This window comes from Corythoichthys intestinalis, chromosome 9 (assembly GCF_030265065.1).
Source record: "Corythoichthys intestinalis isolate RoL2023-P3 chromosome 9, ASM3026506v1, whole genome shotgun sequence".
NCBI classification, from domain to species: Eukaryota; Metazoa; Chordata; class Actinopteri; order Syngnathiformes; family Syngnathidae; genus Corythoichthys; species Corythoichthys intestinalis.
In genome coordinates, this window is record NC_080403.1 from 6,087,731 (window position 1) to 6,216,217 (window position 128,487).

A 128,487-nucleotide genomic window follows, 5' to 3' on the forward strand; every position below is an offset into this window, starting at 1 on the left:
TGCACGATTTTTCAAAGGGTGCCAATACTTTTGTCCGACCCATTTTTGGAGTTTTGTGTAAAATGATCCCCCCCCCACATTGTCTTTTGTGTTTTTTCATTGCAAGCAAAATAAATGAAGATATTACTACCAAAGCATTTGTAATTGCAACCATTTTCTGGGAGAAATTGAGCATTATTTGACAGAATTGCAGGGGTTCCAATACTTTTGGCCAGCAGTGTAAGATGACTTGTGGAGATCTTACATTCTCTAAATTGCTGCTCGGTGTGTGGGAAAATGTTTGACAAGACAATGTACCTCTTTAATTAGTTCTGGGAAGTTCTGGAAACCCTTAGGAATAAGGCCATTTTCCTTAGACTAGAAATAACCGAGCAGTTTTTGAGCAAATGGTTCGTTGTAGAATTGAAAGAATCAGAATTTTGCCTAGAAAAAAATAAACCTTACATTGATTTTATTGTAAAGCGACAACACTTTGAAGTAAGATTCTGATAAGAAATGCGAGACCAGTACGAAACACAAAAAATCTAGCAAGGTTCTGTGCACAGATGGGGAGAAGTGAGTAGCCATCAGTGTTGCGAATCTTACTTTAATAAATGTTACAAATTACTTCTCCCAAAAATAACCGAGTTTGTGACTCAGTTACCCAACAAAGCAACGGACATTACTTTTCATGTTCTGCAGTCTACACATTATTTTTATCATATATATATTTCATATCAAGACTTTATTGATCCCTCATAAGGAAAATTCAGGTAGTGAAGCAGCTCAGACAATGTACAATCAAATGTATAACAAGATGTTTATATTAACTGATTCAAGAACACTATATACTGTACTTTAGAGCATTTGGTATTTATTTGAATCAAATATATTCGTCTGTTAAAACACAAATTTAAACTTCTGACCATTCACCACAGGAAAGCTCTAAAACTATGTTAAGCCTACTGCACAATAAGCAGAACACCATCCATAAATATTCCGTGAAGTAAAAATATTAAATATAATTCAAGTTTGAGAACGCTACCTTTGAAATTCTGCTTTGTTTTAGGCAGCTGATATGTGAACTCATCAGACAACTCGTGCTGCCTTCAATCAGATTGTAGTAATGACACGTTTCACATCCTCAATAACAGTAACGGCATTGCAAAGATGGGAAAATTAATTAATAACATTACTCATTCGTCACTACATTAAAAATAACTTAAAAATGCTGTTATACTCTTAACGCCGTTAACTTCACTGTTAGCCACGCTTTCAGTTCCTTTTTCAACAGATTATAACTCATCTAACAAACACAGTATTTTCTGAAAACGATTCACAAGTGATGCTATGGGTCAACTGTTCCGTCCTTGGTTGCGGATCGTGCAGATGATCGAAAGGATTAAGATGCCTGTCGCGAAAGACTAAGTTCATCGGAAATGGTACAAGGACTTGTTTGGATAAGTAACGAAAGCACGCAAAACCAACCAGGATCTCAAGGAGCAGATCAAAAATGGCAAAGTGCAAACTTGCGAGAAACACTTAAAACCAAGGGTATTTTAATATGTATCGCTTTATTTTCCATCAATATGCAGAGATATTTTCCACAAATTCACAACAAACCACCATGTGCAGCTCATGGGTGTTCTGTGCCTCGGGGCCAGGTGTTCGTAAATTAGGTAAAGACAAAACAAATTTGAGCTCTTTTTGTTTGGTTTATTTGTTGTAAAGAGACAAGATTCTTTATATAAAAACTGTACAATCTCTGTGTGCTGAGGGAATATTGTAAAGCACCCCACAAAAAAACAACTACTTTATTACATCATCTGTGCATATGTACAACGTATAAATTATATTTACTTTTTTTTCCCTCAATCTGCAATTCTCTTATACTAAATAGTCAGCAACTGTGGGTAAAGACAGAATAATAAACATACAAGATGGAATGTGCTTTACCACTTGAGGAGCTTTCAATTTAGTCTCTGAACTTTGTACGTCTGTTCACTCCAGCTCAGTAAAGCGGGCAAACATAGCTTTGCGAACTGCATCTTTATATGTGTCCAATGCAGAAAGGGTGTAGTTGCTGCCTGAAGTACCGAGACCAGCTCCCTTCGTTCTCAGTTGGGCCTGAAAGAAATAAAAAAGTGGGTGAAAAATTTATATTAATTTGAAAAGAATGAGTTGAAATTATCCAACTAATATACCTGAATAGGTGCAGTGATGCCCTGTTGGTTGCGACCCAAACCTTTACCCTCCTTCCAGCCCATAGCTTGCAGCATTTTGTTGCCAATATTGTCACTGTTAAGGCCGTCTTTAGTGGGCTGCTCGTAGTTACTGCACCAAAGAATTAACAGATTGGTCTGTGACTGAACACATAACTAATGAGTGTGTTAAATGTATTAATAAAAATACTTACATGACTGGTGTTGGCTGGCTGTATTTCTTCTTTTTGGGCACAGGGGGTTCAGGGATGCCATATTTTTCTCTTCTCTCAGCTGCTCTGTCTCTGTACTTCAGCTGCACATACACAAAAGTAACAAATATCAACGTATTTGTATGCACACTCAATAAATCAAGTAATTTTGTTACAAGTAACATCAAAACCCTTAAGCCAAACCTCTGTTTCCCTTCTTTCCAACTCCTCCAGCTCAGCTTCACTCATTTGAGATCGTCGCAAAACTTCCAGGTTTTTCTAGGGAACAGTTTCTAACATAAGCAACATGTTGATACTGTCATCAAGTATCAGAGGTGGGTAGTAATGTGTTACATTTACTTAAGTTTAAAAAAAAAAAAAAAAATGTACATTTAAGAGTAGTTCATATAGATAATGTTGTGCTGGGAAAAATACCATTGTTTAAAAAAATGTCACAGTATAAGCAGTTACTCACAAAATTACTCATCATTTGAGTATTCTTTTCACTGGATACTTTTTTACCTGTACTTGAGTACATTTTTGGATGACTACTTTAACTTTTATTCAAGTAATATTGTTTTAAAGTATGCTACGATTACTTGAGTAAAATTTTGGCTACTCTACCCACCTCTGTCAAGTACATAAAAATATAAGTTGTTACCTTGTGGAGGTCAGACAGTTGCTGATGTCGTATTAAACCTTCCTTATTGGGAAACTGCCTCCGACACAACAAACAGGCAAGCTTCTTCCAGTCCGTCAACTTGTCCCGGCTTCCTTCCCCACTGTCGGCAGCCTCTTCAGGGTCACTGTCTCCAGTGTACGCTGCCACTAAGCCGCACTAAAACACAAACGCGTAGCTTTTTACACTCCAATCGAGAAACAAATTGATTAACTTCAACGTGAGCCAAACCCCCACCTTGGAGGAGGAGTTGCCAGAGCTTGTAGCCGCTTCCTCTTCAGGGAAATTGCTCATGTCTGAAATCATTCTGTCTAGAACACCAGCTTGCTGAAAGCGGAGCAAATGCATTTAAAGTAAGAATAGCGCATTTTGACATAAAACAACTATCCTGGGGTACCTTTTTTTCAAAAAGAGTAAAGCCTGCATCAGCAGCGGCAGCCTCCTTTCTTTCCTCTTGACTGATTGGCTGGAAGCTGCCTTTGAAGTTCTCCTTCTGTTTGTTTAGACTTTTAGCCCAGCGCTCCATGTCTTTAGCAATCTGGTAAGATGACATCAATTTAGGATATAGCAAAGGAAAAAGGGAGCACTATTTGTGATAATAGAACAAACATGTTACCTGCTGAGCAGTTTTGCTTTTGGGCTTTTCCTTTTTTTCCTTTCCTTCTTTGGCGTTTGTTGCAGTAGGTGTCTGTGCAGTGTTTGTGTCAACTGAAACGGGGACATATGACTGCTTCTCACCATCCCAATAGAGATACTGCTGAGTCTGAGAGTTGTAGAAATACTGAGGAGAAATGAAATTTAAAATAAAAAGTGTGTAATACCAGATAATGGCAGTACATATAATATAATGGGAGAAGTTTCCCAACTTGAGCTGCTTACATGTGAAGTTGGGTCGTAGTACAGGCCAGTTTGGGGGTCAAAATAATAGCCTGATGACTCATCATATTGATAAGTGGACGTATCCGGAACAACTGTGCCAATTACAAAACGGTAAAAATCAAAACGAGAGCAGGCAATCATTTCAGTTGAATATGTTTAGAATTACTCAATTTTCACACCAGTGTTGGTGTCTGTAGTTTGACCAGAGGTTGTAGCTGCAGTGACAGATGCTGCCGTGGCAACAGGTACAGCGACAGCCCCTTGGAAATGTCCAGGCTGTGATTTGGTCTCCACCTGCTGTGCCAGCTGCAAGGCCTGCAACCAATACAATTATGACATTATCTTTGTAACATTGTTTCTTCCATAAGTTGTACAAACCAGTGTTTTTTGCCAGCCCTTTTAACATTTGCACGAGATATTTGTCTTAGTCATATTTTAGTCATTTCAAAAAGTCTTCGTCTAGTTTTAGTCGACGAAATTTCATCAACATTTTTTCTAGTTTTACTCAAAATGTTTTCGTCTATAAAATTCAGACGTGTTAGTCCAAAAATAAGGGTTACAAAGTCCATTGAACGTAGACGAGCACATTTTCTAGCATCTACAAGGACAACGCCAACTGGGTGATGATAATACATATAATCGTCAGCAGGTAAACCAGTACATTATTTTCAGTTAAACCCACTTGGAAGCAACGACCTGTATGTTAAAAAAAAAAAAAAATTGTCAGAGAGTTTAATCGCCACTGGGAAGTCTGGGATTTTTTTTTGGTGTTACTATTCTTAAAGTCTTGTCAGTCATTTGGCCGTCAGATTCCATGGTGACGACTCTCCTGACTACAACAAGCCTGCTTTGTTGAATTAATTACTCAATCTGAAGGATTAGTTGATGGCTGCTAGTTTCAATTGGCAACTACATGGAGCGTCTAACGACGAAACAGAGCACAGTGGTGAAGTTGCAAGTAATCAATATTTGACAATAATTGCTCATTTACCAAACAAAACCTAATGTCCAAAGCTGAAGCGGGCTATTAGCTAAATGCCATTTCGCCAACTGGCTCTCCTCTACTTACTGACCAGAAAAGCTAAGTGGCTCTGCTTTAGACCAGCCATTTTGAAGCTAATGCTAATGCGAATACAAATGATACATTAGGAGTTACATTTAGTGTCTGATGATCACTGAACACAGACCTTTAGAGGCTAAAACAACATTTCATATTCTCTCTTGCCAAGAAAACAAATCTTACCATGTTTCCAAAAAAGATGGATCGCTACAGAACGTGAAATACATCCTAAACTCCGGTGAGGGAGAGGCTCAGCACATCTCACATAAGTGACATGACCCAAAAACTGCTACAATGAAAACTGACCTACTCCACATACAATATGAAAATGCCACACATTGTGAACATGACAGAAACTATGTTGCATTTTCATCTTGTTAGAAGAAAACTGGCATTCTTCTCGTTATGTTCTAGTCTCACTAGCCACGTTTTAGGTCGTCATCGTCATGTAAACGTCATAACAAAAATTGTTCGTTAGCAAAATATTTTCTTTATCATCATTGTTGACAAAAACAACACTGGTACAAACAAACAATCACGTTACTTGAAGAGCAGGCTGGCCAATAATATGTGGTTGGTAGACTTGCATGGTGGGGGAGAGTACTACCCCAGCAGCAGTTGGTACAATCTTCACACCAGGAGCCGCTGTAATTTTATATAGCAAGTTCAGTAACTATCACACACGAAATACATAAGATGATGAATTTAACATTGGATACCTCCGAGAATCCCATTCTCCTGTGAGGTGCTGGCTCCAGCAACTTGATAGAAAGCCTAAAAATAACACCGACAGGTTGTTAATTTACATTTATTTTAGGTTTATGCACATGACAAATCATTGAATAACATAACTTAGGGGGCATATGCTCCACCGCCACTAGATGGCACTGTGGATCCATATTTATTTGTTCTAATGGCAACCTCTTCTATTCAACCTCTTCTATTTTACTCACCTGTGACAATGGGTTGTAGCCTTCCTGCAAGAGGTTGTACTCAGAAACACCTTCTGCGTTCGGCTGTGGCTGGAAAACAGACACAATCAGACTTGTAGAAACTGGCACGAAAAATGACATTTTTCTTTATTTCTACCTGACTTGAAGACCATTGAGCTGCAGCAATAGCTGTGCTAGCAACGGAGAATGCACTGACGCGATTCCCATCTGGCAGTAAAAGGTCCCTAGAGTTAAAATCAAACAAGTGCAATAACATTAAACAGTTGTCCATCGATCATTGACAAAAAAAAAGCAAGCTGAACAATTACACACTTTCTCGCACTCTTAGCATAATCCACTCCAATTGTTTTCCCATCCAATTTCAGAGTAGGCTGTAGTCCTTGTAGGATAGTTAGCAGCTGAGAGGCCTCCTGTGTTTGCAACAATATCAAAACTAAATTAAAATTCCACTGATGTAGAAAATGAAAATTTATATATTAATTCTTTCTTTTTACCAGAGGCGAAGACAGCTGAACAAAGGCAAAACCTCTGTTCTGGCCCGTCTGTTTGTCCTTGATGAGGCGAATGTTGTTTGCAGAAAGATTGGCATATGGCGCGAGGATGTTCATGATGGCTTCCACGGTGCTCTGGGGAGCAATATTTCTCAAGATGATTGCTGTGAATGAGAAGCAACAGATTTAAAAAAAAAAAAAAAAAAAAAAAAAAAAACTGGCACGTGGTGAGTTGCCTCATGTTACAAATGAAGTGGGGCACATCATCTATAAAATTTGAGGCCCTTACTGTCACCACAGAAGTCTCCACCAGGGTGAGTGTCAGGTAGATCAGCATTAGGGCCCATATCACATTCTGTTGAAAGACAGACTCGTAGGTGCATAAATTGAGACTTTCAAATCAGTTAAAAACAAAAAAAAAAAAAAAAAAAAGGACAATTTTTTTTTCATTAAAAGGTCTTACAAGAAAAAAAAAAGTTTGTAAGCCAATTAAGAGTTTGGTCAGGAACGCATGAGCTATCATCTGTGCTGCGAGAAGACAGGACTATTGTCTCATTTTTCAAGGATTCTAAAAATCCAAAAATAAAAGACTATTATAAACACTTGGCTGCATCCCAAACATTGTTGCCTCAGCTTGCTTGCATGTTAGGTGGGAATCACTGGCCTCCTGTTGATATAACTACTTACCAACTTTGGCTGCTCCACACCTGAAGCACTTCAGCCGCCTCCGGAAATTGTACAGGCCACACTGCAAGTAACCGTTCACATCATTTTTATTACACACCTGCTAATGCCCTGCACAGTGTTGCCTGAGGTAATCTCAAGTCAATATTGGGGCACCATACCATACTCGCCTGAAATACCACCTAACCGCGAGTACTTACTGTCTGTTTTATAAGTATATACAGTGAAGAAAATAAGTATTTGAACACACTGCTATTTTCTACCACATATAAATCAAAGAGGGGTCTGAAATTTTCAACCTGCATGTCAAACAGCTGAACAGGACAGGTTTAAAAAGAAAGAAAAAAAAAAAAACTTGCACGTCCTTGCGATGGGACTATTAAACATTGACCGTTGAACATGGCGGCGCGCACAGACGCAGCGGCCCGGAGCTCCTTTTACGTTTACACTTTGTTGGTGGTGCTGTGGGTGATTTCACACGGTTTTTGCACATTTCAGTACACTAAAGACGAACTCTTACAACTGCGCGGAGATTATCGGCTGTCCGCAGAGTATTTTATCCCCCCGGAGATTGTAAGAACATCCCCGGGGAAACCCGCTGCAACAGGCCGGGGGAGGAGGCGCTGTGAGCGGAAGCAGAAGAGAGGCAAGCGCGGGGGCGTGTGGGCCCGGCTTAAGGCTAGCCCTTTCAAACCACCACTGCCGACCATCTTTCTCTCTAACGCGAGGTCGATCCGTCACAAGCTGGATGAGATACGTTTGCAGATGGCGACGCGAAGGACTTTAAATCAATGTTCGTGTCTGATTTTCTCCGAGACCTGGCAGGACAGCTCCATTCCAGACGCGGCTATCGAGCTAACTAGCCGCACCGCCTACCGGGCCGACAGGACCGCGGACTCTGGTAAAAAGACCGGCGGGGGACTTTGCATCTACATTAACAACTCCTGGTGCACGAATGTCACGGTAATGGAGAAACTGTGTAGTCCAGAGGCAGAACTGTTATTGTTAAAGTGTCGACCATTCTATCTCCCGCGTGAATTCTCGTGTGTTTACATCTGCGCCGTTTACGTTCCACCCGATGCTAACGCTAAGCTAGCGCTAGCACAAGTGAGCAGCAGCTGCCACAACAGCCTGGCAGCACATCCAGACTGCGTTTTCATTGCAGCTGGGGACTTTAATCACACGGATTTAAAATCAGTGCTTCACAAATTCCACCGAAATGTGAAGTGTGCCACCAGAGGAGATAGAACTTTGGACCAGGTGTACACTAACGTAGCCGATGCATACAGAGCCCAGGTCTATCCTCACCTGGGCCTGTCAGACCACCTCTCTCTTCTGCTACATCCACTGTATACACCAAAGATCAAGAGCGCTGGAATTACAGTAAAAACAGTGAGAACCTGGCCGGAGGATGCTGTTCATATGCTCCAGGACTGTTTCCACCACACTGACTGGGATGTATTTAAAGAGCACAACACAGATAATCGCACCTCACTGGACAATTACACCTCCACTGTTTTGGACTACATCTGCTTCTGTGTGGCGATGTCACAGGCTGGAAAGAGTTCCGTGTGTTTCCTAATACACCACCATGGATGACACATGAGGTAAAACAACTTATACGGGAAAGGGACACTGCATTCTACACTGGTGATCGGGAGGCATACAGGGCTGCTCGGGCTAATCTCAGGAGGGGCATCAATACTGCCAAGCACCACCACCGGAGGCGTATTGAGGCCAGGTTAGAAAACACCACAAACCCGAGGCAGATCTGGGAGGGCATCAGGGCCATCACGGACTACAATAGGAAACCACCACCACCCTCAGCTGACAGTCCCACTCTCGCTGAGGACTTAAACCTTTTTTATGCCCGTTTTGACAGGGACAATAAAGACGCTGTCCTGCCCCCCCTCCCCTCGTCCGACCCCGCTCCTGTCCTGAGCGCACATGAGGTGAGATGTGTCCTCCACCACATTAACACCAGGAAGGCGGCTGGTCCAGATGGAGTACTGGGCCGGGTGCTAAAGGACTGTGCCGCAGAGCTGACAGACGTCTTCACCTACATTTTCAACACCTCACTGTCCTGCTCTCTGGTCCCAGCCTGCTTTAAAGCAGCCACAATCGTCCCTCTCCCAAAACAGTCCAACGTCACATGTCTCAATGACTACAGACCTGTGGCTCTCACCCCCATCCCCGCCAAATGCCTGGAGAGACTGGTCATCAAGCACATTAAAGCTGCAATACCGCCTTCACTTGACCCACACCAATTTGCATACAGAGGGAACCGTTCAACTGAGGACGCCATCGCCACAGTGCTGCACACACTTCTAGTGCACCTGGAGCATAAAAACACCTATGCACGGCTCCTCTTTGTGGACTACAGTTCTGCTTTTAACACCATCCGGCCGTTCAAACTCCAGTCCAAACTTCACGAACTGGGCCTCAACACCGCTCTGTGCAATTGGACTGTGGACTTTTTGACTAATCGCACACAGAGTGTCACAGTGGGCAAAAACATCTCCTCCACTCTCACCATCAACACCGGGGCCCCTCAAGGGTGTGTTCTGAGCCCTCTGCTTTACACCCTGTACACTCATGACTGCTCCGCCTCCTCTGCATCCAACCTCATCGTCAAGTTTGCCGACGACACCACAGTGCTCGGACTCATCTCCAACGACGATGAAACGGTCTACAGAAGAGAGGTGCAACATCTGGAGTCATGGTGTCACAAAAACAACTTGGCTCTAAACACAAAGAAAACCAAGGAGATCGTGGTGGATTTCCGTAAGGGGAGTCACATCATCCATCAGCCTCTTACTATCGGCAACGATGTGGTGGAGAAGGTGAGAAGCTTCAAATTCCTGGGGCTAACAGTGACTGAGGACCTGTCCTGGGGGGACCACATCTCCACAGCGGTGGGCAAGGCACAACAACGCCTCTATTACCTGAGGAAGCTGAAGAGCACTAACATCCCCAGACCACTGATGGTGAATTTTTACAACTGTGCCATCAGCAGTGTTCTGACATACGGATTTTTAGTGTGGTTTTCCAGCTGCACTAAGGCAGACCAGCAGGCGCTCCAGCGCGTGGTGAAAGCTGCCGGGAGAATCATAGGAATGACTCTCCCTGAGATCAGCACCATCTACTCCACTCGCTGTTTGAGAAGAGTGCACAACATCCTGCGAGACCAGCACCATCCTGCTCACAGTCTTTTCCACCTGCTGCCCTCAGGGAGAAGGTACAGGTCCATACAGGCCAGAACATCACGACTGTCCAACAGTCTGTACCCACAGGCTGTGAGGCTACTGAACTCTGCCCCTCTCCCCTCTCTGCCCCCCTCTTACGGACAATAATCCACATCCACCAACAACAATAACTCTGAGCTGGTTTGCATTGTTGCAGTATGTCACTATCCACTACTTCCTCCTCCCTGACACTTAACCATTGGTTGACAACCAGTAGGCTGTACTTGATTATACTTGATTAACTTATCTGGGTTTTGCACTGATTTTTGCCTGTTTTCAACTGGTATATTTTTGCTCTGCACTTTAGCACTGACACGACCTCATGCTGCTGTTGAATCTTTGCTGTACATATGTCCAAAACTGTGTCAATGTTTACACTTGGTACTGATGGGTATTTATTTTATGGGTTTGCACTTTGCACTTTACCAACTTAGCTGTATGAGCTGGATGGATGCTCCAAACAAAGTTTCGTTGTGCTTTTTTTTTTGTAACAATGACAATAAATATTCTGAATCTCAATCTGAAACATGCGCACATTGCGATGGCAATGTGTAAACGATATATTGATATATCGTTCAGGCTTAATGTCTTCTTAAAATACAGAAATCACATGTGTATGTATGATTTTTTTACCGATTTATTTGTGATATACAGCCGCAAATAGGTATTTGAACACCTGAGAAAACATATGTTAATATTTGGTACAGTAGCCTTTGTTTGCAATTACAGAGGTCAAACCTTTCCAGTATTTATGTTTTTCACCAGGTTTACACACACTGCAGGAGGAATCTTGGCCCACTCCTCCACACAGATCTTCTCTAGTTTAGTCAGGTTTCTGAGCTGTCACTGAGAAATACAGAGTGTGAGCTCCTTGTAAAGGTTTTCTATTGGGTATACGTCTGGAGGTTGGCTAAGCATGCATTCATTTTCAGCAGATTGGACTATTGCAACGGTATATTTACGGGTCTTGATAAAAAATCAGTCAGGAAGATGCAGCTAGTACAGAATGCTGCAGCCGGAGTCCTCACAAATACAAGGAAGCTGGACCACATTACACCGGTTTTGAAATCGCTACACTGGCTTCCAGTGAGTCAAAGGATAGACTATAAAATACTACTGCTCGTCTACAAAACACTTAATGGCCTTGGACCAAAATACATGCTTGATTTGTTAGATTCCTATGAGACATCTAGACCCCTAAGGTCGTCTGGAACCGGTCTTCTGCATGTTCCAAGAACAAGAACCAAGCAGGGTGAGGCAGCATTTAGTTATTATGCTCCTCACCTCTGGAATAAGTTACCTGAACGTCTGAAGTATGCTCAAACTGTTAGCTCTTTTAAATCAGGGCTAAAAACGCTTTTGTTTAGCACTGCATATCCATAACTGTCTATATATTTCAATCTACTTGCTTTCTATTCCTTTTGTGCTTATCTCCATTCCTGATTTCAATTATTATTAGTAGTAGTAGTTTTTGTTTTATTTTTATTTATTTATTTTTATTCTATTTGTTATTAAATGCAATTTTTATGTATACTTTTATTTCCGATTTTGATTGTCTTGGTTTTTACGTTGTATTGATTTAAATGTGATTTTTATGATCTTCATGTGATGTAAAGCACTTTGAATTGCCTTGTGTTGAATTGTGCTATATAAATAAATTTGCCTTGCCTCGCTTACAGTGCCACTCCTTGGTTTTCCTGGCTGAGTGCTTCTGGTCATTGTTATGTTGGAAGACCCAGCCACGACCCATCTTCAATGTTCTGACTGAGGGAAGGAGGTTGTTCCCCAAAATCTCACAATACAGGGCCCCAGTCATCCTCTCTTTAACACATTGCACTCGTCCTGTCACATGCCCAGAAAAACACCCCCAAAGCATGATGCTACCACCCTCATGCTTCACAGTAGGGATGGTGTACTTGGGATAGTAGTCATCATTTTTCCTTCAAGCACAGTTTGTGGAACTCAACCAAAAAGTTCTATTTTGCTCTCACCTGACCACAAAACATGCTCCCATGACCCTGCATCATCCAAATGATTATAGGCAAACTTAAGACGGGCCTTGAAATTTGCTGGTTTAAGCAGGGGAACCTTCTGTGCCATGCATGATTTCAAACTATTTCTTAGTGTATTCCCAACAAGTTACCTTGGAAACGGTGGTCCCAGCTCTTTTTTGGTCATTGAACTGACTGGCCAACTCCTGTCGTGTAGTTCTAGGCTGATTCTTCACCTATTTCAGGATGAACAGTAGACCTTTTTTCACCAAGCTGCTTGGAAATTGCTCTGTAGCCCTTTCCAGCCTTGTGGAGGTATACAAATTTTGTCTCTGGTGTCTTTGGACAACTCTTCGGTCTTGGCCATGTTACGAGTCTTACTGATTGTATGGAGCGGACAGGCGTCTTTATGCAGCTATCGACCTCAAACAAGTGCATCTGATTCAGGATAATACATGGAGTGGAGGTGGACTTTTAATAGGCGGACTAACAAATCTTCCAGGGTCAGAATTCTAGCTGATAAACAGGTGTTCAAATACTTATTTGCAGCTGTATCATACAAATAAATTGTTTAAAAAATCATGCATTGTGATTTCTGGATTTTTTCTTAGATTATCTCACAGTGGACATCAGCCTACAATGAAAATTTCAGACTCCTCCATGATGTCTAAGTGGGAGAACTTGCAAAATAGCATGGTGTTCAAATACTTATTTTCTTCACTGTACACGTGTATAGCAAAATTACGACAAACTGCACTGCAGCTATTGAACAGTCATGACCCTTTGACATGCATGAATGTGACAGTTCACTTACGGAATCAAGTGAGGACTTTTAACTTACAGTATTGCAGAGCCAGTCGCCATAGTTGTGTCTTGGATGACTGTAGTGCATGTCCACAGTTTCCCCATGGATGACAAGGAGTTTCTGAAAGAGGAATGCAAATGTTAACCGAAAATTAGTGGCCCTTGCTTATCTCAACTCATAAGAGCAACCATTTTGGAAAGGGAGAGGAAGGGGGGTAAGGGACCCCCAGCGCGAATCCTTTGTGTTAAAGACAGACATGATGTATGTGAGGTGTAGAGAGATCTTTAAGTGTTTGGGACCCGAGTGCTCAGGGTGAGCTGGATCAAAGTGTGTTTTGTGACCCTAAAAGACAATTCATGACTGCTCTCTAGGGGGGAAAAAAAGATGAGCTCGCCACAAAAATGGTGGCAAAAATTACTAATATAATTGGCTTTTTTTGTGTTTTTTTTTAACCCATGAATATAAAAATGAAATGCTTGGAGCTATCAAAATCTCAATAATGCCAGCATAATGAATGTATTAACAGTACTTGATAAACATTAAAAAAAGATGCCCTATCAAGTCCAAAGAAATTTGTAGGACCTTAATGGTGTTAAAACACACTCGCTCAAAAATATGGTATTCGTCCAGGAAAGAAATCATCACAATAGAAACTAAAATCGGTTTGGCTTTCACCATTTTCGGTGCCTTTGGGGTAATTTCCCTAGAGCTCCAAGATTTAAAACTAGACTTGGCGATTGTGAAGCAACCTGATTGGTCTCCATCCATCGGGTAGCATCTTGCAAGTGATAAAAGTCCACGAAGGCGAAACCACGGCTTATACCTAGAGACAGCATTCAAATATAGACGGGAGGCGTGTTAGTTAAAAGTCCATGGGCATAGAATTAAAACTGTTCCACATACTGCTTCACGACCCAGGCCATGATTGGTAAGCAACAGGCCTCTCCTTAAAAAGTTTTACCAAAGTAAAACAAAGAAGAAAAAGGAAAACATTGCCCAATATAATCGATATCATTATTCACGCCACACTAACTAACGTGCCTATTTCTATTCTTACTTACCTAGCCAGGATTCCTAAAGATCAGTCTTGATTACACTTCAAAATGTTTGTTTTCCCAACTATTTTGATCATATTGCTAGGGATAAACAGGTCTGATTGGAAGCAGATTTGCCCTATGGCTAAAGACAGGGAAATTCAAGGTTCATCATCCATCCCATTCTCACCTGTTTTCTTTTTCATCAGTCTGACATCAGCAGGCTGGGGACCCTCCAGTTGATCAATGGCAAAACAAATCTGAAGGATGAAAAGTAAAATCGTACAACCCCCTCCAAACATCATTGTTTACATGCAAGCACAAAAACATACATCTTCCTCGGTGACGTCGGTGGAAAGACCCCAAAGCATGATGGTCTTGCTTCTCTTCTCATCCCCAGATTCTCTTCTGTAATCCTGATCAGAGTAGTCTCCATCAGAGTGATAGCCATCTTCTGATCTCTCACTGTTTCGCCTTTTACGCTCTCGTGGCTCTCTTTGCTTGAATACAAACAGACCACCGCATCAGTTTTTCTGCCATCACTGAACAATTGGAATCTAGTATATAGTCAATCATTGTTTAAGAAGGGAAAAAACGCGCTTATATCATTTCTTACCTCCCACACGGCTTCGACACATTTCACTTAAATACACTTTCCAAAATATTCTTCTGCACCTAGACTCAGTCATGCTTTCAAGAAAGACTCATGATAGCCTCATACTCAATAAATAAAAACTCACTTGCATTAAAATTAAGAAAAATTGTGCTAATTAGAAGTACCAATGTAACCTGGCACGCCACAATGACAATTCCATACATCCGCTATGAATACAGTGTTTCCCATCAATGAACGCCACAGTCTCGTTTGCCCCCCACACCCCCCGCCGAAAAAAAAAAAAAAAAAAAGATACTAATCAGATGCGTCAGTCAGCCGATTACACAGCTGTAGCCCACTCCACTCTACTACCCGCGCGAGCGAGAGCAGCATTTTAGAGTACTATTTTATTTATTTATTTATTTAAGAGACGCAAGGGGAACGAGTAGGAAGAATGGGAGAACGAGCGAGATAGCGAGAGATAGCGGTCGCATGTCGTAGCAGCCCGCTGCTATTTTGTTATTGTTTTTCTTTATTATTGTTACCACAATCAAGTGGGTAAGCAAATACAGACTTCTCTCCTTCTTCCCCATATCCGGGGCATTACAATAGTTTGGATCGGACTTTTCGGCGAAAGTGAGCGGTGGACGGCCGTCTTGGACGGAAAGCAAACTTTGATTGAACTTGCGCGGAGAGGCGGGGCCCAAAATAAAGCCTTGCTCTATTTTCAGAGCGTTGGTCACAGGAAAGTATTTATTAGTTCAAGCAGAGTAAAATGATACATATTCACGGTACAAGAACGTCGTTTCCGTGTCCATCGATTGGTAAGAAAAGGCTGTACGAGTGACGTGTGGCCGCTCCCGTCGGGGGGACATTTCGCGTGGAGTGGCTATTTTTCGGCACAACACCGACGCGCCAACTTCAGACATTTACGGCTGACGAAACTTGGATTAATGCGCCCCCCATCCCCCCCCAATTTCGCGAGCTCTGGGACACTCGAAAAATGACTCTCATACCTCTCCTTGCTAAGTTAATGGTACCTCGATGTGCGTTTGTGTGGAAATTTAGTTCACGAACAACGGGGAAAAAACTATTCACCTTCTCACCGAATCAAGAAAAACTCTTTACACGGCCATTAGAATTCCCCCAGTCCTGTAAATGGGTCAGTTGACAGAAGGACTGTTATTGTTGTGGTAATGTAGTACTTATGAGGGTCAAATAAAAAGGAAAAAGGAGGGCTACGACGGCGGTCTGAAACCCGCGGCTCTTGGGCCGCATGCGGCTCTTTAGTGCCGCTTCTGAGCTTTTTTTTTTTTAATGGAAAAAGATGGGGGAGGGAAATATATTTTTTGTTTTAATAGGATTACTAGGAGGACAAACATGATACAAACATTCTTTCAATTCATTAATATTGGAATGAAAAACTTGTGGTGTCATCGTACAACAGAGTAGTCACGTGGTGCGCTATAGGATCCACTGCAGGGAAAATAAACATTTAATCATGAAGGCTAATTATGTATTTCTAGCCAACTTAGTCATTTTTATAGTAGGCTAATATAGCTAGTATTGATAATTATAAGGCTTGTACAAGGCTTTTAATTTTTTGCTGCTCCAGACATACTGTATCAGTTTTTTTTTTTTTTTTTTGGAGGGGGGGGGGGGGTCAAAATGGCTTTCAACAGTTTGGGTTGCCAACCCTGAGTCACTACGAGATGTAAGTCGTACTATTGCTACGAGAAAAAAAGTCGCATTATTACATAGGGTAACGTAGCTGTAATCAGCAACGCATTTTACATACATGTACCGTAGCTGAGAGCTATAACATTAGCTTAGCTAATGAAAGATTTCAAATATATCTTTGTTATGGTTCTTCTTGGGGGGAAAAAATAATGAAAAAAAAAAAAAAAAAAATTCGCCGTGGCACGACATGGTGTGGTTGTCCGACTCCGATGCAGCCCACCACCACAGTTTCAAAAAATCCTATGGTCAGAGACCCTCCCACCACAGTCTCCTAAAATCCTGTGGGAAACACTGGAATATATTCCTCATTGCAATCTAAGATCCAATGATTCCAATCAAGAACCTTCCCAAAATATACGACTGATTGGACGATGCCTTTTCTCATCACACTTGCAAAAACATCGTTTTTATTCCCACCAAAAAAAAAAAATGTTTGCTCCTCTCTAACAAGGAAATGAAATGTACTTAAAAAAATAAAAAAACATTGGGAAATTGACCTATCTACAAAAACCGCTTTGCATTCTGCTTTAGGATTTAATTAGATTAGAGCTGAAACGAATACTCGAGCAACTCGAGTTTAAAAACTGATCCGAGTAATTTTCAGGCATGAAAATGGGTCAGGGGTTAAAAAGGTGAGAAGGGTGTGGAGGACATATGTTCCAGCGTTCTGCCAAAAAGTCTACATCGGCGAGACGTCCTATATTAGGCTAATTTGACAACCAAAGTACTACCGTGCACTCTCAACTTGTTTTGTTTAGATGCATACTGGCAGAACGTACTAAAAAATGCCTTAATAAAAGACTTAAATGTAGTTATATCAAATAACGAGTTTAAATATGCTACGTGACTAATGTGGTCAACTGCTTTAAAGCTACCACAAAAAAACACAATGGTTAAAAGTATGCAAGGGTAATACATGCAAAAAGTATTTTTGAGGGAATGAAAAGGTAATAAACTCTATAAAAACAAAAATAGTGAGTACTCGCCACTTTTAACTGATGTGCGCATGCGTGCGAATGTTTGCGCAACAGCACTGAGCATTGTGTAGGACATTTCGCCGCGTAGCAAGGAATTGCCGAAAATCCAACAAAATACTGTATTGAGCTCTGTCGAACCACATTGTGTTTCAGTAATCTGCAGGAGGCACCACAGACACATATACCTTGTGCTGGCTATGTTTTATTTAGAAGCAAAGTTTACTCTGAAGCTAAACGAGTTAGGTGTTCAACACTGCACGAATGTCGTACTGAAAAAAAGGCGCCACACGTCCCTGAAATACCAATTACAGCGATATTAGAAAGAAGCTTGCGTTTCTTCTTTTAAATTACCGTTAAATACACAAGCTTGACGCTAACTTAACGGGAGCTATTTTTTCACCGGAGATCTGGCTAGCTGTGGCAGTGTTCGACACAAGCTGCAACAAACGGCAGTAACTTTCTTATACCCCAAAATATTAAAAGGATTGAAACCATTACCCACCAAATTCAATATGCTGGCAAATGCATTCATCTAAAAAATATTGGGAGTGAGACCTCTCCTCGTCCAGCGAACTTGAATTTGTGCTTAGGGCAAGATCATCTGTCGCCATTAGCGATCTTTGATGCTATCCTTTTTTCCACTTCAAGCTTGTTCCTTCCTCACTCAGCGGCTGTCAGACTTAAATTAAAACCTCGACGAAGTTGCTCTCCTAGCTAACCCTAGGCTAACATTTGTCTTTGTAAGTTTTTAATTAGTTTTTATACTGAATTTGAAAGGAAAATTTGGTTTTTGGCGAACTTTTTCATGATACTAATATGTTAAAGCTACTCACAATGGAAAAATACTACTGTACGTTTTAAATGTATTCGTTTTGTTTATTTCAGTTACCACAATTTGAGAGCTCAATAAATTGAAGAAAAATATGTCTTGTGTTTTGTTTTTGGGTTCGCTGGAATAGCGTCACTTGCCACGTTTACATGGAGCCAAATATTCCAATTACAATCGGAATATTTGTTCAAACCGAATAAATGTGTTCCATGTAAACACCTCATTCAGAATGAACAGGCCCAAACCGAATGGAATTTCATTCTGATTCACAGGGGTGGAATATTCCTTTTCCCAAACCGATTAGAAGTAAAATTATATCATGTAAACAGGGAAGCGGAATGGTGTCTGGTTCCGTTCTTTCTGCGCATGCTCCGTACTGCCGTGGTGACGTCACTCGGTGACGTAAGTAACGTCACTTGCAACATGGCTTCCAAGCACACGCACAGCGCACCCACACAACTTTTTAAATGAACGGCGTATAATTCTGAAGTTTTGTTTCCACTCGAAAAGTTAAAACAGCAGCTGATCTGACGATCGATCTCCATGTTTTGCAACGTGACGCTTTGTTTTGATTAATCTGCGCATGTCAGATGGCAGTTGTCAAACGTCCTTTCGGAATAAAGGCAGTCACATGTAAACGCTGGATCGGAATAGATGAAGTGACATGTAAACAGCTGATGTGAAATTTCCATTCGGAATGATTTGAATCGGTATGAATAAAAGTCAGCATGTAAACATGGCTACTGACACACACCGCAACAAACGGGGGAAGGGGTGAGCACTGCCGCGCCACTTTTGGCTGTATTTTTGACACACGAAAAATAAAAGCGAATCCCGTACTACGGTGTGACATATCATTTTAGTAGTTTTGAAACCGCGACATTTTCACACCATGGTAAACCGTGACACTGGTAACCGGCACATGACTACTCCCGGACCCCCCCCCCCAAAAAAGGTTTCTCCTCGGATCTACACAGATCACGTAGGCCATCCTTTTTACTTCAAAACGGCGAATTTCGCCGAAAGGTGAGAGATTTTAATGCCTGAATTTTATTCACCTCGAGGAATCGTTTAATTTTGCCAGTTCTAAGCATCACATTTTGCCCGTACTAGTTTTAATGCGGGACAACGCGCTGACGTCACGTGCGTAGAGCAAGCAGCAATTTAAAAAAAAAAAAAAAAAAAAAAAAAACGACGTTGCTAAAAACTACACCTGCATGATGCTAGTGTGGTAGCAGGTAGTGTCTGACGCGTCTCATAGATATCGCATGCATTTAGGACTAGATGCAATATGACAGACTCGGCCGCGTCTGGGCAGCGTTAGTAAACAGCCGCTATCTTTATGCAGTAGACTTCTGATCGCTAATAAATATAACGTTACTGTCACTCGCTCACGTAGACGTAACGTTAGCCCTTCGGAGGGCTAGGTTTCTATTGATTAAGACCACTGCCGATGCGTGGCTAACGTGTCTTATATACAGACTTTATTTAATCTGTAAAAACAGCGCTGTAGAGTGATTAGGGTGTAAAATTAAAAGATAATAAAGCTAACTGTCAGTTTTAGCTCAGTAGTCATTGCTGAATAAAACATTGTACTCAACCAGATAGTCCTTCCTAGTCATGTTGGCAGCTCCCGCCTCTTTTTCCTGATTGGCTTGAACATCAGAACCAGGGAAGTAGTTGGACAGTTGAAGTTCACAAGACTGTACTCCATGATGATTAAATGAATCGTAAGTGCAGTCGTGCTTGCAAGGCTAGTACCGATGAGAATTTGACAATTTTATTACTAATCTAACTAGAGTTGTCCTGATCACATACTTTTACACCAGAGTTTCAATCACCTGATTTTGAGGATCAGCTGATACAGAGTACTGATCCAATGAGCTCGGCAACTTATAAAAAAACATACATATTTGTTTCCGTTGACAATATCCTTGTCCATCTTGTTGTTTGTTTCCATTAAAAAAAAAAAAAAAAAAAATTTGGACCCAATTTCAATCTTCTAAAAATTTTGCATAGTGCAAAAACTTTTTTTTTTTTTTTTTTACGATATCCTTGTACATTGTTTTTGTTGCTTTGTAGTCCTTAAATAAATTTAAAAAAAAAAAAAAAATCTTTACCATCCAATTCAGAGCTTCTAAAAATTAAGTGCTCAGGACTGAATTCTGATCACATGATCGGATTGGGGACAGCCCCAATACTACCTTATGCTGAAAGATTTTATCATTTTTAAACCAAAATAGAGATTTGAGACATGATTTTGAAATCGCCAAAATTTAGATTTTTTTCCTGCCTAACCCAGGACCTGACATCTGGATTACATTTGCAGGACATCACTATACCACCTGCCAGTGTGCCACACATGAACAAGTCACGTTCTTCAACTAAAAGTCACTTGCTAAAATTCCACCTGCACAGGTCAGGCTAACCAATCAGAAGCAGAGATGTTAGATAGTTATCTTACCGTGTAGTTTTTTTGGTACAGGTTTTTGAGTTATCTCACATGAAATTGCGAAGACAGTGTGAACATTATGCAACCAAAATTTAGGGCACATTTAGGCACTGGCCGACGAAAGATGGAGGTTGCACTGTATTCAACAAATCACAAAGGTATTATCACCTCTGGACTTTCTCGAGATCCTCGACGATCTCTGTCTCGCTCTCGATCTCCATTTCGATTGCTACGTCTCTCATCTGACCAGCGGCGATCACGTTCTTGATCTCTTTCTCTTCTGTCGCGCCAATCAGAAGAATCACGAGATGCCTCGGAGCCATACCTGCCACTCCGTTCAGTCCGACTTATCCTATTCAAGAAGGCATTGGAAAGACATTAAATTATGACGAGAAGATGAATCATATCATATTAAAATCAGAATATTCAATGCATCCAGTTCCACTTATGTCCAAAAATGATCATACATTCCTTACAAATCAGGACTGCAAGTAAATAAGTCGCATAGGCAAATTGTTTCCCAGGCTGGAGAACCAAAAAAGGTTGCAGTGGACCTACCGCAAAGCCCTTGTAAAACTGTCAACCCAGGCTATGTCAAATTATCTCTGTGACAGTGATTGAGTGAACAAACGATTCATGGATGATGATGGGAGTTCAAATATTCTTAATTTGCACTACAAAAGTTGGCAATGGACCTGTTTTTTTTTAAAAATGATTTTTTTTTTAATTATTAATTTCATCTAGAAGCAGACTGAGAGGGTTGCAGTATGCAATGGAGCAGTATGTCAATGCTATTAAACTTTACTATAGGAGACCATTATGATAATCAAGGTGAAATGCTATCAATCGCAACTTAAAAACGAGAAACCCCACAGGCAGAATATCCATCTATCTATAACTTTAGCTACTTAGTCACGTGTCATTTACCATCAGATTTTTCTCCCGTAGCTTTTGTGGCAATGAATCAGCAGTCTTTTACATTCAGTTGGATTCTTAATTTTATCCAGAGGTGATAAATAAACAACTAGCATCATAAACATTCACATGCGACATGAAAACGACATGAATAAATGTTTGACATTGAGAGAGCGGCATACATTGGAGTTGACCACAACCAAATGCTAGGTGAGTGCTTGAGGAGAACTTTCCTTTGTGTGCGTCCGTGAGCCAACGTAAGTACAGCTTCGTTTTTTTCCATAGAAAGTTTTTGGTGTTCACTTTGGACTTTCAGTGATGGGGTCTTGACAGCTTAGATCGGTTGTATTGTAGTCTATTTGTGTGGTGACAGGCTTGTTAACAAGTAGGCAGTCAAATGTTAGCTCAAAATAACTAACGTTTTTATTACATGCTATTAAATTATTATTATTATTATTTTTTTTTTTTACAAATCGATCATCAATTTACCTTTGAGCAAGCATAAGTGTCTTTGGGTGACAATTGCTTGGGTGACATTCAGTTGTTTATGTGGTTGACGACAGTGCCTCATCCATAGCGTGTATTTGGCAAGCCTTATTTTAGGCTTTCAAAAAGGCACAAAAAAAAAATCCTGCCCCCAATCTTTCAGGGTGACTGGTGTCGGAAATACAGGTACCCCACCCACAGTGTTAAGCCATCGGGTTTTTGCCATTTTAAAGTGAGAAAAAACATATTTAAGTCACGACCACACAGTATTCCTATGCAACTCTACGGATAGGTGTCCGACTTTTGTGATTTGGAGATGCGCTTTTGCAGTAGGTCCACTGGAGTGAGACATTGTCACAAAATATCGGATACCGATTGCTTATTTTCTATTCTATGTGCAAAGATAGCTCCGTCTGATTGCTCCATTTGCTTAACCACCTAATATATTGAATTGGTCTCCTGTCACGTGCCAGTGTTGTCGGATAATGAGTCTATTGTCAGAAAAATAGAATTGTGACTCTTAACAAAATTAGACATTTCTACACTTTGTCAACAGAAAGAAAAAAAAAGCTTACGATCTGAATGGCTCTTTAGAAAAAATCAGAAGTTACTGATAGTCTGAATCAGCTGCTAGCTTGAAATTTAGATGGTGCTGTAAATGCAGGGCAGTGGATTGAAGCGTCAACATATTTTTGTGAGGACATTACACCTGAAGGCAGCAACCGAGAGGAATTAGACAATGACAAAAGCTCTAGTGCGCTTGACAATGACGCAGGCAAAGGCAAAATAGGGATTGACAAAAATGGTTCAGGTTTTGACATTAATCAAACAAGACCCTTATACCCCCTTCCCACTGGCCAAAAAACCCATGTCAACCCACTAACAATCGGCTTTTGGTGGCAGTGGGAAAGGTGCAGCGACCCGCCTCGACCCGTGTCAATCAACCCGCCAAGCGACCTGCGTTAAAATCACCTCGGCACTGATCATCATGCAGTGTGAAAGCAAAACCCTGGGTCAACAGTCAACACCCTAATCTACGTGGTGACGTAGGCTAGTACGTGATGCGTCATAACAAAAAACAAAAACCATGTGGTCTAGCCCGGATCCACATACGGCGAACAGTCGGTGTAGCAGCGTTAGCATTAGCCGTAACAGATGAAACAAAGGCTCTTCTCCTCCTTCTGTGACGTACACGACTCCTTTCAATTTCAAACCAAAATTCACGTCGCCTACGTTGCCTCAGCATAAGCAGAGTGTTGATCCTTTGCTGCATTTCGACCATTTTGAGGGCAGTAAAAAGCATGAAAACAGAGAACACAAAAGGAAAGAAGGCTTCCAATGTTGCTTTGCATTGTTTACTTCCTTGAATCGTTTACTTCCTTGAACTGAATGAATTCGGTCGCACTTGTCGAAGCGCATCTTAGCGTGGTGACGTCACGAACCTAACGCACGGCTGAGGAGGGGTGGGGGGTTAGACGGGTGAAAAAACAAAAATAAAAAAAGACACGGCTTTTTTTGTCAATGGGAAAGGTGCCAAATGCCAATTGCTAGTGGGTTGCATCGGCTTGGAAAAAACGCACGTTGATCCACTAGTTTCAGTGGGAAAGGGGCACTAGAATGTTGATGCAGTTTAATTACAGTGTTTCAGAAAAAAAATCTTAAAACTTTAAATGACCTGAAACTGCAACAAAAGCAAAGTATTTACAACAAAATTACTATGAATCAAGCCGTAATGCAACAAAATTGTTAGTGAGACATTTATGAAAACAACATGCTGAAAGGACAATTAACAAGATATATGACCCTAAAACAAACCAACCCTAAATATGAACCAAAAGAAATAGAAATTATTTTTTAGGGAGTACTATAAAACTCTTAGTCACCTCCACCAGATCAGAGGGTTGTCAAGACCTTTCTTTAATCCTTGGATCTACCTTCCATTGGCATACAACAAAATGAGAAACTAACAGCAGAGGTTACCATCATTTAAATTCAAAAAGCAGTTGGGAAGTTAAAATTAAATAAGATGCCAGGAAGTGATGGCTATCTGACAGAATGGTACAAGGGATTCAGGGAGGAATCGATTTTTATGGGAAGGGAAGCTATGGAGTCACAGGAGTGCCACAACTAAAAATATATACATAAATAAATGAATAAATAAATAAATAAATAAATAAATAAATGACTGAATAAATAAATATAAAGAGAAATAAACATATAAATATATAAAATAAATGAATAGGTAAATAAATGAATGAATAAATAAATATAAAGAGAAATACATATATAAATAAATAAATATATAACGGTATACTTTGTCATTGACATTTACTTTTGGTCATTAACAACCACAAACGGAAAAAACAATGATAACATTTTTCATTGACTTTTACTTTCTGTCATTGAACACCACAAACGGAAAAAACAATGGCAATTGTATTTTTTGCCTTTGCCTTTTCTGTTTGGCTTTCACATTGTCATTGTCATTTGTCGATCGCCTTTCCTCTTTGGGAATGTAAATGGCAAATGCGTAGAGAAACAGTCTGTCAATCAAATGACGTTGGGAGGGGCTTTCCAACCAGGAATAGTAGTCGATGACTGATTATTCCTGGTTTAACTTTCCGCACATGCGCTGTGCGGCTACCCAAGCGCGACCGCGGCTGTTTTGTGTGACTGCACTACGCCACTTCCTCCAATGTCGTCATGATTATAAACGCGAAGATTCGGACATAGAAAATAATTATTTTTTGAATGGTCTGGCATGTGTGTCGAATAATACATTTTATGATGTATTTTTTTACCGGTCTAGAAAAATGTATTTCTATCATTGAATCTATCACGTAAAAAGTCTATCCATATCCATCCAGTCTATCCTATCCATAAAAACCGCACGTGCAACTGGATAACCGACATCACTTTCCTTCAGGTAAACTAGGAATAATCAGTTATCGACTACTATTCCTGGTTGGAAAGCCCCGCCCAACGTCATCTGATTGACAGACCGTTTCTCTGCGCATTTGCCATGTACGTTCCCGAAGAGGAAAGGCGATCGACAAATGACAATGACAATGTAAAAGACAAACAGAAAAGGCAAAGGCAAAAAATACAATTGTCATTGTTTTTTCCGTTTGTGGTGTTCAATGACAGAAAGTAAAAGTCAATGAAAAATATTGTCATTGTTTTTTCCGTTTGTGGTTGTCAATGACCAAAATGGTAAATGTCAATGACAAAGTATACAGTTATATTTTTATTTATTTATACATTTATTTCTCTTTATTCATTCATTCATTCGTTCATTTATTTACCTATTCATTCATTTATTTATATATTTATTTCTCTTTATATTTATTTATTCATTCATTTATTTATTTATTCATATATTTATTTCTCTTTATATTTATTTATTCATTTATTTTTAATTTTGGCACTCCTGTGACTCCATAAGAAGCGACCACGAATAAGTTATACTGTATTACAAATACGAAAAGATAAAGGTGGGTGGGCGCTTCCAGACTTACAGGGAAAATGTGTATAATATGAAACTCTTAACTCATCACGAAAGAGGGCAACACAGACTCGTCTGGTGCTCACTAGTTATATTTTATGTTTGGTATTGGTGTTCGCTCCATTGTGGAGAGTGTCGTGTTTGTGTTTTTGTGTGAAAATGAAAAAAAAGAAAGTTATGTCCTGGGTTTTGTGCTAAATTTGGCTGCTGTACAGCCTCACCAACATACAGGACACTAAGGAGAGGTGAAGGGTTGTTGTAAAAAAAAAATATATAAAAATAATAATAATAATAATAATAATAAGTGCCATTTTCCAAGTCTATTTTCTTCTCATTTTGGAATTCCAAGATGCATAGACCATCCAAGTTTAAGTTCAAAATTTTCGGAGACTAAGTTTTGCAGACAAAAACTCTTGATATATAATTGAATGCCGTTCTTTTTTGGTCATGACAAAACCTCAGTTTTGAAAGTTGGTTCACTGTGACTGACTGTGCATGTCTGGTAACATATGTCTACATACTGGGGTGTTAGATCTGGGGATGTTGTAGGTTTCTGTCAGCAGTAGGCCTGCAAAGCCCTTTAAGACTTGTGATTAAGGGCTACATCAATACATTTGACTTGACATAATGTGGTCCATATTATAAACAGACTTGATTTTGAGCTCATGAAAGTTGTTTATAGCCCAAAGATGGTAATAATTGGCATTCAATATTCAGTATAAGTACGTAAGTTATTTTTCTAACATTAATAGGGGATCCTTCTGCATTTTGAGATTTCAATTGGCCAATTTATGTAGATTTAATTCAACATAAACACAAAGTCTGAAATATTTTTTCTCATTGAAGGCCTTCGATAGGTCCCTCATTTTCGAAATTCAAACAAATACAGCCTTTTTTCCCGTTTATCAAAGACATCTTCGTGTCACTGTTTTTTTTAGTTTTTTTTTTTAATTTTTTTTTTTATATAACATCCAACTTCCATTTTTTTGACAGATCAGTTAAAAAGTGCCATGTGGCATTCAACTCACCTCTTATCTGCTCCCATTTGGACCGACTGCTTCCACACAAGACTTCTAGTAGACGAACAAAAACATTAAAAACTTTATTTGAATGCTATTTTAAAACAAGCAATACACGCATGCACAACGGCAGAACTTTGAAACGGAAAGCCGCAATCATTAAAGATAAGTGACCCAAGCTAAAATCATTGTGCCATGCACTGTTATTGAGAACTCATTTCATTTCTAAATCCGTCATTTCGCCGACATTTTCACGAATAACAACACAATTTACCCCCAACAAATTAAACGTTTCACATTTCAGATTGAATATACACCAACTCACCAATGTAGTTTCCTTATCCTAACGACGTTGTGTAAGGTCTTTAACGAGATATTTACGATAATAACGACAAGGGCCGGTGAAGTACGGCTCTTGAAAGAACGACGATACCTTCTTCTTCCCAAGATGCATCGGGGTTTTTACCGTAATACATTGCGTATATTGCGTGTGTAGTTTCTCCCCTTTTTGTCTACAATAAGAAATGTGCACTCAAAAAAGCCATACTCTTGTATCATTGATACTTATTCATGCTTGCCAAATATGTACTCACGCTATGTTTGGCATTTAATTGTTTTATCATCAAATACTGACATATTTCTCTTCATGCTATTTCCTGAATAAAAAAATCAGGGAAAATAAACCGACATCCCATTTTGAGTTTGTAATTCACAAAAAAATCCCTCGTAAGAAAGTATTTTAGGGGAAATGCTGTACATAATTATTAAACGTGGAAAGAATGACGATGAAAATTCAGTTGGGGTCACTGTTTTGAATCAGCAATTTTCCGTTTTTCAGGAACGAAACAATGGAAAAGTGACGAAGACGCGAATTAAACGTAAGCCTAACGTAATTTGAGCAACGTGGACGTCATCTCTTTCATGACGGTGGCGTCTGGTGGCGTGTTTGAGGTCTGTGATAAACTGTTTTTAGATATATTTACACTAAGATGAACGAATTATGATGGTATAACAACCCCTAACGTGCAAATATTTTTAAAGCATACTTTTCATTAAAGAGCAATTTTTTTTTTTTTTTTTTTTTTTTTTTTTTAAATACTGTACATGCTTAATAAGTATCCTTGTGCAAGGTACTCTTTGACTTAGGTACTTCGTTATATCCCCTACCACGGCTATTTTTTTTTTTTTTAAGTGAATTAGATTATTGAGGATGTATCTTTAGAGCAACAATCAATAGTATAAAGAAGAGAGGCGACTATTGTAGGTTTATATTTTCCAATTGTTGCTATATCTCCCACCCAAAATATAAACGTGGTATAGTTAACGTGGTATGAAACTGCACATCACACAGCATGACATATATACATTACTTAGGTACAGACAGACAGCCTACCTGAGGTAGGGTTGTCTGATAGCATTGCAAAAAACAAACAAACAAACAAACAAAAAAAAATATATATATATACTTTTTTTTTTCTCCCCACTGTTTTAGGTATAATAACGACAAAGCCAAAACAACTAAATGTTGGTTTCATTTTCAATGTTTTTTCTGACATTTTATTACATTATTATAATGTTGACACGTCACATGAGCAAAGAGTGCACTGTACAAACAGTCCTTATTAAAGGCTACACAACAAAAGACTTGTTCAACTTGGCACAAGAGGATGGTCCCCAGTCATCAATTCTGTGCTGCTATTGACATGATGTGAAACGCAAGTGGTCCATTAAAACTGCCTGCTACCACACAAGAACCAAAGTCCACATAATATTAAAGCAAAGTTGTGGATCGTTATATATTGTTTGTTAAAAACGCCATGCCCAAGTAGCACACTTGGAGAGCCATTTCCTGTATACTGCACACACAGTGGTGGCATCATATGAAACAAGCAAAATTAGTGATACAATTTAAAAATAAGGATAAAAAAGGAAGGTGGAATCCATCACACAAACTCAAAAAAAAAAAGTAATGATAAAATTGGTGTGTAATTGGGAGGACATCATTAGGATGCTGCAAATCTCCATGATGATGTTTATGTCAAGGTCTCTCCTTTTGTAACCTGTCAATATAAAAGAAATTTGTAATTAGCATATTTCGGCAAACATCTTTCACACATTCACATATAGGTCATTCATACTAGCTTTTGCCTTTTCCTTTAAATGAGTACAGTATTTCGTAAAGTCGGTGTCACATCGGCATATAGCCTTCTAACCTGATTTCATAAACTTTGTGTGTACATTTGAACACAGTATTGCTATTGTTTTATATTATATATTATTATATTTTTTGTTTCGGACAGGCAAGCTATGGGCAGGACATCGGTTTCCCTTAAGAGTCATTAACCCAATTTTCGTATGGTGTAAGGCCACCCTTAGCGAACAATACAGTACATAGTTGAAATACTTATTAGGACCTCACAGTGTTTTCTTTTCACCCTCGACAGACTACACATTTTACGACTTGATCTGGTGCAGTGGTTCTTAACCTTGCTAAAGCTACCGAACCCCATAAGTTTCACAAATGCACCCACAGAATTAGATGGGGTTTTTTTTTTTTTTTTTTTTTTAAATTCAAATTCAAAACCAATACATCTCACCTAATATCTAAGCAGATTCCCGTTCAACTTTCTTCTCATTTTGACAGCATGTTTTTAAACAGGTCAAAATTAAGTCCCCGCTGCTCATCAGTCTGTTATACCTCTTCATTCCAAGTGTGAGTCAACCTTCGACTGAGAAAATGTTTCTTCTCCCATCAGATAGAGAGGTTAAGCGGTTGAAAAAAAATGGATTAAAGCATGTAAATTAGGGCAAACCAGTCAAAAACCTAATCTATCATGTCACTCTGCTTAGATTTAGTCAGTGTACGACAATAGGGCCCTGTGGGTCCTATGCCGAACCCCGCGGTTCGATCAAACCCAGGTTAAGAACCACTGGTCTAAGGGGTTCTGTGACCTTTAAGACACACAGGGCCCTATTTTCATACTTTGACTAAAGGCCAAGTGTCTTTTTAGACTAGGTTTTAGACTGGGTTGCCTCCAATTTGCAGGCTTTATTCCATTTCTTTTAACTCCTAGCAATCTATCTAATGGGAGGAGAAAGTGGTTTGCTCAGTGGAAGGTTGACTCACACTTGGTGTGAGTAAGTATAACAGACCTACAAAAGCATGCATTGCGCAGATAATAAAAAACAGAAAATTTGTATTTTTTTTGTATTTAAAAAAAAAAAAAAAAAACAGAACATTTGTGTCACATTTTACGCTATGATAATAGTATGTGATGCAAGGATGCGACGATAACATGAGAATGTAGACATGATGAACAGCCACAATGGGAGTATATGAAACTCCCATGTGATACATTAAATCAGTTCAGACTTCAGACCACAAGGACACTCTGATTCCTATTTTCTAAGCAGCTGAACAGAACAGGTTGTAATAAATAAATAATAACAATGTAGACAAGAAATTTCATTTTCTAGCGTGAAAATTAACAGCGAAAAAAAAAAAAAAAAAGATTCATTATTAAATTCCGAAGGATTCAGTGAATGCACATGTAAAACTCGTTGGGTTCCGTACCTTTAGCAAGTTTAAGAACCACTGATATGGTGCAAACTGGCACAGAGCAAGGCTCATTTGAGCCCACCCTTTTTTGGACTTTAAACTATCACACACAGTATAGATTTCCTTTAAATACAATGTATTCAAATTTAATTTCAGCCTGGGTTTCCCATAAAATAATCACACAAACAAAGAATCAACAGTATGAAAAATAAGATATTTTAATATGTAATTTCAATGGTCTCTCACACATCAACGCCATCATCATCATGAAAAGCTTAACGTTATATAGGGTGACCAAATGTCGTCTTTTGCCCGGACATATCCACTTTTCACTTCCTATCCGTATCGTCCAGCCGGGTTTTATAAATTCATGAAAATATCCAGTTTTCATGATTTTTAATGGGACCAATTTGAAGAGAATCCCTCCGGCCGCAACACCTGCCTGCGTTGACTGGCTCCTACTAGTCGGGGGAGAAGTAGTAGTTATAAGAGACTTTTGTGCTACCGCCATTTCCCAGGGGCCGCTATCCTTTTTCAATCTGACTGGCATTACTCAAAATATGGTCACACTAACGCAGGGGTCTTCAACACAAAATGTTGAAAGAGCCATATTGGACCAAAAAAATAAATTAAAAAAAACCCAAATATATCTGAAGCCGCAAAACATTAACAGCCTTAATAAACCTTATAACGGAGGCAACCAATGCTGTATGTACAGTATACTTGTATGTTAGAGCTGAAAGGAATACTCGAGGCACTCGAGTTTAAAAATTGATTCAAGTATTTTTCATTTTTATATTTCCTCGAGGAATCGTTTAATTTTGTCAGCCCTAAGCATCACGTTTTCCCCGGACTACTTTTAATGCGGACAACGTGCTGAAGTCACGTACGTAGAGGAAGAATTAAAAAAAAAAAAAAAACTTATTGCAGTTGACATCCGCTACAAACTACGCCGACGTTGCTAAAAACTACGCCTGCATGATGCTACGGTGGTAGCAGGTAGCGTTTGATACGTCTCATAGATATCACATGTATGTAGAACTAGTTACGAAATGACAGACTCTGCGGCGTTAGTAAACAGCCGCTATCTTAAAGCAGTAAACTTCTCAGTGCTAATAAATAAGATTAGTGTTACTGTCACTTGTTCACGTAATGTTAGCCCTGCGGAGGGCTAGGTTTCTATTAATTATGACCACTGTCGATGCGTGGCTAACGTGTCTTACATACAGGCTTTATTTAATCCGTGAAAGCATAGCGCTGTAGAGTGATGAGGGTGTAAAATAAAAACTAAATAAAGCTAACTGTCATTTTTAGCTCAGTAGTCATTGCTGGATAAAACATCAAGTAGCTCTGATCCCTAATGTGCTCCAATACAGCAGGTATCATACATTTATTTTGAACACTGCACAAACTCAAAATCCTATCAGGACTTACAATTTTGACTAACTTAAAACTTAACTAGAACTTAAAAATAGCTTGACACAAATGGAAATTGAATTAGAACACGTGGGAAAAACACCTAACTTTTAAGTGATGTGTGTTATCAAGCGTAATGACATTTTTAGGTAAGAAATATATACATACGTATACACACACACACACACACACACACACACACACACACACACACACACACACACATATATATATATATTATAAGATCTAGAAGTTTTTTGAGTGAAAGCAGTGCATTAGTCTTTTTTTATTCTAGTCACATCAGAGATGCAATTGTTGGCTGTTTTCAACAATGTACATCACAAATAAAGACATTGATTGACTGAAAATGGTTTAATATTAGATGAAATGTCTTGTTTTCTCATGTCTATTGATAATTGCTCTTTACCTATAAAAAATGTTTTATCCGATTACTCGATTAATCGATAGAATTTTCAGTCGATTACTGGATTACTAAAATATTCGATAGCTGCAGCCCTAGTATATATTAGCTACATTAGCCAGCTATCAAAATGACTAAGCTGGCTACAAATACATAATTATATATATATATAAATAAACAAATATATAATCATATGAAATGTTTATTTTCCCTGAAGTGCCTCCTATTCTCGCAGTCGGACATCCGGGCATTAATGGGGTCACCAGCCACAACAAAGCGTCACCATATTGAAATGGGGGCAAAACACGAGTCACAAGCAGTTGCTCTGTCGTGCATTGTAGTACAAACGCGTTGAACTTTTGTCTTATTTGCGGTCTTTTTTCCGTCTGAATGACTAAAAGTTGCTGTGTTGCGGGTTGTAACACAAGGAAGAGTTCGGAGCCGCATTTGAAGTTCTTCTTTCTTCCTCGTGAGAAGAAAATGACAAGGAATTGGCTGAAAGCATTCAATCAAGGAACAGTAAAAGAAGACGGTTCCGTGGACCAGGCACATTTATGTTTGCAGCCGACATTTTATTACTGGTGAGTAAACTTTAATCAATTTTTTTTGCCCCAATTAGCTGCTAGGATTCAATAGACTAGGTAGTGGTTATTATTACCGGAACCGACAACTCGCAAAGCGTTATTTTTCTTTTGCTGTGAACTGCTCTGATCGGTCAATCGGTATATTATTGGCCAGGTGGGAATTGGTTATTTTGCTGTGACGTGTTCACGGCTAAATAACGCTTGGAGGTGAATTACTGGTTACGGCAGAAATTATCCCTCCGTATATACTACCAGTTTTCTTAGTTCCACACAGTACATATTCCACGTAATTGATAAAGGTCAACTTACTGGGTGACTTTATGAGGTAGTTGTAGATGTTTCTGAACTCCACTGCAGGCAATTCCTTTGGACTGTTTATCCAGCTATTAGCTGCGACTTTGTATGGGCAGATTTGCAGGCCAATACACGCTAAATTTAAGTTGTATCGCCTCCTCGTGTCTGTCGGCAGTGACTCGTGATAATAATAAGTCATGTTTAAGACGTTTTTATGAAAAAAAAAAAGACGCAAAACAGCTGAAATATATGAATTTCAGACGTTTGTTTAGGGATGTTTACCTGTGTGTACTCCCATCTCAAAATGGTGACACATTGCTATGCGAGATGACATCATCGTGACATCACGCCGACTGCGAGAATAGATAACGACGCACCACGTGACCACTCTGTTGTATAATGCCGCCTCAAGTTTAACTTCATTACAATATGAATGAATTAGAAGGTTTGTGTCATGTCTGTCCTCCTACAGAACTAGCCATTTTAAAACAAAATATAAATTTCCCTCCACCATTTTTAAAAAAAAAAATTCAAACATTTTTGAAAAAGCTTCAGGGAGCCACTAGGGCATCACTAAAGAGCCGCATGCGGCTCTAAAGCCGTGGGTTGGTGACCCCCGCCCTAATGTTATAGTGTCTGTTCTGAAACGGGGAAAAAAATGCAAAGGTTGAAACTAGTTCTTTTGCAACCATAAACCAGAAATGATTTGTCCAAATATTCACTTGGTTTACTATATTGCGATTTGCGGGTATGTAGAAAAACAGTTTTGACTACGGAGTGGACGTTTGTTTCAGGTATTCACGCGGCAAACAAACTACTTCATTCTTGTAATTCAACTTCATTTTATTTTCTATGTAGCTCAAATAAGCCTATATACTTACTCTTGCTTCAATGTATTCGATCCTCCGCTCCAAGGCTGTCAGCTTCTCATTCAGGGTAGCCAAACGGGATCGACATGACATGTCTAGCAGAGACAGATTGAGAATGTGAATTCATCAGCGGATACAAAATACTGAACTATATTTTGATGTGAATGCAGTTTTATGCGTTGTAAATAGTAAAAGGCTACCATTAGTCAGCAACCAGGCTGAATTATAATGAAATAGTGATTTACATCGATGAGTCTCGTCTAACTAAAACGTAAACCCGCAAGCTAGATTCTATCTGGGAGTGGCTTGAGAGGACATCATCACCGAGCTAGCAAAACGATATAAAAACCGTACCACAACTAAACCCCGTGGTACAAAGAACACTTACCAAAAGAGTTAAGGAAGTCGGTAATTTTCTTGATGCTGCTCGTTATTACTTCGATGTATTCCCGGTTGGCCCAGTCTTGGTGAATTTCTCTCTGCACTGGATCTTCCTGGCCGGCCATGTTTGACGAGTCGAGTTTTTCTTAGCGTCAAGCTCGCGGCCAGCAGTGCGAACCCGGAAACAGGCCGGAAAAGTCGAGTGAATACTACAAAGAAAACTGCTTTCAGCATAGATATCACACATAACACACAAGTTCTAGATGCAATAAATGGGAGCAACGGCGATACTAACCGACGGCCATCTTAAAGTATAGCGCTTCTTCAGTAGGGCCTTTGCGGTGACTCAAAGTGCGTGATCGTAATCCCAAAAATACTTTTAACTCTGCGTAATCTTGATTTATTTTCAAACGGTTTGATTGTAATAAGTGTATCAACGTAACTATGATCTAGGTTGAATGTTTAAAAACAGAATAACTTAAGAATGCATTTACTGTATCTCTTACGTTTATGAAAAACTGAGCCCTTTGAAAACTGAAGTACAATGAATGAATGTTTCGCAAAAGGCACTGACACAAAATGGCCGACAAATGATGATTGTCTTCCCAATTGGCTCACAGTGCGCAAAATGCAGCTAGCTTGATATGTGATATCTAGGCCTTTTAGCGGAAGCGCTTCAGTTGCTTTCATCTTGAAAGTATAATTTTTTTTAATGCCTAAAAACGATGGTTTCTGAAATGTAGGCTATGCCTGAGAAAAAAAACCCTGCAAGTTAGCGAGTTTACGCCTGAGGAAAAAAAAAACCTGCAAGTTAGCGAGTTTTTAATGTAATCAAAGTTCAACACCGGAAACGGTTGTCAAATATGCAAATACATGGTGCTTTACACTAATACTACACGATAAACCTAATGTTTCCCATATTCTGTTTAAATATAAAGACAGAACGTCAATCCTTACAAGAAAGGTATCACCAAATAATTATATTAAAAAGTATTCTACAGTAGTGATTGGCTTATTTCCCAGCAATTTTGCATGTTCTAAATCTGCATGGATTATGTGAATGTGGACATGAATGCTTGTTCACAGTGTATTGCAGCCACTGAATGTATGTGCATATATGCATTTTTAACTAGCATTAACAACAACAAAAAACCTAACAATGCAGAAAATTTATTGGTTTGATATAATTTTGTGATATCATTCTACACATTGGCCTAATTTTATTAAACTTATTATTTATTTATTTTACATATTATATTACTGTAACAGGAAACCCCATACAAACCTGTGTGTTTTCTGCCATATACATTTATATACTAGTATATATGTGTGTTTCGGGGTCATCAAAATGTTTTTACCCCCGCCCCTCTCCAAAGTCAAACTCCACCTATGATTGATTTTATATTGACAAGTTTCCGAGGTACTTCCGATTTACTTCCTTATGTCTGCTCGCAACTTCCGTTTTAGAATTTCTCCATCCAAAACAAGAGTGGAGCTGGAGTAACATTACTCATCAAAATCCCTTAAAAAAGACAATTTGGAAATACTGCATCCATCTGCCATCATCCCAACAGGGAAGGACAACATGTTCATGAAGACAGATGTGTAACTAAGCTCGTGCCACACCAAACCAGGTGTTTTTGTAGCCATGTTGCACCTGTGTTAGGGAAAGTATGTTCTTCCTATCCCGGCATCTTCATGTGTCAGGTGCTCAAAAAAATACTAAAGCTAAAATCTTGCGCATGAAACGACTTGTTGCTTTGATATTGTTGTTACGATGATGATTGTTATGATATTTAATATTATGTACTACAACTACTGTATCTGCTCCTAGCCTGTTGCCAATCAGTACGTGTAGATGGCACAATTATGTCAACGCAAAAATGTAAGTGTTACAATTTTTTTGTTTGTTTACAGGTGGAAAACGCTGTTAGGCAAGGGAAGAAAAGTTGATGTGCCTCACATCAACACTTACTGTACGTTGATGGACATATATCGAGACTATGCGAGTTCTACCTGGGGGCGGCTGAGAGGCTGGGATAGTCGGTGGACTGTCAGCTCGATCCCGAGATCCAACGAGGAGCTTTTTAACTGCAGCAACTTTAAGAGACGCTATTGGAGCTGGAATTGCCAAGCACAGCGGGAGAAAGCCCATCTGGAGGCCGCCGACAGTCTGCGTAATCTCGGGTGAAAGAGCTCTGCTGTCTGATATCACGTCCTCGTATGCTATTTTTATAATAATTTTATCAATTGGGATTTATTGGCTTGTTTTGCACATGCACCAATCGTTTTAAATAAAACAATAAATGGAATCATGTTGTCCAAATGTTTTATTGCCATCAATATCTGCAATAAAAAAGAATGACATAGTATTTTTGTTCATATGTACATACCTTGTAGTGTTTCCTTGTAACAACAAATCCGTGTCAGCCCTTCTGCATTTGGCAAATGTAATATAATTTGTAATTTCACCTCATTTTGGTCACTCAAGTGGCCTGCTTATCACTTTACACCTCACGTCGACGCAGGCTGACAGGTTGTGATAATTTCGTCCACGAATGATCAACGAAATGATAAGAACAATCATTAAATCTTTTGAGAATATCCTAAGATTTAAATCACATCCTTAACTTCTTGTCTGCAGCTGATTTAAGGCCTATGGCGAGGTAGATCCACACTGGCGCATTGTAGCTACTAGTTGGTCCCTTATGTAAACATTCCACTTCCAACCATATATATACGTATATACTGTATATAGGCACTTCCAGGAGATCACGCACTGTGCAGAAAGTCGGAGTGTCATCTACGTCGTGCTCAATCCATTTTTGGAGATTCCGTGGGTTCCTCTGCTTTGATTTTCCAGTTTCAATTTAGTCAACACACTGCTTACTTCAACCGCAATTCATGTTGTTCTTTCTAAACCGGAAGTTCAGAGCAGACATTTTCCAAGATGGCGCCGTCCATATTTCGCTCAGGAAACTTGTCTATATTCTATTTTGTAATGTTGTCACTAGTGACACTCTGATGAAGGCGGAAGTAGTCGCCGAAAATAGACTTCATAATGATATTGACGGGTCAGAGTTGACCTTTACTGTACCACGCCTTCAAGTAGGGGGCCATCCCACAATCCGCTTCAGTTATTTGCAGTTGGTCGCAGTGACACATGCAGCGATCCAACGCCGGATTTATGTTGAAAAAGTACGAAAGATGTACCGAATACAAACAGATTGGATTGTCTCAGGAGTGATTGGTTCGAGGATTCAAGGTAATTATTGTATTTTTCGTTTTTTAACAAGAATTTTCAACGTACAAAGCTCTTTGTTGTAAGGCTGCTGCCACATTGTCTAACAGACTAGCATCATTCTTCGACATACGTATTTACTTAAAATAAATGCTGACTGCACATTTTTTTGCTTTGAACCAAGAATCGAGACTGTTTTACATCCACATCTGTGAAGAATTCAGGGATTTAAGCATTTATTCACAAGAATTTTCACAGGAAAAGCTCTGTTTACATAAGCCGGCCGCCACATTGACTAACAGACTAGCATCGTACTTCGACATATTTACGTAAAATAAATGCTAAATGCAATTTTTTTTGCTTTTAACCAAGAATCGAGACTGTCTTACATCCACATCTGTGAAGAATTCAGGGATTTAAGCATTTATTCACAAGAATTTTCACAGGAAAAGCTCTGTTTACATAAGCCGGCCGCCACATTGACTAACAGACTAGCATCGTACTTCGACATATTTACGTAAAATAAATGCTAAATGCAATTTTTTTTGCTTTTAACCAAGAATCGAGACTGTCTTACGTCCATATCTATTAGGAATTCAGGGATTTAAGCATTTATTCACAAGAATTTTCACCGGAAAAGCCCTGTTGACATATGGCGGCCGCCACATTGACTGACAGACTAGCATCGTACTTCGACATATTTATGTAAAATAAATGCTAACTGCACGCTTTTTTTTTTTTTGCTTTTAAACAAAAATTGAAACAGTTTTACATCCATATCTATGAAGAATTCAGTGATTTAAGCATTTCTTCACAAGAATTTTCAACAAAAAAAGCTCTTTGTCTGTGACAGCCACGCCAGCAATGCAGTCCCCCTATTAATCGGCCCCGCGCCCCATGTCCCGTCAATATCATTATGAAGTCTATGCGCCGAAACATGTCTGGTAAATAAAACAACCAAAAACAATTGTCTGTGATAAAAGAAAAAAAAATCAACTAATCTATAAGTGTAGACAAAATTAACTCATTACAAATAATATGTATAATAGCTATAGGGCTGCAGCTATCAATTATTTTAGTAGTCGATTAATCGATAAACTAGTTAGTTCGAATAATCGAGTAATCGGATAAGGAACATAAAAAATTAAAATACCTGAGTTGAGCCTCAAACGGTATTTAAAAAAAAATGAGTATCTATGTACAACAAAATTACAAAACAATTAGCTAACTTACATAGCAAAAGTCTGCTGGCCTAAATGCTATAAAATGCAAACTTTTTTTTTTTTTTTACAATGCTCCTAACAAATGGTTCCAACACATATTCCCACAATAAAATGGCTAAATATACTGGACTGTCTCAGGAAATTAGAATACACAATATTCTAATTTTTTGAGACAGTCCTGTGTATATATACAGGACTGTCTCAGGAAATTAGAATACACAATATTCTAATTTCCTGAGGCAGTCAGGAACTGTCTCAGGAAATTAGAATACACAATATTCTAATTTCCTGAGGCAGTCAGGAAATTAGAATATTGTGTATTCTAATTTCCTGAGACAGTCCTGTATATATACACAGGACTGTCTCAAAAAATTAGAATATTGTGTATTCTAATTTCCTGAGACAGTCCAGTACGTATAAAATAAATCATGAATGCATTACAAAAATATTAGCTCAAACAAAAACTTAGCTTATGTTGGTCTTAACAGGGAGCAGCTGGATTCAGTCACGTGAAATGAGGCAGACTAGCTGGCAGTGTATCCACCCTAATCAATAAAACTAAATGCAAACACTTTCAAAACAAACCATTACAACACCACTTTAACTAAACGAATACTCGAAGCAGCAAAACTTAATTTGAATCTTTTTTTGTAATCGGATACTCGAGTTAATTGATTAATCGTTGCAGCACTAAATAGATACAGTGCCTTGCAAAAGTATTCGGCCCCCTTGAACCTTGCAATCTTTCGCCACATTTCAGGCTTCAAACATAAAAGATATAAAATTTTAATTTTTTGTCAAGAATCAACAACAAGTGGGACACAATCGTGAAGTGGAACAACATTTATTGGATAATTTAAACTTTTTTAACTAATAAAAAACTGAAAAGTGGGGCGTGCAATATTATTCGGCCCCCTTGCGTTAATACTTTGTAGCGCCACCTTTTGCTCCAATTACAGCTGCAAGTCGCTTGGGGTATGTTTCTATCAGTTTTGCACATCGAGAGACTGACATTCTTGCCCATTCTTCCTTGCAAAACAGCTCGAGCTCAGTGAGGTTGGATGGAGAGTGTTTGTGAACAGCAGTCTTCAGCTCTTTCCACAGATTCTCAATTGGATTCAGGTCTGGACTATGACTTGGCCATTCTAACACCTGGATACGTTTATTTTTGAACCATTCCATTGTAGATTTGGCTTTATGTTTTGGATCATTGTCCTGTTGGAAGATAAATCTCCGTCCCAGTCTCAGGTCTTGTGCAGATACCAACAGATTTTCTTCCAGAATGTTCCTGTATTTGGCTGCATCCATCTTCCCGTCAATTTTAACCATCTTCCCTGTCCCTGATGAAGAAAAGCAGGCCCAAACCATGATGCTGCCACCACCATGTTTGACAGTGGGGATGGTGTGTTCAGGGTGATGAGCTGTGTTGCTTTTACGCCAAACATATCGTTTTGCATTGTGGCCAAAAAGTTCCATTTTGGTTTCATCTGACCAGAGCACCTTCTTCCACATGTTTGGTGTGTCTCCCAGGTGGCTTGTGGCAAACTTTAAACGAGACTTTTTATGGATATCTTTGAGAAATGGCTTTCTTCTTGCCACTCTTCCATAAAGGCCAGATTTGTGCAGTGTACGACTGACTGTTGTCCTATGGACAGACTCTCCCACCTCAGCTGTAGATCTCTGCAGTTCATCCAGAGTGATCTAGGGCCTCTTGGCTGCATCTCTGATCAGTTTTCTCCTTGTTTGAGAAGAAAGTTTGGAAGGACAGCCGGGTCGTGGTAGATTTGCAGTGGTCTGATGCTCCTTCCATTTCAATATGATGGCTTGCACAGTGCTCCTTGAGATGTTTAAAGCTTGGGAAATCTTTTTGTATCCAAATCCGGCTTTAAACTTCTCCACAACAGTATCTCGGACCTGCCTGGTGTGTTCCTTGGTTTTCATAATGCTCTCTGCACTTTAAACAGAACCCTGAGACTATCACAGAGCAGGTGCATTTATACGGAGACTTGATTACACACATTTGGATTCTATTTATCATCATCGGTCATTTAGGACAACATTGGATCATTCAGAGATCCTCACTGAACTCCTGGAGTGAGTTTGCTGCACTGAAAGTAAAGGGGCCGAATAATATTGCACGCCCCACTTTTCAGTTTTTTATTTGTTAAAAAAGTTTAAATTATCCAATAAATGTTGTTCCACTTCACGATTGTGTCCCACTTGTTGTTGATTCTTGACAAAAAAATTAAATTTCATATCTTTATGCTTGAAGTCTGAAATGTGGCGAAAGGTTCAAGGGGGGCCGAATACTTTTGCAAGGCACTGTATAACAATCTTTTTGATTTTTGTCTATGAGAAATTTTGAAAAGTCTAATGTGAATGATTTGATTTATATTTATTTATTATTTAACTAATTAAACAATATATCAATATATTTTTCATTTTACTTCAGATTTATTACACATTCATACCTATCAAGTTGTACGGTTTCGGTATAATTTGTACAAGTGAGTACTGATTTTTAAATGTGTACGCCGTACGGTCAAAATCTGTACGTTTTTCGTGCATGACGGTTTTTTTTTTCCTCCGTTCGGATTTTGTCAACGTTTGGGCATCGAGACAATGCGCGTTACTATGCTTTACTAAGTTGGTTGAATGACGCGAGAAAAGTCAGAGACACAGAGAGAGAAGAGTGTTTGTTGTGACGCTGTAGCAAACACGATGCTAGGCAAGGTGGCTCTAATTCCTGACTGTAGCCGACAGCCTACAATCTGCGCCTAGATATCACATGCATATAGAACTACATGCGAAATGACAGACTCGGCGTCGTTAGTAAACACCCGCCATCTTAAAGCAGTAGATTTCTCAGAAAGGCTCTGTTGTAGTGAACCTTCCTTGTGAACCTAAGTACCTTTTTATCTAAAATACTCCTAAATCGGCAAAATCTTGACTTAAATCTATATTTAAATGCTGAAACAGTTTTAAAACTTTCACATGTCGAAAGTAGACAGAAGGGAACTAATGCAAACACGGGAACCATTTTAACAACTTCAACGGTTGAGTCACAACATTAAATGACTTCCAAACATAGCAAAGGTTACTATGTTTTTTTGTTTGTTTTTTGTTTTAATAAAAAAAAAAAAAAAGACATTAAAGGTAACACCAGTTACTTTGCCGAGTAACTAATTACTCCTACATTCAGGTAACTGAGTTACTAACTCAATTACTTTCTGGGAGAAGTAATTTGTAACTGTAATTAATTACTTTTTAAAAATAAGATTAACAACACTGGTCATAAAGATGCAGTCTGCAGAATGAAAAGTGATGAAAGCGGAGATTTTATTCTGCCAATTTGTTGCCGAACACAATTTGCCTATTGCTGATCACTTCTCAGAATTAGCAAAAGAAATGTTCCCTGACTCAAAGATTGCATCGGTAAATTAATTTTATCAATTGACCTTTTTAATTTATAATTGGACACACTAACTAACTACCTTCATGTCAAACTGAATTGCGAGCCATCAAAAGACATTATAGAAATTGCCAAAAATGCTACATATAATTATAACAAAAGTCACTGTTAAATTTTAATAACCCATGATGTAGCTTAACATATTAGTTGTTCTTTGATTGCACCAGGCTATATGTGTAAATATTACCAATAAATTTATCTTATTTAAAAAATTGAGTTTTATTTTTGTTTCAAATTGCAGGCTATATAAACCGTTTAAGATTAGTCACCAATTTGTATGGCCATACGTCACTATTTGTAAGATTGCCAACGGCCTCGGGTTGACAGGTATGCACATTGCACATCTTATGCACAAAATTAATGTGTTTTAAATGGCCAGTTTTTGTAATGTGAATTACCTATGTAAAATAATTTGACTGGGAACAAAAAATCGCCAAGAAGAATTGAGTGGAATTGGATACTGGTAATATCGATTATATTGCTAAAAAATGTACCGATATCTTATCGAATCTGTAAATCTGTGACGTGTGGTAATTCGAGGTTCGATAACCTGGAAGTAGGCGGGAAGAAACCTTATGATAGCACCATAGGCAGAGTTTGACTTTTGGGGCGGGGGGGGGGGGGGGGGGGGGGGGTGTACAACATGTTGATGACCCAAAAACGCAGTTTCAGCAATAAAATTAACTTACAAGAATATTTATAATAATAAGTTGACAATGAGCGCTTTTTGTTTCCCATTATTCTTGAGGGGAATTCTAAATCCAGCTGCTTAGGCAATACTTTTTGCCAAGATCGTCATCCATTGAATTTGGTACGCCCGCCGGTGTCGTGCCAATGTAGTTACACCAGTCAAAAATTGTATCCCCTGGGCGGAGCCATATGGAGCTAGATTTGTGTCTTTATTATTCAATCAAAAAATGTGAATGCAAAAATAAATTTGAAACTCAAAAAAATGTATGTGAAAGCTATTTTTCTTTGATGAATTTTAAATTTAATTAATATTTAATTTATGATTATTTTTTATTCAAGCAACTTTTTGATTGAAGTAATGTTGATTTGTGTTTGGGTCACATTTTGACAAGGACATTTTTCTGTATTATTTAATCAAAAAATAAGTTGCTTCAAAAATATATATATAGATTTTCAAAAAGAAAAATCACTTCAATCAAAAAATAAAAATTTCAATCATAGAAAAAAGTTTTTGAATGCAAAAAAATATTTGAGATTGAAAAATTTGTATTTGAACACTTAATTTTTCATTGAAAAAGTTTTCTTTGATTGAAGCAATCCTTTTTGTGTTTGGGCCATATTATAATTAGGACATTTGTGTCTAAATCATTCAATCCCCCCAAAAGTTGCTTCAATCAAAAAAAAAATATTTTCAATCAAAGAAAAAAACCTTTTTTAAAAATAAATATTTTTTTCTCTAATATATATAGGTATATTTTTTTAAATTATATGCAAAGCAAATGACTGTCTAAGGTGCTCGAAGAATAATTTTGACCTATTATAAAAATCTGTTTTTTTTGTTCATTTCATTCATTTTTGTTGCAGTTTTATTGCTTTACAACATATATACATATGTGTGTATATATACATATATATATATATATACATACATACATACACATATATACATACACACATATACACACACACACACACACACATATATATATACACACACATATATACATACACATATATATATATATATATATATATATATATGGATAGATATACTGTAGATACAGTATATATAGATTTACAGTATATAGATATAGGAAAGTCAATACATGCAATGACACTTTTCGGCCACCAGAGGGGCCTGGCCTCTGTCCCCCCTTAAAAGTTTATTTCAGGTCAGCCTGGGTGGTCTGTTTGCTAAATCGGACAACATTTCAATCAATATCGGTCTTTGTCAGTCACGTGCCCAAACTAGCGGACACGCCCCCATGCGCCATTTTGAGTGTATCACGGACGTAAACAAACCAGAACAGGAGTAGCTCCGACGCCACATTACTGCCTCCAACTTCATCGCTGTATATAAAAAAGACCCTCGTTTACGGTATCAGCGCTTACATTTTAAAAACTATAAATCTCTCGAAGCTCACGGACATTTAACGAATGGCTCGGTGCAGGATCTTCGCATTTCAACCGCAGGACTGCGACAACACAGTCTTCACTCGTTGCTACTCTCAGAAACATGATACAGCTCTTACTTGAACATCCTTGAACTTGAATTGTACCTTGAATATCATCTTAAACATCACATGACTAAAACAGGTGAAGGAACTGTCATAATGACATGCAAATTCATGTATATTGCACAATATATTGTTTCAGTGTTGACATTGCCATGCAAAGATGTGCAATTCTCTCAATGTAGGACTTATCATGTGAAGTGGGACAACTTTACTTGAACACGTTATTCTACAACTAGTGTTATTTTACTTCATATGCAGATGTTTTATATTTCCTTGTATTGCTATTTTCTGTTTACCATTGTGCTGCTGCTGTTTTATTTTAGTAAAAATTATAAATCCAAAAAAAGTAAACCTGTCAAACATCTCGTTTTGTTAGCAAACATTGTATTTCCTATTCAGTGTTTATCTCCACAAAATTGTTTGAATGTAATTAGTAAAAAAAAAAAAAAAAAAAGTACTTTTCATTATCAAAACCAACACTAGTGTTTTACGTACCTAAGAGAGGCAAGGAGTCAAGACTTCAAAATTGTCACTGACATACTTTATTAAACAGGTTTAAGTCATCTACAAACGTATAAAAAACTGCTTGTACAAACACTACTAAAAGAAAATTGTACTATACTACTGTTGGGCAATGGCTTATCAGGGCACAGCAGAAAGTGACCTTATCCAACATTGTGGCTTCTTCACCTTCACATGGAAGAATCATGTTTATGGGTATGGTTCCTGTTAAGATCTTATACTTCAGACAAACATTTCCGATGACCCTTTCAACATGGATTCTCAAATGTGCTGACAGCGGCCTTTTGTAAATGCTGGGAGTTTGACATCTGAACATTACATGCCCACACATTCTTGTATGTCAAAACCTCTGTCAGCCAGGAGAATGTCCCCAGGTAACAAATTATCAAAAAAAAAAAAAAAATCACTGTTCAGGGTTATATGTTTGTCACTTGTACGCCCTCCCCAGCCTTTTGATAAGAAACAAAATGCTCCCTTGGGTGTAATACATATTAAATACTTCATAGTGTGGTGGTGCTTGTAGCTGGAAAACATTTGGGCACGTGCTTTCAGATTTGATGGGTTTTCTGTTAAAATTTCAAAACGGTCAATAATCACAGTCTGTGTCACATCCTCTGTGATTAGCTGATCACCTTCTCCAGCTTCATGTGTCCCCTCTTCAATCTGTAGCTGACCACTTTCTTCTCCAGCGTCAGGTGTCCCTTCCTCATTCTGTTGGTGACTGTTTATTTCACCAGGCTCAGATGGTCCCTCCTTGGTCTGCAGCTCTTAAATGTTTGCATCCTGCTGGACCCCCATCTCTGGTGCTTGCAGTGTCTCTTTCTGTAGCTGCTCACGTTCGTCTTGCAGAGCGTGCAGTGTTTGTCGGTGTAACAGATGTGTGTCCCAGATGTAGGGATGATGCCCAGTCTGGGTCAGTCTCCATCATTTCACAAGCTGGTTCACCTGCAATCACAGGTTTTATTTAGAAAGCTAGGTAAGATTGGATATTTCCATGGCATTTCACTTTCGTAAACACGTAATCAGACATGCTACCATCCCATCAGATCTCTCAGATCACAAAAGGAAATCTCTCGCATTGATAAATATTTCTGTGCATTTTTGCGGTTTACCTTTATCTTTTAAATCATTCACTCTATAATGTTTTTATAAACGATGACTGAATAAATTAAACACTGATTTATCACGTACAGATTAACCCATTTCAACTGCCCTCCCTCTTTGCCTGTGGTTTACAAGTGAGGCAAGCTAGCTAAGGTTAGCCAATGAGAAAATAGTGACTTTAGAAAGCAAAAAAAAAACAGCATATTCAATATCAATACTTTGAAAAAAACTGACTTGACTTAATGAAAATGCCGAGAGCAAACACGCCGGAAGGGAGATATGGTGTAGAAAGTCGTTTCACCGCTGCGACCCAGGCCATCCGACGCCGCTTCGTTAGTTACTCAACCTGCTGTCTATAACCTCTTTTCCAAGAGGGAAAACGAAAAAATCTTACGTCATGGTCAACTTTGCTGCCATTTTTGTCGTGTGATTTAGTATGGCAGCCTTTCAAACAACACGAGTGTCCCATTTTTCAAAGACAATGATGAAAGCAAAGACGATTCTCACCGCTGCTCAGTTGTTTACAATAAGTGTACACTCAAAATGGCGATTCAACCCACAATGCACTGCGGCTTTTGACAGCTTTACGTCACCTGACAAAGACCGATAGGAAAAGTTTAAAATTTAGTGTTAACACAGTTGTAGCTTTAATATTTGTCATTATGTTCGAGTGGATGAGTCTGAGTGTGGCCTTTGGGTTGGCTCACTCTGTTGCTCGTAGGAAGTTACTCTTTGTACTCCGGAATCTTGTCAGATATTATCATAATTACTGGCTGTCCTCCTATTAAAAATGTTACATTTGGCTACAAGTTTAAAGAAGGACCATATAAAAACTGCGAAGAACTGTTTAAAGATAAAGATAAATCGTGTATGTTTTCTGATTGTCGTTCATAGCACATTAGCGGTGTTTAATCAGTGTTTTACAAGTGATTAAAAGTCAAGAAGTGCTTAGATTTGGCCGGTAGATGGCGACAAAATATTTCCTTTGACAACACATGCTCTGAAAAGGTAAAATAGTCATTTTAGTAAGCAGTCCCAGCAAAAAAAAAAAAAAAAAAAAAAAAAAAAAAAATCCATTATATTACTGTTTTCAAAGAATTGGCGAAGTCATTAAAAAGAACAAAAAAGGTTGGTTTTTATTTATCTGAAAAATTTGGTTGGGGGGGGGGGGGGGGGGACTTTGGCGATGGTTTCCTAACCAGCAGAATCTATACAAAACACAAAAAAAATCTGCTTCATTTGTTGTTTTTGTAGTAGCTTTTGTAGTACAGAAACCAGCCAATGCTGGAGCATATGAATATTGCCATCCCGATGTGCTCATAGTCTTACAGCAGGATGTGCTTTTTTTTTTTTTTTTTGAACACCTAAACTCTTGGTTTGCTTCATATAAGCAGGAAGTCTGCCAAGACATGGCTTTCTATATCCCTTTTATATACAGCAATCTTCATCATTGGCAGATAAACCCCTTTAGCCTGGATTAAAGGGATCATTTATCGCGGTTTTTAGGTATTTTGCACTTTCAGTTCTTAAATAAACGAATAAAAAATAAATACAATTAAAGGAAATTGAAGCACCTTAAATCTATAATGCAACGATAAAAAATTTGGGAAACTAAGATAACATTTGTATAATGAAAAATGATAAATTGTTTAAAGAATATAAAATCAAGAAAAAAAGTAAGAATGCAAGGGAAACTGAGGAAAACAAGGGGGAAACTCAGGAAAAACAATCTAATAAATAAGCCAATGTCTTCCCAAACGGAGCTGTTCAGGTCGTTTGGTGAAAATTCCTCTAGTTTTAATACATATCTCAATACAGTATATCGCAAACCCCCCCAAAAAGTTGCAATGTGAGTTTTTTCCAATATCGTTCAGCCCTGGCCACAACCGGCTCCAAATGTTCTTGTCATCACCTTGTCGAACAGTGTGCAACTGATTGAAGCATGTAAAAGATTTGAAAACAACATTGTTTCAATTAAGGTAAAAATTTAAATTTAGGTGTATCTTCTCTTTTGAGTTCTGACTCTTTAGTCAGTGCCACAGCAATTATAAACCTCATTGCACGTCACTGTTAGGAAGAATGCCGGTTCACCCAACCAACAATCTGTTTTCTCCCTGCTGTACATACATCACTCCATAAATACTTGCCTAACTGTCTCTTTTACCCCACATTCACACAAGCATCCTAAATCCCTGGCAAGGCCACAGTGGTCAAGCAAAAGTATGCTCATCATGACCCTACTACCCTTCCTTTTCTGTCTAATGGTTGCCTTACACTACATGAGGATCAGGCTATTTTAATGACTCCTATGAAAACAGGGAAGGCTCTGGCCATGTCGAAGGCGACTGTCTAGTGTCAGCGGTCAAAACCTGCTTTGGTGCCTCCCGACCTCCACTGTTACGCATCAGAAAAATTGTGTGTCTTTTTTTTTCTTTTTCTTTTTTACAATTTGTTAAATGAGAGTCTTTCGCTGGGATGTACATGGTAAAGGTGGTGTCTTCCCCATTAAAAAAAATGAGCACAGTAGAAAATAAATGGATGGATATTGTTCTGCTGTAAAGATCTTTTAACCCCTTTAAACCATTTGAAAGTCATACTATGAAACAGAAGCCTAATATATTTCCAAGCAATGTCAGGTCTCTCTGTTGAATAGTTTCCATTTTTTTTTTAACCTCTTACCTTCTTACATCTTATCTCTTTGTCGTTATATATCTCTTCCATAGTAGAACACTGCAAACTGCATAAAATATAATGGGGTGGAGTTGTTTGAGATGTTTTCCCACCTTCTGTTCATGAGAGCTTATCCAAACATATCTGAGCCTGTGCACAGCGGGCAATAATATCTGTTGGAACCGTTCTTGATATCTAATCCTGCACAATGCTCTGCAGTCTTCCAACTCATGTGGTGTGTTTTCACGCATGTGAGTCCCCCAGAGGTACTTGATTTTCCAAAAGGCTTTAAACCAAGCAGAACTGCAATGTAGAAATGTTACATTAGATCAACAATTAACAATTTACTAGACACTCCAATAGTTTATCATGTTGTATATAGGGCTGCAGCTACCGATTTTAGTAGTCGATTAACTAGTTAGTTCGAATAATTGAGTAATCGGATAAGGAACATAAAAAAAATTAATACCTGAGCTGAGCCTCAAACTGTATAAAAAATGAATAAATGCAGATCTAAGTACAACAGAAGACCAATTGGCTAACTTACATAGCACAAGTCTGCTAGCTTAAATGCTATAAAATGCTTTTTTTTTTTTTTTTTTTTGCAATGCGCTTAGCAAATAGTTCAAACACATATCTCCCCGACCAAAAAAGGATAAATATACCTAATAAAAGCATAAGCTAAAAAAAAACTGCTGATGTTGGTCTTAACAGGGAGCAGCTGGATTTAGCCATGTGAAATCAGTTATGTCATATTCACTGTTGCCACTAGAGGGCAGTGTATCCACCCTAAATCAATAAAACCAAATGCAAACGCTTTCAAAACAAACTTTAATTAAACGGATACTCGAAGCAGCATAATTTAATTCAAATCTTTTTTCTAATCGAATTACTCGAGTTAATCGATGAATCATTGCAGCATTAGTTATATATTTAAAAGTAACAATGATTAGAGAAAATAAAAATGCATGAAATGGTAAGAGGTTTCTCACCTAACTAGCCCAAACTGAACTTCCAATTCTAACGACATGGTAAAAAAAAAAAAAAAAAAGTACAATTGATGTTTAACCAAGAATACAGTGGTACCCTATTACAGCTGCACAGATAAACCAAATAACTGCTCTTGTCCCCTGTCTTCTGGGTCATTTACATGTCTGTGCTGCGACACAAAGACACAGCAATTGTGTTGCAGAATGGCCTCGCCTTTATATGCTGATGGTGAAAACGGAAGGCGAAGATGCAAACTTCTGATTCCGGCCTCCAAAGTGGAACGATTCGATTGTGGGGATTGCACAGTCACTGCTAGCAAGCATACAAAACTGCAAACATGGCAGATTGGTGGCTTTATTTACTGTTTTAAAAATATTTTAAATTTAATTATATGTTATTTTCGTATTTTTTGTGCCTTTTGACGCAAAAGAAAAAAAACGCATGGACGGCATTTTTTTTTTATTTTCATTTTTTTAATTGACAAGCAATGTCATACAATCATTTAAACTTGTAAAGAACAACATACGTACAAGAAATACGGAAGAAAAATTAAATATACAGGAAAATCCGTGGATAAATAAAACTGCAAAATAAAATGTAGGGGGGGGGGTGGCATTGCCTCGAGTTGCTCTCGCCTTGTTAAACTGCACTGCACTCTAGGACGTGGCATGATTACTCGCGTAATTTTTGGACATTAAAGCGCACCTGATTACAAGCCGCACAGGCAAAATTTCACACAATTTAAAAAATAAATCTACATATATGCCGTACCTGACTATAACCCGCAGGTGTCAATATCTTAACATTGGATATTTACACACAGTAAATGTAACAAAGAAATATTTGATTGATCAAAAATATATATTAAATAGATAAACACCCGTCAACATCACCAACTCGTGTTGTCTGAGTGCTTCAAAACAAACTTTAAAAAACAGGTCACTACATTTCCAAAGATACGTATATAATCCACTTTACCTTGCCTTCTGAATTGAAGTGGAGGAAATCCTCTTAAAAACAGTTAGCAGCTAGCGCTAGCCGTTATATAGCAACTTTGTTGTAGCACACTGTGGAAAATAAAGTCGTCCGAGTGCCAGTTGAAAACCGCTAATCAACGCTAGCGTTGCGTTCTCTTGTTGTAGCAAATAGTGGATGTCCATCCATTTAAAATTGTTCTTTTGTAGCAGCATATAGTATCAGATGGAGCCATATTTATCCATAAAATCCTAAGTTTTTAAGTAAGTCTGATGAGCTCCTGGCAAGCTTTATCGGTGCTAGTGTAGCGGCTGAGAGATATGTAATGGCAAAATTTGGAAAGCCATTTTTTGAAAATATGTCTAATTATCCATTTTTTGTTATTTTTAACAAGAAAATATGAAGCTAAAAAAAATCCATAAATAAGCCGCTTCATTATAAAAGCGGATTAGAAATGCCGGGAAAAAAGTAGCGGCTAATAGTCTGAAAAATATGGTACATCGTTTTCACGCGGAATCGCGACATCATTCGACACGGAATCATGTATATGCAAATGAAATTTGCCGTAATCTTGGATCGTCACCATGTAAATGGCCCCTTATGTTGCCTCCAAGTGTGCACACCGAATGAGCAGCAAAATGTGCACTGGAAATGTGATAGAGGTGCTTACTTGAATGTTGCAGTTTTAATGATCAGGTTGTATTTTTACAGAGTAAATGTTGCCAAGTCTGTTTGTTGCTGTGTTATATTGTTTACAAATACTGAAATAATTAAAAAAAAAAAAAAAAAAGTTCATAATGCCATTTTGTGAATTCCTTTTTTAAAGTTAGCTAAACTTAAGTGCATTTACTTACATTTAAGTACTGCCCACTAGCTTTGGCATAGTATATTAAGTTAATGTGACTTACCTTTATTGAGTTCCTGTCAATTTTATTGACACTAAGATACCTCAAGTAAAGTGTAACACAAATTTCAAGTGATTCCCACTTGTTTTGTTATATTAAGTTGACTCGAAGTAATTGAGTTGTAACAATTTGATTTGAATTTAACTTTATTAAGATACATTAAGCTCTCACAACTTGGAAAAAAACAGTACCACTCACTTAAATTTAATAATTTCACACTACTTAACACAATAAGTTTGTTTACTTACTTTTCCCAAGGTAATCGGGTTCCTAAATTTCTTTAAGTAAACTTGTTAGAATTTACAGTGGTCCTTTATTTACTGCAATTTTTCTGATTAAAACACATTATTTTTTGCAGGGTGCAGGCTGGGAGACTCAGTGGAATTAATTGCATATCATTTATTACAAACCTCAAGGCACCCAAAAACACCCAAACCTCTACCCTAATGAGACTTATACTCTGAATAAAGTTCAGTTGCTTCCGCGCAATTGGTCTTGCCCTAGTCTTACCTTAAAAGAGGCTTGGCCCGCGTTATGGAATTTTAGTTGAAGTTATAAACTGCTTTATTACTTGGTACGGTTACTGCAATTCTGATTGTCCATAATGTAATTGTTACATACTATAACCTGAGCTGTTTCTCAATAGTTTCAGCCTCTTTTAAAAGGCTCAGACATACTGTAGAACCTTCCGAGCTCTGATTTAAATCCTCTTTTCAAAAGCTGACAATTAGGATAGCATTGGGTGCTGGCAATGCATGGTCTGAGCCAAGTTCTGATTTAAGTTCAAATAATTGGTGTAATGATCTCAGCTCATTAGCGTCCAAGCCTCTGGATGCTTTCAGTCCTAGAGAGGAACCCCAGAGAGTGCTCTCAAATAGAAAGACTTCTATTTGGGGACTGACTGGGAAGACACTTGCCATTGATGTTTGCGGTGAGAAGAATTTTCTAAAGGTGCGGCTGACAGAGGAGAATTGTCTGCATGACTACTCTCGTCCCCTGACTTGTTTTTTTTCTCAGTAGCCCTTTCTCACGTTTACCACCCTTAATTATTTCCTCAGGGGAAACTAGAGACCTCAACAAGGACTGGAGTTGGTCTTGTGATGGTTACCATGGATACAGGGCCAGAGTGGTTCTTTTTGTTCCTTCAAAAAGCGATCACATATTCTGGGCCCCACTCTTGAATTCCTTTTCGCTGACATCTCTCGAGTTTCAAGCGGTGTTTCCCTGACCTAATGTGCTCTCTTTTCTGTCCTTCGACTTACTTTATCCTTTATGAGATGTTTACAGCCTTTCTATGTTCCCTACAGCAATCAGAGACTGTGTTTTGGCATACATTGCCTTCATTTAAATCACTATTGGTAAAATGACACATTCTAAAGCTTCAAGAAGCCATGCTTGGGTCATGACACAATGGTAGCTGCGAAGGACGACTCGGTCAGGAGATACAAATTAATGCGGCTGCTATCCTTTGTGGAGGCTGATGAAATAGTTGACAATCTTGCTAATGCTGTCTCTGACAGAAAGTCCATGTGAAACTATTTAATATGCCAGTGAATTGTTTGACCTTCTCCTTCTGTTGCCATACTCATTTCAAATCTGGACATAAATCCTAAAGAATATTTTATACTGGGTTACAGTGGATTGTCATTGATTGTTTTCTCAATTACTTTGTGTGCAAAACAAGGGTCACAGTTGTATTTAGATCATTTGTCCAATATCTGTCCTTTATAATGGTCAGGGGCATAGGTAAGCCGGCAAGGTATACCGTGGAGTGATTAGCAGTTTTTTCCTAGTTGCTCACTTTCAATGCAGCTGAGCAGTGAGACCTTTGTTTTTTCTCGCACACCTCAAAAGTATTTCATAAGTATTTCATTTGTAGATTAAGAAAGCAATTCTCCCCCCAAAATTTTCGAAAAACCATTGAAAAACACGCACCTCGAACTGAAAATTAAATGCACAGTTGAGATGTGACAGCTCCCCCAGCATGGTCGTGACCCGAAGTTGACCCTTTCTTTGACCAGCATTGTGAGTTTCTTGTAGGGTTGGGAACCTCTGGGTTATTCACGATATGATATGATTTGCGACTTAAGGCTCACGATAACAATTATCTCACTTCTTCTTCTTTTCCTTTTGGCTTTTCCCACAGAGAATCAGTTGTCTCCATCTAACCCTGTCCTTTGGATCCTCTGCTCTCACACCAACTCCCTTCATGTCCTCATTAACTACATCCATAAACCTCCTCTTTGGTCGTTCTCAAGATCTCCTGCCTGGCATATGGGAATTCAGCATTCTTTTGCTAATACTCACTATATCTCCTCTGGACATGCCTATCGATAGAAAAATCAGGAAATCTACGATATTCAACGATAAAACTATTAAAAGCGAGAAACAAGCATTTATAAATGGAAAAATAAACAATGTTTATGATTTGCACTTTCGTGGACAATCTGTCAAAAGATATTGTCTTTCTCACAAACAGGGAAATATCCAGTGAAACATTTCTGGAAATGAAAACAGCAACACTATAATATTGCAACATTCTTGTCAAAAAATGAGTCTTAACACAGACACTTTTTGTAGAGGAGAATTTTGATATTTAATTGTTGGTTCCTTTATGAAACGGTGACACTTTTTTAAAAACAATATATGGATCTTCTTGGCGGGAGCATAGCATAACATATTTTGATACAAAGTATCTCCATATACTGTATCACCATATCGATATAATGTCACACCCCTAGTTTCTTGTGGCCAAACGTCATGCAAAACAAAGCATAATTTTACTTTCACTATGTTTTAGTGTATTGTCCCATGCAGCCTCCAAACTTAAATTGTCTACCATGGCGAGTTATGTGTGAGTATTTTATGGATAGTATGTTTGTGAACAGCAGAGTTGGCTGTTGTGAACTCATGTTAGCAGCTTTCCACTGTTACAACGCCAATGATGTGAATTGTCTTCAACTGAAACGCAAATATATATTGCCCAGTGATGCCAACATTCTTTTAGAAAGATTCTGGATATTTTTTGTCAGGAGCAATAATGAATAAACCCAAACTACCGTAATTTCCCGAATATAATGCGTACTTTTTTTCCCCAAAATCAACTTGTAGAATCATGGTGCGCATTATAAACGGGTACATGGATGGAGACAGAAATATATATATATATATATATTAAAAAAAATAAAAATAAAATAAATAAATAAATAAATAAATAAATAAATAAATATATATATATATATATATATATATATATATATATATATATATATATAACAGATTTTTTTTTTACTGACACGGCCACGTTATGTTGAAGATACGTATGCGGCGAGCCGTTGCCGACCATTACGGTACCTGACGTCACCATTTTGTTTCGGAAATACTTCACTCTGATCGGCCGAATGATTTCGTCTGTGTTAAGTTCAGCTTTTTTCACTCTTCATAAAGCACAGAATTTAGTTTCTTGAACTCATTTGAGTCAACGTTTATTGCAGCTCCGCAACTCAGACCATAACAAACGTAACAATACAGACTTCCTGTGTGTGTCCGTCAACTAACCCAAATAACAATAGTTCCTATTGTTACTGTCGTGTCTGTTTTAATCTTGTCTTGAAAAAAACTAGAATACTTCGAGTGCCGTGTTCAACGTTTTATTTCTTGCTTTCAATGAACTTAAATGCTGACAGTCCGGCTATAATGCGGCGATATTTTGTCTAGCCTCAGTGGCCCTCTGGCTCATAGACAATCACAACATAGATATGACAATACAGCAGCATGGATCCACCAGTGCCACAACATAGAACAACATAACATAGAATACCAATATGTCATAGTGTCGACAGCGATGAGCTCTCTCGGATTTCCGACCTATGTTCTCACTTTCATTTTACCGTATCAATCCATGGAAGAAACATTTATTCATCATGATGAAACAAGCAAGTTATACAGCAGCCTTTAAAAGAAAAGTCACATCTGTTTTGTTTTCTCCTACATTCTGGTAAATTGGAGAAGTTTTCAAATCATATTATTACCGTAAATATTGTCAGTTTATGGTAATGTTTTGAACTACCAATATGCTATGCTTGTGCTGTGTTTCACCAGTCAGTAAAATGACATTTCTGTATCTGTACACGAGCTGTTTTCTTGTATTCTTCTATTTATTGGTGCTAAAATTAGGGTGCGTGTTATAAACGGGTACAATAATTTCCCCTAGATTTTACAAGTAAATTTGGGGTGCGCATTGTACACGGATGCGCTTTATATTCGGGAAATTACGGTTTACGGAAAAAACTAAGAGTATTATAATCATGATACCCACAATTTTTTTGTGTGTGTTTTTGTTCCCCCAGAGGGGTACCAGATATCAGCAGCCCAGTTATAGCCAGTATATTTATTTATTGTCATCATCATCGGTATCATTGACAGTTACAAGATGTGATATGATTAACCCGAGAGAGAAAGAACCGAAGAAAGACAAGGGCTGACGGGAGAAGCATATGCTTATCAAGTTCCGTCCCCTGCAGCCAAGTTATGGAATAGAAAGTCAACAAGAGTCATGCTAAAGATTGTGTGCAAACGTATAGGTTCCACAAGTTTTGGGGCTAGTGGAGCATGGTTGAGATATCTATTCTATCATTATTTACTTGAATTACATTTTTAATCAACCCTCTAGAAACACTTGAATAATATAATATATTGGTTGTGTCTTCTTGTTGGAAACATCAAAACTGTAAAAGTGTTGTCTTGGAGCTATAAGCAATGTCAGCACATTCAAGAAAGCCTCGACCAAGTGAGGGATGATCTCAGAGGCAATCGCAACATAGCATCTAATCATTGTCCTACATCAATACTAGTGACTCTATGTCAAATGTGTTTCATATTCTGCTCACGAATGAGCCAAACTTGCAGGCACATACTTGACATCGTGAATAGATCTTTTGAGAGTTCTCTGTGGAAATTCACACCCAACCGGGTTTATCGATAAGTATAAAACATATCGATAATCCAGAAAAAGGTAAAGCCTCTTGTTTTGCCTCTCTGCATGCAACAACTCCAAAGACGTTGTGAAATTGTGCAATTTTTATAGTTTACAAACGCAATCTGTAAATATACCTTGTGAAAAACACATTAGTTTGATTGTTTTAAATAATGTTATTTTAGTACCCATTTTGTCTGGCTGTAATGTAAATGTAGTGCTCCTGTGTGGATACCCTGGATTTTTAGACATCTTAATCCTCTATCACGTCTTCAACATTTTCTAAAGGTACCTGTAAATGAACCCTGGCAAGAGAAACTATTATTTTTACCAGTCTCAAACTACACAAATGTCACAAAATTTGACTAAAACAATTAGTCCCATTCTGTACTCTATCATGTTCAGCAGGTAAAAGTTGCAGTGGTTTGTCAGAGGGACATTGCCCCAAGGCTGAGCCAAAACCTGCTTTCTAATCTACTCCAGACTTGCTAGATAAAATATACTACAGTGATTGAAACTTGAAACTGCCTTATCAACAAATATATTCACTGTTAAAATGATTTGGCTACACCAATGTGTATTTGGCAATTTAACTTAGCTTCACTGACTTAATGTACACCACAGGTGTGTTACCATAATTTTCGCACCGGTCTATAAGCCACCACTCACCAAATTTGACACGAAAACAGCATTTGTTTATAGATATGCTGCACTGGACTATAAACCACAGCTGTCCTCACTGTATTACGGGATATTTGCACCAAAATATATTAACCAGTAACACTTTATTTGGCTGTGGCATCATACGACTGTCATGAGACCAAAATGAACCACCGTGAAGCTTTGAACCAATTGCAAATTAATTCATTCAACAAGATTACTTTGGCCATCACTGCTCCCTTGGAGGAGACAGTCACCCTCTGCTGGCACCTGCTGTTAACACTATTGTTGTCCAACATGCCTCCTAGCATGCATTGCAGTGCTACAGATGTAAAAAAATATCCAAATTCATGTTTTGTGCTAAGTATTTCTTTAGTTACTGTTCCAGTTGTTTCATTAATTGCTAGTTATAGTATTTGGTAAAACTTTTTTTTTTTAACAGTGGCGCCATAATACTGTCATTAAACAACCATAGTTATGACATGACACTGTCATGAGCATTAATGAATGCCTATAACAAATGTCATTTAGTGTTATCCGGCAAATTATCTCTCTTTTAAATGGATGTAAAAGATCCAAGTTTGACATAGATGGAGTTAGTGACATAATTTGCCGGATGACACTTAATTTACATTTCAGCAGCTCTACTTAAATTTCTTATTTACATACGACTTCTGTATGGTAAGAGGTAAGACACGACTGGGGTTGATCAGCAAGTAAACATGTTATGACGGGAGAAGAAAGATAAGGGGCAAACGCGCTTCCTTCTCAAAGGACCAGAGAGATGAAAGGTCAAGGGAACTCTCTCATCTTAACGGGCCAGTCACAATCATAAACAAAGCACACATATACAGTACATCCTTTAGGCTTTCCTAGAATCAAATCTCGTAATTTTTTAAGTCTAGTCTCCAAAAACATGTTTTGCTCATTCTCATTACCGATATTGTGATGGAAAAAGAGTTCTAAATTAAATAATTCCGCCATCGTCATTGTTAACAAAAACAACATTTGCACGATAGTGTGTAAAGAATGTCAGCATGATGGGTTCATGAACATATCTTTGTAATGTCAGCATGATGGGTTCATGAACATATCTTTGTATTCTATTCTATGCATCTATTGCCACTTCGCACACTAGGATGTCCCAAGAGGGTTCATTTGTTTTTTATTAAACCCCTCTCTGTCCTCCTCTACTTAATTATTTGAGTCCTCTGACTGCTCGGAATTCTAAATACAACAATTTGAGCTCTATTTAATTAGCGTATTTTCTCTTAAATTTAATCATTTGGCTGACTATACTTTTTTTCCCTAATCAAAGCAACTCCTTTCATGCTGCTTGTGCATCTTTTGTTTTAATGATCGTCCTCACCTGCCTGCATTGTTTTAATTTAAAGGTGCCTGGAACTCAGTGCCGCTGTGCTGTTGGCAGTATTGTGAGTGAGGCGGAGAACAAGGCCGACAAGGAGCTTCTGAAGCGCTACGAGACATCAGGCTTTAAAGTTTTTTCCTTTCCTGAAGTCACGCACGCGGTCACTACCTCCTTCCCCCACCGGACCATTTTCTCTCTTCTCCTGGGAATAAAAAGAGTCTATCCACGGCTAGAAAGCTACATTAAGGTATTTTGCTTTTTTGCACCTTTCTGTAACACAAATCTGCCTTCTATTGCCTCAGAAATATCGCGGGTTGCTTCGGCTTGAACTTACAAATGTGATCCCAAATAGGACTCAACACAAGACAGCCAGTCAAGCCCAACATTATTTGTAATGTTGGCAAACTTGAGTTGGAGTAAAACGTATATATTTTTAAATGTGTGTTGGAATGTTATTAAAAACATCATTAAGAACATATACAGTACATTGTGCACAGATCATATATCTTTTATTATTTGAAAAACCATCACTAAAAGATGCAATCTCAATCTGGTTCAATAATTCTTATTAGGGCTGTTGGTCTGATACAGTATTGTCATCAGGTGCTAATATTAATTTAATTCACGGATCGGATTGATGCAACCTCTGCATATCTCCACCCTAAATGTTGTATGTTGAAATGACTCAAAATATAATGCCATGCTGGTGCTCAGCTAACTGGCAGAAAATATGGAACAGATTTCCTGAAAAGAGGTCTATCTCTAGGAGAGGCAGCCAGACAATGGGATTGTTTCCGAGAACAGATTTCAGTGTTTTTTCCTTTTCAAAGTTCTTTGGATTGATGTTTTATGAAAATGACAACTCAAAAATTTCAAGCAAAAAGCAACTCCCGCCCCCAGTACTATACCTGCATCCTACATAATCCAACTGGAAGTCAGCAGCAAACAACGTTGCTCGTTATAAGAGAGGAAATGAGAAAGAAACACTAAACATGATCACCCCAAGCACATTAATAACAGTATGATGCTGTTCGACCATAATAAAAAAAGTCAAACAATTAATTGCATCCCTACAAACTGGAACTCTTTCTGCTAATACCCATCATCAGTCCTTGTGCATCTATAGCCTGTCCGTCCTGGGAGTGGATCTCTCCTGACTGTGGTTCTCCCCAAGGTTTCTCTTTTCCCACTGGGTTTTTGGAGTTTTTCCTTACCCCATGGAGGGTCTAAGGATGGGGGATGCCCAGGAAATGAACTCATCTAATTCATCTACTGTATCTGACTGTGTATCATATTGACTCTGCAAAGCCCTCTGAGACAACCTTATTGTGATATAGGGCTATGAAATAAATTGAATTGAATTAAGTAATCGAGAAGGGGCAACATGGCCAGTGTCTGGAATGCATGAAGCCCACCCCAGAAAATGTCACCACCTTTACAATGGAATTGACACTTTGCTGAGTTATTCATGCAATTTTGTCATGAGTTTTCAGAGGATAACAAAAAAGGCTTCCCTATGTTATAAACATATTTTTCAGAATCACAAAGTGTGATCCTAATTTTCTCAAACTCAAGGTTCATCAGCATTCTCCTATCCAGTGGGATATTGTGGGCGGGGGATCCACGCTCCACCTCAAAAGGTTCAGAAGGCGCACCAATAGTGTGGTAAAAACAAATCTTGTGCCCCACCTTGGGGAGCTGGAGTCCTTCTGCCAAAATTAATATTCAGGGATCTGGAGTGACTGTGACTTCCAGCACTGAAGAAACTGATTAAATATTACCCTTTCAACACTTTATAAGCTAGGAGAGGGGTCGGCAACCCGTGTTTTAAGAGCCGCATGTGGCTCTTTAGCACTGCCCTAGTGGCTCTCTGGAGCATTTTCAAAAATGTTTGAAAATGGAAAAAGGTAGAGGAGGGAAATATATTTTTTGTTTCGATGTGATTCCCGCTGGAGGACAAAAATGACACAAACATTCTTAACGTTTTCCAATCCTGTAAAAATGTGTAGGATAAATAATAAATTTCAAAATTTCTATCAACAAAGATTTGTGTCATAGCCTGCGACACACGTCTGTCAGCAGGGCGGCCGTGTGATGGGCCATGGATCAGATAAAGAAAAAGAAAAATAACTGACGAGAACAGAGGATTCAGCGTTTCTTGGACCGAATCATTTGCATTCATTGCCAATGCGAAAGGATTGCCTGAATGTTTACGCTGTGGCGCGAAGTTGTCAGTGAGAGAAAAAGTGCAATTGCATTACTTCTGAAGAGCTTAGAGGAGCGCAAAAATAGATTTAAGTAGTGGATTGCATCGCCAAACTTAACTACTGCTGCATGTTTTGTTGCAACCCCTGGAGATAATAAAGCGTGGAAAACCGTTCACAGATGGTTAGTACATGAAGGAGACATTCATCAACATATCAGAACACCTATTTGCAGACTTCAAAAACAAAACCGAGATAATACAGAAAATCAAAGCTTGCCCAGATAAGGGGCATGTTATGCACGTTCCATTTTGTTTTCTTTCCGAAACCTCAAAATAAAAATGACATAAAAAAATCGGATTTCTTTATTCCATTCCTTTAATTTCATAAACGAAATGGAACAATTCATTAATATTGTAATGAAGTTAAACTTGAGATGGCATCATACAACAGAGCGGAAAAATAAACATTTATTCGTGAAGGCTCATTATGTATTTTTAGCCACCTTAGTAATTTTGATAGTAGGTTATTATAGCTAATACAGATACATACAGTATGTGTTGCCAACATTATAAGGCCTATGTAAGGCTTTTAATTTTTTGCGGCTCCAGACATATGTTTTTTGTTTTTTTCTGGTCCAATACGGCTCTTTCCAGATTTTGGATTGCTCACCCCTGAGCTAGGACAAAGCCATAACATATGTCTCAACATTGCATCCCTCAGTTTAGTTACTGCAAATGCAGCTAAGAATGACCGTTTTTTCTGACACCCTTTTCTGACATTGCATATATTCATACAAAACTTACTTGCCTGTAGGTAGGAGTTTATTAAAGCTTCATAACGGGTCATGCAAACTCATCTGACACATTTGTAGGTTTAACAAAAGCCAAATAAAGCAAAGAAACAAAAAAGTGTTGTTGTTTTTGAAAATTACAAATAATGCCATTCTGTTTTCATTAGGTTTTAAAAATCAGTCAAATGGGATCAGTTATTATTGTGTTATTATTAATTATTATTAATGTTATTACCGCTGCAACATTTTCTGGAGTTCTGGCAGTGTATTTTTGAATGCTGTTTCCAAAGGGAAAATATCACAATAGAAAATTAAAAATATTGAAGAGTGACAGAATTTTAGGCTTAGTTACAATGGTGACGCAATGCAGAAAGAAAGAACAGGTTCTAACTCAACTTTGAATATATATTGGGTCGTAATCAATTTCATGATACAACAATGTTGCTTTCAGATGTCAAATCAGAATCAGAGTAAGGTCATGAGCCTTTTTCGACTTTTTTTTGTTTGTTTTAATTTTCTCAATATACAGTAGCTCGATATACCATGTAGAAATGTTTAACATACCCTTGGTATCTTGCTTTGTATATTTTCTCTCAGCACAACAACACTTATACGAACTGTTATTGTTACATTATAACCTATTGCATTACTATAGACTAATCTGTGCAAAACGATCCATGGGATAGTCCTGTACTAAGAAACAAAAGTACGCGTCCGGTATTTAGCTTCCGATATTAAGCTTACAAGGGACGTGCTATGTCCTGTATTGTCATGAAAATCAAAAATAGTATTTTATTTGTAGAACGAATGACAACTGGTATGGTGCTTTTCAAGAATATGTAGGGGAACACATTCCCACGCCTCTCCTCTTTTCTGACCAATGAGATGACAGAACAATGACAATCTCACTCACCTCATTGGTTGAGGTACTGTGGGTTGTCATTATGATACAGGAAGAAAACATAGAAAGTGGGAAAAGTTTGAGTGAAGCTTGAGTAAGAAGCATGTTCAAAATGATGATCATTTGTCTTCTTTTTATTCTCTGTGTACTTTATTGTCACTATTTGTATTATATTTTCATGTTCTATCAATTTCGTTTGCATTTTCATCTTATGTTTGGAGTGATCATTTGCAGGGATGAAAGTGGCTTGAATTTCTTGCTGGAACTCCCTAACATAAAGTTCGCCACAGAGCCCTTTTTTTTTTTTTTTTTTTTTTTTTTTTTGTGTGTGTGTGTGTGTGTAGGGGGGGGCGGCTTAAACCTCCTAAAACCACCAAAATGCAAGAACTTTTGGCACAGTTATAAATATAACACACAATAAAACACAACAGGTTTCACAGTGGTTAGCACGTTCCCCTCAGTTCTGATACCAAGGGTCCAATCCCGGGCTCCGGCCTTCCAGTGTGGAGTTTGCATGTTCTTACCATGCCTGCGTTGGCTTTCTCCTGGTGTGTGTGAAAGCAGGGCTATAAACATGGCAAGCTGGAAATGGCTAAATTAAACTGAAAACATAACGAAATTAAAATGTCAATCATTACGTTTGGGTCGGGGTTCTCGCTAAATTTTTAAAATAAATATATATTTATATACGTGTACCAAAACGATGTATGGATGTTAAACAAAGGAATACTTATCAAATAAATAATTTGGATAAAAAAGACAAGGCGCTGTATGGTCATTGCAGAGCCAGAGCGTGCCATGCGCCCTCTTTTTACTCTTTCTCCTCTGCGATGCAAAACCGCATCTGTTTATTTACATTTTACAAACTTTTCCAGCGTTATTTCGTTGTGCAAATGCATTTAAAATGATCATACAAATATGGAGACTATTTAAACATTAAGAAAAGTTGCGGTTTTTTTCTGCCAACTGAGAATTCGTTACAAAAGACAGGCTTTAATGCGCAGGCATTGTCACCAAATGTGATCACGCAAAACGCAACCAGTCCGTTTTTCCAAGCAGCAAGCAGTGATCTGTCCAGGTCTGACTGGAGCATCCCTTCCCTCTCCTCCTCACAAATAATACATAGAATTTTGAGGGGGGTTTTCTCGGGCTTGGGCTTACAAATAAAATATAAAATTTCGTTTTTTTTTTTCCAGGGCTCGGGCCTACAAATAAAACATAACATTTTGGGTTTTTTTCGGGCCTGCAAATCAAGTTAATTGATTGGGCTCGGGCGGGTCGGGCATTAATACCAGCGGACCCGGGTCGGGTCGGGTCAGGCTGGATTTTTTTAGGCCCGATCTTACCTCTTGATGACCTTAAATTGGTTGCAGTTACACGTCGGGGAACGCTCCCTCCGGAACAAAACACGACAGGATTTGACCAACATTGTGACAATGCTGACCAAAAATGATGTAATGTCCCGGTTATAAAATCGCCTAGCAGCCTTCCACGCACAGAGAGTGCCGGTGGGCAACACAGGTCAAGTCTGTGAAAGCGTCCAACTGACTTCATTCTCGGAATCTTTTCATGCACGAAAGCAATGACGAGAGTAAATCCTGCGTTACCTTATAAGGGAAATTCCCTGGTAATATGTGTGAAAAGGGCTACAGGCAATGCGACTTGTCAGATAGAGAGAGACGCTGGGGAGAACTACATAGAATAAATGACTAATAAAAATCAGTGAAAATGGATGACGCTAAGCAAGCTCTTTATTAGGCTTGTATTGTTAACACTTGTGTATGTAAATCTGACATTAGTAGATTGTTCTTATTGGAGACGCGTGTGTGGCAGCGTGGCAGTTAAAAAAAAATTTTTTTTTAAACATTGGGTTTTGACAGTTGCCGTCATATTTTCGGGATCAAAGCACCGTATGCCAGAACGGCGTTCCGCCATCGTATTTCTTGGCGGAACGCCGATCCGGTGCGTTCCGGCCCACTTTCACCCCTGATCATTTGTTAAACTGTTATTGGTGAGGGGACTTTGAGCGCACCTCAGTTTATGTTTGCACTTTTAAAAAGTATTAAAAATACATTGCCAATAATTATTGTTTTTCGATGTGCTTGTATCACACAAATATGAACCTAATTCAGGTTTGAGTAAAATTATTATATTGCAATTACAGTATTAATTAAATTAAAAAAATAAAATAAAATTCACATGCAAAAAAAAAAAATAATTAAAAGGTGACGGTTATTGGCCAGCTGGCTCTACCAATGAGGTGTCCCTTATTTTTTTATCTTCAGGGAGTTGGCAACCCTAAGAGCAGCTAAGGTTACTGTTTACATTGACTGACACTGGGCTGCTACTGTGGCGTGTTAACAGCCCAGAAATGGCGGCCACCAATACAGAGCGATGTCCAGAAATCCCTACTTGGATTAGTCTATATTGGGCCAAAAAACAACACCAAAATGATCAAATTCAGACTGGAAAAAAAATCAAATGTTATATATAATAATAAATACATATATATTGTATATAAATATAATACTTTTGAAACAGATGGAACATTAAATGTTCTATAAGCATAGAAAATTTAATGTCAAACAATTTGCCTCCCATTGGCAGTGACAGAAATGAAGTGAAGCTCGTTTATGTGATATCTAAGTTTCTGTATTTTAATATACTTCTATGCTTTATGGCTTCCTGTGAAGGTATTATTTAGGTAGTGAAGCAAACTGATTTACTGTACCATATGTTTGGAGTCAACTGGAGGGCAAAATAGGGGAAGTGAATGATATTTTTATCACCCTATGATGAAGGGCCTTAATAACATACTGTAGGGGCTGCTTGAGGGATGCCGTGTAACTGAGTCATTGAAACGTGCTGACTTGTGCGACTATTGTTTAATTATGCAGCTTGGTAAAAACAGGTGGCAACACCACAGGTTGTCTTCAGTAGCATGACTTCTGTCGGAGGATGTTGGCTTGGGTCCTGTCTGGTTTCCTCTGCCATCTGTTTGGACATTGTGTTAAGCTGGCTGCCCTCCAGTGGCACTTAGACTGTCTAAGAGGTCAACGTACACAGTCGGTCCTCTAACTGACCATCAGTGTTCTTCCTTATCTAATTACATCACTATTTTTCTTTTTGAGTCTACAGTGCTGGCTGAAAGTATTGTCACCCCTGCAATTCTGTCAGATAATGCTAAATTTCTCCCAGAAAATTATTGCAATTACAAATGCTTTGGTATTAATATCTTCATTTATTTTGCTTGCAATGAAAAAACACAAAAGAGAATAAAAAAAAAAAAAACATTATCATTTTGCACAAAACTCCAAAAATGGGCCAGACAAAAGTAATGGCACACTCAGCCTAATACTTAGTAGCACAACCTTTAGACAAAATAACTGCGAACAACCACTTCGGGTATCCATCAGTGAGTTTCTTAAAGTGATCCTCTGATTTACATACATGTAGGCTCTAATAAACCACAATTGTTCTCTTGTACTAAAATATGTTGTTAGAAACACATAAAATATTAAATCAATGGCAATATTTTATAATATTCAGTCCATATTTTGACCGTTAGTTGGCGCCATGATTTGTGGGCTCGCAGTGATGACGTCATTGGTATCTTTCCGAATGTGTAGCAGGTTCAACAATTGCTTATTGCTGCCTAAACTCGCGAAGTAAAATGCCACGATGTGCTGCTTTTGGATGCAATTTCCAGTCAAATGGAAAAAAGGGGAGTGAAGTGAGTGGTCAAGGTGGAAATTATTATTTTTAGTGAATAAATGTGCATAAGTGGAAGCTTCTCCCCCATTTTGGTCCTTGTATGCATGTATCCTACCCACCACGCGTTACAACTGGCGCCCGAACATTTTTCCTGGAATCCTCAGTCAAGTAAGGGTCCTATCGCGTCTGCAATAATGGTTTTGGATCCGTCCATTTATTTTTATTTGTCAGTCCCACAGCGGCTTTTCGGATCCGTCTATTTTGTTGAATCGATGGCCTAATCGCGGCTGCGATATTGCCATGGGATCGGTCTAATTCCTGGATCTTCGAGTGAGTAAAAAACGCGGATTTGGATTAGTATTGCTATCTTTTTTGTTGACTATTCTTCGTGGGAGTTTTCCCCAAATCATACCAAATAATTAAAGCACTATGGCACGCTACAGTGACGACAGTGACTCTGACGTGGACCTTACAACAATGTTGGAGTTCGTCAGGGAATGCGTGTTTGCGTACTGCTGAGCTTCCGAGTGAAGAGTGGTCAAGGTGGAAATATTATTTTTTGTGAATAAATGTGCATAAGTGGAAACTTCTCCCCTTTCTGGTACTTTTATACGCTTATCCTAGCTACCACGCGTTACAATGTACAAGACCTGGATTACACAAGGTGTGCTCTTTGGCCTGTACTGTATGTAAAGCACACGACAGCTCTGGATACTAACAATCTACATAATTATATTGGGAAAACGTTTGAAAATGCAATATGCTTACCTTGAATATCTGCTAATAAATCCGGAGTTCCCGAATCCCAACAGCATGCACTCTCGCTCCCAACCGGACTCTCTCGCATCACCAGTTTTGCCCAGCTTTTGTCTTATCAGGTATTTGTTGCACGTATTTTTCCCTGAAGCTCGTCTTGTGAACGACCGACAGTGCTGTCCTGCTCTTCACTTTTCAGATCTGGTTCAAATAGGAAGGGTAGAACTGACGACATGTTGGGAAAGCTAACGAGTGACAAGCTGGAATTTCGGCATTCGGGGCCAGTGATGTCACGCACTGCGACGTAACAAGAATGGCGACCTATCACTTAAAATAATTTTACAAACTTTATTAAAACAAAAACATTAAGAGGGGTTTTAATATCAAGTTATTATAACTCATACTAACATTTATGTTTTAAGAATTACTTGTCTTAAAAATAGAGGATCTACGGTGGCCCTGAAGTGCAAAACACAACGGCAAATTAAAAAACACAACGGCAAATCAAAAAACACAACGACAAATCAAAAAACACAACGGCAAATCAAAAAACACAACGGCAAATTAAAAAACAAAACGCCAAATTAAAAAACACAACTGCAAATCACATGACAAAATAACAAATTAAAAAACAAAACGCCAAATCACATAACAAAAAAACAAATTAAAAAACACAACTGCAAATCACATAACAAAAAAACAAATTAAAAAACACAACGCCAAATTAAAAAACACAATTGCAATTTAGCCACAGTGCCATTGGCTTTACACTTATTGATGACACTGCGCATGGTAGATACAGAAACATTCAGGTCTTTGGAGATGGACTTATAGCCTTGAGATTGCCCATGCTTCCTCACAATTTTGCTTCTCAAGTCCTCAGACAGTTCTTTGGTCTTCTTTCTTTTCTCCATGCTCAATGTAGTACACACAAGGACACAGGACAGGGTTGTGTTGACTTTAATCCATTTTAACTTTTAAGCTGCAGTTGTGATTAGGTTATTGCCACCACCTTTATGTGCCACAGGTACTGTTCAATACACAAATTAGAAAAGCATCACATGATTTTTCAGAGGGTGCCAATACTTTTTTCCGGCCGGAGTTTTGTGTAAAATGATAATGATTTAAAATTGTTCCCATTTTTTTGTGTTTTTTCATTGCAAGCGAAATAAATGAAGATATTACTATCAAAGCATTTGTAATTGCAATCATTTTCTGGGAGAAGTTGAGCATTATCTGACAGAATAATAGGGGTGCCAATACTTTTGGCTAGCACTGTATGTTGTCCACATGTACTCATGAGCTCTTGTATGTGACTCATCATTACTATAGTTGCCCAGTATTGCTCCACTCATTGAATGGTGGATGGTGAAATTTAAAGACAATCAGTGATTTAATAAAACTTTGCTGAACTGTTAAAAGTAGCACTTAGTTTCCAGTGAATTTGCTGCCATTGTTGCAATTTGTATTTTCCCCCCTCAGGTTTATCATCACTGATATCCTTGTGGAAGGTCATGCACGCTAAAAGCCCAAGAAAACGCACACACCTGAAAGAAAACAACAAGTCGGTGATGGAGATCAGCTGATGCCAGCCAGGACACGGTTTTGCCCTCTCCTATCTCACTCCATTTGCTCTCAGATTGTGAATTCCTTTTAAAACTTTTAGGCAATGTAGTTAAGATCAAATAATGTTTTATTCCCATAGACCCTACCCACCGACGTCACAAAACCACGTGCTCGCTGTATGGTTCCGCCCACTTGTCCGTCATTTTGTCTCTGTATTAGCATTGGTTTCAATTGATCGAGGAATTTAAAATGCATTTCATGGAAGACCCGGTGCTTTCTGATGCCGTAAACTCACTGGATGTGTTGCATAAAAGGCGTTATGTGGAAAAGCTTCGTTCTATATAGTCGCCAGATCCATATTTGATGCCCAAATCGATGTTTTTCGACCCACTGTCTTCGCCCTGTCTGCCTGACATCTCCTACGCTGATATTTACAATTATCTTGTCCACACAAAATCAGCCTATTCTCACGAAAATTTGAAAAACTTCAAGAGCTTGGAGGCTTATAAATACTTTGTTGCTGGTTGGGTGAAACAGGTCCTCGTCCACGAAAATTCGGCAGGAATCTATCTTGTGCTTGGAAAGGTGAGTTACGAAATTTTCAATTCAAAATCTTTTGTTATTGCTAACATCCACTGTCAAGTCTAATGTATTTCATGTCGTTTGTCAATGGAGTTAAGGCTTTTAATGTTTATATGGTTTAGCGATAGCACTCTCACTACATACATACGTGTATGTTGTCGGCGATTAGCCTAGCAATGATCTTAATTGTGGTTATTTGTCAGCCCAAAACCCTCTAAGTATATCTTAAATGCATCTTACCGGATATAAAATGACTACTACATAGTCTGTGGTGATTTTTTGGTGCCCAGTTTTCACGTCGAATTGCAGCCGTCCATTTCGCTCTCCTCTTTGGATCCCTCGGAATACGGTAAAACTTCAAGTCTCTCCTTCCATCTTCTCTGTTAGTGCAACCAACAGCCACACACGCCTTCACCATTTTGATTATTAATGTTAAGGAGCAGAAAAACACGCCGTAAATAGGAGGAATGTACGTAGCCGTAACAGGTTAACACTATGTTTTGACGGACAATTGGGCGGTACCATTCAGGAGAGCGGAGTTGTGACGTCACGTGGGTAGGGTCTATAAGCTATATTCAGCTCGAAAAATAACGAAAAAAACATATCCAACCAGAAATAAGGTTTACAAAATAATCAGTATGCTGTTGTGGTAGTCAGCCCCCCCCACACTCGCCCCACCCCAATGCACAACAGTTCTATACATTTTAAGTGTATGCCCCTTTAAGTGAAAAAAAATACATATCTGGCAATTAATTGTTGTTTTTTTCTGCATAGTTTTTACTTTGAGTTTATAAGTATATACAGTAACATCAATCAGCTAGAAAATGTAACATCAATCAGCTCGGAAATGCACATGTTTGAGCCCAGATGATGTTACAGTGTTAAAGGATTTGCAGCATTTTATTCTTAAACTCTACTGCACATTTGAAGTCTCCAGTGGAACAGCATCACAGTGTTTCTTTATTGAAATACAGCTCACTGTTCGCAGTTTGAAGTTCACCTGGGACATAATAATGAGTTTTCAAACCGCACTGAACATTTTTTGAAACGGCATATTGTAAGTCCTTTTTGTGAAAAAACTTCACATTGAAATTCAGTTCATGCAATAACTAATACTTGATTCTGTTGCATCACCCGGAATGCAATTGGACACTGCTCTCAGCAACCCAGCAAATTTTTTTAGGCGTTTTCAGTATTTCGGACTAGGTAGAGTCAGGTCCACAACAACTGGGACACTGACACAATGTCAGTGGTGTAACTAAACACCAAGACGATAGATTAGAAATAAAATGACCAGAATGTGCATTCACTGCAAGTTTTCATCTTTTACAGGGCTCCAGATGAACATTTTTTACAAGGAGCATAGTGGCCCCTCACTTAAAATTTTAGTAGAGCACACTGTAAATCAACACGCAAAGTTTTCCTCTTATTTTCACTGTTTAACCGATAAATACCTTCATAATAGATGCATAAAACTACAAACTTATGAATCCATACTTTATCCTCTATCAGCTTTGACATCAACCAGAATACTATTTAGAAATTAGGTTAACATGGGAATTTTGTTCTATTTCTATCGCTGTCACCTGGCACTACAACCAATCAGCAACAGATTTATTGATCGAAAAATCACCTGCGAGGACACTGGCCAACCCGGAAATTGACATTCACACACCACACTTTGTCAACATGGAGGAGCATATTATTTTAGTAGTTTGCGACCAGCACATACTTTATGATACCTCTCGGCATGATTTGCGGGACATAAAAATGCAGCAGTATGGAAAGTTGTTGGCGCACAGAAAAGACCGGAAATTTTAACATGCCCTCCAATTCATAGCTAATTAGAGTAGAGCGATGACGCACAGGTAGAGGCTGGTGTGTGTTGCTTGCTGCTGCAGTCTCATCGCGCACCATGTGTTGGCTTTCAGCTCAACGGCGATGACGTTCACATTTCGCTATCGCTCATCGCCTCCCGTGTGTCGAGCCCTTGACCCGCTCCACACATCGCCCACCTCCACCTTCTTTTTCTTCTGTTGTATTTTCCTTTGCCAAATCAAGTCGTTACATTGCCGCCAACTCGTGGATTTAACCGTAAAGGAGTTTGTCGGGATCAACAACAAAAACAACCCGCAATGATGCTAGACGCGCATGTGCGAATAGATGAAAAAAATTACTCGTACTGGCTCTAATTTTAGTCACAAAATACGACCACTTGGTCAGAGTTTTTCATGTTAAATATGAATACTTCTGTAACTCTTCCCATCTGGGATTTCTGAGGGTGATATGGCACCGATCTCGTACATTCTTGTGAAATTTCATGCAAGCGTAACTAAAATATGGCGCTGCAAAATGATGAAATCCAACAAAGAATCTTTGCAGATCTATTATAAGAAATGTTGTCGGATGTCATACGATTGATTGGGTGTGACTTTTAGCAACGACTAGATCACACTCCTGTTGTTCCCGCCCCTGGCCACAATTTTGGTTTGTTGTCAAGTTGGTCTCAAACAACATTTATAAGTCTTGAATTTAACTTTCTTTGAGCAGGAGGAACTCTGACAATATTTTCATTTCCACTCATTTTTACTATATTATTGATAAATGCAATGCTTTACCAACTTATTTGCGCATTGCCGCCAACAATTAGGCTTAAAAGTGGAGTAGAAGTTTGTCAGCCACAAAAAAAATCAATGATAATAATGTTTTGTTAAAAAGAAAAAAATCACAAAAGTACTACTTGGACAGGTGCAAGTGGATGAAAAATTTACTAGCGTTGTGCCAAATTTTAGGGGTGAAATGCTCCTATTTTAGCAGTCTGGGGACCCTTTTTAAAAGTAAATCAGTTGAAGTATGCAGACTTAACATTTAAATCTGCCTTTCACTTTTTTCAGGGACCATAGATAATTGGACAAATTTACGTAATCATGCATTAAATTGCTACGTTTTAATGCTGAAGCAAATGCTTCGGAGTCAGTGGAGTTAAACCCGTAGACATGACCAGACGCAGTGGTTCATTACTGTTGGTGCTTTAAAAGGTTTCTGGCTGAATATGAGCAGCTAACATTACCTAAAACACATTACTTAATCATTACTACTAATCACATTAATGCCAAATACTGTACTTGAAATGCCTTGTACTGTAGAATTCATAATGATATTGACCGGACACATTCCCCAGACACTGCGCCACACCTTCAAGTAAGGGACCATCCCACACTTCGCTTCAGTCGGTCGAAGTTTGTCGCAGTTATTCTCAAACACATGCAGCGATCCAACGCCAGGTTTAGGTTGAAAAAGTAAGAAGGCTGTACCGCGTACAAACAGGAAGTATCGTCTCAGGAGTGATTTGTTTGAAGATTCAAGGTAATTATTATGTTTTTCGTACCATGAATGCCTTATGAAACGTGAAAAAAAAAAAATCAATGGGAGGAGTTAACCGCTACGGCATTGGCGTTATAATTCACAATATTTACGTAAAATAAATGCTAACTGCCCGTTTTTTTAAAGATTGCTTTAAACCAAGCATCGAGACTGTTTTACATCCATATCTATAAAGAATTCAGGGATTTATGCATTTATTCACAAGAATTTTCAACGTAAAATGCTGTTTGTGGTGATAAGGCGGCGCCACATTGGCTTAAAGACTAGCAGCACATTCGACATATTTATGTAAAATAAATGCTAACTGCCCGGTTCTTTGTTCTTTTAACAAAGAATCGAGAATGTTTTACATCCATATCTATAAATAATTCAGGGATTTAAGCATTTATTCACAAGAATTCTCACCGGAAAAGCTCTGTTTACATATGGCGGCCGCCACATTGACTCACAGACTAGCATCGTACTTCGACATATTTACGTAAAATAAATGCTAACTGAATGTTTTTTTTGCTTTTAACCAAGAATCAAGACTGGTTTACGTCAATATCTATAAAGATTTCAGGAATTTAAGCATTTATTCACAAGAGTCTTCACCGGAAAAGCTCTGTTTACATACGGCGGCCGCCACATTGACTCACAGACTAGCATCGTACTTCGATATATTTACGTAAAATAAATGCTAACTGAATGTTTTTTTGCTTAACCAAAAATCGAAACTGTTTCACGTCCATGTCTATAAAGAATTCAGGAATTTAAGCATTTATTCACAAGAATTTTCAACGCAAAAAGCTCTTTGTCTGTGTTCCCACTCAGTCAACTTTGATGGAGATAGGCCCCTATTAATCAGCCCTGCATCCCGTGTCCCCTCAATATATTATGAAGTCTATGCTAGCACATTACCAAAAGTAAAGGGACAATTGGTTGCTTGGCTGTTCTATGGCTTTGGATTTTATTTGGGATAACCCACGCATTATAAAAGGTTGCAGGTGTGTGCTGACTCTGTTTAGAGGGGAAGATATCCAAACATTGTCACATTTTAAATATGCATAATTACATGCTAATATATTCTTGCAAAAAAAAAAAAAATCCTTACACGGATCAACAGTCTTTTCTCCAGAGCAGCAGATCTTTTTTTTTGGGTCAATTTAAAAGAACCAGCTAAATAACATTGTCTGCTCTAAACTGGTTTCTCTTGAATAAAGCATGTAGTTGATGTCTGACACATTAAAATTCCCAAATGGTGAGACCTTTTCAACGCAGCTCATCAGCATTTAGCAAATCTAGCTTGCCATGGCAGGAGGATTTCTCTCCGTCAGACACTTTGTTTTGCCGCCCTGTGGTCAGGCCTGATATTTGCTTAGTCAGACCATCGATCAACCCCAGAGTCTTTCGCCTATGCCTTTCCCCTCAAGTGCTGAGCTTCATCACAGATGCCGCTGAATCTTGAGATTTGATTGGTGCGTCGTGGCCGGGTCTTCAGACCTGTAGTGACTGGAGTGGGAAGATAATATTGCTGACATTCAAAGAGATCTTAAAGGTTCGAGAAAGGCAGACTATGAAACATTTGTTTGCTTGAGGGCACGTACGTTGATTGCCAGCACTGAGCTTAGGTGGTGAATATAAAGCACGTTTACTTATTTTTAGCAACCGGCACACATGGCAATATGCTCATGGACCCTCACAAAGTGCTGCCTTTTGCAGTTTGGTGTTATTCTTGCCACAATGGCGGACCAAAGTGGTGCCAAGCAGCATCTGCTTGTCCTCAGGGCTTATGAAACATGCAGACATTTGGGTATGATGTAAATTCAGAAAGGTCGGAGAAGGTCAAGCAGTTTTGTGTCCTGGACAAAGACACGGAGGCAGATTTGTATGCTGGGAAATGCCACGTCCACACATACGTGAGCATAAATATTACACACAATCAAGAACCACTAATTACAATTCAAAAGCAAATGTTTACTAAATTCGTTATTTCCATCCTTGAGTGAATCTTTTTTTCTTTTAAATAAGTTTTCCATTTTTCGTTAATCTACTTTTTTCATGACTTAGAGTTAAATGCAGTCAAATTTTAAAGACATAAAACCAAGATGGTGTTCACTCCTTTCAATGCAGAACATTGCACCAGGTGCATGGGAGCGAAAGCTTCCCATTACAGGATGTACAGAGTTTGCATGTTCAAACATGACTTTCATCTGTAGGCATCTTTGGGACTCTACTGTTGGACTTAAATGTCACATCTGCATTAGATTGATCTGATTTAAACACCATCTTTCCACTCTGACTCAAAATCATGTGCTGAGGGTGATTGTGATCTGTTTTTTTTTTTTTTTTTTTCTGTGTGGGTCAAAAATTTCTGTTATCAGGGATCTAGTCAGACTTGCACTTGTAAAACCTTTACGCTGCCTGCTTTGAAGTCACTTGAATTATGATACACAAGTGATCTAGTCTAGTATAATGCCTTGTAACGTTCATAAAAAGACAAAATTGAGGTTTGCACATTGAATATTTGGATAATTTGCTCACTTCTACATTTTTCTCTTTATTTTTTTCTATTATTGTTCGGTCATGAAAAAAGTCAATTTGGCTCATGAACCTCTTGATCCACTTTCCAATGTTTGAATCCAATTGATAGTGGGAAAATTTAAGCCACTTTGCAATGTAACATATGGAAACAGGTGTGCAATCTTGTTCTATAAAGCTGATTAAAATATTGCAAAGAGTACAGTCTTTGGTGGCTGAGGCATGCCAACATAATTTGAGAACATTCTCAAAGGACTTTTCATCAATTCACCCATTTTCTTTAGTTTATCCACATCAGAGTTGCTCACTAACTCAGCTGACCTCTGGCAAGATGCTAGTTTGATTATTCTAGTGCCTGGGACTCAATTTCATTTTGACTTTTGATTTCTGAATTGATTTTTAATTCAAAACAATTTTTAAATTATACATGCAGTATAATTAGTATAAAAAATAATAATGTAATTATACATACAGTATATACAAGAAAAAAAATGGAAACACATAACATTTTGGCATCATAATCATAGAACATAATTGTTAAACAGTGGCATGCGGAACATTCATGAAGTTCAGCATCTCGTATGGCTGGCATAATCCCTAGACCTCAACACTGTTGAGCAATTATGGTCAGTTTTAGAGATTCAATTGAGATGTCGTTTTCAGCACCATCGTCTCTAAAAGAGTTACTGGCCGTTTACATGGTGACTCACCGAGAAGACGAAAAATTTCATGTTTGCATCTATACGGTTCCGTCTCCATTCGACCAATGTCACAATTCCGCATCAAAACGATGTAGTATTCATGCCAGGCCCTAAAGTCATTTTTCTTTTGCTCCAAAAGGGACAAAAATGGAAACATTCAACATATTTAAATTAACAGTAATTGAAAGCCGACGTTCCGCCATTTGCTGTTTTTAATGTTTAGTAGCACTGCTGCGCACGCCCAATGTGACGTGTGTGAGTGCTGACGTTACCGGCGCAGGAGCTTTCCATTGATATGGATGCAGAGCAAGCCCCCGCAATCGAACCCTTCAACTTTGGAGGCAGGATTCCAAGGTTTGTGTCTTTGCCCTTCGTCTTCGCCGACACCAGATGAACGCGAGGCCACGCCGCAACACAGTCATTGCATCTTGGTGTCGCACAGTCGCCATGTAAACTGCCCCTTAAAGGGTATTCTAACTGGAGAATGGCTTAAAATTCCTTTGGAAACAATTTACAAGTTGAATGGTGAAATTAGACACACTCAAGTAGAAAACTTCGGTGTCAGGATTAGCGTTGAGATAGCATAGAATAGGTTGCCAACATACACTTACAAGGGAATTACACAAATACTGGGTTCTAGACAACACTCCTAATTACTTATATCTTAGACCCCCCTCTTTCCTTGATTATCAGGCCCCCCCACATGGTGCGGGTCTCAGAGCGGAACTTCAAGTCACCTAAGTGTTTTCCGCCATATGTATTCTGTAATTTTCACACTGTAAGGCACACCTGACTATAAGCTGCCACCCAACAAATTTGACATGAAAATGGCATTTGTTCACAGATAAGCTGCACTGGACTATAAGCCGCAGCTGTCCTCACTGTATTATGGGATATTTACACCAAAATATATTAACCGGTAACACTTTATTTGACAGTAACATCATAAGACTGTCATAAGACCAAATGAACCACCATGGAGCTTTGAACCAATTGGCTGCAAAGCTTTATTCCTTCAAGAAGCTTCATTTGGCCATCACTGTTCCCTTGGGGGAGACAGTCAACCTCTGCTGCCACCTGCTATCAACACTGTTGTCGTTGAACATGCCTCCTAGCATGCATTGCTGTGCTACAGATGTAAAAAAACAATCAAAATTAATGTTCTGTGCTAATTATTTCTTCAGTTACTGTTGTAGTTGTTTCATTTGTTACTAGTTATGGAATGTGGTTACACTTTATTTGGCAGTGGCGCCATAAGGCTATCATAATACCATCATAATTATGACATGACACCGCCATGAACATTAATGAATGCTTATGACACATGTCATCAGGCAAATTATCTCACTTTTGAATGGATGTAAAGGTTCCGAGCTGGACATGAATGGAGTTAGTGACATAATTTGCCAGATGACACTTAATGACATCTGTCATTAGCATTGATTAAGGCCCATGATAATTCCAGAATTATAATATAATTATTAATTAATAAAATGTTACCAATTAACCCAAATAAATCAACAAATAAGCTGCATTGGACTATAAGGCGCAGGATTCTTTTATTGTTTTAATATTGATGATTTTGGCAAAAAAGTCAAGAAAAAACTCCATATCTCAAAAAAATAGCATACAGTATTTTATCCGACCAATACAAAAAAGTGTTTTTTTAATACAAAAAAAGTCACCCTTCAATTAATTATATCAGATATGTACTCGATACTTGGTCGGGAATCCTTTTGCAGAAATGACTGCTTCAATGCGGCGTGGCATGGAGGCACTCAGCCTGTGGCACTGCTGAGGTGTTATGGAGCCCCAGGATGCTTCGATAGCAGCCTTAAGCTCATCCACAGTGTTGGGTCTGGTGTCTCTCAACTTCCTCTTCACAATATCCCACAGATTCTCGATGGGATTCAGGTCAGGAGAGTTGGCAGGCCAATTGATCACAGAAATGCCATGGTCAGTAAACCATTTACCAGTGGTTTTGGCACTGTGAGCAGGTGCCAGGTCTTGCTGAAAAATGAAATCTTCATCTCCATAAAGCTTTTCAGCAGATGGAAGGAGGAGGTGCTTCAAAATCTCCTGATAGCTAGCTGCATTGACCCTGCCCTTGATAAAACACAGTAGACCAACACCAGCAGCTGACATGGCACCCCAGACCATCACTGACTGTGGGTATTTGACACTGGACTTCAGGAATTTTGGCATTTCCTTCTCCCGAGTCTTCCTCCAAACTCTGGCACCTTGATTTCCGAATGACATGCAAAATTTGCTTTCATCTCAAAAAAGTACTTTGGAACACTGAGCAACAGTCCAGTGCTGCTTCTCTGTAGACCAGATCAGGCGCTTCTGCTGCTGTTTCAGGTTCAAAAGTGGTAAATTTGTTATATGCCGTCACTTCTATTTTTCATATTTTTATCAAATAAATAACCTTCTTAAATACCTCACTCTACCTCAAGCAACCCTGTTATGTATATGATCAGAATACAATTATTTTAAGGAAAAAATTCCTTACTTAATTACATATGATCAGGAGCAGCAGCTAAATAAACAGCTAGCTTCTACTTCTGGGAAAAAAAACAACCTAATATACTGTAAGTACAGATTTGCACCGCTGCTACCTGGATCCCTGTTACCATGATTATGACAAATATTGTAAATCTCAAATCAAGATGAGATACTGTAATCAAGCCTTTGATAGCTTATTACAATTGACTGATGAATATGTCACAGAAAAGTGAAGGGTTATTTTTCAAGAATTTTGAAGCCATAATGTCGTCTACCTCTGGAAAGACTCTGGAAGACAGTGGTATGAAAAACTACAGTATCTGAACCTTTTGGAATTTCTCACATTTCTGCATAAAATCACCAAATAAAAATCATATAAAATCATCAAATGTGATCTGATCTTTGTCAAAACTACACAGATGAAAATACAGTGTCTGCTTTAACTATAGCCAGCCAAACATTTCTAGGTTTTCATACTTTAATGAGGTTAGTATGCAAACAATGACAGAAGGGGGGAAAAAGTAAGTGAACCATCACATTTAATATTTTGTGCCCCCCCTCCCCCCCTTTGGCAGCAATAACTTCAACCAGATGCTTCCTATAGCTGCAGATCATCATCGATCAGGACTAATCTTGGCCCATTCTTCTCTACAAAACTGCTGTAGGTCAGTCAGCTTCCTGGGACGTCTGGCATGAATCGCTGTCTTCAGGTCATACCACTGCATCTCAATGGGGTTCAAGTCTGGACTTTGACTGGGCCACCCCAGAATGTCTAATTTGTTCTTCTGAAACCATTCTGAAGTTGATTTACTTCTGTGTTTTGGATCATTGTCTTGTTGCAGCATCATCCACTTTTTAGCTTCAACTGTCTGACAGACAGCCTTAGGTTTTCCTGCAAAACATCCTGATAAACATTTGAATTCATTCTTCCATTAATGATTGCAAGTTTTCCAGGCCCTGAGGTAGCAAATCAGCCCCAATTCATGATGCTCTCTCCACCATGTTTCACGGTGGCGATGAGGTGTTGATGTTGGATGTGAGCCGTTCCATTTCTGCTCCACAAATGACGTTGTATGTTACTCCCAAACAATTGAACTTTGGTTTCATCAGTCTACAAATATTTTGCCAAAACTTATTTGCAAAAACCTTTTTGCGAACATTAAACGAGCAACAATGTTTTTTTAAGACAGCAGAGGGAGGCTTCCTCCGTGGAGGGCTCCCCTGAACACCATTCTTTGTCATAGTTTAACATATAGTTGATGTGTGCACATAGATATTGGACTGTGCCAGTGATTTCTGTAAGTCTTTAGCAGACACTCTGGGGTTCTTTTTTTACCTCTCTGAGTATTCTGTGCTGAACTCTTGGTGTCATGTTTTCTCCTTAGGAGTGAAGCAAAAGTGCCAAACGCTCTCCATTTGTAGACAACTTCTCTGACTATCGACTGATGAACATCAAGACTTTTAGAGATGGTTTTGTATCCTTTCCCAGCTTTATACAAATCAACAATCCTTGATCGCAGGTCTTCAGTCAGCTCTTTTGACCGAGCCATGATGGACATCAGACAATGCTTCTCATCAAGACATTTTTTACCAGGTGTGTGTTTTATAGTGGTCAGGGCAGCTTTAAACCACTCATCAGTGATCGGGCACACACACCTGTCTTGAAATGTTTGGTAAAAATTGGTTTCAATTGCTCTTTAAGTCTCCTTAGGCAGAGGGTTCACTTACTTATCTTCCCCCTTCTGTCCTTGTTTGCATATTATCCTCTTTAAAATATGAACACCTATAAATGTTTGGGTGGTTTTAGTTAACGCAGACACTGTATTTTCATCTGTGTGATTTTGACAAAGATCAGATCACATTTGATGGTAATTTTATGCAGACATTCCAAAAGGTTCAGATACTTTTTCATACCACTGTATATTTAAAAATGTCAATTATAAGGAATGTGAATAAATTGCCTGGCTAACAGTGGCCATTCTTTATTAAACTGATATTTTCCTGCTCCACTCAAACACACTCATAGCAAATGAAAAACAAAACTGAAAAACATACTGAGCCCCTGACCTCAGAACTGTAAACAAATGTGCTAACCACTAACTATCCCCCTCAAGGGATTTTGTGACTAGTATGAGGCTTTTTTAAAAATAGTTTTATGTATACTGTAAGTGGGACAGAGGAAGGGGTCCTTTCAAATAAGGTGAAGAGGATGAGGACTTTGGCAGGAGAATGAAAGAAAATTGTACAGATAACCAAAAGGCTTATGGATTTAATTGCTTTATTCAGGTCACTGACTTTTAGGAAGTCATTTTTCATATTGTCAAGGCTGAACATGTCAATGAAGTGAGAATTGCTGCTTGAGTGACGCTGGGATTCCTCACACTGGCAGTGAGTTCGATCACTCATTATGTCGAACATATCTGACTTTGAATGACTTATTCCCCTTTAGGGCTTTTATATGGAATGTATATAAAACAAACATTGAAAATCTGAACTAACTCATTTTCAAAGGTGTGCGTGCATAGTAAAATTTCCCAAGAGCTATGATTTATAGTCACAAAAGGATACCATTTTGCAATCTAAGATGATACTGCTATAAACAAAACAAGCATGATGTAGTGTGCCGAGGCCAAGGTATTCACTTCGATTCCATAGACAAATGTAAAAATGACCCAAGACAACGCTTACCTTACCGGGATAAAGAAACTTTAAGGACCTTTTAAAGGTGAGTAAGTAATTTCAACTAAACAACAAACTATATTTGCACAGGCTAAATAGGACTACAGCACTTTTTCAAAATTACAACTGATCTTTGGACACTGTCAGTGTGTTGAATGCCAGCACATTAAAGCTGTAATGTGAAGTAATTTCATAACATGCCAAATAGGGTCACAATTATTAAACAATTAAACATTGTCCAACAAATAAAGCATGAAAAAAATAATTTATATGTTGTATATTTGAGAAAATAATCGCATTTCCGAAGTTCGAGCCTGAAAGGGGACAAACCCGGAAGTGATACGTCACACCGAGAACAGCGATGGCAGCGCTCCATACGGGCGCCATACAAAGCCCTTCAAACAATGATTCAAACAGCGATATAAGCGATAGATCGAGCGCAAGGGAGGAGATCCAAGTTTTTGAAGAGTTGGAGGAAGAGGAGGAGGTTGGAATTTTATGTTGGACCGTACATGGGATATTAGCCAAAACTAATCAGGATGCAAACAATGTGCTCAGACTACTTGACATGGAATGGAGACAAGACCTATCGAGATTACAAGATTGGTTAGATATAGGCTGTTATTATTTTCATGATTTGAAGATGCAGGCATTTGCACATAATTTTATGTTTTTGTCTATCTGATGACATTGTTTAAAAAAATAATAATCAGACTGCATGTTCATTTTGGCAGATCCGGCAGCGCTTATGCATATAAAATAATAATATAAAAACGTTTGGGGGGGGGGTGTGAGTCGTTGATAGCTTTCTCCACTTTATTGTGGCAACAATAAGAAAACAAAATAATAGCGGACTGCAGCCACATTCGACCGCGATGTTTTGCTTCTCGCTCATCTCCGCCTCGCCTCGTACTACCAGCTACTACTACTTCCAATCCCAGCATCTCTTAAACGGATCATGCATAATGTCTTGTTATGAGCGTTTTGTTGACAAAGGTATCGAACACACGACGTGCTTACAACTTTGTTTCTTTATTAACACATGGAGCTAACAGTAGCTGGGGCTTTCGGCAGTAAGTGGCGTCTAATGGTGTGAGGAAATGTAGTTTTTTGACACGAGCGAATGGATTACAAAGCACCATTTCAGTGTTGTCCCGAGACAACATTTCCCATGATTCACTGCGTGACATGAGCCGCTCTCTAATTCGTTGCGAGATTGACTCAATGCCAACACGCTCGCTGTCACCTGTCAGCGGCTCTCGCGAAACATAAACTAGAAGGATATCAAGCGATCGCCGTGAAAGAAACGCCGCTACAAATGCAATGCAATGCTTGAAGCATGAAGGTGGAAATATATAATACAAATACAAATAAATGTGAGCAAACTCACCGGCGGTGTAAACCTGCCGCTGTGAACGCTTTGGGAGGTCGCATTTCACAGCATTCTGCCACGGTCGGTCTTCCTCGCCAGCTGTTTGCTCGCCATTCACGCTCGTTTGCATTTGATCGCTAGTCTGATACACTCCCGCTTTTTCGGTGAGGTCTTTTGTGTTTATTCGTTATTGGATCGTTTTTGTTCACCACTGTAAATAAGAGCACTGAAGCAATAGGTGTAAGTCGCCATTTCTGTTCAACCCGTTTTCTCCTGTTTTGTTTAGCGTAATAAGCTAGGTTAGTGGCAGTCTTTTCTTTGTTCTTTTTCATGATCAGGGTTTAGTTAGCGGGTGGGGTTCAAGTGTAGATTTCTTTTGTTTGTTGTTTTGGCCTGGGCTTACCCTGAAGCCGCGCTTCATCCATATTTTGTGCATATTCATTGCGAGTTTGATTGTTGTGTAAATTTGTGCCACTTGTGAAATTCTGTGGCTCGTTTTATGTTACGCCCTTCGCAAGCCGTCCTTGGGACGTAACACTAGCGAACACGACAACAACTATGCCACGACTATTGCCAAGAGTTGGCTTTCGGCTAACGTCGCTAGCTTCTACTGTACATTCCACAACAGTTGGCAGCTCTGCTTTGACAAAGTCATCAGTCATCTATCCAAAAATCACACTTACTTTTTGGCAAATACTTGATCATAAGCAGACCGGTTAAGGAAGCAGGCATCTTCGAAGTGTTTGCAGCAGAGAAGACTACTCGATGATGGCGTGAAATTCATTCGCTTCGTGCAAACGAAAGATGTCCATTTACGTGCCCTGCTATCCTTTGGCCACTCGTACAACTTTTCGTTTGAGTGAGAACAAAGCATCGCCACACACCGCCGTGGCATGTTTCCGAGAAGCAATGCAACAAACAATACTGTTCTATGGCGGACTTCCCTCACACTTCCCGGTGTGACGTAATTTCCGAAGATTGCCGAAGAAAAGCATTTTCGTTGTCAAGGGCGTTGCTATGGGTTAAACAAAGAATCTGGAAGGGTTGCGTTAAAAAAAAGAAAGAAAATATGCTTATAATTGTTTAGCCATTGATATTGTCAGGCCCAGGGCCAGGCAAGTGTCTGTCAATCAATTAGGATCAGCACCTGACGGGTGGAGCGACGGCAGCTGCCTGCAATCATCATCAACAGCCTACATAAGCCAGCCAGAGCTCAACCACGTCGCTGGATCGTCTCTTTCAGTTTACTGTTAGTGCCCTCTCGCGTTTTTGCATCTCTCTGTGTGGACTCAACTGATCATCGACTTTTTGCTTTGTTCCAGGATCTTGCCTATGCCTCTCGTTATTGGTACCGTCGCCCGGAATCTTCACGCCAGACTCCACAGCCCTGTGAACGATAAACTGCTGCTACAATAAACTCATATCCTCATTATCTCTCGTGCCTGTTTTGAGGGTTCTCAGCCCACGTTCATAACAGCACGATCCAGCCACAATATGGACCCCGCAGGCACGCCTTTACAACATCTCGCGGCCCGAGCAGGAGGCCATGGAGAGGTACATTGCAGACTCGTTGGCCGCAGGCATAATCCGCTCCTCCTCTTCCCCAGTTGGCGCGGGGTTCTTTTTCGTTGGGAAAAAGGATGGCTCGCTGCGGCCCTGCGTTGACTACCGGGGTCTGAACGACATCACGATCAAGAACAGGTACCCTCTGCCACTCATTGACTCTGCCTTTACACCGCTCCATGGCGCACGCATTTTCACAAAGCTGGACCTCCGCAACGCTTACCACCTTGTTCGCATCCGAGAGGGAGATGAATGGAAGACCGCCTTCACCACCTCCCTGGGCCATTTCGAATATTTAGTCATGCCATTTGGCCTCTGCAACGCGCCCGCTGTGTTCCAGGCCCTCGTCAACGACGTCCTTCGGGACATGCTAAACAGGTTCGTGTTCGTCTATCTAGATGACATACTGATTTTTTCTCGTACCCCCGCAGAACACAAGCAGCATGTGAGGCAAGTGCTACAGAGACTCCTGGAGAATCGCCTTTATGTTAAGGCAGAAAAATGTGCCTTCCATGTGTCCGAGACTGCCTTCCTTGGCTTCATAGTGGCCGACGGGGAACTCCGGATGGATCCTGCGAAGGTGTCCGCAGTCTCACAGTGGCCCAGGCCGGGCGATCGCAAACAGGTACAGCGCTTCCTGGGGTTTGCGAACTTTTATCGGCGGTTCATCCGCAATTATAGCCAGATTGCAGCCCCCCTCACGGCCCTCACGTCCACCAACACCCCGTTCCGGTGGTCGGAGACTGCGGAGGCCGCCTTCTGCGACCTCAAGGCCCGCTTCACGTCAGCTCCTGTGCTCGCTCATCCCGACCCCGCATTGCAGTTCATTGTGGAGGTGGACGCTTCGGAGTTGGGGGTGGGCGCTGTTCTCTCACAGCGTGGGCTGGGGGATGGGAGGGTACACCCCTGTGCCTTCTTCTCCCATAGGCTCACTCCTGCGGAGCGCAACTATGGCATTGGGGATCGGGAGCTGCTAGCGGTGAAGTTGGCCCTGGAGGAGTGGCGACACCTACTGGAGGGAGCACGCCATCCATTCGTGGTTTGGACAGACCACAAGAACTTGGAGTATATCAAGTCCGCCCGCAGACTGAATCCCCGTCAAGCCAGGTGGGCTTTGTTTTTTACTAGATTCAATTTCACCTTGTCCTATGTCCCAGGTTCAAAGAACGGGAAGGCTGATGCCCTGTCTCGCTTGTATCAGCCCATCGACTCCGAAGAGGAGCCCGCACCAATTCTCCCACCTTCCTGTGTGGTGGCTGCCACCATGACGGACCTAGAGGCCGAAGTTTTGAGGGCTCAGGGTGGGCAACCGGACCCCCGACAGGGTACGCAGAGGGATCTGTTTGTCCCTGAATCAGTCCGTCCCAAGGTGCTGGAGTGGGCACACACGTCACGCCTGACTTGCCATCCTGGTATCACCCGCACCTTGGCAGTATTACGCCAGCGTTTCTGGTGGCCGACTATGAGAGAGGATTGCCGTTCCTTCGTGTCTGCCTGCCACGTGTGTGCCCGTAGCAAGTCGTCCACCAAACCAAGTTCAGGCCTCCTCCTCCCGCTGCCTATTCCTAGCCGTCCGTGGTCTCACATCGCCATGGATTTCGTCATCGGTCTCCCGCCTTCTCGTGGTAATACCGTCATACTAACCATAGTCGACCGTTTCTCCAAGGCTGCTCACTTCGTCGCCCTCCACAAACTCCCCACTGCCAAGGAAACCGCCGACATACTGGTCCAGCACGTGTTCCGCCTGCATGGGATTCCGGCCGACATCGTCTCAGACCGCGGCCCCCAGTTCACCTCTCACGTCTGGTCAGCCTTCTGTTCCGCTCTCGGTATTACTGTGAGCCTCTCCTCCGGTTATCACCCCCAGACCAATGGACAGTGTGAACGTGCAAACCAGCAGTTGGAGGCGGCGCTCCGTTGCACCACGCAGGCCCGTCCCACCACCTGGAGTGATCACCTGCCCTGGGTTGAGTATGCTCACAATTCACTCCCTAATGCATCTACCAATTTATCCCCCTTTCAGTGCTCGCTTGGGTATCAGCCTCCCTTATTTCCATCTTTGGAGGCAGAGATAGCAGTCCCGTCAGTACAGGCGCACCTTTCCGAATGTGCCAAGGTCTGGGACCGAGCCCGTGCTGCGCTGGGTCGTTCTTCTGCACGTACCCAGAAGCAGGCCAACCGCCGCCGTGCACCAGCGCCTTCCTACAAGGTCGGCCAGAAGGTCTGGTTGTCCTCCAAGGACCTTCCCCTGAAGACTGAGTCCAGAAAGCTGTCACCGCGCTTCATCGGCCCCTACGAAATTGTGAGTGTGATCAATCCATGTGCCGTACGTCTCAGGCTCCCGGCAGCCCTCCGCATCCACCCAACGTTTCACGTGTCCCAAATTAAGCCTGTCGGGGCAAGTCCGTTGTCTCCCCCTATTCCGTCTCCTCCACCGCCTCTGTCAATCGACGGGCATCCGGCCTTCAGGGTAGAGCGGCTCCTGAATGTGCGCCGCCGTGGACGCGGCCTGCAATATTTGGTGGATTGGGAGGGTTATGGCCCGGAGGAGCGTAGTTGGGTCCCGGCACGCCAGATCCTTTGTCGTTCCCTTATCCGGGATTTCCATCGGGCCCACCCGGGTTCTCTGCGTCGCGCGCCTGGAGGCGCACATAGAGGGGGGGGGGGTACTGTCAGGCCCAGGGCCAGGCAAGTGTCTGTCAATCAATTAGGATCAGCACCTGACGGGTGGAGCGACGGCAGCTGCCTGCAATCATCATCAACAGCCTACATAAGCCAGCCAGAGCTCAACCACGTCGCTGGATCGTCTCTTTCAGTTTACTGTTAGTGCCCTCTCGCGTTTTTGCATCTCTCTGTGTGGACTCAACTGATCATTGACTTTTTGCTTTGTTCCAGGATCTTGCCTACGCCTCTCGTTATTGGTACCGTCGCCCGGAATCTTCATGCCAGACTCCACAGCCCTGTGAACGATAAACTGCTGCTACAATAAACTCATATCCTCATTATCTCTCGTGCCTGTTTTGAGGGTTCTCAGCCCACGTTCATAACAGATATTATTCAAAAACATGGTTGGACAACCTTATTTCACATTTCCCCTTTAAGGTTAGGCACACTCTAGGTTCATACTGCAGGTCTTAATGCACAATTCCGATTTTTTGTCATATCTGTTTTTTTGGCGTGCCAGTTCAGACTGCTTTTGTCCATTGAGCCTGTTCAAGTATTACGCATTCGCACTAATTCCCAGTCTGACACGCGTTGAGCAAACTGACCCACATGCATCAAAACAAATGATTATCCATGCTGGCTGTTTGTCATTCCAGGTTGATCATATTTTGATTGCCAATAAGAGAACACAAATAACAGACATTAATAATCCTTGATTAGTCTTATATTAAAAATTTATATGAATTGATAGAACACATACACACACTGTCTGGGCATGGCGCACGTTCGTGCGTTAGTTTTCCCCTGCTCGGCCATGTAAGCAATACTAAAATATTGCTCATTTGGCGCACAGAAAGAAAATTGAGCATTATCAGGCTTATCCTTTTCTTCATTTAAATTTTTTATGACTGTGCTCAAGCCCACCTCCTACGTAAAAGCCAAGTTCAAGCTGTCGTCCTGCTTGCCACTCTTGCACTTTGCTGACGTAAGTGGTGCATGAATTCCAATTTGGTAGGCTTGACAGTTCATACCGCCGCCACATTCAGGAAAAATGTGGCCCAGATTGGATTTAAACCACACACGAAAGTGACAAAGATCGGATTTGAAATGGTCCACTTTGTTGGAATTCAACCCCCCCGATGTCCCGCTATCAACTTTGTTATCCGGGCTGGCTCTACTTGTTTTAGGACAAAGCGCGCTGGTCTTTGTCCTTGTTCGTTTGTCGGGAGAACTGATTGCCAGAGTGCGTCAATCTTGCTCGTGGCGCACACGTTGGGCTTCTGTGATAAGATGGCGTTGTGTATCTATTCTGTTTCTTTAAACTATGGTGTACTATTTATTTTACATTAGGTGTGTTAGAGTAGTGCAGTCCTACTATTCCCTGATTGATTATTTTACGTGTGTTCGAGTAATGCAAACAGTTAGATGGTGCCTACGAGAAACTGTACCATTTTTCCTTTTCCCCCTCATGAGCGCCGATAAGGTGATTCACTTTACTGTGTTTAAGGCCACTGAGTGAAGTCTGCCTAAACTATAATTTAATTAATGTATTAGACTAATGCAAACAATTATATGGTGTGTGCGAGAACGGTACCTTTTCCCTTCAACTTCTATGCGACTTGTCACGTTCAGACCGTCATTTTAATACCTCACACATGTCGGGGAAAAACATAACAAAATGGGATTCGTGCATTAAGACCTGCTGTCTGAACCTAGCTTTAAAAGTGCCAAAGGTGGAACGAATAAATCCGAAAATCATTTATTTACTTAAAGAGATATTACGACTTTACAATTGTGGTGGAAAAAATATGTCTGATCTTACAGAACTAGTTTGTGTCATGTTTTAGATGTGTTTATTTTGAGGATGAAACATGGCAGTCAATGGAAGATTAGACTACCCTGTTTGAAGCCAGCGTACAATGGCAATCTCCAATGCTACAGGGCCTAATAGACTTCCAGGGATTCATTTTTCCCTGAGGAGATTGCCCTTTGGGTGCAGTTGACAACAGAAAATAAGCCCATAATTCCAGCAAACTCTGTTTTGTGTGGGATTTGTTTTTTCTATGGATGTGATTTTTAAATTCAGGATGATTCGGGAGGCTCTTCAACACGGTGGCTGTGAGATTTCAGGCGAACTGCAAAGTTGAAAGGCTTTGCAAAAAGAAAAAGCACAAATACATATTGGCGAAAGCATGATTGATTGCAAATAGCCACAGCATAAATGCATATCGCCACAAAACGAAGCACAGTTGCTCGCACCATGAATGCAAATGGCTCGCAAAACGAATGCAAAGGGCTCACAACACAACTGCAGAAAGCAACAGCACAAATGGACGACCCGGAAGTAGACTAAATTCCATCGAAGTAGACATGAGGACTACAGCCCCTGCCCTGCTGCTGCCACCATAGAGATGGTCACAAAGCAATACAGTGGTACCTCAATGTACGAATTTAATTAGTTTCAGGACCTGGTTTGTAAGTCGAAATGGTTGTATGTTGAGCAGGATTTTCTGATAAGAATACATTATAAATCGACGAATTTGTTCCACAGAACAAATACCTACACTAAATCTTTCATAAATACTACAGGTACAATTACACATAGCAAAACAAATAAATTGTAAATACAAATCGGAATAATAATCATGATAATAATAATGTAATGAATCGGGTTCTAATGTGGCTGTTGTGTTTTGCATGCTGTTTGAGGGGTTTGAGGTTTTTGGTTGGATGTGTCTGCTAGATTCATGGAATTTCTATTAATTTCATTTCAATTTCAATCATTGATATGTGATACATGTAGGGATGGTAATCGAAAACCGGTTCTTGATGAGAATTGGTTCCCATTGTTTAAATTCCTTGGAATCATTTGCCATTTTTGCAAACGTTGCCCTCATCATTTCCCGTCAGTGCCAATGTCGTCACTACGCACGATGCGCAAGTTACGAAAACTACGCAAGCTATGCCGATTGTGACGTCAATTACCGGTGTTCGGCCATTCCTTACTACGCGGCGAAACGTGCTACACAATGCTCAGCGCGCTTGCGCATGCGAAGCGGCGAGTACTCACTATTTTTGTTTTTATTTAATTATTTAGAACCTTTTCACTGTCTCAAAGATACTTTTTGCATTTATTACCCTCTCATACTTTTAACCATTGTGTTTTTTTGTGTTAGCTTTGAAGCAGTTGACCACATTAGGCACGTAGCGTATTTAAACCGTCCTTATTTGATATAACTACATTTAAGTATTTTCTGCAGGCAATTTTTTAGTACGTTATTCCTGTATGCATCTAAACAAAACAAGTTTAGAGCGCACGGTAGTACTTTGGGTGTCAAATTCGACAAATCGACGTTTCGCCGATGTAGAAGATTTTGGCAGAACACAGGTGCAAACAGCAGGAAACATTGTGCTTAAACAGCACAAAAGCTTCAAAGTTTGGCTACACTTTACTAGATAGGATGACAACAATGCATACAATACTTGCAAAGTGGAGATTTCATCAAAGGGCGGAAACACCTCATTGATGGGTTTGTAAAGTAATTTTAATTCCAAGTAAGATATAAAACAAAGTTGATCTTAATCGGCCTGTTTGTTCTCCTTTTTTCCAAATGAGAAACGATAAAGAATTGAATCGGAATTTTAAAAATCTTATCAATTAACATCCCTAGGTACATGTGTTCTTGGTTTTAAAGCATTGTCATGGAACAAATGTATCTCAAAGAACAACTGTAGAGGAATTAGCTTCCATTCATGACAGAGTGGCCTTACAGTTCTGAAATCAAGTATTCAATCCGGGCTCAAGTTTGCATGTTCTCCCCTTGCCTGCATGTTTTTTGTTTTTCATGTATTCCAGCTTCTTTCCACATTCAGAACACATGCGTTATTGTTAATTGTTAATTGAAAGGTTGTTCGTCTATGTGACTGTGATTGGCCGTCAACCTGCTCAGGGTGTACCCAGCCTCATACTTATAGTTAGCCGGGATAGGCTCCAGCAACCCTGCCACCCTTGTGAGGATAAGGGGTACAGTGGATGAATTAATTTTAAAAAGTGTGTATTCATACATTACATTGCCCAACCAAGGGATGTTTATTCCAAGTTATGCTATGTCTTGTTTTAGTGTAATAGCTAGATTATACATTTACTTTCTAGAGATGGACGTAACCTGTCAAGCCATAATGCACAGTATAGACTAAGTGTATAGCCTTGTTTTACCAAGGGAGATCAGAATTTGAAATATTGTTTTAGAGCTCTAAAAATACACTCCAGTTTCATTTATTTATCCATGGGAACATGACACACTCACAGTGGGGTCCCATGCAGCTGTAGTCCCCCAGGCTAGGGACCTGGAAAGAAATAACACTTCCACATCCTCTTCCTCTTGTTGACCATCTATCAGTAATCAAATCACTCAGGATCTACTGCAGATTGGGTTTAAATAAGCAGCATTTAAAAAAGGGAGTCTCTTGTAGGACAGTAAATGAATTCAACTAATAGGTTTGACTTCATTTATTTTCCCCTCAAAATAACTCAAAATATAGCCCATCTCATCAGACCATAGGACATGGTTCCAGTAATCCATGTGCTTTGTTGACATGTCTTCAGTAAACTATTTGCAGGCTTTCTTGTGTACCGTCTTCAGAAGAGGCTTCCTCCTGGGGTGACAGCCATGAACACACCAATTTGATGTGGAGTGCGGCGTATGGTCTGAGCACTAACAGGCTGATCCCCCACCTCTTCAATCTCTGCAGCAATGCTGACAGCACTCCTGTAACGAGTCACATGACATTTTGGAGGGAAAATGACAAGCAGTACTCAATTTGGACATTTAGGCACTTTTGTTGCCAGGGGTTTAGATATTAATGGGTTAATTTTGAGTTATTTTGAGGGGAAAATAAATTAACTCTATTATATAAGCTGCACACAGACTACTTTTCATTGTGTCAAAGTGTCATTTTGTCAGTAGCCACGTTTACATGCTGACTTTTATTCATACCGATTCAAATCATTCCGAATGGAAATTTCACATCAGCTGTTTACATGTCACTTCATCTATTCCGATTCAGTGTTTACATGTGACTGCCTTTATTCCGAAAGGATGTTTGACAACTGCCGTCTGACATGCGCAGATTAATCAAAACAAAGCGTCACGTTGCAAAACATGGAGATCGATCGTCAGATCAGCTGCTGTTTTAACTTTTCGAGTGGAAACAAAACTTCAGAATGATACGCCGTTCATTTAAAAAGTTGTATGGGTGCGCTGTGCGTGTGCTTGGAAGCCATGTTGCAAGTGACGTTACTTACGTGACCAAGTGACGTCACCACGTCAGTACGGAGCATGCGCAGAAAGTATGCAACCAGACACCATTCCGCTTCCCTGTTTACATGATATAATTTTACTTCTAATCGGTTTGGGAAAAGGAATATTCCACCCCTGTGAATCGGAATGAAATCCCATTCGGTTTGGGCCTGTTCATTCTGAATGAGGTGTTTATATGGAACACATTTATTCGGTTTGAACAAATATTCCGATTGTAATTGGAATATTTGGCTCCATGTAAACGTGGCAAGTGTTGTCCCATGAAAAGATATAATTAAATATCTGCGGATATGAAAGCGGTGTACAATACTTTTGTGATACACTGTACAAATTGAAAAGATTGATAGTGGGGAAAATAAATTACATTTACAATTGAAAAAAAGTATTTTTAAAAATACTGACAATAAACTAGTTCAGTTCAATTTGTTCAGGCATGGCACTCAGTTTTCCCTTGAACAAGACTCATGGCTTCGTTATACACTAAGTCACACAGTTCACTCTTTTGCAGTTTGTGCACTGCTGTTTATTTAGTTATTTTAGTTTTCGATTCATTCCACATGTTTCAAAGTCGCTCACTCAATCCAACGGGCCGTCGCCGCTGACTCGCCTCCCTCTCCTTAGGTCGCGCCTCGCTCGGCAATATATGAAAATTTTTCACATTACGTCTGTCTTTCATGACCTCAGAATGGCTCCTGGGATTTGTAGTTTTTCGTGGTGCTTTCGGTTTTGAAAAAGGACAAGAAATCATGGAAATATGGACATAAACAAATGGTCCATGCAGTGTTTTAATGTTTATTTATGGGGAATAAAACTGTAAAACTCAAATGACATTGGGGCAGTTTACATGACGACTCTGCGACACGAAGACGGAATGACTGTGTTGCGGAGTGACCTTGCGTTCGTATGGTGTCGGCGAAGATGGAAGGCAAAGACGCAAAGCTTGGAATCCTGCCTCCAAAGTGCAAGAATTGGATTGTGGGGGCTTGAGGGGGGCTTGCTCCGCATGCATATAAAAGCTCCTGCGGCGCAGGACCGCGCCGATAACGTCAGCACTCGTACACAACACATTGGGCTTGCTCAGTGGTGCTACTAAACATTAAAATCAGTAAATATGGCGGAACATCGGCTTTAATTTACTGTTTTTATAATATTTTTAATTTAAATATGTTGCATGTTTCCATTTTTGTGTCTTTTTGAACAAAAGAAAATGCCATTGCTTGGAGTGGGCGGGCATAGTCAGGGCCTTAGAAAGAGGGTTACGACACTCCCATAGAGATCCATTATACGATTTTACTTCCGGGTACTTCCGGGTTACGGAGCCTCGTGTAGTTCCAAATATGGCTTCGACGAGAGCGGACCGCATTCATACGAATGGCTGGCTGTAAAGTATATTCGGAGGTAAGTTGGTGAAAAAAATGATCCCTTTTGAATTTTCAACAGTCTTTATTCTATCAGAGGCGCTGTATGATGTATATGTTGAGCTTTATTTGTAGATGCGTTGCGTAATTATACATATATTTTATCTTGGTTGACGAACGATGTTCTGCTACTTTTTAAGCTGAGTCTGCTAACTAGGAATGTATCGTCAGGGGTAAATTCATTGTCCCTACCTCTTTTAAGTTGTTAACTCTTTCAGAGGCCCTTTGTGACGTACACACTCATCTGTATTTGTGAGTACTGGTCGACGACCGGCTTATTAGCTCCATTTTGTAAGCTTTGAAGTAAGGTATCCCCCTCATGAAAGTGTACCAAGTCAATGCATGACAACCTGTATTCTTTACACCAAAATGTTTGACATTATTATATTTTAGAGATGTGTATAGATTGAAAAGTGATGTCAACAAATAATACACATTTATAATTAAAAAAAAAAAACCTAATGTAAATTATTATTTATATACGACCCAGGACACGCTGGAGAGACTGTGTCTCAGCTGGCCTGGGAACGCCTTGGGACTTTGCCGGAGGAGCTGGATGAAGTGGCTGGGCTTCCCTGTTAAAGCTGCTGCCCCCGCGACCGGACCCCAGAGCAAGTGGAAGATGATGGATGGATGGACATCATGCTGCTGGTGGTGCCTGCTGATGGTGACTGCTGGCTGTGCGCACTAAGCCCATTTTTAAAATGGCAACAAACAAACAAACAAACAAACAAAAAAGCATTTTTTTCATGTTTTGACGACTGACCATTGCTATCCATTTTTTTCTGCTGCTCTTGGTCCTTGGGGAAACCATGCTGCACACAAACCATCACAGGCCACTGATCTATAAAATGTTAGGTGTAAACAATGAACCATGACACCAATTTCACCAATTTTTCAATAAATATTGTGATTTTCTTTATCAAAGGTAATAAGTTGTTATTGTTATACATTACACCATGTTGAGGAAAATCATAACATGTTTTTCCTGTCTTGTAATCATTTTGTGTTGCTTGGGTCCAAAATGAAAAATGCCTCTAAAGAGGTACAGGTTTGGGCTATATTCAAAATTTAGTTGTTTTGCACTGTTAAATGTCATTTGTTTGTGTTTCAGGTCAAACTAAGTCTATAAAATGGTAAATGTACACACACATATATGTAAGCATTAGAAAGTGCAACAGGAAAGAAAAGTGGAAAATAGAATTTAAAAGCCGTGACCACAAACCCAAAATTTTGGGGAAACAAATGTTTTTATGTGTCAATACGAGAAAACAAACTTTAAACTACCACTTAGAACTAGGAAACAAAATATGTTATACATGGGGTCATCTTTAATATATTACCACAGGTAGGTGAATCAAGGAAATCTAGACATTTTCTGGAAAAACAGTATTTTAGTTGTGAAAAATGAAAAACCTCAGTCATCTAGTATGTCAATGTAAAAGTCGATTTCCCGTGCTCATGCTAATATTAACATGACACGTTCACTCCATAACATGAGAAAGTTCCCTTCTGTGTCTCAATTGTCGCCTGACCACTCCAAATGTAAAACTAGCCCTTAGATGGTGTTACACTTATATAGCGCTTTTCCACCTTTCAAGGCGCTCAAAGCCCTTTACACTATCTCACCATCCACCTACTGGTGACGCAGCACCAGGAGCAACGTGGGGTTCAGTGTCTTGCTCAAGGACACTTAGACGAGTTCATCAGGGCGAAGAATCGAACCCACAACCTCCAGGTTGGGGGACAACTACTCTACCACTGAGCCACGCCACCCCACGCCTTAGATATATGTCATAATGCAATGACATAATCAAACAAGTACTTAGATATGTGATTTGATCCATTTTTCCATAAATGTCGCAATTACCGCTGTCAGTTCCATTGCAAACCACGACAGCGCTGCTTGTGTTTGGAACTATTCACGCCCTACATGAACCACGTGACCACCCGCGGCGAGAACAGACAGTGTCGCGACTCTCTTTATATGGCTCTAGGCATAGTGTCTTCCGGGCTGAGGAGGTCAAAGTGCATCATTCGCTGTCGCCTTGTAAATCTGCACTGCCCCCTAGGGCCTGGCATGAATACTGCATCGTTATCATGCGGAATTGCGACATTGTTTGAATGGAGACGGAACCATACGAATGCGACCATGAAATTTTTCGTCTTCTCGGAGAGTCACCATGTATACGGCCCTATTATCTCCCGTTTTACTTAGTCGATTGACTTCAAGTAAAAACGGGCGTGGACCTAAACTTCCACACTTTTAAATGAGACTAACCAGTGGCATGTGGGTAATGTAATTACAACATGATGAGGCCTCAAACATGATATGTGTACACGTGTCGCCGCCGACACGTCAGGTGTTAAAGGATTAACATGGTTTTTCATCACCTGAAGTCCCTGTGTGCGACTGATATGTTCCCAAAACCTCGAGAATTAAAGCATTAAATAGACGCACCTTCTTTGCTGTGTTGTGTTGAGTTGTAAAACAACTGGTTTTCTGACAATACTTCCTGGGTGAATGATTGACATACATACTGGACCAATCAGGTAATCTAATTCACTAAGCAAAAGATGAGAAGCAAACTAAGCTAACCAACTGCATCGTATCACCTTATACCCAAAGAATGTAAACATTTTACATTGGTTTTCATCCATTTTTGTCAATTGTAGGTACAGCTCCAGCCACAAGGAAAACTTTGTTGGCAAAGATTCCCATCCCCGTCAGAAATAAAAATTAATCCATCTCCCATTGTAGGCTCCGCAACAAGAGTTACGCGTAAAGGTGGAAACACACAATAGGAGATTTGGTCGCGCGACTTCACGAGACTTTTTGGAATTAAACTATTACAGCCAATGCCCAACAGCGTTAGCCCTCCGCACTTTGCTTTAGTTCACTAAACTTTCGTTGTCCAAAAAATGACTAGGTCCTATCTGTTGGAATAGTGCCACTCCTGTAGCATATCGTAGCTGAACAAATTACCTTCCCATGACCCTGGTACTGTTTACTGCCTTTAAGTGATTGAACTGGTCCCAGTGGGCCTGATTTCGCAGAGTATGGAGAAAATATAACGCAAATCAATAGCATAGAATCCACAATCCCCTCTCCAATTATACAAGCATACTGTGGAAGGCGTGTAAGGGATTCCAGTGCAGGTCTTATTATTTTGCTGACCTTAGGCCGGAGCTGCCATCTCAAAAGTTTCATAGAAATGGAGCAGCACTACTCTTAGTCTTCATAGATGGTTTGTCTTGGGGGTATTATTATTTGATGGTTACATTTGTTTTAAAATCTTAAGCATTGAAGTGGGTAAACAATGGTGGGGAAAAAAGCCATGTCCGTGCTTGGTGGTGGTTGGGTGGTGGGTTTCGTTGCTCTCAATTTTTATTAACAAAATCTGGCATTTGAACATCAGTGTGTTGACTTTTTATATCCTTTTGTGATGAATCTCAAGACATATAAAAATTCACCTGAAAATGAAAACAAAGAGTTGATCTTGCAAACAACCGTTTCCTGCATATCCTGAGTTTGATATTCCATTGAGTCATTGATCACTGCTGTGGTCCCAAAATTATTCAAAACACATAAAAAGACGTTGAACTGGGTGACACCTTCTGTCAGGACAACAAACAAGGGCATTCCGGTTTATTTTTGGTTCATCCCACCGAAACTTTTGTGCTGCTATTTATATACACCTGCTCATATTAATCAGCTTCTGAAAATAGTCAAGGCAATCTTAAGAACGATTAGTTATTCTGATTAAAAATCAATGCAAAGCTTTAATGCTGTTTTTCTTTTTACAGGCACACCAATAAATTGATCAGAAATGTAAATGCATGAATACAAAAGTGCTCTACCTAATTAGTGGATGCAATCAAACAGTCGGGTGGGGAGAGTAGCCAAAAATTTTACTCAACTCTAGTGTTACTTCAAAATATTATTAGTCAAGTAAAATAGTATAACCAGTCATCAAAAAATGAACTCAACATTTATCTTTTCAGAACCACAAGTTTTTATCCTCGTGGTTCCCTTAAAGTGCCTGCAAAAAGCATGTTTATTTCATATTTCACGTGGTATTTTATGCCTCTGAATGAAATGGACCGCTTGGATGTATGTGGAAGCGATGTATATATTTATTCAATTTTTTTGGATCCAGTGCCATGAAAATGAGTGACTTCCTGTATTGACGAGGAATGCAAATGCGACGTCAGGGGGCTAATCATCTTCGGTATGCATCCCATGCTACAGTATGCAGAACGACTGCGGATTTAGCTGATTTTGCGGATTGTTACGTTTATTTTTCACATCACGCCAGCCCAATGTGCTGCAGGCTTTTGTTGCTGCACCGGGGAGAGGCCTGTGAGCCTTTTTGGGTTTCAAAAAGTTCCCATTCACTGCAGATAATGGGCAAAACAAGACAAATGTGGGACCATTGTGAGGTGAGTAAGTTACATGTTTCATATTAAGTCAAATACTGGGATAATGGCACATGTTTTAATAAGGAGGTGGCTTGCATTTTGTAGGTGAAAATACTCCCAGTCAACCAAGAGGGCCACACGGTTGACGACCAGCGGCTTGTCGCACACCATGGTCGTTGGCCGATAAAGGTGTGCCCGCCGAGAATGCGCTTTCCTCACCTTGGCCACGAGCAGAACCCCGCTCCAACGTCGGCCGGTTTGGCTGACTGATCCAGCCCGGACGGTCCTATTCGCATGCCTGCGAGAGTGCGCTTTCCGTGGTTTGGCCATGAGCAGCCCCCTGCTCCGACGTCGGCCGGCTTGTCTGGCGGTCATTTTCCTGCTGGGTCCCCGGCAACGAGCACTCCTGCTTGCAGCAGGGGAGCAATGAGCCGAAACTTGCTCACCGCCGGGGGCTGGCCAATCGGTGAAGACAATCAACCCCGCTGCCATGTGTGACATGAGTCCAAAAGGCGAGAATAAGTCTACACTAGGACGCATAATGGCCTTAAAGGTGTAATTAGTTGGACTATACGGCATGTCGGCCACACTAGTATGCCTATTATCCGGATTAGTTGTTATAAGGATAAAGTATGCGGGTAATGTTACCCGCAGCCTACGCGCCGCCTAATATGGACTGCTGTCACCGTACAACATTCGGATACTCGGGAAGGGACGTCATGCCGTCACTGTTTTTAGTGCGGCATGACAGCATTGTAAACAATGGAGGCGGACGATCACGACGTGGCATTCCTGCTCTTTTCTTTTCCACACATTTTTCTTGAACCTTCAAACTACGTCTCAATAATAGGCTTCAATTCAGTTCCCATTAGGGGTCCTCCCATCACGGATGAGGTGGAGATGAGCATTTTTTACAGAGCTCGTCTCCCGAGTTGTCTCCGATCAGCCAGCTGCTGGGCTGGCCCCTCCCAACTCAATGCCGACCGAACATGAGTACTGTATATAAAAATATGTAGAGGAAAATTAAACCCCGAAAAGTGACCTGCATGGTACCCCCAGTCAAAGAGGTGCGCGATCAGTTTTTTTCCCAGACATTTCTGCCTGTCAAAACTGTTGCCACTTCCAGGATCGCCACTTTTATGCACGAGCAGTCCTGGTTGCTGCTTCCAGGAAATATACTCAGCGCCACACCATGTGCTTCTATACATTATTTTCCAAGTGGGGAGAGCGCAACTGAGCATCGATTGTAACATCCCAAGTAATGATGTCAGTGGCGTGGGTCAGTGGTAGAGTAGTTGTCCCCCAACCTGGAGGTTGTGGGTTCGATTCTCCGCCCTGATGAACTCGTCTAAGTATCCTTGAGTAAGATACTGAACCCCATGTTGCTCCTGGTGCTGCGTCACCAGTAGGTGGATGGCGATGTAGTGTCAAGCGCTTTAAGAGCCTTGAAAGGTGGAAAAGTGCTATACGAGTATAACACCATTTACCAAAGATTTATTTCAATCACAACACGGCACCTGCTCGTAAAAGCAGAGTGTGCTTTCCCTTCCACTCTCGCTCCTGTGTGATGCTTTTAATTATGATCACGAAAAAAAACAGTGATCACAAAATAATGACAGTCTAGAAGGTGTAGTAATTGCAAAATTTCCCGCTGGCTAGGAATGAGTGTCCGCTTGAGAGTTAACCGCGCGGGCGATAACATAACACATGAGGCTTCTCCTTTTTACGCATGCGTAGTTTGCGCAAATGCAGGCGTACCCTGCAGAAGCGGGGAGGCCCTTAAACTTAATTATCAAAGTAACTAAGCTACTTTAAATGTAATCTATCAGTTACTTTTTACCCATTTTTCTCCCTTTGCCGCCTCAACATAAGAAGGACAACAGAAAAATGTCATCACATGTAATTGACTTTCCGATGATTGAATTTAAAGGGGAATATCACAATTTCGCGCTAGCTTAGCCACTCCGGAGCCCTGAATCTAACAAATATCTGACAAACTGCTTGGAATTTGTTGAAATCAACTCCACCGACCAATTTAACCCCGCTAACTCTAAGATTAAGCCTAATGTCAAAACTTCTGAATTTCGGGTTATGGTTAACAGCATATCAGTGCCAGTGTAAAACAATGCAAACTGACGCCACAATAATCAACAACACACAAGTGGATTGTACAGTGCAATAAACACAAAGGTGGTGGCAGGCGCGGACGCGCGTTCAGCCGTGCACATTAACAACCCGGAAGTACTCCTCTTAACACACACGCGGTAACTAAGCACTTTACACTCAATCGGACTTACAACACATCCCACAGATGCTAAACGAACACATTACCTCACGGCATAAATGTGCAACATGCATATCATGTAAACAAAGCTTGCCAACTTGGAGCGATGACTGCTCGTTGTTGCTACGGCAAAGCTACGAAACGGCCGCGCATGTAGGGGGTCCAACCTTTTGCTGATACCCTCCAGAATGAAGGAAAAAGACTCACCTTCATTCATGGATATCCACAGATCAACATTCCCTTGCAACGTCTCAGCACTCGGTGCGAATGTCCACCAGCCTCAGTCCCACAACACGTAACGCGAGACCAAAACAGGAAATAGATAAGTGGTTGTCATGGAAACACGTACCGGGAACCTTTTATTTTAGCATTTTCTATTCAAAATGCTCTTCGTACATGACGACAATATTTTTCGTTCTACATATGTTATGAGCCAATGAAAAAATAGTAATGCAGAGACACTAAGGAAACTAACTTTAATCAGATTACTGGTGTAGAAAAATGAACGCGTTAGATTACTCATTACTGAGAAAAGTAATCAGATTACAGTAACGCGTTACTAACTAACGCGTTACTGACAACACTGGTTATGATGCCATCATTTGAAGAGTGAAACTAAAAATAGAAATAATACAAATCAATTTCGTCCTCGATACCAAACAGGTTCGCATCAACGTAAATAAATGATAATTAGCTGCTATTACAGCAATGACACAAACAGTTAGCATGCGTTCGCTAGCATTAGCACATCGTTCAAACAACTGCACAACTGGCTCTTAGTGTCCGATCGCGGGTGGAAAACAGACAACAACAACAGAAACGATGATACACACAGGCGTTGCCTCTGTAGAGATATTTTACAAGCATAAAAAATGAACGTAGGCTCGCAGCCATGTTTCTCTCTCTCTCTCTCTCTCTCTCTCTCTCTCTCTCTCTCTCTCTCTCTCTCTCTTTCTCTCTCTCAAACAATGATTACATTTTGCTGCTCTGTGTCGTATTTTATTTGCTCTGAATCTTCCCCCTGCATTGGCTCAATTCTAAATCAGATTAAATCGTGACCCTGCCGACGTGATCATCCAGCTGGGGACGCTACAGCGCTATAATAACTAATAGGGGCTAAACGGCAGATTAAAAGAATAATTTCTCGTCATCTGTGCTTTGCCAAATTGTTGCATATAGTCGAATCGTCTCAAAATATGATTCTAATTCACATAATAATGCAATTTAAGATTTTTTTTTTTTAATGCTGTCACAGGCACTTTAAATTCAGTGATTGCAAATTCCTGGGGTCTCTATTTTTTGTCAAGTAATTGATGATACAGCAACATTTTCCTTGTCCCCAGTCTCTATTTTTTGTCAAGTAATTGATAATACAGCAACATTTTCCTTGTCCCTAGGCAACCTCACTTTAAAAAAAATTTGTATCAAAAGATGTGTATCAAAAAACAGAGAAGAGCATCACAAACTGTGAAGTCAATCCTTTTCAATGCTCACTAATTTGAATCAATAAGAAATGCTCGAGTGTTGGCTGATTTACAAACATTACAAGCCAACTCACCGGTTAATTTTGCGATTTGTCTAATTTCCAATTTGTAGCCTACAATCCATGATTAAGGGCTTCTATTTTTACCATTTATCTCCCTCATTTACTCTTATCTGTCTAGTCATCGGTTTCACATTGTCAAGACACCTCCCTCGCCCCATTTCTAACGAACAGGAACAAGAAACCATTATCTGCTTGTGTATTTTTCTCCTGCTCTTTTGACAGAAAGTATTTTAAAGTTGGAACAATTTTGAGTGTGTTGTTTTTGGTTTTTTTCCCCCTCAAAGTATTTGTATAATGCTTTGCTACCTTTTATTTATCAATAAACTATATGTATCGTTGTTGTCAAGCACTTTTAGGACCTTTCCTAGTTTTTGTAATGGGCTATAGAAATAAATTTGATTTGATTGGAGTAATTTCTGTAGACGAGTGAAGCTGAACTGGAGTAAATGAGACAGCTTGACATTATGGGCGACTTTACAGAGCAGACTTATTCGGCTTTGATCAGGACCTCAATGCATGTATACTGTAGTTATAGGACCCATCCTTATTTGAAACATTTATCGCAAATGCCTCACAAAGCTCACATCCTAAAGTTTAAAAGTAGTAATTATGGATGCACTTGTAGAGGACAAAGAGGGTGATTCGGTAAAGATTTAAGAGTCCTATTACGCTGCAGTCTTTTCTTGACCATTTCTACTTGTCTGTTAATTTGAACTGAAAAAGCCTCTTTCACTTCTGTTGCTCAAGTCAATTTCTCTGACCTTCTATTACTTAGAACAAAAGAAATACTGACTGAAATGGACTCACTGTATTACCAATCCAGCACCCTTAATTCAGCCTTTTATTTCATATTTCACAATTTCAGATGGGTTGCCTGTCAATCAAGTGTCTACATGTGCATCAGTATGCATTTTGCAGCACACATCTTAGCATGATGTTACTCCACACAAGCTTCTGAGGAAGATAGTTGACATTGGAATCACTGAAATGGGTGTTGCTGCATATGGCAGATCGAGACATGTCACTGCTGAGACAGATGGTGGTAAAGATGATGGGATGCAGCTTGAAAAGAGTCAGCTGTCTCCAGAAAGAATATACTTTGTATGTGTGTAGGTGTGTGCATTTGTGAATCTTGCAAGCTCTGTTCCACTCTTCAATAACCTTGCTGTCTCCACTTGTATTTTATTCAAAATGGACTATCAGCAGAGCCTGCAGGGACGCTTTTTCTCCCAGGATCTGTCAAGAAGCTATAGAACAAGCTTGATCGTTGAAAGTCTTGGAAAGGCATGAGAAATTATTGATGGCTCCAAACACTCATGGTAAGGTACTGGAGAAGTGTTGAAACCTAGACTTTGAACAAAGGCGTAATATTCAAGCTGTAAGGCTACCAATTTTGTAACATCCTTCCAAGCTGCTTATCCTTACGATGGTCATGGGGGTGCTGTTGCCCATCCCAGCTAACTATGGACAGTAGGCGGGGTATACCATGAATCGGTTGCCAGCCAATTGCAGGATACAAGAGGGGTCAATGTAAAGTGTTCAATCACCCTATTGTGCATGTTCTTGGGATGAGGGAGGAAACCAGAGTTCCCGGAGAAAAGCCCACGGAGGCATGGGGAGAACATGCAAACTCCACACAAAAAGACCGGAACCTGGGATTGAACCCTTGATCTCAGAACTGTGAGGTGTATTTGCTAACCACTTGATCACCATGCCATCCAATTTTAAAACACGTTGGAATGAATGTCCTTATACTGTTACTTTTCCCCTGCATCAAATCAAGAAATATGACTGTATTCAGTGCAAACATAAATCAAATCTTAATCTGAACCAGCATTTGTAGGAAAAAAAATCCATAGGTGCCTTATAGAGGTACGACTCCACACGTGTGTTGATTAATTTCTCCTTGTCTTTTTCTTATTTCTTAGATTCCAACAACTACGATACCACTTATAGCAAAGAGGTCAAATGTGAAGACAATCACAGGAACTAAAACAGAACCTGACATGACATAGAAACCACTTAGCATGTCTGTGTCCTGGCTGTTCAGTATGGTATGGCCAAGTAGACACTGCCAAGACACTGAAGCTCCTTTCAGACATGTCCTAAAGTCTAGTAATGTGACAATATTTAGGTAGTTCACGATAATGTGTAAATACAATCGGCTGGTTCAGCTTACTCCCATACGACATACAGAGATGGGTGGTAATGCGTTACATGTACTCCATTTCATTTACTTATTTAATTTAAAAATGTACTACTAAGAGTAGTTTTACCAAGCCATACTTTTTACTTTTACTTGAATAGATTGTGAAGAAGAAACTCGTACTCTGCTACTTTGGGCTACGCAAGAGTCGTTACATTTTTCCTCTTTATTCTATAAATTAGATTTATTATATATATATATATATATATATATATTTTTGCCAGCGATGCCATGAGTAACACTAGTAATTTCACCAATGAGTCGCAACAATAATCACATTACATTCCACCAATCAGATACAAGCTTGCCGTTCTATGATCACGCCGGCCTTTTCAATCACGTGGCGTCTTTAAAGCACCTTAAAAAATGAAATATTTAACATAGAACGCTGCCCACATGAATCGAAAGCGCGGATTTAAACCTCTCTCCCAGTTTTTATTTGGCACCGATTGATCACGGAAAACTGGAGATATGATCCTTTTAGTTTCATAATAGTAACTAAGAAGGAACCACAGTATTCACTATTCAAACTAGAAACTATTTTCTCCCCTAGAGGGCACTAACGCTATTTGTCAAATAAGACTTCATTTTGTCTTTTTTTTTCCCACCTGAATTCATTTTTTTTTTTTTAATTTTGTATTCTTTGGCTTAATGTGGTTATGTCATGGGTTATTGAACCGTTACATTTTAACAACAGTGCATATAGATAAATTTGTGCTGAAAGAAAAAAAAAAAAAAAAAAAGAAAGAAAGCAATTCCTCACAATGTTCCTCATTATTTGATTATTCTTTTGACTGGATACCTTTTTATGTGTACTTGAGTACATTTTTTGGATGACTACTTTAACTTTTATTTAAGTAATATTATTTTGAAGTAATGCTACACTTACTTGGGTAAAAATTTTGGCTACTTTACCCACCTCTGTCAAATAGAGCTGTCCCAAACGACTAATTTTCTCCCGATTAGTCAGCCGACTATTTTTACGATTAGTCGACTAATCTAATATATTATTTATTTTTTTACTAATTAAGCAATTACATTTTTGTTGACGCATATTAATTCACAAAAATTTTTTGGAACACTTCAATTATTTACTAAAGTACAAATAAATACGTAAATAACATTAATAAATCACAAATAAACAATGAGGTGGAATGCTGATAGCATTAACTAGTGCAAAAGAATGGAATGTAAACAGATTCAGAACACTGCCTTTGCCTTTTCAAAATGATTCAAAACAATTCTTAAAAAAATATCTAGCATTAATAATATAGTATACTACTATATATAATATTATTATAATAATTATTCATTGCCAATCAGATTTTTTATAGAGGGTGTCATTTTAAAGCTATTCTTAGTGTAGAATCTGAATTCTGAGGTATGTGGGAATAACTCCAGAAGTTGTTATTCATATGATGCACATGACGTGCTTTTATTTTTAAATGTTCACTGGAAGCACATTCGCTAAGCCGCTAACCGTAATCTTTACACGCCGCATAAAAAGCACTTTTCGTCATTGCTTTTTCATTTAGAAATGCTGGTAACCAGTGATGTTTCATGTTTGAAGTGTCACATTGGCGTTTTGGAGAAGACTGTCAATGTTCTATAGCACGCTAAAGTAAGTTGTCTTTTTTCCCCATTAGCCTTAATGTAGCAATGCTAATGTTTAGAGTGTTTAAGATAGATGCGTTTCCTTATTTTGTATGTCTGAATTTGAATACTATGGCGTAATAAACGTCTGTGAAGTGAACTGTAGTCTCATATGCCATCAACACGCACGCATACATGTATACACACACACACGCGCGTTGATAAAATGTAGCCATGAAAATTACCGCCCTCATTTTTGTTTACCGTGTGATAAATGGACTCATTTGATATTGCGACAGGCTTAGCAACTCCAATAAAACATGTCGTTAGTTAGTTAGATGGAGTTACGATCTGCCAGCTTGTTGTCTCCTGTCGTCTTCCAAAATTACAACTGGGTGACGTTGCTTTAGGAGTTCATTCACGGCCGACGTGTAACCAAGCTTGGCATTGAAGACACAGGACACAACAGTATACCCTCCTTTGTTTCGTTGGAATAAGTCAATGTTTTGGCCACTCTAGTGCGCTTTTTTGGCTTTGTGCCGGTTTCCCTCGCTTGCATTCCGAGCGTCCAAAATTCTCAACTTTCCACGCATATATTTTTTTTACCCTTCTTTAACCGTTGACGGGATGTTGTGCTCGTCGAAGCATTTACGTCATCAATGACGTCAACTACATCGACTAGTAGGGACAGCACTACTTTCAAGTACAAAAAGGATAAGTTCTTACCTTGTGGAGGTCAGACAATTGCTGATATCGTATTAAACCTTCGTTATTGGGAAACTGCCTCCGACATAACAAACAGGCTAACAATTTTTGGCTACTCTACCCACCTCTAATTACACTTTAATTTACTGCCCAGCAACGTAGTCAAAATTACATATCATTTGCGGTAGGCATTATTGTCTGAATACAAGGCGTAGTTTTGTACTTCAGAGTGCAGAAGTTAATGATCCAGATATCATAAGACCACAGCATACTCTGTAGTACTCCTCACTTTTTCTTCTTCGCAGAGGCTAAAATGTTGAATGCGACGGCGTGAGACTTGTGGTTATCACCACTTACTTTTGAGAGACTGGTGTGAATCACACAAAAACTCACATTGTAAATAGTGTATTGTTAAACAATAAGGTGTGCTTATAGCGTGTATTTTCTCTCTTTTTTTTTTTTTTTTTCTTTAAGCCTTGTTGTTGGAACGTGACATTGTTCAGTTTGGTTTTAAAGTTCACCTCGAATGACTGCGCCAGCTCACTCTGCATAGCTGAAAAGAAGTGAACTGTCCATGTTCCGGCAAACGGCCTTATGTCTGACACAGATACAGTATACTGTAGTACATTGCAGGTCACATTACACTGCAATGTGTGGTTTTGTTATCTGGAAGCAAGTGAATGTAAAACAAATCTTGAAATACTGTAAATTTAATGCTTAAACATTGCTGTACACTCTGCTTTGTTACGTTTGTTTAGCAATAAATAAAAAATAAAAAAAAAAAAAAAACAATATGGTTAACCCTTTGACTGTTGGACACTTGCACGTAATTCCTTATCTCCAGACCACCCATTTAAAAATGAAAAAAATAAAAAAGATTTCATTTGTTAAATGAGCAGATTCATTCCTCTCGCTAAAAAGCCCAAGTATCTAAAGACAGTCTGTCATGATTTTCTGTCTGATCTCCAGCCTTTATCATCCTTGAAGGATAAAGAATATGGATTTTGTTTTGAATCTCATTGTTCATCGTCCAGTTTTGAACATCTTAAAAAATGTTTTTTTTTTCCCCTTAATGTCCTTTTCGCTGTCCTTCACCTTCTCTCAACGCTAGTATATTTTATTAGTCAGTCAGGTGGTGACATAAAACATACACACTTATAGTAATATATCCACACACTGTCTGCCATCATTTTGTGTGTGATTGCAGTTATTATTGAGTCAGATGATAATGTAAAGTGGGCCACGTGAAATACTATATGGATGTGGAATTTACTCCACGTACCAGTTCGATGGGAGTAGTTGAAGGGTTAAATCTTTGTAGGATTTTCATTAAAACAACATTTGTACATGATGACCTTCAATGTAATCGGCTATAATTGCATGTTACACTACAGCTGCACCATGTCAAAAATTTAGCGTATGCCAAAACTGTGGAAGTTACCGACATCTGCGGTGCATAAGCAGAATAACAATATTGTGGCGTATAAAAGGTTAATGAATGTTGAGAAGTGGAGCAGTGTTCTTTATGTGAGCATCTGGTTGATTGACACAGTTGAGAAAAATGGGGAATACAAGTTTGGATTTTCGCAGGTTAAATTGGCATTTGAGACAGCAGACTTGTTATATTCTGCCTTGAGACAGCACCTGTTGGGTACTGTAAATACACACACTCACACAATGGGTGCTATACAAACTCATTTCAACAACAGTCCAGACCTAGATTAACAATTTTGCATGCTCACACTTCAGCCGCATCTGCTGGTTATTGAAAATGGGGAAGCAGCTTTATGAAATTTAGATGAGTTTGATTAAGTTGATTTGCTGAGTAAATTTTTTTGGGGGGACATTTCTCAAAGTGTTACAGCAATAAATTAATTACATCTTTACAACACTAAAGCCAACTGGAGTAGCAAAAAAAAGACTCGCATTGTAATGTAATTTTACACTGTGCAAAATATCAACTCTATCGTACACATTACTATACGGTGGACAGTACGAACATCGGCATGAGAAAAAATGAGTCATTATGCGAGCAGTTTTCCACTATACCAGCGCTAGAAAAGCTGCTTTCTTGCTTTGAGTGTCCTAGTTCCTCGGCATATGAGCATCTTGCGTCAACGGAATCCATGCATCTGCCCACCTCTTGCCTCATCATCGTTGTCCCTGCTGTGTGGGTGTGCGTGTTAGCCCGGTGTGAAAGTGGGCCGGAACGGTCCGGAACAGTGTTACGGTAAGAGATTCGGCGCCGGAACTGGGCGGAACGGTGCTTTGATCCCGAAAATATGACAGCAACTGTCAAAACCCTATGCTAAAATCAACCTGCCTCGCTGCCACACGGGCATTTCCAAGAGGAAAACAATCTACTAACGTCAGATTTACATACGTAAGTGTTAACAGCAAGCATAATAAAGTGCTTGAGTAGTGTCATCCATTTCCACTGATATTTATTATTTATTTATTCCACGTACAGCATAGAGCTACACAGCTGCAGCAGATATCTGAGTTTGACGAGTCGCGTCGATGTGCGATTGTCTGACAAACTGACATGTGATCAGCATGCATAGTTAGCTTTGATTGGTTCAAATGCACATGTTTTCTGGAACAAAAAAAGAACAAGCTTGTTTAATTAATGCAAAAAAAAAAGGGGCAAAGCAACGGAAAATTTATCAGATCTTTGAGAGAAAGGAAAGAGTTGGAGAGACTTATTTTATTTTATCTGATGGAGGGGTTCAAAACATCATGTTACCCCGATAATGCCTGACCCCAGAAATAATGAACAGAAAATTCAGATTTTTTCAATTTGAAAGCTTTTTGTGGTCCTTAAATTTAATTAAAAAAAACAAACAAACATTTTTCTCAGTTAATTTGTATAAATACAGTATGTTCTCGAATTTGTATCATAAATGATACATTAAGCATTACATGCAATTCTCGTGGTAAAACAAATATAACAAGTTAGATTGAACACAATAAGGTTTTAAACAATTTGTTTTACTGCAGTGAGGTAAAGAAATGCTTGTCTCAAATGTAAAACATTTGGCAGGATAGTTTATGTACAATTTGAACTTACATTGGAATGAAAAAGTAGCTGAACTTTTTGGAAGTTCTCACATTTCTGCATAAAATCACCATCAAATGTGATCTGATCTTTATCAAATGTGCGCAGATGAAAATACAGTGTCTTCTTTAACTAAAACCCACACAAACATTTCATATTTTAATGAGGATAGCATGCAAACAATGGCAGAAGGGGGAAAAATAAGTAAGTGAACTTAAACAGCAATTGAAACCACTTTTTACCAAACATTTTAAGTCAGGTCTTAATCAGTCAGTGCTCAATCACTGATGAGTGGTTTAAAGATGCCCTGCCCACTATCAAACACACACCTGGTAAGAAATGTCTTGATGAGAAGCATTGTCTGATTGGATTCATGGCTCGGTCAAAAGAGCTGTGTGAAGACCTGCGATCAAGGATTGTTGATTTGTGTAAAGCTGGGAAAGGATGCAAAACCATTTCTAAAAGTCTGGACGTTCATCAATCGACAGAGAAGTTTCCTACTTCTCTCCTGAGGACTGGCCCCCCACCAAAGATGGGCGCCAACAGTTCAGCGCAGAATACTAAGAGAGGTAAAAAAGAACCCTATAGTGTCTGCTAAAGACTTGCAAAAATCACTGGCACAGTCCAATATTTCCGTGCGCACATCAACTATACTGCATGTAAAACTATGGCCAAGAAGGGTGTTCATGGGAGGACTCCACAGAGGAAGCCGCTGCTGTCTAAAAAAACATTGTTGCTCGTTTAATGTTCGCAAAAAGGCACTTGAACACTCCACAGAAGTTTTGGCAAAATATTTTGTGGCCTGATGAAACCAAAATTGAATTGTTTGGGAGTAACACACAACGTCACCTGTGGAGGAAAAATGGAACAGCTCACCAGCATCAACACTTTATCCCCACCGTGAAGCATTATGGAGGGAGCATCATGATTTGGGGCTGTTTTGCTGACTCAGGGCCTGGACAACATGCAATCATTAATGGAAGAATGAATTCAAACGTTTATCAGTATGTTTTGCAGAAAAACCTGAGGTCATCTGTCGGACAGTTGAAGCTAAAAAGAGGATGGATGCTGCGACAAGACAATGATACAAAACACAGAAGTGGTTCACTTACTTATATTTCCCCCTTCTGTCATTCTTTGCATACTATCCTCATTAAAATATGAAAACCTATAAATGTTCGGGTGGTTTTAGTTAAACACTGTTTTTTCATCTGTGTGATTTTGACAAAGATCAGCTCACATTTGATTGGGATTTTATGCAGAAATGTGAGAAATTCCAAAAGGTTCGGATACTTTTTCATACCACTGTATTTTTGTTCCTTTACATACAGTATGTTAGGCTACTTATTTCATCATAATATGAAAAAGTCAATGTTTCTGTTATCTTAAAAATATATTCCATTTCACTGTGCATAATGTAGGTTTTGTACTTATATTTTCTTCATGTATGTTACTTTAAATACAATTTTGAATGAGAATCAGTTTTTCATGTATGTCTTGTTACAGTAAGTGTAATACATGAGCCTAATGCATGTGTAAAACCAGACTTTGTCTTTTTTTTTTTTTTTTTTTTTTTGCATTTCTGTGGTTTAAGGGGGTTTGACCCCCCCAACCAAAAAAAAAAAAAAAGAATTCTGGCTCTGTTGCAACCTTTTTCTAGCCACTTTCACCCCTGGTGTTAACAATCTTTGTAAAAAGTAGAAGCGTAAAAATAACTTTTTTTTTTTTTTTTTTTTTTTAATATATACTTTTATTTTCTTTTTGAGGTTATTTCACCTTAAAAATGATAAATATTTCGGAGTAACATGGGGAGTTACATGTACCCCGTTACATTTACTTGAGTAACTTTTTAAAATGTACTTCCAAAAGTAGTTTTACTAAGCTATACTTTTTACCTTTACAAGAGTAGATTTGTGAAGAAAAAATGCTACTCTTACTCCACTACTTTGGGCTCCACAAGAGTTATTTTTTTGCCAGCGATGCTAAGAGTAACTATACCGATTTCACCAATGAGACGTCGCAACAATAATCACATGATTCCATGATACCAATCAGACACAAGCTCGCCGTTCTAGTTTCACTCGAGCCTGTTCAATCATGTGTCTTTAAAGCACCGTAAAAAATGATGTATTTGATATAGAGTGATGCCCTCAACATGACTCGAAAGCATGGATTTAACCTCTCTCCCAGTTTTTATTTGGCACCGACTGACCATGGATAGCCAGAGATATGATTCTTTTAATTTCAAAATAGTAATTATGAAGGAACTCTTCACTATTCAAACTACTGAACTGTTTTCTCCATGAGAGCGCACTTATGCTCTTTGGATGAATAATGCTTCATTTATGTAATTTTTTTCTCTCTTCGGAATTCGGATATATATATATTTCTTTGTCATAATGTGGTTACGTAATGGGTTATTGTACAGTGTTATTATAACAACAGTTCATATAGATAACTTTATGTTAAAAAAAAATACCATTGTTAAAATTTTTTTTTTTAAAAATTCAACAAAAATATTAGTAGTTACTTACACTGTTAGTCATTACTTGAGTATTCTTTTCATCAAATACTTTTTTACAGTACATTTTTTGGACAACTACTTTTACCTTTGCTTGAGTAATATTATTTGGGAGTAAAGCTACTGTTACTTGAGTGCAATTTTTGGCTACTTTACCCACCTCTGGTCATTGAAAGTGTTGCGCACATTAACTGGAATTCACTTATTTTTTTCTGAAGAAAATACATTCAATATAAAAGCACATTCACGTTACGAGCTTGGTCATGAAATGGATTGATTTTGTATCATGAGTTTCCACTTTTTAAGTTATAATGTGCGGATAATTAATTTATAATTGCCTACTACATGTGATTAAAAGAAAGAGTTAGCAGCAGATACTGTTCTCACAAACAATACAATAATATTGTCACAGGAGAGAAAGCTGTGTGCGCACCCATTCCTCGAGATCTACGGTGGCGATCTGATCCACTTCATGGCTCCATTGGCCCAGCAGGAAGACTTCTATGTTCCTGAAGTCCGTCTAGCAGAAAAGCTTTCAGAACAAGAAAAATTCAAGTCTAACAGGGAAATCTCAGGTATGTTCTCTTCAGGAAAGAAAAAAACGGAGTATTAGTTGAACCTTTTTCTGAACACATCTGAGGCAGTTCAGTAGAATCACAGAAACAAAAACACACTTAATGTTTCATTAATCATTATTGCAAAGGCACATTAAAGTCGCTTATGGGTTGCATTACTGCATTGCATTCTGTGAACAATTTAGGCAAAAGATTTTGGTGACTACCCTCTGCACATTGTGTTTTTTTTTTTTTTTTTTTTTTTTTTTGATCAAAGGACACCATGCACTGAGACCTGCTAGGCTTGATAGGCTTTTGAGGCTCTACATTCAGTAGGCCTTTGTTGTACAAAATCACCTTTTTTTCAAACCATAAAAGGTCGAGAGTCGGTCAATAAATTGGGGATTCCTACAGAAAGAAGATCTGGGCAAGAAGGAAGGAAAGTGATGCTATATTGAAGGCGAGACATGCTTCTATTCACTTGAATGCACCTGGCGCATACATATTGGCCACAAGCTTCGATAACTTCAAACAACACACACACCCCAGTACGAATAAAGAACAACATACAGTGCTGCTCGAAAGTTTGTGAACCCCACAGCGATGGTCAGATTTTTTGTAAAAAAAACTAAAATAACCTTATTAAATGTTAAGTTATACCCAAATCCACAATACTGACATTCCAAATAATGGACTGAAACAAAAGAAATAGTTATATTGTCATTCTTTATTTAACAAAAGTGGTTGATTTATTAAAAACTCAGATATCATGTGTGCAAAAGTATGTGAACCCCTTCAGTTAATAGGATATTGCGCCTCCTTTTGCAGAGATTACCTCAACCAAACGGTTTCTGTAGTGACTAATCAGCCTCTCACATCTACTTTGGGGGATTTTTGCCCATTCTTCCTTGCAGAACGCAGTCAGTTGAGAGAGGTTTGGTGGGCGTCTGGCATGAACTGCTCGCTTCAGGTCCCGCCACAGCATTTCAATGGGATTTAGGTCAGGACTTTGACTGGGCCAGTCCAGAACACGAATCTTCTTCTTTTTCAGCCATTCCTTGGTTGTATTGCTGGAATGCTTTGGATCATTATCATGTTGCATGATCCACCTTCTGCCAAGCTTTAACTTCAAAACAGATGGCGTCAGGTTATGTTCTAGGATTTGACAATATTCCTCAGAATTCATGATTCCCTGGACTATGTGGAGTTGTCCAGGTCCTGAGGATGAAAAGCAAGCCCAGATCTTGACATTCCCACCTCCATGCTTCACTGTTGGGAGAAGGTTCTTTTGGTGGTATGCAGTGTTGACTTTTCGCCAGACATGGCGGTTTTGGTTGTGACCAAACAGTTCAATTTTGCACCTACATCAGTTGATGAAAACTCTTTTTAATTTAGTCTCGACAACACAACTGTTAAAAAAACAAAAAAAAAACTACTGAATTGATTGATTAGGAAATCAGGTTGAAATAATAGAAAATTCCAAAATGTTGAGGGGGTTCACAAACTTTTGAGCAGCACTGTATACACAAAAAAACAAAACATGCCATTTAAGAAGCAATGATGGGATTAAAAAAAAAAAAAAAAAAGACATTCTTTAAAAGGCGTCCCCCTGTACGAATGCATTCTTGAAATCTGCTGTGGAGAGTCTTCATTTATTCCTTGTCTGATCTGGGATACTATGAATTTCGTCCCGAATTCACCATAGGTACTAAAATGCCACATTGTTTGCTTACTCAAGGTCACTGTCTCACAGTGCTGCCACTTGCTCATGTCTGCCAATATGCAAAAATTTCTGTTTTTTCAACAGTTATCAACAGCAAATTTTAAGAGTTCATTCATGCATAAACAAAGTCATTTTTAAATAAGCATTCCATCATAGTTGTATTGAGTTCATTTTGTCTACACTTATATTTTAGTCAAAATTTTCTTTTATCTCAAACAATAGATAATAAAAGAAAAATTAGACTAACATTCCATCAGTTTTTCTTAAATGGCAGGTTTTAAGGTTTCAATTTTGAATAAAAGTTTTTTCTTCCATCACTCTTTCAATTCTCATTTTTTTGGAGTCACCCTGTATTTAGTTAGAGAGCACTCTGTGCTAATGAGCTGTACATGGACACTTCACGTTTACAGTAGATTTATATACTGTATATGCTTTACATATTGTATCAACAAATGCGTTTTTCTTTTAGAATTTGGTGGGTTTGGCTAATATTCAGGTGCTTATAGTTAAAAATGGCACTGTATATGTGTGTATATACACTTTACATCATGGGTGTCCAAACCTGTCCTCAAGGGCTGCTGTGGGTCCTGGTTTTAGTTCTTACCAATCGAGCACTGACAGTTTAACCAATGAAGTTTTTGCTAAAACAAGCAGCACCTGACTGCAATCAACTGATTACACTTGTGAGACACCAGATTGGTGAAAAGATGTCGTCTTGTTTTGTAGGAATGAAATCCAGCACCCACTGCGGCCCTATGTGGAAAAGTTTGGACACCACTGCTTTACATTATTAATCTAGAAATAGATTTCTTTTAATTATTATTTTTAAAAATCATTTTCAAGATTGAATACGCATCTCGTTCACTGTGACTTGGCTTATTTCCATTTTTCTTTTTTGGGGGCACCAGCAACAACTAGTGATCTGTTGAAACTTTGAATGTGACACCGAGCCATAGACTTCACAATGTACTGACGGGACATAGGTCGCGGGCCAATAAGTAGGGGGCCTGCATTGTTGGCGAGGCCATCAAAGTCGACCGAGTGGATTCACAGACAAAGAGCTTTTTTCGTTGAAAATTCTTGTGAATAAATCCTTAAATCCCTGAATTCTTCATGAATATAGACGTAAAACTGTCTCGATTCTTGGTTAAAAGCAAAAAAAAAAAAAAAACGTGCACTTAGCATGTATTTTACGTAATAATGTCGAAGTACAATCCTAGTCTGGTAGTAAATGTAGCTAGCGGCCGCCTTATGTAAACCGAGCTTTTCCGGTGAAAATTCTTGTGAATAAATGCTTAAATCCCCAAATTCTTTACAGATATGGATGTAAAACAGTCTCAATTCTAGGTTAAAAGCAAAAAAAAAAAAAAAAAGTGCAGTTACCATTTATTTTACGTAAATATGTCGAAGTACAATGCTAGTCTGTTAGTGAATCCAGCTAGCGGCCGCCTTTTGTAAACAAAGCTTTTCCGGTGAAAATTCTTGTGAGTAAATATAGATATGGACTTAAAACAGTTTCGATTCTTTGTGAAAAGCAAAAAAAAAAAAAAAAAAAAAAAAATGCAGTTAGCATTAATATTACATAAATATTGCGAACTATGATGCCAAGGCAGTAGCGGCTAATTTCTTACATTGATTTTTTTCACAACGTTTCAAAATGTATGCATGGTACGAAAAATATAATAATTACCTTGAATCCTCGAACAAATCACTCCTAAGACAATCCTTCCTGTTTGTATGCGGTCCAGCTTTCGTACCTTTTCAACAGAAATCTGGCGTTAAATCGCTGTGTGCGTGTTTGTGAATAGCTCCTCTTGATGTGGGCAGCCCCCTAATTGAATGCGAGGCGCAGTGCATGACCGATCTGACCCATCAATACCATTATGAAGTCTACGAACGAGCCTTGATAGTTGACCTGAGGTAGGGCTGCAACTAACGATTATTTTTATAATTGTTTAATCGGACGATTAATTAAACGATTAATCGAATAAAATACAGTTACCTTCACAATTTCACTTGAAGTTATTTTAGGCATGTTTTAAGTAACAATGATGACAAAATTGATGACTTTGTCCTTCAAAAATAATATTTTATTACAGCTTTCTGACTTAATTGTAGTCTACAACTGTACTGCTTTAAGTACATAAAACTTGCTCACGTTTTTAATAAAGGTTTTATGAATGAATCATAAAAAGAATTTCTCAGTACACAAATTGGACAAAAGTCAAGTAAAAAATAGGGCTGCTGATTGACATTTTATTTCTTGTGGGCAAACCACTGAAAGCACTATAAATTGTGTCAATGACTAATTTATTTTCTTTAAACAAACTAAACAACAAAATCGAATAAGGAGGAGGCAGACTGTAATGAATCAGTTTGGTTCTCAAGCAGTTGTTCATAAATGCAATCCAAATCCAATTTCAATGCATACTTTCTTGTATGACAATTTACAGTTTGGGTTTGTGCAGAACCGGGAATCTATGCTGTTATAGGAATGGTGTGGTTTCTTTATAATAAGCCAACCTTACCGTCCAACATTAACAGAAGTGCTAATAGGCTTCCCCAAAACACGATACAAATGAACACTTAAGACATTGATTGGCATAATTGCGAACTAGCTTACTGCTTTGTGCTAAGTAGTAACGTATCATCAATAAAGAATACAAAAAATACAGTTGGCTTTAATTTACTCACCTCTGAAAGAGGCACACTGGATCTAACAACACAAAAGAAAATATAACTCTCCACACTTCTTAATATTACTGATTCAGCAGCAACCCAACCTGAGTGTAGCAGTGAACTTTCTTTCTCTTGCTCTGATCACTCGGAGTGGTAGAAGCCTCACATTACACATAAACAAGGACCCAAACGGGATTTCTCATAGCTGCCGGCAAAAATCAATTATCAAATTTGCTGGCAACTAATTTATTAAACGATTTTAATCGATTAGTTGTTGCAACCTTCACCTGAGGCATTTTTGGACAATGTTTCCAATACTGCTTAAAAAAAAAAAAAATAGAAACAAACAACAGTGCGTGTTATTAACACCTTTTCAAGTGTTAATGAAAAGACCAGACACAACAGCCTTCTGTGTATGTGTCCTGCCATCCACTCTCCCATAGGCTGTTAGCAGCAAGACTGATGCCATATGGAAAACTTACTTTCAATTTAAAAGATGCACAAGATATTTAATGCTATTCTTGTTGGCACTAATTTATCCTCATGAGATTTGAATGCTTCTAAGGGAGTATTTACTGCAGTCGCTGCTGTATGAAGCGCGTCTTATTATGCAATGCGTAAAAAAAAAAAAAAAAAAAGTCCATTTGACGGGAACAGCAGAAGGTTTTTGTTGTTGTTGTTTTTGTTTTTTTTGCTCAATTAAAAAGAGGCCTGCTATTGAACTCCACACAACTTGGAGGTTGCGTGAGACTTCTGTCATCATCTCAATTTTCTCAATTTATTATGATGGCCACCTTGTTCATGGATGAAAGAAAAGAAATGCCTTCATCATTTTGCATTGATCAGTCGATGTACTAATCTAGGGTCCCCAAACTATAGCCCGCCTCCACATTTGGTCCGGCCCCCTGAACAATACCAGAGCACATATTGATTTATTTATTTTTTTCAATAGTGCTATTTATTTCCTGTCTTTTTTCTGTGAAGAACCCAGAGAGGGTTATTTGGTTATCTATTTAATTGATAGTGTTATAATATTTATTATCATATCATATCATATCATATCATATCATATCATATCATATCATATTGTTATTTTATTTGCTTTTGTTCCGTGAAGAATCCAGAAAGGGTTATTTGATTTTGGCTTTCTGAAAAGCAATACATTTTGACATTTCGGCACTCCTACAATCGTCACACTTTTTCCGTTACAAACTGACCCCGGCCCCTCATCAGAGAAGGGAAAAGTTATGTGGCCCTCACAGGAAAAAGTTTGGGGACCCCTGTATATCAGTGTAAAATAATTACTTTTTATACACAACAACGTCTATAAGAAGCATGCTTTCTGTAATTATTAAGACAGAATTCTATTGTGCTGCAGTGGTAAGCATAGTTGCGGTGAGTTTTTAAGTATTGAAGACCAAACTCCTGTTTTACTGTAATTAGAGGTTCACAGACTTTTTTTAGATAGAGCATTTTTTCAGAGTATAAGCTTAAGTATTTACATATCTGATTTCAATCAAATATTTGTGAAAAACTAACTTTTCACGAACGCACTGAATGGGTACTTTGCAACAAAACACCTGCGCTTTCCAAGAGCTGCTTGACCTCTCCTGGTCTAAAAGTACCGGTATATGAACTTTCAATCAACTATGAATTTCTCAGAGGGCTATTTTTTAACTTGTATATACTGTAAATATCAGTCTTTGAACTTGAATCTGATGAAATTTCTTTCCACAGGAATGCACTTTCACAAAAATGTTTATTTTTCAAATGGTCACGGAGAAAATATTTACACATACTCCTTTGCCTATGTTTTAGAGTGTCTTATGCTGCAGGCATTTTTACATGTTACATGTTACACGTTACACGTCCCGTATTTCTATTTCTGAAAGGCGGCAACCTAAGCGCTTGCTAACATTATTAGCGTTTGCTAACAATGGCAAAAAGTACAATAAGTGACTATTTCCAACAATACCATCAGCACTGTTTCAGAGGACGCCGATGGGGTGGGGGTAGTAATATGTCCGGCTCAGACAGTGAAGAGACTGTCACGGCAAGGTTAAGATTACACATTTTCTTAAACCCATGACTATTTTTAGATTATGCTTTTTTTTTTTTACACTTCTTTTTTATATTTATTTATTTTTGGTCATGAATGAGACACTCTGCATCCATGTTAGAGCAGGGTCCCCTTAAAAAAAATTCCCATGTTAACCTAATTTCTAACCAATATACTGGTTGATGTCAAAACTGATCGAAAATAAATCATTGATTCATAAATTTGTAGTTTCATGCATTTATTACGAAAGTATTTATCGGCTAAACAGTGAAAATTAGAAGAAAACTTTGCATGTTGATTTACAGTATGCACCCCTGAATATTCTGCATGCGGCCCTAAAATTTTAATTTAGGAGCCACTGTGCTCCTGATAAAAAAATGTTTGTGTGGAACCCTGGAATCCCAAATAACTAGCCACTGCGCAACACAGAAGTGACTATTACAAATCCAATTTCCTCCATTTTCCAGTTGGACCCTTGTCGAATATGATCTGTCAACATGAAGGCATTTTCAGAGTTTTTTCTCTTCTTTAATATCAGGTCATGAGCACAATGATAAAATGAAACTGAGTGACCCTGCAGGCAACGAGCCATATTTGTAAATCAAGTAACTTCTACCAGACACAATAGAGTTGTGAATAATCTAAATGCAACTTAATAACTTTGAACCAATACTTGATAAGAATAGTACAAATGTGCAATGATGGCCCACTCATCATAAGTACCTAATACTGTGCACCATAAACACACAACAAACTATGATCACCTAAAACTTTATTTCATTCATCTTGCAGCATTATTCTTATAAATACATGGATAACATTTGATTTTATTTCTAAAAAGTACAGTATGAGGATGCTGTATGACTATTTTCATATTAGCATTTTTTTTAGTGCTGAAAAAATTAATGGATTAACTCGAGTAATTCGATTAGAAAAAAGCTTCAAATCAAATTTTTTTGCTTCGAGGATTCGTTTAATTAGAGTGATGTAGTAATGGTTTGTTTTGAAAGTGTTTGCATTTAGTTTTATAGATTTGGGTGGAAAAACTGCCATTTAGTGGCATCGGTGAATATGATATAACTGATTGCTGCTCCCTGTTAAGACCAACATAAGGTACGTTTTTGTTTGAGCTAATATTTTGTATGCATGCTTAATTTTGTTTCTAGGTATATTTAGCAGTTTTTGTGGGAATAAGTGTTTGAATGATTTGTTAAGAGCATTATAAAAAAAAAAAAAAAAGCTTTTTTTTAACATTTAAGCTAGCGGACCTTTGCTGTGCAGGTTAGCCACTTGTTCTTTTTTGTACTTAGATTCTCATTTATCTATTTTTTTAATACAGTTTGAGGCTAAGCTCTTGTATTTAAAGGTTTTTATTTAAAAATAAAAGTGCAATTCTGCATAGTTTGTAGAAACACTTGGGAATCTTATTTTGCATTCGCATTCAATGTTCATTTGAAAGCCTTCGTGTTACGTCTCCTAAAATTTATTCTGCAACGTATTAAATGTTACTGATCTGATTCCTCGATTATTTGAACTAACTAGTTGATAGATTAATCAATTACTAAAATAATCAAGAGCTGCAGCCCTACATTTTTACATTTTGGACTCAGTGATACGTACAATACTACATACAGTATACAGTACTCTTTTTATGAATGCATACTTAAACCACTCAAGGTTAGTGCTATGAGGCTTTCAGCTAACTTTTTTATTTTTTATTTGTTTTGTTCTGGTCCAATGATTTGAATCTCCAGGTTTATTTTATTTTATTTTATTTTTTGGTGAGAAAATGCTGGTGTGACTTAACTACCCAAGAGACAACAATATAACTGACTATAAAGATTGATGGATTATAATTTCGTTGTACAGCAGCATTCGTTTCGAATGAAAACATTTAGGATGTTAGGCATTTATTCTAGATTTATATTAGGGTTGGGAATCTCTGGCATGAAGCCGATTCGATATGTATCTAGATACACAGGTTACGATTCGATTAAAAAAACGATACATTTTTAAGGCCCAGCGATTCGATATGATTCGATACAGTTTAAGAACGATACGGTTCGATACAGAGTGAAAACGATACATTTTTAAGGCCCAGCGATTCGATACGATTCGATACAGTTTAAGAACGATACGGTTCGATACAGAGTGAAAACGATACGATAGTAAACTGTGACGGCCCCTGGCCGTTTAACAGTTAATTTCTGAGATTTTTCCAGTCAGCTGATCGTCGCCTCCACCAGCTGGCTGCTTCCCCTCCCACTGTGACGGAAGCTGATCGACGCAGGACGGACCAACGACGTCGCCGCAGCTGATTGGCCAAGAAAAAGGTGCCAAGCTTCATAAACCTGCCGCTGTCAACGTTCTATGAGGTCGCAATTTGGCAGTATTCTGTCGCGTTCCTCCTCGCTAGCTGTTTGCTCGCCATTCACGCTCGTTTGCATTTTGATCGCTAGTTTGATACACTCCCGCTTTTTCGGTGAGGTCTTTTGTGTTTATTCGTTATTGGATCGTTTTTGTTCACCACTGTAAATAAGAGCACTGAAGCAAGTAAGGGTAAGTCGCCATTTCTGTTCAACCCGTTTTCTCCTGTTTTGTATAGAGTAGGAAGTTAGGTTAGAAGCTGTCTTTTCTTTGTTCCTTTTACATGATCAGGGCTTAGTTAGCGGGTGGGGTTAAGTGTAGTTGCTTTTGTTTGTTGTTTTGGCCTGGGCTTACCCTGAAGTCACGCTTCCTCGGCATTTTGTACATATTCATTGCGAGTTTGATTATTGTGTAAATAAATTTGTGTCCACTTGTACAGTTGTGTGGCTTGTTTTATGTTACGCCTTTCGCGAGCCATCTTTGGCACGTAACAAAACATTTGTTTGTGTTCGTACAGTATTTTAAAAATATAAAAAAGACCATATTTTTTAATAGAAAAATTTACAAAATTTGATACCAATGTTATGTTTTATTTTTTATGAGAAAATAAATAAGGCTTACTATATGACCGTCATTTTGTTGGATGGGACTGATAATACAATAAAACTCCAGTCACAGACAACAATAAAGTGCAGTAATTCAATTACTGTATTTCCTGGTGTTTTTAACACAAGAGGTAAGTAATTTAAGTGCAAACTTTCAATGTAAACATCTTACAAACAAAAAATATTAATTATATGCAGCAGCTCTTGAAAAAAAAATAAAACCTGCTAGTGTTATCATGAATAAATAATAAATTATGCTTTACGACTGGTATAATTGGGGGAATAAAAACATAGCATTTTAGACAGGTCAATAATCATTACTTTAACCTAATACACAGCAAAGTCATTTACTTATGCCCGTGCGTCCTCATTTTTTATTGCTCATCACTGTCCATATCTTTTTTGAAGGGCAAATTTTTCTTGAGGAAGATCAACTAATCCACATGTTCATATTTAAGCAGACTGCGTTTCGTGGAAACAATATGCCGCCCTTTCCAGCATTGTAGTGGGTTGTTTTTTTACTGCGGTCAAGCCACCCTCCACTCGTTAAAACGAAGTCAAGCTAGCCGCCCCTCATTTGGATCATTGTGTGCATTACGGTAATGCAACGCGCTGGCTTCCTAATGGTGCAACTTGCTGTATTCATAATGGAACGCGGTGGCTGCCCATTTCCGCTGTCATTTCGCCTGATTTCAAAAATTGATTAAAAAAAATCTGGCTGATATCCCGGGACGGTTCCACTTCTGAGGTATACTAGAGTACCCCATGACTCGGACTAAAGTACTCTGATAAAATTCTGATGTATCATTTCAAAATAAAAGTACTTTGAAATTGCCCATTTTTGCTGTCATTTTGCCAGATTTCAAAAATTGATTAAAAAAAAATCTGGCTGATATCCCGGGACGGTTCCACTTCTGAGGTATACTAGAGTACCCCAAGACTCGAACTAAAGTACTCTGATAAAATTCTGATGTATCATTTCAAAATAAAAGTACTTTGAAAATTGCCAATTTTTGCTGTCATTTCGCCTGATTTCAAAAATTAATTAAAAAAAATCTGGCTGATATCCCGAGACGGTTCCACTTCTGAGGTACACTACACTACCCCAAGACTCGAACTAAAGTACTCTGATAAAATTCTGATGTATCATTTTAAAATAAAAGTACTTTGAAAACTGCACATTTTTGCTGTCAATTTGCCTGATTTCAAAAATTGATTTAAAAAAATCTGCCTGATATCCCGAGACGGTTCCACTTCTGAGGTATACTAGACTACCCCAAGACTCGAACAAAAGTACTCTGATAAAATTCTGATGTATCATTTCAAAATAAAAGTACTTTGAAAATTGCTTATTTTGGCTGTCATTTCGCCTGATTTCAAAAATTAATTTAAAAAAATCTGGCTGATATCCCGAGACTGTTCCACTTCGGAGGTATACTAGACTACCCCAAGACTCGAACTAAAGTACTCTGATAAAATTCTGATGTATCATTTCAAAATAAAAGTACTTTGAAAAATGCCCATTTTTGCTGTCATTTCGCCTGATTTCAAAAATTGATTAAAAAAAATCTGGCTGATATCCCGAGACGGTTCCACTTCTGAGGTACACTACACTACCCCAAGACTCGAACTAAAGTACTCTGATAAAATTCTGATGTATCATTTTAAAATAAAAGTACTTTGAAAACTGCACATTTTTGCTGTCAATTTGCCTGATTTCAAAAATTGATTTAAAAAAATCTGCCTGATATCCCGAGACGGTTCCACTTCTGAGGTATACTAGACTACCCCAAGACTCGAACAAAAGTACTCTGATAAAATTCTGATGTATCATTTCAAAATAAAAGTACTTTGAAAATTGCTTATTTTGGCTGTCATTTCGCCTGATTTCAAAAATTAATTTAAAAAAATCTGGCTGATATCCCGAGACTGTTCCACTTCGGAGGTATACTAGACTACCCCAAGACTCGAACTAAAGTACTCTGATAAAATTCTGATGTATCATTTCAAAATAAAAGTACTTTGAAAAATGCCCATTTTTGCTGTCATTTCGCCTGATTTCAAAAATTGATTAAAAAAAATCTGGCTGATATCCCGAGACGGTTCCACTTCTGAGGTATACTAGACTACCCCAAGACTCGAACTAAAGTACTCTGATAAAATTCTGATGTATCATTTCAAAATAAAAGTACTTTGAAAAATGCCCATTTTTGCTGTCATTTCGCCTGATTTCAAAAATTGATTTAAAAAAATCTGCCTGATATCCCGAGACGGTTCCACTTCTGAGATATACTAGACTACCCCAAGACTCGAACTAAAGTACTCTGATAAAATTCTGATGTATCATTTCAAAATAAAAGTACTTTGAAAATTGCTTATTTTGGCTGTCATTTCGCCTGATTTCAAAAATTAATAAAAAAAAATCTGGCTGATATCCCGAGACGGTTCCACTTCTGAGGTACACTACACTACCCCAAGACTCGAACTAAAGTACTCTGATAAAATTCTGATGTATCATTTCAAAATAAAAGTACTTTGAAAATTGCTTATTTTGGCTGTCATTTCGCCTGATTTCAAAAATTAATAAAAAAAAATCTGGCTGATATCCCGAGACGGTTCCACTTCTGAGGTACACTACACTACCCCAAGACTCGAACTAAAGTACTCTGATAAAATTCTGATGTATCATTTTAAAATAAAAGTACTTTGAAAACTGCACATTTTTGCTGTCAATTTGCCCGATTTCAAAAATTGATTTAAAAAAATCTGCCTGATATCCCGAGACGGTTGCACTTCTGAGGTATACTAGACTACCCCAAGACTCGAACAAAAGTACTCTGATAAAATTCTGATGTATCATTTCAAAATAAAAGTACTTTGAAAATTGCTTATTTTTGCTGTCATTTCGCCTGATTTCAAAAATTAATTTAAAAAAATCTGGCTGATATCCCGAGACGGTTCCACTTCTGAGGTACACTACACTACCCCAAGACTCGAACTAAAGTACTCTGATAAAATTCTGATGTATCATTTCAAAATAAAAGTACTTTGAAAATTGTCAATTTTTGCTGTCATTTCGCCTGATTTCAAAAATTGATTAAAAAAAATCTGGCTGATATCCCGAGACGGTTCCACTTCTGAGGTATACTAGACTACCCCAAGACTCGAACTAAAGTACTCTGATAAAATTCTGATGTATCATTTCAAAATAAAAGTACTTTGAAAATTGTCAATTTTTGCTGTCATTTCGCCTGATTTCAAAAATTGATTAAAAATAATCTGGTTGATATCCCGAGACGGTTCCACTTCTGAGGTACACTACACTACCCCAAGACTCGAACTAAAGTACTCTGATAAAATTCTGATGTATCATTTTAAAATAAAAGTACTTTGAAAACTGCACATTTTTGCTGTCAATTTGCCTGATTTCAAAAATTGATTTAAAAAAATCTGCCTGATATCCCGAGACGGTTCCACTTCTGAGGTATACTAGACTACCCCAAGACTCGAACAAAAGTACTCTGATAAAATTCTGATGTATCATTTCAAAATAAAAGTACTTTGAAAATTGTCAATTTTTGCTGTCATTTCGCCTGATTTCAAAAATTAATTTAAAAAAATCTGGCTGATATCCCGAGACGGTTCCACTTCTGGAGTATACTAGACAACCCCAAGACTTGAACTAAAGTACTCTGATAAAATTCTGATGTATCATTTCAAAATCATATCTGCCTCATAGTTCTGAGAACAAGGGTTGGTTCAAGTCATGGCCTTGCTGTATGACACTTCTAAAATACAGGATTGGTGAAAAGGTGTCTCCTTGTACAGTAGGAGTGAAATCCTCCACCCACTGCGGTCCTTTGTGGAATTAGTTTGGTGACCGCTGATCTAAAGTCCCTTTTGAAAAGCGAGGACATTACAATTTGCATACTTTCTATGTTATCCGTGTGTGTGTTGTTTTTTATGGCCCTCTACGGTTTCCTTGCACGATCCTAAAAACAAACATGTAAGGCAAATTGAACACTCCAAATTGTACGTATGTTTGTTTAATAGTGCCCTGCAATCGGCTGGTAACAGGTTCAGGGTATACCTTTCTTACTGTTAATGGTGAACTGACAAAGGCTCCATCACCCTGGCAGCCCTCGTAAGGATAACCAGCAAAGAGGATGAATGAATTAAAAAAAAAAAAAAAAAACATGATATTACAGTTGTAAACAAGGGTGAAAGTGGCTAGAATTTCTTGCTGGAACTCCCCGACGTGAAGGTCGCTACGGAGCCAGAAATTTTATTTAATTTTTTTCTTTCATTTTATTTATTTTTTTGGGGGGGGTCAAACCTCTTAAACTACTGAAATGCAAAGAAAACTGTTTTAGCACAGTTATTTGTATAACACATACAAAAACTGATTTTCATTCAAAATTGTATTTTTTCAATGATATGCAAAATAAAAGTTAACAAAAACAGCTAAAACCCCAACCTTCATCTTCTAATTTTTATTTTCCGTTATTTCCTCACATACTAAATGCCAAATCTCAATTTTAACTAGTAAAGAACATAGGAAACATTAAAATTGAAGTCAATGTAAACAAATACTTATTTTTAAATGATAATAAAGATATAAGTAACATACATTCAGAAAAATAAGTACAAATGACTTATATTATGCAGAGTGAAATGAAATATAGTTTGAACATTGACTTTTTTAAATCATAATGAAATGAATGAATGAATAAATGAATCAGTAGCCTAAAATAAAAGAACAAATATAAGTCCAAAGGGCACATTGACAGCTAAGATGTTCTGTACCTCCCCATCAGAGCAAATAAAACTAAATATGATAAATAAGCCTCCTCAACTCTTTCGTTGCTCTTAAAGATTTGATCCATTTTATGTTGCATTGCCCTTTTTTTGTCGCATCAATTCAACGACTTTTTTTATTTTTTATTTTTTAATTGCTGTTCCAGAAAACATGCACATTTGTACCAATCAGAGCTAACTACCTCTGCTGATAACATGTCAGTATGTCAGCCAATTGAACGGATAAATGAGTACAGCCGTTTTGCTTTGCTGCGTGCATTTTCACATTGACGTGACTCATCATCGTCAGACTCTGATAACTACAGGAGCTGGGGAAACCTCCATGCCGTCCGCGGAATAAAATAAATTATAAATATTGGTGGAAACGGATTACGCTACACAAGCACTTTATTATGCTTGTTGTTAACACTTGTGTATGTAAATCTGATGTTGGTAGATTGTTTTCTTCTTGGCATGTGTGGCAGCTTAGCATTTTTTTTTTTTTTTTACATAGCGTTTTGACAGTTGCCGTCATATTTTCGGAATCAAAGCAGAGTGTACCAGAACAGCATTCCGGCCCTGAATTTAATACCAGAACTGCGTTCTGGCCCTGAATCTTATACCGGAACTGTGTTCATGACCGTTCTGGCCCACTTTCACCCCTAGTTGTAAATGATGTTTTGAATTTTAATTTAAAAGTGTCACATATAAAAGACAGCAATTTATGAATTCATCCTTGTCTAAACTTCCCACCCAACATAACATGACACCCAATGATGTTTTTATTTTGACTGTTCTTTGATAGATCCAATGAATATATATACATATATATATATATATATATATATATATATATATATATATATATATATATATATATATATATATATATATATATATATATGTGTCAATGACACATAAAAAGCATGCTTATGCACAACATATAATGCATAATAATTGTTTCCTTTTGGCAATTTTCAACTCCTGTTCATTCGTTCCTAGGCGCTGTTAATGGTACCACTTATTGAAGCCATCCCCCTGGATCAAAGAGCAGTCAAAATAAAAACATCATTGGGTGTCATGTTATGTTGGGTGGGAACTTTAGACAAGGATATATGCATAAATTGCTGTCTTTTATATTTGAGGCTTTTAAATTAAAAATCAGAACATATCATTCACCACTGGAATATCATGTATTTTTATGTTATGTGTGATACACACACTCGGATAACATACAAAGTATGCAAATTATAGTGTCCTCGCTTTTCAAAAGGGACTTTAGACAGTGGCGCCTCCAGAAATTTTTGATAGGGGTGGCCAGATGGGGCCACTTAAAATCTTGGGGTGGCCAAAACTAAAAGCCATAATTTCAGGTTTTCATTATATTATTGCAGTACAAAGGTCAGGAGAAAACTATCAGAAAGACTTAAGGACACGGCTACTGATATACTTTGGTGTATTGTGTAATATTTGATGCTACTAATGATTTAATGTGCATTGTCCATAACTGGCCAGTCAACATTTTAAGTTCCACAACAATTCTGTTTTATTGGTTTATGTATATATTAGGCATAAGGTGTACATTTAACTAGGGCTGTCAAACGATTAAAATTTTTAATTGAGTTAATCACAGCTTAAAAAATAATTAATCGCAATTCAAACCACCTCTAAAATATGCCATATTTTTCTGTTGAAAATTTTTATTACTCCTATTTATTTTTTTATTACTATTGTTGAAATGGAAAGATAAGACAAGACGGCTACAGTGGGGAGAACAAGTATTTAATACACAGTCAATGGGAAAACCCATTGGCAGTGTATCAAATACTTGTTCTTCCCACTGTATATATATTCAACATACTGTACATAAGTACTGTATTTTTTTATTATAACAATAAATCCACCAGATGGCATTAACATTATGAACATTATTTCTGTGAAAGGGATCCACAGGTAGAAAGACTTGTAATTCTTAAAGGATAAATGTGAGTTTGTATATTGTGACTAAATATTGCCATCTAGTGTATTTGTTGAGCTTTCAGTAAATGTTACTGTAGCGACTTAACTGTCCTGCCCAAATGCATGATGGGAAGTGGTGCAACCATGACTGTGTGTGGTGCCTGCAAATGCTATATCTTCTCTGCGTAAGAAAAAGAT

General features: G+C 38.8%; 3 protein-coding genes across 4 annotated transcripts; 1 reads left to right on the forward strand and 2 right to left on the reverse strand.

Moving 5' to 3' along the window:
* Nucleotides 1–1,534: 1,534 nt before the first annotated feature.
* On the reverse strand, nt 1,535–27,206 carry rbm5 (RNA binding motif protein 5). 2 transcript variants are annotated; one of them, XM_057845193.1, is made up of 25 exons: nt 27,057–27,206; nt 26,741–26,785; nt 20,975–21,158; nt 14,546–14,713; nt 14,404–14,473; nt 13,929–14,002; nt 13,216–13,299; nt 7,142–7,202; nt 6,744–6,824; nt 6,458–6,618; nt 6,276–6,373; nt 6,100–6,187; nt 5,964–6,032; nt 5,730–5,784; nt 5,555–5,655; nt 4,130–4,265; nt 3,951–4,042; nt 3,688–3,852; nt 3,469–3,609; nt 3,309–3,398; nt 3,054–3,230; nt 2,597–2,671; nt 2,396–2,496; nt 2,184–2,313; nt 1,535–2,106 (listed from the first exon to the last, which is right to left on the reverse strand). In XM_057845193.1, the coding sequence occupies exons 2-25, from the start codon at nt 26,755–26,757 to the stop codon at nt 1,981–1,983; spliced, it is 2,544 nt and encodes an 847-aa protein (XP_057701176.1). In that variant the 5' UTR covers nt 26,758–26,785; nt 27,057–27,206; the 3' UTR covers nt 1,535–1,980. The 2 variants fall into 2 exon arrangements, with proteins under 2 accessions (XP_057701176.1, XP_057701177.1); XM_057845194.1 differs by having other exon boundaries at nt 6,744–6,809; nt 27,057–27,205.
* A 1,035-nt stretch (nt 27,207–28,241) lies between these two features.
* Nucleotides 28,242–34,462, reverse strand: brk1 (BRICK1 subunit of SCAR/WAVE actin nucleating complex). Its single transcript, XM_057845203.1, has 3 exons — nt 34,263–34,462; nt 33,887–33,969; nt 28,242–28,791 (listed from the first exon to the last, which is right to left on the reverse strand). Exons 1-3 carry the CDS (start codon nt 34,378–34,380, stop codon nt 28,765–28,767), a joined length of 228 nt encoding a protein of 75 aa, XP_057701186.1. The 5' UTR covers nt 34,381–34,462; the 3' UTR covers nt 28,242–28,764.
* A 12,123-nt stretch (nt 34,463–46,585) lies between these two features.
* LOC130921538 (testis-expressed protein 264) lies at nt 46,586–112,198 on the forward strand. Its single transcript, XM_057845562.1, is given in 7 exon segments — nt 46,586–46,595; nt 46,664–46,724; nt 46,726–46,892; nt 48,914–48,945; nt 58,594–58,815; nt 111,959–112,121; nt 112,191–112,198. Coding segments are annotated over 7 exon segments (663 nt in total).
* Nucleotides 112,199–128,487: the final 16,289 nt, after the last annotated feature.

Excerpts from the sequence above, each read along its gene's own strand:
- rbm5 (XM_057845193.1), bottom strand. Across the intron at positions 6,374-6,457 it reads TTCAGCTGTCTTCGCCTCTG|GAGGCCTCTCAGCTGCTAAC; the intron begins GTAAAAAGAAAG and ends TTGCAAACACAG. Across the intron at positions 5,656-5,729 it reads GGAGAATGGGATTCTCGGAG|CGGCTCCTGGTGTGAAGATT; the intron begins GTATCCAATGTT and ends ATAAAATTACAG.
- brk1 (XM_057845203.1), bottom strand. The coding sequence starts at position 34,380 with ATGGCCGGCCAGGAAGATCCAGTGCAGAGAGAAATTCACCAAGACTGG. Across the intron at positions 33,970-34,262 it reads CGACTTCCTTAACTCTTTTG|ACATGTCATGTCGATCCCGT; the intron begins GTAAGTGTTCTT and ends TGTCTCTGCTAG. Across the intron at positions 28,792-33,886 it reads TCGAATACATTGAAGCAAGA|GTTACAAAAGGAGAGACCTT; the intron begins GTAAGTATATAG and ends TTATATTGACAG.